Consider the following 144179-nt stretch of genomic DNA (forward strand, 5'->3'; position numbering starts at 1 on the left):
CAAAGTCGCCCCCTTCTTCTTGTTTTTCTTGGAGTGTTGAGACTTTTCTGTGTTGTTTTCCATCTCTATCTGAGTGGGGAGATCTAGCTTTTTTATCTCTGTCTGGTGTTCAGAGGCTTTAGCCCCAGGCATATTGTATGTTCCTTAGAGTTACTGCTCTTAGTTCCCTCCTGATGCTTCTTCATTGCCTTACTCCCACACTCTGAGCCTGGCTTTGCACTGTCCCCGAGGTATCTCAGAGCCTTTGTGGGCCAGAGAGGCCTGCACTCTGAGGGGGGAGGGGCTGAGGCTTCCTGGAGCTCTGAGGGTTCCTTATAGGATTAACTTCAGTTGGGTTGGATTGGGTGTGTCTTAAAGCAGGGACCTTCTCTGAGACTTGGATGGAAGGATCCAGCCTGGGGGCTACAGGCTCCCCTCTGTCTCTCTCTGTTTCCCGGCTGTCTGGGTGCCCCTGCAACTGGCTCAGGTTGTTTTCAGGGGGCGGCCTTCAGAATAGCCAGCCCTGGGATCCTTTTGCTGGCTCTTAGGTTCCCCCTGCTGCCTCAGACTCAGCACTCTGTGTTGGGGGGATGGGTCCTGGGACCTTCCTTCTGCCTATCCCTTAGATCTGAGTGATCTCGGGTTCTGGCTTTTGAGGGGCCGTACCTTTTGATCCAGGTCCAGGAGGAGGATTCCCTGGATCTATCCTGTTGTTTGTTTTGAATTTAGGTGTCTTAGGAGCATACAGTTTGAGATCGATAAGGAAGGGGTTTTAGGAGATCTGAACTTTAGCTCTCTCTAAGCCGCCATCTTGACCGGAAACCTAGTGGTATCCCAAGGTCCCAACTGCTTATTGTTTCAAAGATCCTTCCAGGCTTTCACAGTCACTGTGGTAATCTCAAGGTACAAAAATTCCTCACTAGTATACCACACTTGCTGGTATTTCTTACTTATTCATTGTTCTCTCTCCCACTATTCATCTTTCCTTTTCAGAAATTACAAGAGGGAAATGCATTAGCATTATTATCATTATCATTATTGATATAGGCTTGTAATATTATCAATGTAAGGAATTCCTCTCTAGGTATACATCCCTGTAACTTAGGACCCTAGTAGTTTTTGTTACATTGTCGTATCATGCTAATTTATAAAGGAATTTAATCATGTTTTAGTTGTATCTGACTCTGTGACCACATTTAGGAATTTTTTTGTCAAAGATACTGGAGTGGTTTGCCATTTCTTTCTCCAGTTCATTTTGCAGATAAGGAAACAAACTATCAGAATTAAGTGATTTGCCCAGGGTCACAGCTCATTAAGTGTCTGAATTAGATGAGTCTTCCTGATTCCAGGTCTATTGCACTATCCACAGAGCCATCTGGCTGCCCAAAGCTGAATTTTCAAGTAAAAGCATATTAAATTATATTTACACAATCTCCTAAAAGAATTGTCTGTGCCCTGAGAAGTAAAGTTGACTTGTCCAGGAGTTATATAATCATTATGTGTCAAAGTAGGAGTTGAACTCTGGTCTTTCTGACTTTAAAGCTGGTCCTCTAAAGGTGGTTAGGTACCTTTAGGGTATAGTGGATAGATTGTAGGCTTAGAGCTAGAAATCTCTGAATTCATATCCATCCTGAGATATGTTCTAGGTATATGATTTTTGAGAAATCATTTAAACACTTTCAGCCTCACTTTCTTTACTTGGTAAATAAAGGGGTTGGAACTAAAGTCATCTAAAGTCCCTTCCAGCTCAGTATCTATGATTCTATGATGCATCTGATCAAGTATGTGGCATTGATATGATTATTATTTCTCTAAATAAAATCATTACAAATAATGTGCTCTTGATTCTTTCTCACCTTTTATTTTCAGCTGAGCTCTCATGATAAGAATATACAGAAAGATAACACTTTGCCTACCTCTTTTATTTACCAAAAAGTAAATATTGTCTACTGAGTTTATTTCTGGTTGACCTCTTTTAGTTTTGTGAAGGTCAAAGAGGACAGAGATCCTTGTTTATCTTAAAATTCAGGAATCTTTAAAGCTTTCCTTTAGCATTCAACTCTGTTGTAGGAGTTGGGTACATACAGTGGTATTATACCTAAATAGAAATGCATCCCTGATTGCTTATCAACTTGGAAACTACAAGTTAGTGTTATCTCTATTGTATTTTTATTTATTTTGTTAAACACTTCCCAATTATATCATAATTTGGTTCCAGCCACAGGGTAATTTTGCAGACAAGTCTGACACCTCTGGTTAACACTTTGCCATAAAAAAAAACAGTTTAAATGAAAAATCCAGGGAAGTACAGCATTTGGTGTTAGTAGAACAAATTAATACTCCAAACTTCAGTGATTATTTTGCTAAATTCAACCTTTCCCTCCCTTTTGAAACTCAATCAAATCAGCATTATATTGGAATGTAAGCTAAGAAATATGAACTTGGTTCCCAAGGTGACTGATTCTGCAGTCTGAATTAATTTTATTCCAGTCATAAGTGATTGTTTAGAATGGAACTCTCATATCCTCTTGAGCTATACTTCTACTCTCCCCAAATAATAATAGAGTTGCACCCACCTTCTCATGAACCCAACTCCTTACCCCCGTGTAATTCAAAGAATCAAATTCAGAATAAACAACAGTCTATTTCCCCTTTGTGCTTTCTGTAGAATAGGTGAGTGAAACTCATAATTTAAAAATTCAGATAATATTGCCATGTTAGGAGCCTCTTCATGAAAATAATCCTTGGGATTATGCAGGAAGGAATTTTTTTGTACCTCTGGATAAAAGCTTTGTATCCAAAAAGCTTATTTATTGATCAAGAAATTAGCTGTTCACAATCTTTCTCCTAGTGTAACTTTGATGATCCTGAGACAACCCATATAAATGGATTTTCCTATTGCATCAAATGAAACTCCATCATCATTTTAAAACTATTTTAAACTGGAATCTGCACTGAATTTACTTAAAGGGTCATAGTGGGAGCGTCAGTAAAAATGGGGGAAAGGAATGGGCAGACAAGAAATCAGAGGAAGAGTGTAGAAATTGTAATAATTTATGTGGCACTTAAAAGTTTGTGAAATGTTTTACAAATATTATGTTTATCCTCAAAAACGTATTTGAGATGGGCACTTTTATTATCCCCTTTTTACTGGTCCAGACACTGAGACAAATAGAGGTTAAGCAACTTGTGCTGGGTTACACAGTTGTCTTAATGATGTGGGACTCTAGGTTTACCTTGCACCCCAAATTATAGAAGTGCTTCAGGTCAAACTATAAGCAGGAAAATTCCTTTGCTTCCTTACATTCTTATTAACCTAAAGAAAGGGTAACCCGGGAACTTCAAAGGCTAATTATAAGAAATACCCTTGAGAGAATTATCCCTCTTGGTTTCAAGATGGACATAGATATGCACATTCTGGTTTTGCTCCAAATATCACCAGGTTGAAATCTAGGATATCTACCTAACATACCCCATGTGTTCAGGACATAAGACACTGCTCTGACCCCAGTCAAATGACCACCCCCCCAGATTTTGCCTGAATTCATACTCTCCTTAAGTCACCTATCACCTGTTGTAAAGAATGCAAAAAGCCCAGAATTGATCTCTTTGAGAGGCGGCTTTTTCCATCTATGCTGTTCTCCAAGCCAAATTCATCATGAATTCCAAATTAATAAATTTCTCTTTTTATTTATAAACTAAGTTGTGGAATCTTGCATTCTTGCAAAGGGTACCCATCTCAAACCACAGGGGTTCACCTAGAGCACCCCACAACATTTTCATCTCCTTCCTCCATTGATGATTTTTCCCCTAAGGCCTATACTTTAGAGACAGGTCCAGGTTGACCATTCTTCATTTTTCTCCCAGCAGTGCTTTTGACTATCAGGACTTTATAACAGTGTCCCACTTGGGTACCCTGCAACCCTCCTTTCAGCTTTCTTTTGTTTGTTGTCTTCCCTCTTTAGGATGTAAGTTCTTTGAGGGAAGAGACTGTATTTTAGTCTATATTTGTAACGCTGACACTTAGCACAAAGTCTGATACTTAGGAGGAACTTAAAAATTGCTTTTTGACGATTTATTAAGACATTACTAAGTAATTGACTATATAAAAAGATTTCACGAGACTTAGTTTCTCTGGCTGGATTATCTGGATTTCTTTGATTTTAAAACTATGTTCTCTCTGAAAAGACATAACTTGATATTTCTAGTAATATTTTGGTGAAGATCAATTTCCTTTCATTTCTATGTATTACATCTTAGTGTCTTTCCATCATTTCTTAGCCTGAATGAAAAAGACTGAAAAATTTGGATTGATGTTTTTATGATACTGTGTTTCTTCCTAGCCATTTGCAAAATCTTCTCTCTAATATTGAAATTTTAGTTTGTGACAATCTGTCCAGCTGAGTTGGATGTGATTTTCTTCTCAATCAGGATCCCACAAATTCTGTCAGACTCTGCTATCCCTCTTTGTTAATACTTCCAGGACATTTTTCTAGTAGAATTTCCTGAAATTTTACATTCAGAGTCTTTCTTAGTTCACATTTTCTTTGGAAGACCAATAATTCTCAGGTTCTCACTTCACATCAATCCTCTAATACTTTTTCTTTCATTTGAAGAATTCTCAAATCCTTTCCCAGTGTACTGATTTTTTTTTAATATTTTGTTATTTATTCTGCTGCTTCTGTCTTTTTATCTCCCACTAGGATGATTGTATTCCTCAGCAGGTCCACAATTTTATTATGATTCTCTTCTGAATCCTCTGAGCAGTGAAGTTGTGTAGTACTTTTTGTTCTCCTTTACTGATTCAATTCCAACCTTATAGATGCTATAACTTTCTTTATTTCTCTTAGTGAATTTATTATTCACATTGGAGTATTGTATGATCTAATTATATTTCTGGAGCCTTTGCTGGTGCTATTTCATTTTTTCCCTTGTCTGGTGTCTTCTCTTTAGTTTGTTTAATCTCTTAATATTTATCCATCATGTTGGAACCTCTTTCTCTCTCTCTCTCTTTTTTTTTTGGTTGTTCACTTCATTAATAGATATTCCTTTTTAGTGACATAATTTTTCTCATGATCTTATTTTTCTTTTCTTTACATATTTACTAAAAGTTTTAACATAATTAAAGATATTTAAGCTTAAGGATATTATAAGTTATTATTCTATCATACTAAAATTTATCTTTTAAGATAAAAGGGAGATCCTATGAAAGATGATCTCTCCTTTGTTTTAAAATAGTAATTTCCTGAGTTTTGGAGACTAGACAAAAAATGGATTGTGCTGAGCCAACTATAGTATCTTTCAAGAACCTTTAAGGTATCTGTAGCAAACATTTACAAAATGTCTGTAGTTAGTTATGCATACTGTGGATATGTAATAGTATTTCTATGTGAAATGAAAATTAAATGTACTACTTTAATTTCATTAATGACTCACTCTGTCAAATTTAACTGAATCAAATCCTCTAAATAGTTGTAAATATTTCACACTTGTGATTTTAACTGAGATGCAGAGATATTCTAAATGTTTAAGAAAAGGGAACTTGTATAAATAATTTTAAAAGTCACATTTGATTTATGGCTTTCATCTGGAAATTACATTGATTTCTTCTAAGGAAGTGAATTTCATGTCCATTCTTACTAATTGTGGTTATAAAATGAGACCTAAGTTTTGGAGAAACAGGAACTATTTCATTCACAAATTAGACATGAATCTCTTTGTTGATTTCTTATTTGTGTATTAATGTTTAATAAATAAAGCAATACCATAATGCTTGGAATAACTTCTAAAAAACACTTTCTTTGCAACTGTTTTTGAAATTATAACTAAAAATTTAAAAAGCATATTGAAAATGTCTCAAGTATGGATTCCTCAGGGTCATTTTGAGGGGAAATGCTATTTTGAATTATTGGTGAACCCCTTCTCCATTTTCTAGGAACATCAATATTTTAAACAAGAAAAAATATTTTCATAGGATAAGCACCATAGCACAAGCACTTTCTTGCTTTAGACATTGATATCTTTCTAAATAGTGTCAATAGATGCAGATTTTTTTGAGTTTTTAAAGAAAAGAATCCTGTAGTTTAAGGTATTGAATCTTTAAGTAATGAAAATGTAGAACAAAACTGAAAATACTCTATACTGATTGCTTTTTAACTTTCCCTTGGATTCAGGGACCTTTGTAAACAGAACATCTGCATCCTGCTTTGGCAGATTCTGTCTTTCAGGATTCTTAAATAATGAATTATCAATCCAATCACATAATGGAAATTTGAGCTTTTAATGAAATCTCTCTAAAATATTTCCCAATGGTGCCCATGCATTTTCTATATGTCTGTCTGTAATTCAGAAAGTACACTTCCAGGCAATATACTTTAGATGCAGATATTCATGTAGATTAGCAAGTATTATAGGGCTTCCTGGTAGCCCTGAGGGATTATGTGATGTGCCCTTATCACATAGATAGTATATATCAGAGTCAAGATGGAACTCAGAATTTCCTGACTCATTCCATATCACATTGCCTCTCAGAATTCAATTTGCCTATAAATAAACTTTTCTGTTTTAATGATTCCATGTCTCTTGTATAAAAATTTCCCACCAGGGCTTACTATTCTAGACAGATGTCTGCATCATGCCCCTACTACTTTTTCTCTCCATCCTTTTTAATGTCTTTTTCTATGTAGTCTTCCTCATTCAAATATAACCAATGGGGGCAGGAGCAGTAATTTATCTTTCTTTTTTTTTCTTGTATTTTCATTCTTAGAGTTTAGCACAATGCCTGGCACAAATTATGCTTAGTATGTATACTTAGTAAATGCTCATTGATTTAATGAGAGATGATAAAGGATATTAATAAGGATGTGTTAGTGGAGAGAAGGAGGTGTATTTAAGAGGCACAGAGGCACAAGCAACAAAATTTGGTAACCAACTGGTATGAGTGAGAGTGAGAAGTCAAAGATAATAAGAAGTTGTGAAGCTGAGTAAAGGGAAGGATGACAGAATTCTTAGTAGTAATAGAAAAGTTTAGAAGAGAGTTGGGTTTTTAGATATGGTGAATTTCAGATGCCTATGAATCCATGAATCCAATGCCATGAATCCAAAGAAATACATCAAATTCAAAATGTATGCTAAGCAGTTCATGATATACAACCAATGCTTAGGAGAAAGAGACTGGGATTGATTAGACATAGATTTGGGCATCAAAACTGGCTAAAGAAGAGGAGAATGTTATAATAAATTAAACGTCTCAAATTTCCAGTCTGATGCAATAAACATGTATTCAGTGCCTACTATGTGCCAAGAACCATGCTTAGTGCTATGGATACAATTAGTAAAAAGAAAGAACCTCTGCCCTCAAGGAGCTTCCAATCTAATGGGATAAGACAACCCACAAAAAAGAAGCAGGAATGGAAAAAGGGAATACCAAAGGGTATATTATAAGGGTAGATACCCTTTGGTATTCCCTTTTTCCATTCCTACTTCTTTTTTATGGGTTGTCTTATCCCATTAGATTGGAAAAAAATTAGCAAATATTCTGCCCAGTGAATGAAACCTCATAGAAGTAATGGTATCATCAGCAGAAAAATGGCATTCTTAGAAGGTAGAAATCAAATACCATAAAATATTATGCCTATTAAATGGAAAATATTAGTTATTATAGAGTATGTATTAGTTATCCATAAACAAACATTTATTAAACTTGACTATGTCAAGTATTGTTCTGTGTTGGGGATGCAACATCCTGGATCTCATGGAGTTTATATTCTAATGAAGGAGAGAATATATATCAGAATATGCAACATAAATGTAGAATATATGGAAGATCAGAGAGATATTAACAGTTAGGAGAGGAGACAAATCTAGAAAAACTTGGAAAGACTTATATGAAGTGATGCAAAATAAAGAGATAGAACTGGGAGAATATTATACACAGTAACAAAAATAATGGATAATGATTCACTATCTAACTACTTTCAACAAGACAAGCATCCAGGGCAACCTCAAGGGACTAAAAAAAAAAAAAGGCTATCCACCACCATAGAAGGAATAGATAGAATTTAGGAGACTGAAATATACCATTCTTGGAGGCAGCTGGGTGGCTCAGTGGATTGAGAACTAGGCCTAGAGATAGGAGGTCCTGGGTTCAAATCTGCCCTCAGACACTCCCAGCTGTGTGACCATGGGCAAATCACTTAACTCCATTCCCTAGTCTTTACCATTCTTCTGCTTTGGAACCAATTCATACTATTGATTCTCCAGAAGAAGGTATGGGTTAAAAAAAAAGAAACATACCATTCTTCACTTTATTTCCTCCATGAATTTTTTTCTCTAGTATAAGCAAAATGTCTCTCATTTCAAAATATGATGAATGCGGAAATACATATTATATATATATATATATATATATATACATATATATATATATATATACATATTCATACAACCTATATAATATCCCCTTCTTGAGGAAGGGAGAAACACGGGAAGAAGGGTAAAAAAGAAAGAATGAGACCTAGATTTTTGGACTTAACTAATATCTAGACAAAGGTCTAATTACTCAAATTTATAAAGAGCTAAATCAATTGTACAAAATATCAAGCCATTCTCCAATTGATAAATGGGCAAGGGACATGAATAGGCAATTTTAAGTTAAAGAAATCAAAACTATTAATAAGCACCTGAAAAAAGTTCTCTAAATCTCTTATAATCAGAGAAATGCAAATCAAAACAACTCTGAGGTATCACCTCACACCTAGCAGATTGGCTAACATGACAGCAAAGGAAAGTAATGAATGCTGGAGGGGATGTGGCAAAGTTGGGACATTAATGCATAGTTGGTGGAGTTGTGAATTGATCAAATCATTCTGGAGGGCAATTTGGAACTATGACCAAAGGGCACTAAAAGACTGTTTGCCCTTTGATCCAGCCCTAGCACTTCTGGGTTTGTACCCCAAAGAGATAATAAGGAAAAAGACATGTACAAAAATATTCATAGCTGCGCTCTTTGTGGTGGTAAAAAATTGGAAAATTAGGGGATGCCCTTCAATTGGGGAATGGCTGAACAAATTGTGGTATTTGTTGGTGATGGAATACTATTGTGCTCAAAAGAATAATAAAATGGAGGAATTCCATAGGGAATGGAACAACCTCCAGGAAGTGATGAAGAGTGGGAGGAGCAGAACCAGGAAAACATTGTACACAGAGACTGATACACTGTGGTACAATCGAATGTAATGGACTTCTCCATTAGTGGCAATGCAATGATCCTGAACAACTAGGAGGAATCTAAGAGAAAAACCGCTATCCACATTCAGAGGAAACACTATGGGAGTAAAAACACTGAAGGAAAACAATTGCTTCAATACATGGATCAAAGAGATATGGTTGGGGATGTAGACTAAATGAACATCCTAGTGCAAACAACATCATTGAAATAGGTTCTGATCAAGGACACAAGTAATACCCAATGAAATTGTGCGTTGGCTGAGGGAAGAGTGGGTGGAGGGTAGGGAGGGAAATAATGTGATTATTGTAGCCAAGGGATAATGTTCTAAATTGACTAAATAAACTAATTCAAATGGGAATAAATAAATAAATGCTCATCGACTGTTTTAAAAAAATAAAACTGTGGAATAGGTGGTTCTTAAGTTGAATCTTAAAGGAAGCTATTTAGTTAGAAATTCTAGTTTGGGAGGAAGTGTATTCTAGGTGTAGAAAACAACTAATGCAATGGAGTAAAGAAGGGAGATTGACTATCGTGTAGTCAAGAAGCTATAGGAAAGCCAGTATAACTAGATTACAGAGAACTTGGAGGAGAGTAAAGTTTAAGAATATTGAAAAGAGAGGAAGTACTCAAACAATAAAGAACTTCAGATATTCAAAAGAAAGAAAGAAAGAAAAAAATAATTGAAATTGATCCTGGGATTAAAAGGAAACCACAGGAGAAATTATTGAATTATGGAGTGCCATACTCAGGTCCACATTTAGAGAAATGAGTTGAGTTGGGGTTGGTCTGGGGAAAAAAAAAGTCTTGGTAAAGTGAAGCCAACTAGAAGACTATTGTCCAGAAATGAGATGGTGGTGATTATGGTTTCCTTAATAAGTGACCTAGAATAACTAAAAGCAAAAGTCAATTGTCTAGAAAAAGCAAGATTCCCAGTGTCTTCCCCTTTCCTGCCTTGTAGCCACTTGGTTCTATTTTATATGAAGTAGCTCAATTTATACAAATAAAAATGTTCCATTGTGCATGGTTCACCTCTGACATCCATGTCATCTTGCTTGCTTGTTGTAATATTTCCCCTGTTCTTAGAAGCCTGCCTGCCTCATCCATTTGTAAAATCAAGTTGTTTTTTTCTTGGCTGATATCAGGGATCAGATACAACCAAGATTATTGCTCATCCAATTGTGTTTGAAACTTGCAGATAAAAAAGAAGATACCTTCTCAGGGTTTCAGAAGAGTTTTATTAAATCAGCACCTTTATTTATAGCTTTATATTAATTGCTGAATAGGTACTTAAGTGTTATAATGAAGGCCAGATGGGCATGTGCAAGCATTTACATGATCAGATGTAGTGAAACAATGTTCATCTTATTGCAGGGAAGGTGTTAAGAGTATTCAATGATTAATTTATTGTAGCTTTTTCTGATAGCAAGATAACTAATAAGAAAAAAAATAGGTCACTAAATTTCCCCATTTTTTCCTTCTTTGTCAGACTAGTGCAAATTGTTGTTACCCCATGGGAAAGTAGGCAGGTATGAGCATGTGGAAGTCTTATAATGTATGAGCATCTAATAGAAAGATATCATCAGTGCAGTCAGCTTGGTCTTTAAGGACTTACCTCATCCCCAACCATTTCTTCCTCTTATGGATTTTTTCTCTGACTGGAACTTGTTAGAGTCTGTGAATCTGAGCCATAGTAAAAAGTTAGACTTGATTTATGCAAGACAAATGCGTAGTGTTATATAAGAATGGAATTGGCCATCTTGGGAAACAATCAATTCTCCCCTCCCTGTAGGTCTTCAAACAAATCCTGGTTGCCAGGGCATATAGCAGAGGTAATTCTTCAAGGATGAGTTTGACTATATGACCTCTGAAATTGTATCCACTTTAAATTCTATGTGCAATTCTGTGATTAGGAGAATTCTTTTTTTCCCCTATCCTTTCAAGATTGGTAACACACTTGGACCTCTTGTGTTTCAGATATTTTCAGTTTGTGCTATATGTTTTACCTCTAATTACTGTTTTCAATTTTCAACTTGGTAAACTGAGTCCCTTTTCTAATTGTTCCCTTTGCTGGATTATTTGTCTTGACTGACAGGAAGCTGTGGGTACAAAGCAGTTGGAATGGAGAAAATGAGACTGGATAGAAAAGACAAGTCACAGAGGTTAGATTTAGCCTAGGGGTCAGGACAATTAAGACCCAGAGTGATGTAAGTGGAAGAATATCCAGCTCTGCAGTCTCAAGCTGTGGGGTCCAATCAGATTAATAGAGAATTACAGAGAGAGAAAATTAACATGATCCAGGAAGGTGGAAATTACAAAATTCATAGGAACAGAATGGTGCTGGAATTGAGACATCGATATTTGATTCATCTTTTCATATTAGTAAAATAAGCTTTTGAATCCTTCCTGTTCAAGCAGGAGCTAAAAAACTTGGAAAGAGGACTATTCACTGATGTGACAGCAACCAATGAGAGCAACTGGTTAAACCAAATATTGAAGGACCAAGAATCATACCATTTCTGGGAAAAAAGACCTCCCTCCCTAGAAATGGGATCATTTTGTTTCATAGGATGTTTATTGAGATATTTATGATAGAGGTGAAAGATCCTGGCTTAGATATGAATCTGGTGATTAGACTCCCACAAATGACTTTCATATCTAAACACAGAGACAGCATGAAAAAGTGTATCGAGGGCCAGTCTTGGAGTCAGGAAGACTAAGACTTCAATTCCATTTTTGATATGTGATAGCTGTCAGACCATGGACAAGTTATTTAATTTCCCAGTGGCCTAGACATGTCTCTTAAACTCTGGCAGAGAAATTGTTGTTGATCCTTGTTGAGTTTTTGAGTAATTTCTGTTCCATGAGTTTCTCAAATAAATAAAATCTAGATCTAGATTTGAGCCTTCTATGAGAGGCAGCATATTATGGTAGACTAAGCACTTTATATCAGAAGGCTTGGATTGAAATCCTAACCCATCTCTTCCTAGCTGTGTAATCACAGACAAATGATTTAGCTTCCACCTGATATAGTTTCCTCAAATATAATATGGGGATAACAAACTTTCTTAATAGGGTTCTGTGATGAATATGATTTGAAGACTATAATTAATAAAATAAATACAAATAATTATTTTTGTTGTTATTGTCAATAAAGTAATGCCACAAGAAGCAATGTAGTGTAGAATATAGAGGACTAGCCTTGAAACTATGAAGACCTGGTTTCAAGTCTTTCTCCTTAAATATACTAGCTCTATGTCCAAGGTGAACTTTTTGGTGCCCAAGGCAATTCTCTAAGACTTTGTTACTTCACTTATGTTATTGATGTGCTCTGGTGAAGGGAGTTTTCACAGCAGAGGTTTCTCCACACTGATTAAATCATAGGTTTAGCCCATGTTCCCTTCCCATCAAAGAGAAAAGTAATATATCTGTTCAAATATCTTTTTTTTCAAATCTAAGATATTGAAAACATGTTGTTTTTATTATTCTTTGAACCAGGAAGATTATAGTGGGGAGAGGGTGATGATGGTGATAGACTGTGTTCATACTTCATCTTGTGAATATGAAAGCCTTATGTAGCCCTTGTGTTGTGAGACCTGAAATTAAAAGGGACCACCAAAGTAGAGTAGCCTTAAAAATCAGCATCACAGTTTCATAGAAGGCCATCCTCTGGACATACTAAAGTTCTTCAAAGTTCTTCCTAAATTGTGCTAACTGGAGCTAGAACTGAACTCCAGATGTGTTTTGACTAGAGAAGAATTCAACAAGAATTTGGGGTTCTTTTATTTTGAGCATTCTACCTCTCAATGTCATATGCTTTTAAGTTTTTTGACTGCCAAGTTAAAAAAATCTTGCCATTCCTGCCTTCACAACAAATCTCATGTATGTTTTCTTCTTTCTATTTGGGCAATTATCTTAGTTCAGGTGCTTATCACCTGTCATATGGATTATTCTAATATATAATTGGTTTCTCTGCCTCAAGTTTCTCTGTATTTCAATCCATCCTCTATAAAGTTTCCAAGGAGATTTTTCTATATGCTTCTGGTCTTAACTCTATCATTCAATTATATGTGCTAACCTCAATAAACACAGGATATCCTTCCCCTGGTAAAACACTACATTTGGGAAATCTCCCAAAGTATTTTTTAAAGCTTTCAATCCTACTCTTTGTTACCTTGACATACACATGGGATACACCTCATTGAAAGCCTTTTAATGTGACATTTTTGTAGCCGACAAACTCTAAGTACATTGAGATCATGCATTCTCTGTACCTTTTACTCAATTCTGTGGTCTCCTATAAAATAAAATTTCCAAAAGCCTGTCTGTTTCCTGCTCATAACTTCACAAGGATGCCCTTGATGTGTGTATAAATTATTCTCATAAAGATTTTATAGAGATGGAAAAGTAGGCATATGGATTGGTAGTTATTGATATTTTCTCAGTTGCTTGAAAAAAGTTTTGTGATTTTTTCCCTAGGTATTTGGTATTTTCCCCTCATTTCATTATCTTGAGAATCAGTTTCTCTCAATGACTTCAAAACTGTCACTTCCATTGTTGCCTTTATTTAGCCCATATTTGGAATATACTCTTCCATATTTAGTTCATATTTAGACTATGCTCTTCCTATCTTTGTTTTTAGTGTCATTTCTACATTATCATGAAATATGTGGGGGCTATATCAGGACTTAAAAATTACAAAAATGTTACTTTGTGTTTGTTTATTTTGTATTATTGTATTTATTTTGTGTACATATAATTTTAAGTATTTTTCATGTATTTGCCCCTTCTTGCTTTTAAAGATTTATGAATTTCAAGAAACTACATCTTTCATTTCTTTGCTATATGCCTCCCCTTTCCTCGTCCGAACTTTAGAATTATGTTCTATATGGCGTACACATTAAACATCAACATAACAATATTTTTAATTACCAATACTCAAATAATTTTCTGCTCAAACTGGGTAGAGAACAAATTTCTCTACTCAAGCTTATTTCAAAAACAACATGAGAAAAAAGGATTAAGGGAGAGTTTTATTTCCACTGAAGATATATCCAAGTAACCATGACTAACATTTGTCTGAATCCCGAACAATATGAAGAAGGAAGCAGAAAGAGGTTCTGAGAGCATGAAGGCCTTGTACAAAGTCTGAACAATCTCTTAATTTGCACTCAAAAGCAACTAAGCATGCTAGTTTCATTGTGTAGAGGTAAAAGGGAGAAGCCCAATATAACTGAAGCTTTGTTGGTATTCCTAGGGGACAGAAAACATTTTGACAGAAGCAGCAGCAAGACCAAATCAGTATATGAAGCATTATCACTAGGAAGAGGAGAAAAGTAGAAGTAAAGAACCCACCTTTAAGAAATAACTGCTGCTGGTTGAGACTCTTAAGACAATAGCTAAGATCAGCTTACATTTACATCAGAGCTTCTGCAATCATGTTCTAATTACTGATTAAAAATCATCTATTATTGCAAGGAAAAGGTGGGAAGTTCATCTTGAATAAACAACCTCTCCTCTCTCCACAATGGGATAGCTAGGTGATTCAGTGAATAGAGAGCCAAGTCTGGAGACAGAAAGTTCTGGCTTCAAATTTGAACTCACACACACTTCTTAGTTATGTGACCCTAGGCAAATTGCTTAATCCACTTTGCCTAGCCCTTGGACTTTTTTGCCTTGGACCAATACTTAGTATCAATTCTAAGATAAGAGGTAAGAGTTTAAAAAAAAAAACCCACAGTCAACAATGACTCCAATAATCTAGTCCAATAATCAAGAATAGGAAATGGGAAGTTTTCTATAAGGGCCATCAGCAACAATCAGAAAACTGATGATCTTCCTCTCAGCAAGACAGAGAACAAGGGGAATACTACCAGGACTGATGGAGAGTATTCCATGTTTGTGGCTTGTCAGCTATACATGACAAAGCATAGATCATCTTTCTTGATAGAGGTAAAATGGGTGAAGGAATTTGTCTCTTGTCTGTAGATTATCAGAGCATGTGAAATGTCACTTGAGATAATCAAAGCACTTCAAAGAGAAAAACAAAGAAGAAAAAATTATTTAAAGTGGGCAAAATATCATTCTAAAGAAATTAGTATGAAAGAATATCCTGCAGAGAAAGAAGTGAAGAACTGCTGAACATTTGGAGCTATTTAATAGATATGAAACTCTCCCCAGGGAGGTATAATTAGACTTGTAGGAAGTAGCAGTTTCTTTTGTTCCAAGTGCTGTTCTCCTTGACTCCAAATAGTAGAGCTAGAAGTAATGGCTGAAATTGAAGATTAGATTTCAACTTAATGGACCAAAATTTTTTTGAGACTTACCTCAAAGAGGAGAGGGTTGTCTTAAGAGCAAATGAGCTTCCTTTCAGTGTAGGTCTCCAAGCAAAGGCTAGATAACCAATTGTTGAGGGTACTATGTTGTATGAGGGAACCCTGTTCATATGAAGGTAACATTAGGTAACTTATGGGGAAGCTACACCATTCTGTACAACCCACTGACCACCTACGGCTGATCCCACAAATGATCCTATTTGCAAAAGACACAAACATGACAATCCATTCCATCATCAGGTGATGAAGTCCTTGACCCAAGGCAAAACATATAAAACTTACTAAATGAAGGAAAGAAGGCTAGGTCACCCACAAAGGCCAGGGTAGAACATTTTTCATTATATAGTCCTGGCAGACAATTTCATTTTAAAGCATAGTTCAGAGTCAAGGTCAGTACACTGGATAACTCCAATATGCGGAGCCTGTGACTATGAGAAAATGAAATGGATGAAATCTACTTGATAGTTTTTATGGTATCTGGTAAGCAGGTAACTGGTTAGATTTCATTCTACTTGTCTCTACTGATAGTCAGAATCATCCCACCAAACAGACCTACTTCTCTGACTTTTAAGGCTCCAAACTCTGGTCAGCTAAATTCATATCCTAGAAAAAAAAATCCTATTCTTGAAGGTTAAAGTTCTAGGTTCATGTCCTAACTTTAGAGTTTATCAGCTGTATGTTTTTTAGAACTCACTCTCATCTGAGAAATGGGGATAATACCAGTTATTTTTGTCCCAAAGGGTACAAAAATGAGAAAACCATTTAATAAACTCCCAAGTACAATGTGAGTGTGACATGTTATAAAGAATAGTGTCCAAAGCTTTCATTGGGGCTTCAGACATTTGAAGGCTTCCAAGAACACACTTTTTAGTAAGCATTACCATTTTCTAAATGTAGTTTGAATACTAGCAATTTTCTTTAGGATATCCCATATTTTTGCTTAATTTCGATTAGTTAGAGAGAATGTATCTTATATCAGTGGAACAGGTTATTTAGTTCCTCTTCTTGTGTAAAATGGACGAAAGACCAAGTCTGGAGATGTAGTAATTTCAGTTTTTATGGACTTGGAAGAAAAAAAAAACATTTCTGTTGAGGTGAGTTAGGATGATTTCTGTGAGTTCATTTTAATAAGAATTTTAGGACCACAAAAATGTTAAGGGGCAGCTAAATGGTATAGTAGATTGAGTGCTGGGCCTGGAGTGAGGAAGATTCATTTTCCTGAGCTCAAATCTGGCTTCATACATTAACTGTAGGACTGTGGGCAAGTCACTTAAACCTGTTTGTCTCAATTTCCTCATCTGTAAAATGAGATGGAGAAGGAAATGATAAACCACTCTAGTATTTCTTTCAAGAAAATCTCAAAAGAGATCATGAAGTGATGGACATGACTGAAAAAAAAAAACGACTGAAGAAAAGATGCTAGGTCCTAGGGATACAAAGACAAAAATAAAATAATTCCTGCTTTCAACAAACTTATCCTCTACCAGTTATATGTAAATTATATCTATGAAATTTCAGATTGTACTAGAATTAGTCATAGAATTTGAAAAACTTTCTCCTCCTGATGGTCTAGTGGTATAGATAAAGTAATAACTTCTATTCTCTTTGATTATTCCTTGTTGGCCCAATGCAGGACATCCATAGAAGTTACAGTTTTCTGAAGAGCAGTATCATATATATATAAATAAAATATAAAAGTATTTAGAATAAGAGGAAGCATCAGTAGCTGGGGAATCTGGACAGGTCTTATGCTAGAAGTTATAATAGGGTTGAATCCTGAAGGAGACTAGGAATTCCAAAAGGTGGAAGATGGGAAGGCATGGAGAACAACTTGTTCAAAGATATTTAGAAGGGATTTTGGAAGTTAGGGATGAGAGTCAATAAATAGATTAGTATGGATAGAACACAGAATGAGTGAAGGGAGTAAAGAGGCAGGCTGGGTAGAGGAGGAATTATTAAATGAGGTAACATGTGAGACTTTGTAAACAAAGCATTATAAAATAACAGTTATTATTATTGTCAATGTTGTCATAGAAATATATTATATAACTAAAATAACGACCTTACTCTCCCCTCTAGGATATGTAAGAATCACAAGTCAGAATAAGAACACTAAAAGCCTGATTGAGATAGCAGGTGATGCAACAAATGCCTCTCATTATAGGAAGTCCAATAATCAGCTTTTCTTGTATGGTAGAACAAAACCTCGTTGATGCATTTAAATGCCACAAAATACTGCTGATTGGATGCATGCTCTAAAAAGACTGAAGAATTATATAGATTAAATGTTTTTATACCTTTTAGTGTGGCTACTCACTTTATTTGTCTTTCATGGATGCAACAATGGGCAAGATTCGATCTGGACTTTCTAGGAGCTGATATATTTCCAAACTTCTGGAATTGGATTGTGAAAACCTTTAAGGGCCAAACAAAGAAATTTCTATTTTATCAAGAGCCAGTTGGAAACTTCTGGAGTTTTATGAACAGCAGAGAGACATGGGTAGAAGAAACTGTGTGGAAGATGAATTGAAGAGGAGAAATGAGGTAGGGAGACTTTATAAATGAGGTAGGAGGCTTTATACTTGTAAACTGTTCTGAGAAATAGCAAGTATCATTTCTCTCAATGTACAAAGTGAATTACTAATAATATCTTTATTTTTGTATTAAAAATCACAGACTCCTGTATTTTTCATTGTCCCAGAGTATCCTTCTCTAAGATTCCCTCTGTAGCTTCTTTGAGTATAGAACCTATAGAATAAGAAAAGGAAAGAAAACCCCCCCAGCAGATTTAAAAGTAGAAAGTGTTAATTACTATTAGTTACTATCATATTATGGTAGTTTTATTTAATTATTTCTGGGAAATGTATCTTTGGGATTTGTTGGAAAGTATCTGGTTCAACACAAAATGTATCAATAAAAAAAGAAAAAAAATGAACATAGATGCTAATTAACACATAAAAGACTCAAGCATTATAGCTCAGAGAAAACTACAGAATAGTTATTTCTATATCAGAATCTTCATATTTCATTCACACAGTGAGTAGAAAACCACTTTAGAATACTTTTTTCTTCAATGTTATTCTGTTAAGCACCATCTTTCATGGCTGTTCAACATGACTGCTCTTCTCTAGCTATGATTATCTCTTTACTATTTTTAATATAGCTCAGTTAATCTTACTTTTGCTTATGCTCCTTCTCCTACCATTCATATATGTACACTTAACTGGTATTTGAAAGTAATTTGTGATGAAACTTTATAGAAGAAGAGTCAAGATGGGTAGGAAGGTACAAGAACAGATAATGGCATCAGTTTACAATATTTTTATACTTTAATCCTTTTCTTCCATCATTCTATAGAATATTTGTTCATTCTCACTAGTTCCTTCAAGCCTAAAAGTCTTAGTATTGACTTTAATATTAACCAATTTTTATCTCCATGACCATGGGATGAACAGGCCAGAATTGTTGTCTTTTCAATTTCCATTTAATTTTTGAATTGGCAAAAATTTATCTTTTCTTCCTCCTACCTCCTCCTTCCACCATTGACAATTTCTTACTTTTATTTTAATTTTAGATACATTGATTTTGTTTTTTCAAAGCCTTTTTAATTGGATGTAATCATGTTTCTACATTCCCTCTCATGAAACTCTCCAACTCTTTTTTGTTTAGGAATTCTGCTTATCAATAGATTTTATAGGTAATTTTTTTTCGGCCCTACCCTAATTTATCCATGAATCCTTCATGTGACCAAAAAAAATCTATCAATTGATGACAGAGCTTCAAATGAGCCTTTCTTACCCTAGCATTTTAGGGTAAGTTTGTAGATCTAGTGTAAATGTCTATTGCAACACCTTAGATAAATGACAACAGCTTAGGAAAATGAGCCCTAGGGAGATGGGGTGACTTGTATGGTCATGAGATCACCTTGTAGTAAAACTGGGATTTGAAACCAGATACATTGGTTCCAAATCTAGCTCTTATAATAAATAAACCCTCATAGATACATGGAAGTAAGACAGCTGTTCAGTAATTCATTCCCTTTATTTTATATTTTCCATAATTTTTGCCTTCAATTTTCTAGGCAAAATTGATAAAGAGGAAAACATAGGATATTGTAATGTGCCAATGGTTTTTTTAAACTATGCTCTCTGGTGTTAGGTAAATCTTTTGTAGGCATATCATTTGGTTGAGATTTTACTGTACCCATCCACCTGAACCCTAGATGGTTAAGCTTAAAAAAATTCACTCTTTTCTCCTCATTTTTTTAAAGCTCCTATTTCTTTCAATCTCTCCCCTGATCTCCATCAAATTATATTCTTACTGAATTAATGCAGCCAGGTCATATGTCTATGAGAAGGTACTGCAAATCAAACATTTGAAGGCAAATTCTCTTGCTGCAAAAGTTTTCCACCCTAATTTTGTGGATAATTTCTAGGTATTCAGTAATACCCCACCAAATGACCAATTTTTTCTTCTACTATCTTAAAAATCATTTTTCCCCTTTACAACTTTTCCACCATAACATTAAGTTCTCCCCCTTTATTCATTCTCATTTGGTTCTCTTCCCTCATTTCTTTATCTTGAGAATTAATCATTAATCTCTCAATGCCCTCAAAACTATTTTACTTCCAACATTGCCTCAGAGGAGGAAAATGTTTCATCCTCTGTTCACCGGGACAGTGATTTTTTTTTTTTACTAATTTTTCTTTAAAGGTAATTTCTTTATTTTATTTTGGGTACCACTTATGTATATTTAAGTCATGAATCCATTTATATAGAACAGTGAGGAAGTTAATGGTTTGAATGGCATAAGGTGCATAATTAGCCATTAGGAAAATGTTGAAGGAGGAAAATCAAGGATGTGAGAACAAAATAAGTGTGTGTGTGTAAACTATTTAAGTGCATAAGAGAGCTAGGTAAATAGCATTGAGAGTTGTGAAAAATTACCATTTAAAGTTATTTAAAAATGAAGATCTCTGGAGTTGGTAGAGAATGCACTAGATAAAAAGGCAAATGAAATAAGAGCTGATAAAGAGTGATTTAAGATGAATGCAAATCAGCAACTAAAGATATAAAACCTTTTGAAAGAGGCCACTTCACAAACAGAAAACTACTTCAAATCTTTGCACAAATGAACCCCAAATAATAGATCTTCCTGACCAATTCTCATTGTATTACTTCTTTGGGCATTTCAATTAATATTATTCTGGAATTTCTTTTAGCCATTCAAAATTTGAGAAGGATTTTATGTATTTAAGAAAGTAGGAGGACAGCATAATAGAAGGAAGAAAAAGGGAGAAAAGGAAGAGAAAGATAGGAGAGAGAACAACTGGTATCTATATGAGAGCTAAATCTTGGTTTGATTTATTTAATAAAAATGTTAAATCAGTTGTTTAGCATGATATAAACAAATAATTAGGATTTTAGTTTTTCAACCAGTTATTCTTATCATCATGGGTGATTGTAGCCTAGTATTTATGTGTACTAGAGCTGTGATTTCATCATTGCATGATGCTCAAGGTAAGAGGCATCCTGGTATATAGGAATAAAAAGTTAAATCAAAGAGACCTGGGTTTAAGAGTTGGCTTTAGCATTTACAGGTTGCAAGACTGAGGAAATAGCTTAACTTCTTATTGTTTCATACAACTCTTTACAACTCTTAGTTCTAGGCAATATGCTTAATCCACATTAGTAGAAGTGGTACCCACCTAAAATTCCTTATGCTTATGAAGTCACTGATGGATAAATATATTTCTAGGGAAATAATGTGCTTACAAAGGTGTTGACTACTATCAGAAGATTATTGAGTAAAGCCCAAAAATATGAGAAAAAAGGAAAGAAAGAACTCTTTTCAAGTTATGGTTCTCTAAATTCTCCCCATTCATATTAATTATGCTAAGCTCTAGTATATAACAAAATGTCCTCAATGAATTCTATGGAAATTAAAGATATTGCTCTAATCATACATCTTGAAAGCCTGTAGATAGAAAAATGTATATTGCCCAGGTTATGAAATGTGCCTGGACAGGCAGTCCATTAATTTAGTACATCAATATGTATTTTAGACTGTTGCTTCAGAAGGGTAATTACTTAGTGCATTCGATACTTATCTGTAAAATGAGAACAGTAATATTTATATAATCCACCTTATGGAATTGTGAAGAAAAGTGCTTCTGTCTCTGGCTCTACTTTTCCCTCTGGCTTACTCTTAAAAGCTTCTTCTTTGAGCTCATTTCAACTTCCATTCATTCCACTTATTCCTGCTTTTCCACTCCATCACCATTACTTTGGCCTCCCATTCCCTTTTGCAGTATTTTCCTTAGAGATGATCAATTAAAATATACATTTTCCTCTGCATGTGCCTGACTGCCCAAACCACTTGGCTGACTGGATCCATTACAAATTCATGTTACTTAATCCCAGTTGAGCTTTGAAATCTTTTGTTCTTCCTTGATTGACACACTATCATATTTCTTATGAAAGTGGCTGTTTGAAACTTCTTCTCTTGTCAAGTCTCATAAGCTACTCCTCTAACTCCTTCCTTATATGAAGACCAGGATTCTTCTTTAGTAGGAAAATTAGGCTATCTGTTATGACTTCTCCATAGTTTCATACTTCAAAAAGTTCTCTGTAATGAAACCCCATTCTCTCCCCCTTTGTTCTGCTTTCTGAGAAAAGAGGTGCCTTTTCTCTTTGCCTTTCTTAACAAGATTTCATACCATTCCTTCCAAGGACTTGACTCTTTGATCTATCTTCTATTTCTCTATCCTTCTTTGTCTCTTTTCTTCTGTCTCTGTCTCTCTCTTTTCCTTGACCCCTCATTTTCCCCATGGATATTAATGGGAAGGGCCAAATGTTATTGCTTTTCATATGGACCCATATTTCATTCTCCTCCTTTGTGATCTTACCTACTCTTGTATGTTCAATTATGATCTCAATATCTCAATTTTTAATTCAACAAGCATAATATATGCAGCATGCTCTTTTATATGATGGAGATAAAATACAAACCCCCAAATAATCTCTTTTCTTAAGGAGATCACATCATGCTGAAACATAAAATGCACTCAGACAATAAGTTGACTGAGGAGGGAAAAGATAAATAATATTTTAAGTGCATCAGAGACTTCAGTAAAAGATGATTTGAGTCTTAGGGGAAGCTAGGAATTCATAGGATCATAAGTTTAAATCTAGAAGCGACTTTAGAGTCCAATTCGGTGAACTTCTTCATTTTATAGGTAAGGTGACTGGTGTTAAGTGACTTACCCAAGGTCCCAAACATAGTAAACTGGAATTGGAATCCTCTATCCTCTGACTTCAAATCTAACACTTTTTTGCTGAACCATGTTGCTTCCCATTCTAAGAATGGGAAGGAAGGAATGAATCTATTCCAGACATGGGGGTCTATGTTGTGAGAACATGGAAATAGAAGATAGAATGCTGAGGGTGCAGAATAGCTAATAGGTCAGTATTGCCTGAACATAGAATTCCTGAAAGGAAATAGTGTGAATGAAACAAGCATTGAAAAATATATTAGAGTCCAATTGGCTGACTTTAAATCATAGTCTGAGGAACTGATATTTCATATTAGAGGCAATATGGAACCACTGAAAATTAGCAGGAAACCAGCAGAACAGACTTCTTCATAGAACTCTCAGCTTTTTATACCTAATCTCTAAATTGACTTCTAAATAGGAGCCATGTACCAGTAAGTCCTTGGTGAACATCATCATTTGGATATCTATTACTCCACAAAAATCAAGATATCTTAAATTAATCTAATCTTTTCTCCTAAACTCACTTCTCCACATTTCCTATTTCTTCTGAAGCCACCATCAGCTTCCCTTTCATAAAACCAAATTCATTCTTGACTCTTCACTCTTCTTTATCTTCCCCCACCTCTGATAATCTATGAGATGCCATGATAAATTACCATTATTCTGAGTCGGTATATATTTTAGAGAGCTATAATAGAAAGAGCATTATCTTTGAAGTCCAAGACAATGGGATTCTTTCAAGGCTCTGTGACTGGCTTATTGCTTAGCTTTGGACTACTCAGTTAACCTCTCTGTTTCTTAAACTGTGAGATGTAGGTGATCACATTTATATACTCTTTATCAGAGTATTATAAATCTCCAGTACATGTAAGTTATTTTTTAAAAATTCTCATCTTCTGTCTTAGAATATTTGATAGTAAGTATTGGTTCCAAGGCAGAAGAGTGGTAAGGGCTAGGCAATTGGGGTAAAGTGACTTGCCCAGGGTCATACAGCTAATAAGAATCTGAGGTCACATTTGAATTCTAGACCTTCCATCATCAGATCAGATCCGGTCCTTTATCCACTGAGCCACCTAGTTGTCCATATATATATATATATATATATAAGTTATTAAGGAGCTTTGAACCATTATTTAAGGTAACAAGCCAGTTAATTTTGAGGAAAAGTGGCAACAGGCAACCAAATTGTAGAGTTCAGTAAAATCAATTCATATGAGCACAATTTCTTGCTATGTACCACATCTTTGTCTTTGTCATTCAAAGTCTTTTACTCACATCGTGTTATATCATATTCAGAAATGAAACTGAAGAATGAAGGTCAGGGACTAGGACAGAGCAAAAAGACTTTGGTAACGATGGCTGGGTCAGGTAGGATTTTTATTTTGGGGTTTTGGTAGCTATTATATATGTTTACCACTTCACATTGCTCCTCAAGGCTACCATAAAACAATGTCTGTTAGACAGTCATTGCTGCAGCCTCTTTAATCGTTCCCCTTTCAGCCCTAGAGTTTGCAGTGAAGGAAAAAAACAACACACTGAGGTAGCAGAGAGGGCTCCTTACTGTGTGTGGAAATGATGTGAGAATGAGGCAGAAATCAAAACTGTTACCTGGTACTGAAAGGGACATTACACATCCCTGTTTGCTAAGGGGAGAGATACTATATTCCATATAGCTAGTCCGGAACAAGCATGTATAACTGTCCAGTTGCTCTGTGGATATAGGTGGGTAGTAGCATGCTCCAAAGGGGCAAATATTAAGGAGAAGTAGCATGAAAGACATAATCAGAGAGATATATGACTGGAAAAGAAGGTGGGCTAGTATATACCAAGATCAAAGTATAACCAACAGACACCCTGAATGTGCCACTGGTATCTCTGTATTGTTAGAGAACATGAAAAAGTCCCAATAGATTAAGAGCAATAGGCTGTAGAGATTTGTAGGAAGAAGTACTTAAGAGTTATGTGGATTCTGATTCACATCACTGGAAGGAGCACCTGTTATGACATGATTAAAAATTCATTGGATCTTTGAAATGCTGGAATATCATCCAAGAATCTGTTGGAATGTTAGATGAGAAATTGGGTTTTAGCCAGTTTCTCAATTTTCTAATAATTTCTCAAACAGGTCTCTTTAAACTTTCTTAGGTTGTGATCAAATGGCAATGCTATCAGTTGAAAAGTGAAGGAGGGAACACAACACCTTCATAGCTGTGTGACCCTAGACAAGTTACTCAACCCCAAATGCCTAGCCCTTACCACTATTCTGCCTTGGATCTGATACTTAGTATTAATTCTAAGATGGAAGGTAAGTTTTTTTTTTTTCAAGTGAAGAAAAAAATTCAAATAATTAGTTTCCCTTTCCCTATATATTGGGTCAATTATTTGATTTTTACATCTACCCTTCCCCCTCCCATAAATGTACTATAAGATCATGGATTTTAAATTAGGAAGGAACATGAGCCAGAAAGCATTTAAGTTCTTGTTATATGGCAGGTACTATACTAAGCTTGATGCAGCTAAGTAGCACAGTGGATAGAGTATTGGGCCAGGAGTCAGGAAGTTCCACGTTCAAATCCAGCCTCAGATACTAGCTGCATAACCATGAGTAAGTCACTTGACCTTATTTCCTCATCTGTAAAATAGAGAATGGCTTGATTTTTTGTATAATTGATTTAGCTCTTTATAAATTTGAGTAATTAGACCTTTGTCAGAGTTTTTTGTTATGCAGATTTTTCCCCAATTTGTTGCTTCCCTTTTAGGATGGATGCTAAACAATGCCTAGATTCCAGTTCTTACTTTATCACATACTTGAAGATGGAGACACTACTTCCTCTCAGGGTTTCCATTATTTTAATTCACAGAACTAACTGCTACTAGTTAGAATCTTTTTTTTTTTAAACATTATTTTATTTGGTCATTTTCAAACATTATTCCTTGGAAACAAAGATCATTTTCTTTTCCTCCCCCCCACCCCTCCCATAGCCGATGTGCAATTCCACTGGGTATCACAGGTGTCCTTGATTTGAACCCATTTCCATGTTGTTGGTATTTGCATTAGGGTGTTCATTTAGAGTCTCTCCTCAATCATGTCTTCTCAACCCCTGTAGTCAAGCAGTTGCTTTTCCTCAGTGTTTTTACTCCCACCATTTGTCCTTGGCTTGTGGGTAGTGTTTTTTTCTCCTTGATCCTTGCAGGTTGTTCAGGGACATTGCATTGCCACTAATGGAGAAGTCCATTATGTTCGATTATACCACAGTGTATTAGTCTCTGTGTACAATGTTCTCCTGGTTCTGCTCCTTTCGCTCTGCATCACTTCCTGGAGGTCGTTCCAATACTAGTTAGAATCTTATTCAAATTAGAATTTCCAGTTGTTAGTTCTTCTGCCTCCTAAACATGATATCACCAAGATAAGCCAAAACTTTATTAGCTGCCCTAACTTTACTTTTTTAATTTTTTTAAACACTTACCTTCCATCTTGGAATCAATACTGTGTATTCGTTCCAAGGTGATGAGTGGTAATGGCTAGGCAATGGGGGTCAAGTGACTTGCCCAGGGTCACACAGCTGTGAAGTGTCTGAGGCCAGATTTGAACCTAGGACTTCCTGTCTCTAGGCCTGGCTTTCAATCCACTGAGCTACCCATCTGCCCCTGCCCTATCTTTAGCAGAGAGAGGGCAAATTGGATGATTGAAATCTCTCATTACTACAATGTCATGTCTCCATCATCTGATTCCCAAAGTCCTTATCTATTTCTTCTTTCTGTGTAGGAGGTCTATCGTACCCTGTGGTGATAGAATCACATGCTTATCTATCATTTGGTCTCCACCTAAATATTCTCCAAAATACTTAATTCTTCGGGATCTTAAATTTCCTCAAATGAATACAGCTTTTCAATATAGAATGCATCTTCCCTCTCTTACATACTATTTATAAATTATATTTCTTTTGAACAAAGCATATATGTCCAGTCATGGATTTCATTCCAGCAAGTTTCAGTGCTAACTCTGAGATAAGATGAGCCTCATTTTAGGATCTCTGGTTCCTCTTCTTTTTGTCTAGACTTTGGAAATCTGTGTATAGATGTTTGAGGCCCTGAGCTTTTCTACTGAATTGAATTTTCTTGAATTTTTCATCTGAATTTTCTAGTTATCTCAACTGTTATTCTTCATATATTTGTAACTAATTGCTATTATGCCTTAGAGGATATATCTAGGCAATCTTCTTCTTTCATTATTTTTAGTAAAAATTCCTTTTGATTTTGTAGATATCTAACACAAATACTTTCTTACTAGCTCTTGTAAAGTGTACTTCATCTCTGGCCAGGAATCTGTTAATGCAAATATTTTAATCCAAGGAATTCAAGTACCATTATCAGAAACTATTAGCTAAACTAGCTGTTCATTTCTTAAATGATTACTTCTTTCTTCTCTATCTTTCCTCAGTAAGAAACAGCGAACAAATAGCAAACTGAAAAGCATATTGTGTCTTCTTCAATTATGCCCATTTAAAAATAGCCAACTTGTCTGATTGACATACTCAATTAAAAAAAAAACTGGTACATTTTGCCAACATATTGTATATAGAGAGACATTCTTTTAAACCTCTGTCCAATGAAAATGGAAACAACATAAATTTTGTGGTTAATGTAATTTTATTGGCTCCTAAATATTTTTCAAAGAGGCTTAATTGGTGGATATTTATGCCTAAGATAATGAAACCAAGCAATGTATCCACATTTACTTGAGTCTTGTGGTTGAGGATTCTCAGAGAAGATGATGGTTCAGTTAAGCATCATTTAAAAGTATTTGAACAAAGGGTAAGTGAATGGCTTCATGATTTATGTTTTGGGTGTAAGGGTGTGACATTCTTGTATCAGATACATAGCTGAAGTGTATGTTAAGCTCTTTACTCATTTCACACGTGTGCAGGTATCTTAAGAATCCTCTCCTTTCCTTTGAAATTTAAAGCAATAAACAAACAAATGAAACCCTACAACTATATCATCCAATGGTTACTCTTTTTTTCCTGATAAACTTAATAGCTTTCTTTTATTTAGAATATTTTCCATGGTTACATGATTCATGATCCTCCTCCCACCTCTATCCTCTCCTCCCCCATCCCAAAGCCAATGAGCAGTTCCACTGAATTATACATGCGTCATTATTCAAAACCTATTTCTATGTCATTCGTATTTGCAGTAAAGTGATCTTTTAACATCAAAACCCTAATCACATTCCTATCACACTATGTGATCTTTCATATATTTTTCTAATGCATTTCTGGTTCCAAAGTTCTTTCTTTGGATGTAGATAGTGTTCTTTCTCCCAAGTGCCGCTGGATTATCCTGGGCCATTGCACTGTTGCTAGAAGAGAAGTCCATTACATTCTATTGTGATACAATGTATCAGTCTCTGTGTATAATCTCCTGGTTCTGCTCCTTTCACTGAAGATCATTCCAATTCACATGGGATTCCTCCATTTCTTTATTTCTTTCAGCACAATAATATTCCTTCACCAACAGAGACCACAATTTATTCAGCCATTCCTCAATCAATGGACACCCCCTCATTTTCCATTTTTTTTGCCACCACAAGGAGTGTGGCTATAAATATTTTCTATTTCACTGGCAGTATATTAATGTCCCAGTTTTGCCATATCCCCTCCAACATTTAACACTTTCCTTTGCTGTCATATTTGCTAATCTGCTAGGTGTGAGGTGGTACCTCAGGATTGTTTTAATTTGTATTACTCTAGTCTGGAAGGACTTAGAATACTATTTCATGTGCTTATTGATAATTTTGGTTTCATCATGTGAAAAACTGCCTATTCATGTCCCTTGACCATTTGTCAATTGGGGAATAGCTTGATTTTTAAAAAAATTTGACTTAGTTCCTTATATGTTTGGGAAATTAAACATTTGTCAGAGAGTTTTGTTATAAAAATGTTCTCAAAGTTTGTTGCTTTCCTTCTAATTTTGGTTGCATTGGTTTTGTTTGTAAAAACTTTTAAATTCTATATAATCAAAGTCATTCATTTTACATTTTTCAATGTTCTCTATCTCTTGCTTCATTTTAAATTTCTTCCTTTCCCACAGATCTGACAGGTATACTAATCTATGTTCAACTACTTTATTTATGATTTCACTCTATATTTAAGTCATGTACCCATTTTGAATTTATCTTGGTAAAGGGTATATAAGATGTTGATCTAAACCTAATTTTCCTATGCAGTTTTCTAATTTTCCCAGCAATTTTTGTCAACTATTGAGTTCTTTCCCAAAAGCTGGGGTCTTTGAGTTAATCAAATACTAGCTTACTAAGGTCATTTACCCCTAGTTTATTCCATTGATCCACCCTACTTTCTCTTAGCTAGTACTATATTATTTTGATGACCACTGCTTCATAGTATAGTTTAAGATCTGGCACTGCTAGGCCCCCATTCTTCACATTTTTTTCATTATTTCTCTTGATATTCTTAATCTTTTTTTTCTTCCAGATGAACATTGTTATAATTTTCTAATTTTATAAAATTTTTTTTTGTAGTTTGATAGGTATGGCACTGAATAAGTATATTAATTTGCATAGGATTATCATTTTTCTTACATTAGCTCATCCTACCCAGGAGCTATTAATGTTTTTCCAATTATTTAGTTCTAGTTTTAATTGTTTAATAGTTTGTAGTTGTGTCAATGGTTATTCTTAAAACATGTCTGATTCTTCTAACTGCTAGTATCCTATCCTGTGAAGTTAGTCTGTATTTATTTGTACATAATTATAAAAGTACATACAATTTCCTCTGATAGAATGTTAATTGAGAGTATAAACTATTTAATTTTTGTCTTTGTAGCTTCAGTGTATGCCATCATGCCTGGCAAATAGTTGGCTTAATAAATGTATGTTTATTAATTTTTAATCAGTAAGGTGAAATGAAGAATGTAGAAGGCTATTAACAAATAGGATATTTTTTTTCTCTTTCATGGTAAAGATGGAAATTCTGTACAAACACAGTTCAAAGGAATATAACTGTGATACTCTGGGAATAAAAGGGGTTTCGAATTCATTTTCCCTATTTTCTATTGCTATATTGTGCATATCCTATCAAAATAGGACACAAACCATGCATGATTATGGGTGGAATTCTTTATGACACATTGTTTGGTACTACCAGTTCAAAAGTGAAAGCTTCTATATAAGTTCACTGTGATTTTTGAATACTATAACTTATTTGACTGCATGGGAATTCTCTTTAGTGAATCCTCTGATAATTAACTGTCCTATTAGTGATATGCTACATGTATTAAATAGTATTCTAGTGTGACCATATGTCAAGATTTTTTATGTCAATGTCTATAAGAATGTATTAGTTCTTTCTTTGTGATAAAGTCAATGTCAACTAGATGCCATTCTATCTTCTTTATCAGTGACCATTAGTGTCCTCTAAATAGACCAAAGGAAATTAAGTTACCCTGAGGAAGAGTGAATTTTATGATGTGGAATCCTTCTTCCAGCCCTGCCTCCACCTTACCTCAATGCAGGAGGTATGCCTTAGTGCATTTTGTGACAACCTATATAGCGTGATGGGTTAGTATGCTCACTGGATAATGGAGTTACAATAATTCACCCTCTGTATTGTCCTACAAATGCCCTAATCCTGGGCCCCACTCTGCCTTGCAGTTCTTTCCGTGAGCCTCCAGGGTCAAATTCTATCTGCAAATATTCATAAGCGACCCACACCAAGAGTAGTTATTTGAACATCCAGGAGTCACAGGAGGGGGTTATAAGGGGCTGCAAGTCTCTGTGGGCAGAACTAGGCTTACTATAGATTGTTGTATGGGGCACTTACAAGTTGTTGCACAGTGTTTGCTGTCATATTGAAATATTTTATGTTGGTCTTGGATTGTTTCCATTAGAATAAATAAAACACCAAACACATTTTGGTGCTTCAGTGTTCTTAAGTGCAAATGCCATATTGGCATAAGGGTTGCTTAGCAACCACATATACACAGAGTGAGGTAGCTGAATTGGGAAGCACTGATGAAATGAGAGGAAATATTTACATCCATATAGTGAGAGAAAACTTGCTAGTTTGGTTAGCACATAAGTCTATCATGCTGACAGCGTTTACTGCTAAAATTGTTTGCTAAGTATATAATAGAAACCTAAGCTGTCTAGAGTCCAGTCATATTACATTTCTAAAGTACATGGAATTGGCTCATTCCTACATAGTTGTTCATTATATTGCCTTTGAAGCTTTGTCAGTATTTTAAAGACCAGTCTGCTGTTAAAAGGGAAAAAAAAGACAAGTAAGTGAAAGATTGCTGCAGAAATCCCCAGCACCCTTCTTTTTGGACACCACATTCACTGTGTTTGGAATGAGATTTTGATGAAAACTCAACTGATTTTCTATGTGATCTGGAGGAAATCACTGAATCTCTCTAAACCAAGTTTCATAATCTGTAAAATATGGAAAATAGTATTTTTACTGTCTACCCCACAGGACTATGTTGAATGGAATGCTTCAAATACAAATACAACAACTTGCTAACTGTAAAGCATTATTTCTTTCTTGAATGTTAGGCTTATTAGAACTGGTAGGGTTTGGATAGCATTTTTCTCATGGTTTTGTTTTTATAGCATTTGCAAAGAATGTATTAACTAAAGTACACTTACTAAGGTTTCTACTCACAAATGGAATGTGTCTTTATACAGAGTCTTTTTTAACAAAATCTTTTAGTATAATGTCTCTTATACAAGGAAACCTTGTTCAGTGGGAAGAATACTACTTGTGAAGTTCAGAATAATTGAGTTCAAGTTCCCACTATGGCACTTAATTGTTTGTTTCCATTGAATGCCACACAATCTCAATTACCTTATTTATAAAAACAATCATCAGTCCATTACCTCTCTGGTTGTTTTGAATTATGTTATCCATATAAGTGCTTAAGAAATATTCAGTAGCTGTTGATGGACAAAAACCAAATGTTAGTACATATTGACTTGGGAAAAAATTATTTTGTGGGCAAGTGGATTGCTTTATGTCTTTGCTTGTCTTTAGGATGGAAATGAGTGCTTCTTTGTTTTGCTTTTCAAGAAGTCTAATAAGCTTCTTACCTAAATTTATTTTTGCTTGGTGCAAACAGTGACCTTCAGTAAGTCTAATCCTTATTCCTCATTATGACACAAAAGGGACCTTCTTGAAGACTATGGAAACTGAGTAAGCTCTGAGAAAAAGGTTTGACTATAGCTTGGACTAGCGATAGATTATATTTCTGTTATCTGAGGAACAAGCCTAAATATATTTAGAGGCTTGTCTCACAAAAATGACCACCAGATTTTTTTTCAGTTGAAGTAGTTTTTGTTTTTTTTTACAAATTCATTTTTATTGATGATGCCTTTTGTTTGTACACAACCCAAATCTCCCTCTTATCTCTCCCAGAGAGTATCAGAGCAACTCTTAAAGACCAAGGGCCTCAATTTGTGACTAAGAAGGGAAGGATAATTGATGACAAAATCACAGGAGATGCACTGAAGTACTAATGAAATAAAATACTTCACCTGTCACCTATACTTTCTAGCAAATATATGGTGTAAAACATACCACTAACATTAAAATTTGAAAATATAATTTCAGGGATAAATAAAAATAACTTCCAAGGCCCATTCCCAATGATCAGTACATTTCAATCATACATTAAGATGACAGATTATAGTCAGTTGAATTATTGTCATAATCCTAGAAATATGAATTAAAGAATAATTTAATAATAGTACTCTGAGTTCAACTTTCCCTTTCATTGTGCAGGGTTCCCATATGGGAAGAAATTTAACAACTATGTGGCAGAACTGTATTGTATTTTAATTTTTTGATGATATATTTTCATCATGTGATCATGTAGTACTGAATTTAGATGATTTTCAGATGAATTTAGTCTTTTTATAAGAAATCTCCTCAATTTAATAAGTAATAACATAAAGGGGAAGCTGAGGTCTAGATATCCCACCTAATGTGCTATGATACTTTTTATACTATGTATTTCTAGTCTATTTTAGGTTTTATGTTTCTATCTGCCTGCCTAATTCGCAGCTAACACAGTAATTTGTAGGATAACATTTAATGACAGAATTTTAATCCAAAATGATCTCAAAAGTATTTGAAAATGGTCTAAAAGAGTTAAAATGAAATTTAATACAGCTAAATAAATAGCGCTTCATGGGTTCAATAATTAATTTTATAAATAAGAGACAGAGAGGTTAGCCTGACCACTATGAGCAAGATCCATTTTTTAAAACAGCCTTGAAGCTTGATGGTAGGAAACAAGCAAACAAACAAACCAAAAAAAACTTTTTTTTTTTTTTTAAATTCCAGGCTGTACTGAGAAGGTCACCTCTAGCACTGGGCTCAGTTCTGGGTGTCATATTTCTGGAAACCCAAACATAAACTACACTGTCCAGGTGATGACAAAGATGGCGAAATGATTAAAGAAAATATCAAGTAGTCATTGGTTAAAGGAATGTGGGTTTCTTGATCTCAAGAGAAGGTCACTTGGGGATAAAGGTGATAGCTATCTTTAAGTATCTGGAGGGCTGGCATATGAAATAGGGATTAGACTTTCACTTTTTGGCCTCAGAAGGCAAAAATAGGAGCAATGTGTTTATATTGCAGAGTAACAAAATTTCCTAACAATTAGAGTTTGCCAAAAATGGAATGTGTTGCCTTGGATTATAATGAGTTCTACCTCAATGGAGAACTAGAACAGGCCAAACATTTGATGGGATTGTGACATTTGATCAAGTATGGGCTGCACTACATGTCCTATGAGATCCCTTATAGCTCTTAAATTCTGTAATTTCTACCATTGGAAAGTGTTAATCATAAATGAAGCATGCTTACTTCCATTCAATAAGTCCAATTAACATTCTCCCATGAAATGGAAATAGAAAACTGCTAATTACTTTCCTACTGTTTTGATTATTGCTATGACATCTCTAAAGATTTCATCAGATTTTAGATGTATTTAAATGACAATTTTACTCAGACTATTCTTTAATCTCTTTTTGGTTGTTTTTAAAATAGAAAAAGTTTCTCATACACTTAGAATAAATCAATAAACTAATTAAATTTCCCCTGCTCTAAAGCTTGTAATGATTTAAAATGCTATAAAAGCATATAGAACTTCCCCTCTTTAGACTTGTTAGCATTCTTTGATCTCATTTTTCCATTCCTTCACTGTTTTGGCAGAAGTAGAAGGGTGTAAAAGCAAATTGTGGGTGTTTTAGTTTTTTTATATGTTTCCTCTGTTTCAATGAATACTAGATATTCATTGCCTAATGGCCAAATCTCTAACAATGCCTTTCTGTAGATGTAGTCTTATCCTTGACCAGTAGTCACAATCTGTTACCAGGACTATCCTCAACATTTTTCCAGTTTGAAAATACCTGCCAGAATTTTTATTACATTAGTTTAAATTTCAAGAAGCAAGGGTCATCTCTAAACTAAGATTATTAGAGTGGTTGGAGTCAGAAAAGCATCAGTACCAAGGCAAGTTTTTGTGGCAAAACTGGCAGCCAATGGTTAGTTTAGAACTGATGGTAATGGATATAGGGAGCTCCCACAGTTGGGACACATTATGATTGCAATGAAGGTGGGGAGCAATTTTGCCAGAGTTAGTTAAAGGAAGAGTCTATTACACAGACAATAGGTCTAATTGGGCTGGGCTCCACTTTTGTCCCTCTTGGGGATCTGAATTGTTCACAAAGTGAGAATAATACCCCTTGTGAATGTCTAGATTAATGGGAATCTGATTTGCTTAGATTTCCAAAGTGGAAATTTCCCTAACATGAATGTGGCTTTGTGTTTTTTTCCCTCTGGAAGTAGCTATGAGAGACTGTGCATCTAGGTGATACAATAGGTAGAGTACTGAACTTGGACTAAAGAAAACTTGAGACAAGGTCCTGAACAAGGTTGGTTGTTGAGGGTTGATTTTCTGGGAGTTTGAAAGAGACACACTTGGAATGGAGCCTGCTGGAGTGAAGGCTGATAAAAGAATCTGCTGATTGAACTGACAACGTGATGAGTGTAAAGGCTGACTTCCTTCTTTGACCTTTCTGGAGGTGTGAGCCTCCAGGAAAGGCCCATTGTCTTGAGACTCCTTTCCCCTGGCTGGGGCCTTAGAATTTCTACCTGACTTAGAGGAAGCTCCCTCTGTCTCTGTCTCTGTCTCTCTCTCTCTCTCTCTCTGTTTCTCTCTCTCTCTCTTTCTCATTAATATCTTCCCTCTATTGTAAAATAAACTACCATAAATTTCATTTTACTTTAGTAATTCATTTTGGGATTTAGAAGTTAAATCCCTGGTGACCAATTAAATGTTCAATCCAACAGATTGAATCAACAAATTAGAACTCATGTGCAGGAGACCAATATGAACAAAAACATATCAGACCAGAAAATGAGGCTGGGTGCTCACATATCAAGAATGAAGGATAATAAATAGATGTAAAGACAAAATGCTATCATACTTGTGAGGAATACTCAATGTAGAAATTGCTTCTCTCGATGCAGATGGGTGATTATATGCAACTTATACTTCTAAAGTGTTGTCTAGGGGCATTGTGATGTTAAGTAACTTGCCTTAGTCATTCAGACATTTTTCTGACACCAAGCCTTGCCCTAGTTCTACTATGCCATGCTTATCACAATTTTAGTATCCTTAGAATATGAAAATATCCAAAGGAAACCCTTCATTTTATTAGCTTCATTAGGAAAGTGAGCAGCTATTGTCATGCAGTTAATATGTGTCATCTATCAGTAAATGTCCCCTCCTATTTATGCTAGAAAAACTGTTAAAGCCAGTGATAGACAACTCTTGATACTTTTTTTTTTAATTGCTTTGGTAAGGTACTTGACAGCAGGGATTTTTTTTTACTCTTACTTTCTGCCTTCATAATCACTCTAAGACAGAAAGGGCTAGGCAAAACAGGTTTAAGTGACTTGCCCAGGATCACACAGTTAGGAAGTCTGTGAATCTGTATGTGAACCTAGGGCCTCCCAATTCCAGGCCTGATGCTCTATCCACTGAGTCACTTAACTGCCCCAACAATGAGTGTTTACATTTTAGTCTTTCTAACTCCAGCACCCAGCATAGTGCCTGGCATATAGTAGGCTCTAAAATGCTTATGAATTGCATTAAGAGAACCCATGGGATACACAAGAGAATTGTTTATAAGACCATGTGAAGCTAAAATTTCTGTGTTCACTCTTTGGGGATTCCTCTACTTCCTACATCTCTCATGGGAGTCTAAGGTTTTCATGCAGACTCTTCCAACTTCTCTATGGCTTAAAGGGGAAATGTGCTATATCCAAGTACTTTTGGGGAAAATAATCATTGTGGGACACAATGCTACCTATCTATCTCAGAGAGAACTATGAAATCAATCTGAATAGAAGAATAGAACATTATCAGTTACTATTAGTTTGGAACTTTAGAGAATGTACTGAACAATCTAAATATTTTTCTCTCTCTCCATATGCTAAATATACATAATTATTTATATTTTGTTCCCTTTTCCACCTTAGCTGATGAGCTTCTTTTGGGTAGGAAGCATTTTTTTTTACTGGTTTATTTGTGTACCAAACACTTTGTACCATGCCTGGCACCTAATAAATGCTTAATAAATTCTTTGCTGAATGCAGAATTATTGCTGCTAAGTAGCCCTAAGCCAATTCCAAGTTGGGTCTGACTCTAAAGTGTTCCTAGGAGTATCTTGATGGTTCAATGGATTGAGAGCAAGGCTCAAAGATGGGAGGTTCGGGGTTCAAATTTGACCTCAGACATTTCCTAACTGTGTGACCCTGGGCAAGTCACCTAACCCACTCTTACCTAGGCCTTCATTCTTCTGCCTTTCAGAGTATTGATTCTAAGACAGAAGGTAAGTGTTTAAAAAAAATAAAGTGCCCCTTCTTATATTTTATCATGGGAGCATCAAGTTAAGAATCAGTATCCTACCATTTTCTGTGACTCTTGTCATTAACTAGATTCTCCCTGTTGTGTATCTCTCCACTTCTCCATTTTATACTTTTGACTTATGGTATCTGGACCCATCTACTATGTGTTATTGATTAGATAATTTTAGAAATGAAAACTGACCTAACAGATCAGTTATTAACAATTCTACTTAGAGAAGACATTATTATCATTAATGTTACTATTATTATTGTCTTTTGGAGATAGCTGATTTGTGGAAAATTGAATTGATTAGACTGACTGGTGATGAGAACAAGAGATAAGACTTTACTTTATAGATGATGTAGGTGAAACCAAGTTTAGACACATTTTTTCATAGCTATGGAACATCTAGTGTATTATCATTTATTTGTGTGTTTTATTTACCTCTGCTAGTCTGTAAGCATCCTGTAGTCAGAAGTCACATCCAATATAAATTTTGATCTTGCTAGAACTTTCTAGTCTTTTACACAAAGTTAACATTTAATGGATATTTGTTAAATAAAGGGATGAAATGCCATGATAAATTCAATAATTCAATTCAGACAGAAGAGACAAAAGCACATAAAAACCATTAATATGTGTTCTAGTATCCCAGAGTTACTTTTCTCAGTATGACCTAAGTCTCATACTTTGGAAAATATAATTTTTAATGTACTTCTGATTGATATGTCCCTGTCCAATGTAACCAGAGTAGCAACTGATGGCTGGCAATGTTTTCTGGAGTAGGTTTATGCTTGAAATGACAATATATGAACTCTAGTTCTATCCAGTCTTTGTTTATGACTCTGCTTCCTTGCCTCTAAAACTGCATGATACCATTGCTTAACTGGACCTTCAGGTGCTTTGGCTATTTCAGTCGATTCTTAGCAATCAATGACAGTGTTGCTTAGAGTCAAGTTGTAAAGTATTTCACAATGCCCTTGTTGTATTTTTTTTATTCTGCCCACTTGCCTTGTAGTTACCCTCTGTTCCTAAACCATGACAATCCTGCTCTTCTCTTAAAACACAATTTATTGACACTTCTTTTTTATATTGCTGTCACTTCCTTTTAAAATTAAAGTTTATTTCTTTCAATTATCAAGTGTTTATGTTCTCTGCTTTCCACTCCTTACCACAGTTGAAAAAAAGGAAAAACTCAACCTTTGTAATAAATATCCATAGTCAAGTAAAACAAATTCTTTCATTCATCATGTCCAGAAATAGGTATCTCAAGATGCATATTGGTTTCACCATCTGTATGAGGAAATGTGTAACAGCCTACATTACTGGAATCATGAGTATTAATTGCATTGATCAACGTTCCAAATCACTAATAAATAAAAAGTGAAAATTGTAGCAAGTCTAAGGTTCTTTTCTCCTCATATTAATCATATTGGTGAAGTTAAGAAAAAAAAGGAAAATACCAAACACAGAAGGAGCTATGGAAAGGCAAGGCATATTCATGTACCATTGCTGCTACTTTCCAGTGACTCTTTAACACAATGCCTGGCACATAATAGATAATATAGAAATTCTTATTCCATTACCTTCCTCTTCTCCTTTCTAAATGTTACAATGAAAATAAGTAAAATAAAATAATACATTAGTCATATTTTACAGTGTGTGCTTCATTCAGTGCCTAGAGTCCATTATTCTTTACCAAGAGATGGGATGTAATATTTCCTCAAAAATCAAAATATTGGTCATGGCCTTGATCAACATTCTGAAATCTTATGATGTCATTTTCCATTATGTTACTCCAGGAATGATATAAATTACTCTGGTTATGCTTGCTTTTTGTCTAAATCTGTTAATATACATTTCCCCATGTTTCTATGATTTTTAGCCATTATTTCATATTATGTTACATTTAATTACTTTCATATAACATAACTTCAACCTTTCTTTCTTTTAGACTTACTATACATACAGCCTAGCAGAATTTACCTGAAAAAAATTACTACTGAGGGACTATTCATCCAGGAATATTAAAAGTATAATTTCTGTCTTTGAATACTAGCAAAATAAAATGTTTCTTGACCAAATTCAAATAACCTTTCCTCCTGAACAAATTATTACATGCAGGTAAAGTAAATACTTTGACATGGCAAATTTTCATAGATATTAATGCATATATATATATATTTACATATTATGTGTTATGAATGTGCCATATAGCTCATTTATAGATACTACTTCATAAATAGTGAAAGACTGTAAAAAATTGATTATCATTATATTCTGAGGTACTATGGTGCAATGGAAAGAGTACTGAGTAGAGTCAGAATCAAAATCTTTTGGCCCCTAGCACTTACTAGCTGTTTGACCTTGAACAAGATATGTAACAACTCTGAAACTTAGTTTCCTCATTTATAATGTATGGATGTGCATTAACTGTATCACAAGATTATTGTTATAAGAACACTCTGTAAACCAAAACATACCACATGGATATGGAGTTGTAACTATTTAATATGGTATATTTTTCAATTGATAGCTAGGTTGGCAAAATGAATTGAGTATAGAGTCAGGAAGGCTAGTTTTCCTGAATTCAAATCTGACCTCAGATATTTAACTAGCTGCAGGACCCTGGGCAACTTACTTGACCCTATTAGCCTTATTTTTCTCATTTGTAAAATGAACTGGAAAAGAAATGATAAACCACTCAAAATCTCAAATGGGATTATGAAGAGTTGGACATGGTTGAAAATGATTGAATGATAACAATTTTCATGATATAAATGTAATTTTATAAATTTCCTCCTTGATATAATGTTATAATATTGTGGAATTTTGACAATAATGCAAGTAATTGACCCTTGTAACATTTTATTTTGCATAATATTTTTGATAATCAATGATCGATGGTAAGAAGTGTACTGATTTTATATATATTTATATATTTGTATATACATATATATTTGTTAAATCTTGTCAGTTTTACCTTTGTCACATTCCTCATCCTTCCCCTTCTCTTCACATCTCTTACCTGAACTATTATATTTGACTCCTAACTGGTTTCCCTGTTTTTTGTTTCTTCCCTCTCCAACCTATTGTTCATATAGCTACCAAGCTGAAATTTCCAAAGCATAATATTATCCATGTCACACTCTTTCTAAAGAAGCTTTAAAGACTACACATTGCTTCTAGGACAAAATGCAAATTTTAATTTGTGGCATTTAAAGCTCATCATAAATCCTCTCCAATGAATGTCTCATTTATTTTTCATTGCTACCCCTCTTGTACTCCTTTTTCCTTCCAGTCAAACTGACAACCCATGTAATATTCAATTTAGACAATGTGACATATTCCACTTCTCTCCATGCCTTCATGAAGTGGTTTCTTTTACTTCAATGCCACACTTCCTCTACATACTGGAATTCCCAAATCATGTCCTGTCTAAGTTTAAGTGTTTTCTCAGATCTCATTACTTCCTTGATAAAATTACTTCATACTTTTCCCATAAATTTTGATTTAAAAAAAGGTTTTCATTTGAGGTTGCATTAAGAAAAGTCTATCTTTTAGAAATAAGATAATGATAATCCCATTGACTACAGCCCTGGTGAGACTATATCTGGAGTATTATGTTCAGGTATAGGGGCTATATTTTTGGAAGACTATTGATAAAAGAGAGACCATCAAAGGATGATCTTTGGATTGGGGGAAATCCTTGAATCCTTTTTATATGAGGCTTGGTTGAAAGAAATGGGCATGCTTAACCTTGAGTAGAGAAGGGGAGAAGGGCATGATAGTTGGTTCAGAAAAGGTATATATAGAAGAAAGACTATATTTAGTCTATTTTGCCATAAAAATTAAGTAGGGGCAAAGTATTAAAGTTTCCAAAAATAACTTTAAGTTTGGTATGAGAAAATAATCTCAATAGAGCTAACAAAAATACATTGCATTTAAAAAATGTATATTAGACTACCTTGGACCATGGAAATTCTTTTTATTGGAGGTCTTTAAAAAAAGGTTAGATGACTCTCTTAGGTATTTATCAGAAAGCTGTTAAACATTTGCCAGCATATTCCTGGGTACTGTTCTGTGTTAGGCATATCAATGTTCTGTCCAATGTTTCATATTTAAAATTGGAAAAAACAAAATACTAGTAGTCCATCAAATGTTTGTTTATCAATAATATGAAAAAGATAGGAAAGATACAGTTTTGGTTTAGTTGGGGACAGCTCTGTCTATGTGCAGATAGAGATGTGCCTGGTCAGGACGCTGAAGTAGGAGATCTATAAAATGTGAGGAATACAAACTATTCATGAACTTCTATTTTTATGCCTTTGGCAATGGAAAAATATGTTAATAATTTGAGTCTTAGTCCTTTGAACAAATTAAGTTGACTAAGATTTCATTACCTTTTTAGGATATAAAAACAAAGCAAAACAAACAAACAAACAAACAAAAAAAACTCAAACCCAATAAATATTAGCCTAACCCACATGGCAGGAACTTCCTAGTCTTAGTAGATGTTGCTCCTACAACAGATACATTTTAGGATTTTTGTTTCCAGGAACAGATTGAACTAAATGTTCACAGAAGTGCACTCTGTGATTCTATCTTTCATTGACTTGTAAGACCGTTCCACTTCCAACATTCAACATGCTTATGATTCTATCATAGTTAGGCCTTACATAATAGATTAAAGCTTTAATTTGGCCTTGAGATTAGTGATTCAGTAGTTCTTTACTGAGGATTCTTCAGTCTTCAGTTATTTAAATCACAGTGCTTAGGGAACAAAAACTAATTTGGGCAATATTGCAATGGCACTGTGTGTTCTTTTTTTTTTAACAATATTTTATTTGATCATTTCCAAACATTATTCATTAGAGACAAAGATAATTTTCTTTTCCTTCCCTCCCCCCCACCCACCTCTCCCATAGCAGATGTGTGATTCCACTGGGTATCATATGTGTTCTTGATTTGAACCCATTTCCATGTTGTTGGTATTTGCATTAGAGAGTTCATTTAGGGTCTCTCCTCAGTCATATCCCCTCAACCCCTGTAGTCAAGCAGTTGCTTTTCATCGGTGTTTTTACTCCCACAGTTTATCCTCTGCTTGTGGATAGTATTTTTTAGATCCCTGCAGATTGTTCAGGGACATTGCATTGACACTAATGGAGAAGTCCATTATGTTCGATTGTACCACAGTGTATCAGTCTCTGTGTACAATGTTTTCCTGGTTCTGCTCCTCTCACTCTGCATCACTTCCTGGAGGTTGTTCCAGTCTCCATGGAATTCCTCCACTTTATTATTCCTTTTAGTACAATAGTATTCCATCATCAACATATACCACAATTTGTTCAGCCATTCCCCAATTGAAGGGCATCCCCTCATTTCCCAATTTTTGGCTATCACAAAGAGTGGAGCTATGAATATTCTTGTACAAGTCTTTTTCCTTATTATCTCTTTGGGGTACAAACCCATCAGTGCTATGGCTGGATCAAAGGGCAGACAGTCTTTTATCACCCTTTGGGCATAGTTCCAGATTGCCCTCCAGAATGGTTAGATCAATTCACAACTCCACCAGCAATGAATTATTGTCCCTAGTTTGCCACATCCCCTCCAGCATTCACTGCTTTCCTCTGCTGTCATGTTAGCCAATCTGCTAGGTGTGAGGTGATACCTCAGAGTTGTTTTGATTTGCATCTCTCTGATTATAAGAGATTTAGAACACTTTTTCATGTGCTTATTAATAGTCTTGATTTCTTTGGCTGAGAACTGCCTGTTCATGTCCCTTGCCCATTTATCAATTGGAGAATGGCTCGATTTTTTGTACAATTGATTTAGCTCTTTGTAAATTTGAGTAATTAAACCTTTGTCAGAGGTTTTTATGAAGATTGTTTTCCAATTTGTTGCTTCTCTTCTGATTTTAGTTACATTGGTTTTGTTTGTACAAAAACTTTTTAATTTGATGTAGTCAAAATTATTTATTTTACATTTTGGGACTCTTTCTATGTCTTGCTTGGTTTTAAAGTCTTTCCCTTCCCAAAGGTTTGACATGTATACTATTCTGTGTTTGCCTAATTTACTTATAGTTTCCTTCTTTATGTTCAAGTCATTCACCCATTTTGAATTTATCTTGGTGTAGGGTGTGAGGTGTTTATCCAAACCTAATCTCTCCCACACTGTCTTCCAATTTTCCCAGCAGTTTTTATCAAATAGTGAATTTTTGTCCCAAAAGCTGGGATCTTTGGGTTTATCACATACTGTCTTGCTGAGGTCACTTGCCCCGAGTCTATTCCACTGATCCTCCTTTCTGTCTCTTAGCCAGTACCAAATTGTTTTGATGACTGCTGCTTTGTAATATAGTTTGAGATCTGGGACTGCAAGGCCCCCTTCCTTTGTATTTTTTTTTCACTATTTCCCTGGATATCCTTGATCCTTTGTTCTTCCAAATGAACATTGTTATGTTTTTTTCTAAAACAGTAAAGAAATTTTATTGGCTCATCCTACCCATGAGCAGTTAATGTTTTTCCAATTGCTCAAGTCTAGTTTTAGTTGTGTGGAGAGTGTTTTGTAGTTGTGTTCATATAGTTCCTGTGTTTGTCTCGGGAGATAGATTCCTAGGTATTTTATTTTGTCTAAGGTGATTTTGAATGGGATTTCTCTTTCTAGTTCTTCCTGCTGAACTGTGTTGGAAATATATAGAAATGGTGATGACTTATGCGGGTTTATTTTATGTCCTTCAACTTTGCTAAAGTTGTTCATTATTTCGATTAGCTTTTTGGTTGAATCTCTAGGATTCTTTAAGTAGACCATCATGTCATCCACAAATAGGGATAACTTGGTCTCCTCCTTGCCTATTTTAATGTCTTCAATTTCTTTTTCTTCTCTAATTGCTACTGCTAGTGTTTCTAGTACAATGTCAAATAATAGAGATGATAGTGGGCATCCTGGAACTGTGTGTTCTTACTGGTATGTTTTACTCCCTCAACTAATGCAGATTGAAATCCATTCATTACTTTCAAATTTGTGTAATTCTTATATATATAAGAATTCACCACTGGTCAACAACCAAATGTGCTACCTACTACTTTCTACTTAGAGAGAAGCTCAGGCATCATTACAATCACTAAATTGTTAACTCCTTGATGATAGGGACTGTTTTTTTTTTACTCTTTTTGTACCCCTAGCTTAGCACAGTATCTGGCTTAATCTTAGGTACTTAATATTGATTGATTAAAAGGACATTATCATGTCTAAAAGGCAATCTAGCCAACTATTTTGCAAATTTTTTTTCAGCTAATAAGAATTTTGACTAATCTTTGGATGAATTTTTTTATATGATGAAATAACAACCAATTAAAAAATCTTCACATATTTCTTGTAAAGAATGTAAGGAATTACTTGATAATATGCATTTCTTAATACATTATCGATACTGATCTTGCCTAGTGTTCACCAAATTGTAATGAATTTAGTGAGAGGAAATCTCAAGCAGCTTGAGAAATATTTTGTATGGTTCTTATCATAGTCATCCTTTCGTATGTCTCTGAATTTTCTTTCCTCTCCACTTTATACTTATGTTGAGGTCCCAGACAAGTATCAATTGGGAAGAGGGAGTATAAGAAAACTCTATTAAACTGAATATCTTAAAGACAATCATTGTGCAAACTTCATTTTCAAAATTGTCTAAGAATAGACATTTTGGACTAAATAGAAATGCAAATGTTATGCTCATGAAATCACTGGGCTATGGGGAATAATAGGGAAATTTTACTTGAAACCTGTCTTTTCATGTATGAGGTAGTAAGGTTGAAAAGTGAGTAGAGTATTTTCATTCTCTTATATATAGTACCCCTACTATGTGAGGCTTCCTACTGAAGGGCCCCGCAGAAAGTTATTCCATATTCTAAGGATTTTGTGCATTACAATTCCTTGCAAATCACATTTCATAAGGCCTTAGTAATGTTAAAACTTTTTAATGGTCAGCTAGAAGATGAATTTAGTTCAAAACAAAAGCTTTTAATAAAATAGCACAGAAATAAAAATAATTACAAAATATTCTTGTAACTATGAGTTTACTCTTCCATAAATACAGCTGCCCTCAGTGAGAAGAATGAATATGCATAGGGATAACTTGTGAGGCATATGAATTTGGAACACTTGAGAACCAGGCCACATGTGGAGAATATTACTTTTTGAAGCTGCTAATGCTTTCTTGTAATATCATTGTGTCTTTTGCTTATGAAGCTATTTCCCACTAAGCATTCCATCTTGTTTTTATTCCTGGGTGTTGCATATCCTCCTCAGATGGTCTTCTGATACAGGGTTATTTTCAGAGTCACCTAATAACCTTTCAGTATTCATTAATGATGCTATGGTTGGTTAAGCCATTCCTCTCAAGGGAAAGGCTTCAGTTCTGTCAATCCTTTTAGTCATCTCTACTACATGCTGAGATCCAGTGTAGGTAGGATGTTTTTCCTATTAAAAAAGAATATAGCTCTTTCAATTATTTTTGATAGCTTCCTCATGCAATTTTTAATTGGATCGCAAATATAGTCTTCAACTGAATGCTACCTTCAGTGTTTACATACTAATATTCTCTTTTTCATCCAGTAGGGGCTAGAGCAAAAGGTGCTATTATTAGTAAGTCTCTCTTCTGAAAAGGAATGAATGGACAGTTTTCATCTTTCATTTACTTCATCTAATGCTGGTGAAGCTTCTTAGTCAGCTCCCTTTCTCAGACAATGAGGATAAAGCTTTTCCCTTCTACTAGACTACTTAGAAGAAGTCATAGATATCCATTCTAAATTCAAACTGCATTTTTAACCCTTTAGCTCTTAGAGCTCTTATTCCTCCTCAGGACTTCTCCAAGTATTCCAGTTGAGCTCTTATAAAACAAAGAAAAGACAAAACAAAGGGGCATGTTTATTCTGAAGGTGTACCTGGAATTCTAAAGTTTTTGAAAAATCAAGCGAAAATGGAGATAAATTTAATGAATTTATAAATAATGTGTTTGAAACAAAAGGATAATGTAATTTGTGTTAATAATTGTGAGGAAAAATAAAACTAATGTAAAATTAGTGGAAAATTCTAGCGATTGTGAAATAATGGAAAATAGTGAAGAATATAAATTAGATAAATTAGATAAGGATAATGTGATTGTATATGAGAACAATGATAATAATGTAGAGATTATAAAGACCAATGAGAGTAGTGAAAAAGCTGATGATAGTGTTAAAGGTGTGAAATCCTGGGAATATCATGCAATTCATAAATTTGGATGGACAAGAAATGACTAAGCTTTGTACTGATGTTACTGTGCTTTCACCAATGTTGGAAACATTTCAGTCACCTAATAATAGAGAACCATATGTATCTGTAACTATTGGAGATAAGATTTATGATATTCTGGTTGATACTGGAGCCAGTAAATCAAATTTTCAAAGTTTTCCTAAGAATTGTAGAGCTGTTGGTACAATGGAAGTAATAGGATCTACTGGTAAACCACAAAGAGTAGAAAAATTACAACCAAAAATGATTACTTTAGGACCATTATCTGTGGAACATGCATTTCTGTGTATACTAGACTGTCCAATGAATCTTTTAGGTAGTGATTTATTATGTAAATTAAGGGCAACAATCCAATGTACTGATATTGGTGATATCTCATTACATCTACCAGAAGAATCTCTGAAAGCTTTTCCATTGCTGTTCTTAGAATCAGTCAGTACAGAGGATTACTTAGATTCAATCTATCCTACACCTGAGGATATCCCTGAAGATCTTTTGTCAAAGTCTTCCACAGATGTAGGTCTACTGAAATCAGCTATTCCTGTAAGGGTGAGAACTAAGGAAGGACCAGTTCCTTGTGTACCTCAATGTCCCTTGACTAAAGAAGCAATTGAGGATATAAAACCAATTATTGAATCCCTAATCCAGCAAGGGATCATAATATCTTGCTTCTCAATATTTAATCTCCCTATTCTTCCAATCAAAAAACTAAAGTTAGATCAAAATGGCAAAGTTGTATATCATTTTACACAGGATTTAAGAGCAGTAAATGATTATGTAATCAAGACTCATCCTGTTGTACCAAGTCCAGCTACTATAATTTCTTCCATCCCATGTCAGGCAAGATATTTCACTGTGGTAGATTTATGCTCAGCTTTTTTCTCAATTCCAGTTCATGAGTTTTCTCAAAAGATCTTTGCTTTTACCTGGGAAAAAAACTCAGTGGACCTGGACTCATTTGCTCCAGGGTTTTATCAATTTGCTAAGTCAATTTTCACAAATTTTAAATAGAGATATAAAAACAATAACATTCAAAGAAAGTAAATTGATGCATTTTGTGGATGATATTCTTCTTGTATCCCCAAATGTTAAGATGTCTCTGAGAGATAGCAAGATTCTTTTGTTGTAATTACATAATCGTAGGCATAAAATTTTCAAGGCAAACTTACAATGGGTTTGCCTCAAGTGCAATATCTTGGTTTTGTGTTATCAGAGTGTTCTAGAAGTACCACACGGAAAAGAATAGCAGATATCCAGAAACTGAGTGCTTCTAAGACAAAAAAGGAACTCAGGGCTGTTCTTGGAACAATTGGTTTCTGTAGACAATGTACAACTGGATATAGTGACCTAACAAAATATCTAACATATTTAACCAGGAATACAGAATCAGAACCTCTGAAATTAAATCCTGAATATCTACAAGCCTTAAGTAAGCTTAAAGAAGCCATTCTATTTGCTCTAGCTTTGGGTATCCCATACCATACAAAACCATTCCAATAATTTGTTAATAAAACTAAATGTATTGTTTCTGGTGTACCAACACAGACTTTAGGACAAAATTATAGTCCAATTGGATATTATAGTTGTCAGCTTGATCCAATAGTTCCTGGTATAGTTCCTTTTCTAAGGGGTGCAGCAGATGCTGCAATGTTAGTCCAGAAGTCAGCAGATTTAGTTTTGGGATGTCCATTGACTGTATATGTTTCACATCAAATAGAAGTACTAGTGAGGAAATTTCATACTCAAGCTTATTCAGATCAATAAATTTCTAAGTATGAAATTATTCTCCTGGGCAGTGAGAACATCCAGTTGAGTGGGTGTAGTGTATTAAATGCAGCTACACATCTTCCTGATTGGCCAAAGAATGTTGAACCACATACATGAGTATGTGGAAGTAGTAGATCTAGTGGAAATGCCTAGGATGGATTTAAAAGACACACCTATTGAAAATCCAGACTTTGGGTTATTCACAGATGGTTCTTTATTTTTGTTTTATGGAATTCAATGTACTGGTGCTGCAGTGGTCACAGAATTTGAGACACTGTGGTATGGCTCATTACCTAGTAACCTTAGTGCTCAAGAAGCATAGTTAGTGGCATTGAAGCAAGAATGTCTTCTAGCTGATTGTAAAAGTGCTAATATTTTTACAGACTTGCATTATGCATTTTCTGTATGTCATGCAATAGGGAAGATATGGAAACAATGAGGTTTTATTACTGCATCAGGAAAACCAATTTCTCATGAAGAAATAATAACTGAGTTGTTGGATGCTATCCAAAAACCTAAACAGCAAGTGGTGATCCATTGTAGAAATCATATTTGTGGCAGAGATTCAGTCTCTAAAGGAAATCATAGAGCCAATATAACTGTTAAGTTTGTAGCCTGGAATGCTCCAGTGTATGTAATGAATTTGCCAACTATTGAGTTTGGTGATTTGGAAAGAGCTTATGTAGACTCAGAAATTCAGAAGTGGAAGGAGAAATTTGGAGCAAGGAAAGAACATGGAATATGGTTTGCAGACACTGGAAAACCACTATTACCAAAAGATTTATATACCTATTGTGTCAAGACATTCACACACTGCATGATATGTGAGTATTGAATCAATCTGGTCCTTTGGATTATTCTCTCCATAATTTTCAACCAGGTAATATGGTGCATGTGAAAAAATGTTGTAAAAACAGCAGCAACTCAAAGGAGTTGGGTAGGTCTTTATACAATTGTGTTAGTTTCACCACCTTCTGTTAAAGTATTAGAAAGAGATTCATGGTATCATTGCTCACATATTAAATTAGCTCATGGAATTGGTAATGAAAGTGTACAGATTGTTGAAGAAGAAAATGAAAAAGAGTTCATGGAAAGGTGAGATTCATCAGTCAAATGGAGTCTGCAGTCAAAAATATCAGTAAGGAGAGGACCATTACAGTGGAAGAGGACATTCAGATGGAAGAGGACATTGCATATGAAGAGGAGGATTCAGAAAATTGATGGACATTGTAAAAAGACAAATTTTAAGCAGATAAAGACTTTGGAGGGAATTTTCAATGAAGAAGATCAAGTGATTAATGGACTAATGGTTTTATGCATTTTGGATAACATAATATAACATAACATATATTCACAAGCATTCATAACTATATTTTACTACCATGGATTTTGGAGATGAAGGATTCTTCAAACAAGTTGAGAAGAGAAAGACTAATCTGAAGGTTTGGTAAGTATATTGCATGCAACAATAACACAACAGTAACACTGACATAACACTAACAAAACAACATAACACAGCATGAATAAGAACATAACAAAAACATATACACAAAAACATGAACATGATTAGGGTACATGGAATCACTAGTTGAATTAGTGAAGCAGTGTATAGCTAGGTACAAACAATGCTATAGTTATTTATAAGGTAGTTAGTTATTAACAAAAATAGTTACTTAGTCTAGTATTGGAATATAGGGAGATAGGAGATTTTATTAAGATAGGGCTTTAATTAGATAGATTAGAGTTTAAGATTGATAAGATAAGGCAAGATACTGATTCATAGTACAAAATACATTGCAATATACATAGCAACATATTACATGGCAAATATGACATATAATATACATCACATGTAAATTGTAAAAACAGGTAAATATATGTGAATAGTGTGTAGTACAGTTAGGATTATAAAATTAATTGTATTATAGTATATGAATATGTACACATGTAACATCTATTTAAATATGAAATGTATATGTGTATACACATACCATGCATGTATATATTATATGTGTGTTGTATGTATATATGTGTAAAACATGCAAATACATCACTTATGTTTAATTTTATCTATTGTTAAATGTATTTTGTATAACTAAGTTTGATGGTTTGGTTTAATTTTTTGTAAAACATGCAATGTTGTGTTTAGTGTAGTTTTCTGTTTATGCATTGCAATAGTAGTAGAATATTATTAGTTGATAAGAGTAATATTTTATGATTTTAATGTTTGTCATGAATTTGCCTTTGGATTTTGATTTTTATGTTATTTACTTGTTTTTCTTTGGCATATGTTTGATCTGTATTTTGAACTTTGTAATTGTTCATTGTATAATTCCCTTTTTCCTTTCCTTGATTAAATCCCTAGAATAGGAAAGTATTAGATTGGATAAGATAGTTGAGTGTAGGTTGTTTATTATTCTGGGTAGAAATTTTAGTTTAAAGAAAATGTAAGTATGTTACTGCACAAATGCCAAAATAGTATTTTCAACATAATTTTGGCTTTGTGCAAAGTGGTGGAGGGACTGTAGTAAGGGATTTCTAGCAGGGCATAACAGGGTAAACCAACAGCGTGAGACCCTGCAGACCAATATTCCACTAAGAACTCCTGGGAACTGGGACTGGAAACAGAGCAGTTGCAGAAAGCAGTTGGTGAACTTCAGAAGAGTGAGGCTTCTTTTCTCCAGCAGTCAAGAGAGCCCAGGGGTGCTCTCTGGTTATTTCTGGGGTAAACCCAGAGAGCCAGTGGTCCCTTTTCCTTTGGGCTTCATTGTTTGCTGCCTGTCCCTGTTACTGTAGCTGGTGCTACTGCTGTGAAGAAGATTTCATTTAAGCGGTTACTGAGAATGCTGCTTGACCCAAAGGAAGACTCTGGTGTTGTGAGAAATCTTTGGCCAATTTGTCCCTGGCCCTGTTCCTAACAAAACACCCTTAATGTTATTACTTTAGAAATTTAGTTTAGAATTAGTTATATAAATAAATATTAGGGTTTAATCTCTAAGTGGGTTATAAATTAGCTAATCCCTGATCTCTTTTCCCGTTCTCCCTTTAGATAAATAAACTTAATTTATATATAGTTTGAACCTTTCATTTAACCCTCCCATACCACCCTGCAACAGTGCATAGTCTGTTTTCTCTTTGGTTTCATCTACATAGAGAATGTATGCCTATTAATACACTTGCAAATTATATCTTTGGGTCCTATCAGGAGGCATTAATTTTTAAAAGCCATTTAAAATAATGATTTTTACTTCATGAATTCATAAAATATTGTTTTGTGTTGGTAGATATTTCAACAAACCACAGCCTATACTTTCATTGCTTATAGCATACCTTTATCCTTCTTGATATTTTGTTCTTGTGTGCCCTTGAGCATAGTAGGTTGGCTGACTTCTGAAATTTCAGATTCATAATCCAATCCTTCTTACCATATATATATATATATATATATATATATATATATATATATATATAATACCATTGACAATGATCTATAATGGAAACCTCCTTTGAAATAATCTAGTTCTCCCCCTGAGAATAATTCCAGCATTTTGTGCAAAAGCACTTAATATCCTTCCCAACAAAGGTAGTGCTTTTATGTATCCATCTGTGTTCCCTCTAATTGGAGCATCTCTTGTTAAGCTCATCCTTCAATGTGATTTTCTTTGTTAGTTCATATTTTCCCCCAGGAACTAGTCCTTTTACTGTAAATAGCCAAAAATATAATACTACTTTTATTTTCATTTTTAAAAAGCTATCTTTATTTTTCTGCTATTTCTTTTCCCATCTTCCCATTTTTTTGGTGACATACGAAGAGAAGATCTAAAAAGCCCAGCACACAATGAGAGAAAGGAAAGGAAGCATTTTATGGAATGAGTGACTTTATTGAGGTAGCCCATAATTTTTTTTTCAGATGAATGTACACATTCTGCTTTTCTGGACAGAGAAAGACCAATGCTGTGCTTCATACATATTTCTCTAATCTCCTTCTCTAACAAATGGCTTTGTTTATTTGTTTGATGACCTTTATGGGCAGACTTTGATAATCAGGTTGAGAATTAAGACATCACTAAGCATTGGAGCACAGATGGATTTCAGCTGATACTGTAGGAAAACAACATTCTCATCTCTTTTTATTTTCCTCAGAAACTCAGGAATCTTTATAATTCTACAAATAAATAACTTTTATGCTACTGCTGTCACTATGATTAATGGATTGTTCTGGACTATTTCTGTCCTCTGTGGAATGGTATAATTAAGAAGCATGATTTGAAAATGACAAATCTTTTAAGAAGGGCAGCATTCGCTCCAGATCAAATATGATGAAGTTTTCTGAAGTTCATATATTTGGATGGCTCTTACCTGCAGAGGCTTATGACACTAAGTGCTGAATTAGAATTACTACAGAAAATGAAGCTTCTCTGTGTGTGATATCTCAGGGTAAGTGGTTTTCCATTAGTTAGAGGAGAAACTTAAAGACAGAAATAAAAGATTCCTTACCACCCACCTCAGTTATTTCAAGTGATCAAAAATAACTAAAAATGTAGCCAAGAATGTAATAGCCACCTACTTGCTCAAGGCATAAAAGAAATTAGGGAAGGCTTATAAAAATCTATCATTGGGTTTGAATAAAATTGTGTGCCCATGTCTCTTCTTTCTCTTTCATTCTTTTGGGAGGAATGCCAAATGGTATCTTCTCTACACACAAGACTATTTTTACACATTGGCAAAATAGGTTCAACTTTTTTGGAATGATTTCTGGAGTTCTGGAAGTGATCATCTCTCTGTACTACCCCTTCCGGATGTCTTTCATATGCTTAAGTTACCTAAATTAATTCCACAATAAGAGATAAGATTTAATTTGTAAGTATTCCACAAAATTCAAAGAGTTTGGAATATCATACAAATATGTAAGATTACTAGTAAAATCTGCTCCTAGATTGGGAAGGGGGAAAAAGTGGTGGAAGGGATGAAAAGAAGTGAAAACCATTCAAAAATTTTTTTTCTAGTGGGTGTGAGGAAATTCACACTGCTAAAATCATGCATCTTTGAATGTGATGGATATTATTTCAAAAGAATATGTCTGTTTATTAGCCATTAATATAAAATACTTTGACCAAATTTGAAAAAATGTCAACAAAAATAAAGTATACTTTTAATTATACAGTGGAATTATAAAGTCAACTAATCAATCTAGGTCTTCTCTGAGAATTTCAGTTTAGTTTTCTTTAAAGACTACAGATGCTTATAAACAACTTTTATTATCATATTGGTGGAAGAGATACTTCAGACCCAGATACACTTTTGCATAGATCTTTACCAGCTTTCTTTGACAGACAAGAAGTATATATATATATATTTTTTCATTTTGGTATATTGGGTTAGAGATAGAGCAGGAATTATGGAGGAAAACAGAGAGGAGTACGGAGTTATTGCACTCAAGGACAAGCCAAATATTTGAAAGAGGGAAATACTAATTTTAGATTTGGATAATAAAATAATTGAATTTTCATAAATCCCTGATTGCTATGCATTAGTATTGAGGAGACATATTTTATTCCAAGTTTAGACTCTCAGCTATCATGACTGATTCTTCATTTTATTATGAATAACCACATGGAAGCAAAAGAGTCTATAATGGAAATGAGATTAGTCTGATTTCTACTTACCTGTGCAGACATATGTAAAATTCTGGGATTCTGTAAAAAAAATGAAGACATTTGGCTTGATTATAACTTTGGAGTTGAAAAGATTCTTAAAGACCATCTCATTTAATGTCTTCCTCACAGAGGTTAAGTGTTAAGTGACTTATCTAGGGACACAGAAGTAATTAATGATAGAGCTGGGATGTAAACCCAAACACTGTCTTTTAAAAAATTAATTAAGAATATATTTTTTCATGGTTATATGATTCATGTTCTTTCCCTACCCTTTTTCTCCCCCCCCCCTTTTTGAGGTGACAAACAATCTACTCCCACAGTTTTTCTCTGGATGCGCATAGCATTCTTTCTCATAAGTTCTTCTGGATTGTTCTGGATCATTGCATTGCTGCTAGTTGAAAAGTTTATTACAATACATTGTGTGTATTAAAATACAATATATTAGTCTCTATGTAAAATGTTCTCCTGGTTCTGCTCCTTTAACTCTGCATCAATTCTGGGAGGTCATTGTAGTTCATATGGGATTCCTCGAGTTCATAATTCCTTTCAGTGCAATAGTATTCCATCACCCTCAGATACCACAATTTGTTCAGCCATTCCCCAGTTGATTGACACCCCTTCTTTTTCCAGTTTTTTGCAACTACAAAGAGTACAGTGATAAATATTTTTGTAAATATATATTTTCCTTATTATGTCTGGGGCATACAAACTCAGCAGTGGTATTGCAGGATCAAATGGCAGGTAGTCTTTTAGCATCTTTTGGGCATAGTTCCAAATTGCCCTTCAGAATGGTTTGTAATGGGGAAAAAAGGGGTTAAAATTTTATAGGATTGGACTTGATTATTTAAAAGTTTGGTTGCCAGGGATTTAATTACTAAATCCCAAATGAATTATAAAGTCAGAATGGATCTTATGGTAGTTTATTTTACAACAAAAGAGAGAAGATATTAAAGAAGAGAGAGAGAGAGGAAAAAAGAGAGAGATCCTCTTGAACCAGGCAGGATTTCAGAGGCCCCTGCTAAGGGAAAGGAGCCTCAAGATGTTGGTGCCTCCAGAAAGGCCCAGGGAAAGGGAATCAGCCTTTTCACTCACCATGTGTCAGTCCAGTCTTTCAGGCCAGCAGATCTTTTTGCCCCTCTTCATCAGCCTCAACTCAAAAGCATGCAGAATTCCTCCCATCTCTAATTCCAAAAATGAAGAACTGCCAGAAGAACTGAGTTCAGGCCCTTGTCTCTTTCTTTTAAAGATCTTTTCTCTTGCATCACTTCTCCTAATTCCACGTCTACAAATCACAGCTAACGTTCTGCTCTAGGACTGCCCAGAAGGCAGTTAGTCAATTTTGATTTGTTACCCACTGTCGCACTCGTGGGTCACAGACTTCCCACTTCATGATTAAGTTGGATATTTGCACTTTGGGTGATAATATCTAAATGGGCAGATCTTCATACTTAATTAAGTACTGTGTTTGCAATTTTTGTGATTGAATCTAAAAATAGACAGGTCTCCATATTTAACTTTTAAATATATATAAATATATATATATATATATGTATATATATATAAATATATAAATAAATATAAATACTTATGGGAATTAAAGTCTAAAAAACAGACATGAGTTAATTTAATTTAAATCTTCACAATCAGGGAAGAGCTAAGTTCCTTCATTTTTATAATCAGAGGAGAGCCAAATCCAATCTTTACAGATTGCATCAATTCACAACTCCACCAGCAGTGTATTAGTGCCCAATTTTGCCACATCCCCTCCAACATTTATTATATTCCTTTACTGTATCATTTCTCAGTCTGCTATGTGTGAGGTGGTACCTCAGAATTTGTTTCCATTTGCATTTCTCTAATTATGAGAGATTTAGAACATTTTTTCATGTGTTTATTGATAGTTTTGATTTCTTTATCTGAAAACTACCTATTTATGTCCCTTGACCATTTGTTTACTGGGGATTGACTTGATTTTTTCGTATAATTGACTTATCTCCTTATGAATTTGAGAAATTAGACCTTTGTCAGAGGTTTTTGTTATAAAGATTCCCCCTCCCCCACTTTGTTGCTTCCCTTTTAATTTTGTTTGCATTGGTTTTGTTTGCACAAAACTTGATAATTTAATGTAATCAAAATTATTCATTTTATATTTTGTAATACTCTATATCTTGCTTGATCTTAAATTCTTTCCTTCCCCATAGATCTGACAGGTATACTATTCTATGTTCACCTAATTTACTTATAATTTCTCTCTTTATATTTAAGTCATTTACCCATTTTGAATTCATCTTGGTATAGTGTGTGAGATGTTCATTTAAACCTAATCTCTCCCATATTGTTTTCCAATTTTTCCAACAGTTTTTGTCAGATAGTGAGTTCTTGTCCCCAAAGCTGTGATTTTTGGATTTATCATATACTATCTTGCTGAGGTCATTTACCCCAAGTCTTTTTTTTACCATATATATATATATATATATATAAATTTATATATATATAAATTTACCCATTGATCCACCTTTCCTCTTAGCCAGTACCATATTGTTTTGATATACACTGCTTTATAGTATAGTTTGAGATCTGGTAATCCTTGACCTCTATCCTTCTTCACATTTTTTTTTCATTAGTTCCCTTGACTTTTTTGATCTTTTGTTCTTCCAAATGAATTTTGTTATAATTTTTTTCTGATTAAACAAAAATGTTTCTTGATAATTTGATAGGTATGACACTAAATACATAGATTAATTTAGGTAGGATTGATATTTTTATTATATTAGTCTTCCTACCCATGAGCAATTAATGTTTTTCCAATTATTTAGGTCTAGTTTTAATTGTGTGGAAAGTGTTTTGTAGTTGTTTTCATATAATTCCTGCATTTGTCTTGGCAAATATATTCCTAGATATTTTATGTTGTCTTGGGTGATTTTAAATGGAATTTCTCTTTCTAACTTTTTTTTTGTGATGATGTGATTTCTATTTAGAACTTTAAGCTTTACAAAAACCCTTTGCATTTGTTACATCATTTCTACCTCTTAGGTGCTAGAAACATTATACTTTAGAGAGGAGATTAATATGCTGTACTTGTACTCACGTAAGAAAAATTTTGACTAAGCAATGTAAAGGATACCATAATAGTGAAGAGAGGAATAGATTCCAGTAATAGGTTGCTGTTATAGTTTGAGGACTAAAAAGTGTCAAGAGGAGAGACACTTGGATTATCTCCCTTCCTTGTTCCCTTCCCCCCTCCCACTACTGGCAACCAATTCAATCTGAGTTATAAATGTATTATGATGTGAAACATTCCCATATCATTTATTTTTTAAGTGAATAATCTTTTTTTTATTGTTTACACCTGGTTTATTCTTTGATTTAATTAACAATGCAGAGTCCAGGTAAGCTTCACTTATACATAAATAAGGAAACTGAGTCCAGGAAAAAGAAAGCATTCTTTTTACCCCCAAAGGACACATAGTGGCACTCAAGCCTAGAGTTTGGATATTTTAACTCTCATTCATTACTCTGCATAGTATACTATTAGGTTAGGCCACCCAGAAAAAATTGTTCCTGGGCCAGGAAATGATAGATAGTTAGATGATGTTGATGTTGTTGTTGATGATGATGATGATGATGTTGATGATGTTAAAGATGTTGTTGATGTTTATGTTGTTGTTGATGATGGTGTTGGTGATATTGGATGATATTGTTGATGTTGATGCTGTTGATGTTGTTGATGATGTTGTTGATGATATTGTTGGGGTTGAAGATGTGGATGTTGATGATGATGTGATTGTTGACAATGTTGTTGACGATGATGTTGATGTTGTTGATGATAATGGTGTTGTTGTTGATGATGATGATGATGATGATGATGATTGAATTTGGAGTTGGAGGTTTCCCTTCCATTTGAACCTTTCCGACCCTTCCTACTGTAATAATTAAAATGTATTTGGAGATTGTCTCCAACCTCTTTCACCTTTTCATTATATTGGTCTTCTACCCCTTTCCCCCATTACCACATTTTATATCTAGTCCCATTTCTCTTAGTATAATCTTATATTACTCCTAGTTATATATATATATATATATATATATATATATATATATATATATATATATATTGACAATTCATCCTATACATTTTGTCACTGTTACCTCTAAATATACTTCTTCTAGCTACCCTGATGGTAATAACAATTTTTAAGAGTTACCAATATCATCTTTTCTTAAAGGAATACAAAAATTTCAATTTATTGGGTCCCTTAAAAATTTTTTTTGCTTCTTTGTTTCCCTCTCTTAATTACCTTTAGTGATTCTCTTGAGTTCTGTTTGGGCATCAGATTTTCTGTTTAAGTCAGGTATTTTCCTTATGAATGCTTGCACATCTTCTATTTTGTTAAATGACCATACTCTCCTCTGAAAGAATATAATACATTTCCTGGGTAGTTGATTCTTGGTTGTAGATCCAGTTCCCTTGCTTTCTAGAATATCATATTCCATGCCTTCTGGTCCTTCAGTGTCAATGCAGCCAGGTCTTGTGTTATCCTAACTGTGGTTCCATCATATCTGAATGGTTTATTATTAGTAGTTTGTAGTATCTTTTCCTCGATCTGGTAGTTCTTGAATTTGGCTATAATATTCCTGTCATTGTCAATTGGGCATTGTCAATTGGGGATTAAATGCAGGAGATTATCTGTGTATATTTTCTTCCTCCTCTTGTTCAAGAATGTCAGGGCAGTTTTCTTGGATAATTTCCTGTAGAATGATGTCCAGGCTTTTTCTTTGGTCATGATTTTCCAATAGTCCAATAATTGTTAAATTGTCTCTTATGCATCTATTTTCCAGGTATGTATTTTTAACAATGAAGTATTTCATATTTTCCTCAATGTTTACATTCTTTTGATTTTGTTCCGTAGACTCTTGCTGCCTTGTGAAGTCATTTGTTTCTAGTTGTTGGATTCTAATTTTTAAAGACTGAATTTCACCCCTGGCTTCTTGATCATCCTTCTCCTTCCAGTCTGTTTTTCTTTGTACATAATCTTTCACTTTCTTTGCCTTGTTTTCAAGCTGGTCAGTTCTGGCTTTCTAGACACTATTTTCTTGTTTTCGTTCATGTGCCACTGTTTCCAGATGACTTATTTTGCTTTTTTAAGTGCTTTCCCCAAGTGTCTTTAGCCTTTCTTAATTGTTATTTTGAATTGTATTTTGAGTTTTTCCAAAGTCTGAATTCCATTCACTGGAGTTTCTGTTTTTGCTTGGTGTTCCTTAGTCTTCCTCTGTTCTATTTACTCTTTATTCATTGCCTGGTTAGAAGCTGTCAATCATAATTTCTTTTTTTTTCCTTCTGTTTACTCATATTTTTTTTCTTCTTTCCCCCCGGCATTGGCTATAATTTTGCTCCTCTGTTTATTTGCTGGTCTATGAGTTTGGGCTATTTTGTCCTGAAGGCTATTCCTCTCTGCTCTCCTGATTGACTATATTGGGCTGATGGAGTATTAATGAGCCAAGAAGTCATATCTTCCCCAGCTGGCAGCAGATGTTGAAGGTATAGGTGAGGGTGTGGAGGCTGAAGGGAACTGTGTGTCCTGTCCTTTTATCAATGTATTTTGTCAAAGTTACAGCCTTTGCCCTGGGATCTGAGTCATCAGGATTCTTATAGCAGCTCTCAGTGTAGTCAGTGGGTGAGGGAGGGTTGGAGATTCCTTTTTCTAACTCTTGCAGCTGAGTTGTGTTGGAAATATATAGAAATGCTGATGATTTATGTGGGTTCATTTTGTATACTGCAACTTTGCTAAAGTTATTGATTATTTCCATTAGCTTTTTAGTTGATTTTCTAGAATTCCTTAAGTAGATGATCATATCATTTGCAAAGAGTGATAATTTAGTCTCCACATTGCCTACTTTTAATTCCTTCAATTTCTTTTTCTTCTCATTGCCACCTCTAGTGTTTCTAATACAATGTAAAATTGTATAGGTGATAATGGGCATCCTTGCTTCAATTCTGTTCTTATTGAGAAGGCTTCTACCTTATCTGTATTCCAGATGATGCTTGTTGATGATTTTAAATATATACTGTTTACATAATTTTCAAGAAAGGCCCTTCTATTCCTATACTTCCAATGGCTTTTTCCTGCATCTATTGAGATAATGATTTGGTTTCTATTGCTTTGTTATTGATATGGTCAATTATATGAATGATTTTCCCAATATTAACCCATCCATACATTACTGGTATAGATCCCACCTGGTCATAGTGAATAATCCTTTTGATAACTTGCTGGAGTCTTTTTGCTAGTATTCTATTTCAGATTTTTGCATCTATGTTCATTAAGGAGATAGGTCTATTGTTTTCTTTCTCTGTTTTTGGTCTGCCTGGCTTTGTAATCACTACCATTTTTGTGTCATAAAAGGAATTTGGTAGACCTCCTTCTTTGCTTATTTTGTCAAATAGTTTGTATAATTTTGGGATTAATTGTTCTTTAAATGTTCAATAGAATTCACTTGTCAATCCATATGGTCCTTGGGATTTTTTCTTAGGGTGTTCCTTAATGGGTTATTTAATTTCTTTATCTGAGATGGGATTTTTTAAGTATTCTATTTCCTCTTTCATTAATGTAGGTAGTTTATATTTTTGTAAATATTCACCCATTTCACTCAAATTGTCATTTATTGCCATATAATTGGGCAAAGTAGTTCTTAATAATTACCTTAATTTCCCCTTCATTAGAGGTGAGGTCACCCTTTTCATCTTTGATACTGTTGATTTGATTTTATTCTTTCTTTTTTCTTTTTATTAAATTAACCAGTAATTTATTTTATTTGTTTTTTCAACGTACCAGCTCCTACTCTTATTTATTAGTTCAATAGTTCTTTTACTTTCAATTTCATTAATTTCTCTCTTCATTTTTAAGATTTCCAATTTGGTTTTTATCTGGGAATTTTTAACTTTTTCTTTATAGTTTTTAAAGATGTATTCCCAATTCACTGACCTCTTCTCTCTCTGATTTGTTGATATATGCATTCAGGGATATAAATTTTCCTGAACACTGCTTTGGCTACATCCCATAGATTTTGATAAGTTGTTTCCTCATTGCCATTATCTTCAATGAAGCTAGTAATTGTTTTTTATTTTATTTGTTCTTTGACCAACCAGTTGTGAAGAATTAGAGTATTTAGTTTCTTATTAATTTTAAATCTGGCTTTCCACAACCCGTATTGATTAATATTTTTATTGTATTATGGTATGAAATATTTCATTTATCATTTCTGTTTTCCTACATTTGTTTGCAATGTTTTTATGCCCTATTACATGGTCAATATTTGTATATGTCCCATGTGTTGCTAAAAAGAAGGTATATTCTTTTTTATCACTATTCATTTTTTCTCCAGATATCTATTAGGTCTAATTTTTCTAATATTTCATTCATTTCCCTTACTTCTTTCTTTTTTTATTTTTTGGTCCTATTTATCTAGTTCTGTTAGGGGAGGGTTGAGGTCCCCCACTAGTATGGTTTTACTATTTATTTCCTCCTTAAGCTCCTCTAGTTTATTTTTTATTACTCTGAATTTAATACCATTTAGTTCATATATGTTGAGTCCTGATATTTCTTCATCATTTATACTGCCTTTCATCAAGATGTAATTACCTTCCTTATCTCTTTTAATGAGATCTATTTTTGCTTTAGCTTTATCTGAGACCATAATTACTACTCCTGTCTTCTTTGTCTCAGTTGTAATTTCTGCTCCACCCTCTTACCTTTACTCTGTGTATGTCTACCTGCCTCAGGCATGTTTCTTGTACATAACATTTGGTAGGATTCTGGTTTTAATTCATTCTGCTATCTATTCCCTTCTTATGGGTGAGTTCACCCTATTCATATTCACAGTTATGATTACTGTCTATGTATTCCCCTCCATTTTGAATTCTTTCTTTGATTCTGTCTTTTATTCCTCTTACCCTCTCCTCCAACTTTTTGCTTTAAGTCAGTCTCCCCCTTTTCCCTCCCTAATATTATTCCCCTTCCCGTCTCCTTTCTTCTTCTTATTCCCCTTTTACTAGTGCCTTTTATGAACTTCTCCCTCCCTTGTATTGCTCCCCTCACCAACAGCACATTTATAATCCTTCTATTTCTCTATAGATTATGATGCAATTCTCTGCCTCAAGGGATCTGACTGTTCTTCCATCTCTGAGCCATTTCCATTGAGGGTAAGATTTCAGTACTACCTATTGCCAACATCTTTCTCCCTTCCATTCTATTGGTCTTTCCCCTCTCCTCCCATGCACTTCTTTATGAAAGAGATATTTACTCCCATTTTATCTCTTTTCTTGTTTTGCTTAGTGTTATCTTGTTTTTACCCCTAATTTTTTTTTTTACTTTTCATATAGGAATACAAATCATTTGAACTCATTGGGTCCTTAAGTATTTTTTCTTAATTTTTTGTGATTTTCTTGAATTCTGTATTTATTCATGAAATTTTTTGTTTAAGTCTGGTCATTTCTTTAGGAATGCTTGGAAAAATTTTATTTTATTAAATGACCATACTTTTCCTGCAAGAATAGAGTCAATTTTGCTGAGTAGTTTATTCTTGGCTGTATAGCTAGTTCCCTTGCTTTCTGGAATATCATATTCCATGCCTTCTGGTCCTTTAGTGTGGATGCAGTCAGGTCCTGTGCAATTCTAACCGTGTTTCCATGATATCTGAATTGTTTCTTTTTCAGCAGTTTGCAATATCTTTTCCTTGTTTCCGAAGTTCTTGAACTTGGCTATAACATTCCTGGACATTGACAATTAGGAATTTAATTCAGGAGGTAATCTGTGTATTCTTTCAATCTCTATTTCTCCCTCTTATTCAAGAACATCAGGGTAGTTTTCTTGGCTAATTTCCTGTAGAATAATGTCCAGGCTTTTTCTTTGGTCATGATTTTCTATTAGACCAATAATTCTTAAATTGTCTCTCCTGGATCTGTTAATCCACATCTGTTCATTTATCAATGGGATGTTTCATATTTTTCTCAGTGTTTTATTCTTTTGATTTTGTTTTCTCAATTCTTGCCCTTGTGAAGTCATTTGCTTCTAATTATTCAATTCTAATTTTTTAAAGATGGAATTTCATCCCTGACATTTTGAACCTCCTTTTCTTTTTGATCTATTTTTCTTTTCTTTTTTAAAAATTTTATTTAGTTGAATAATTTGGAGTATTTTTCCAGGATTAAAAAAATTATATTCTTTCTCTCCCTTCCCCCAACACCTTCTCATAGCTAACATAAAATTCCACTGGATTTTATATATCCTTGATTAAAAGCTATTTCCATGTTATTGATGTTTGTAGTAGGGTGATCATTTAGAGTCTACATCCCCAATCATATCCCCATTGACCCATGTGATCAAGCAGTTGTTTTAATTCTGTTTTTTCTACTCTCACAGATCTTCCTTTGAATGTGGATAGTGTTCTTTCTCATAAGTCCTTCAGCATTGTCCTGGATCTTTCAATTGCTGCTTGTAGAGAAGTCAATTATGTTTGATTGTACTACAGTGTATCAGTCTCTGTGTACAATGTTCTCCTGGTTCTGCTCCTTTCACTCTGCATCAGTTCCTGGAGGTCATTCCAGTTAACACAGAATTCCTCCAGTTCATTATTCCTTTGAGCAAAATAGTATTCCATCACCAACATATACCACAATTTGTTCATCCATTGTGCAATCAAAGGGTATGCCCTCATTTTCCATTTTTTTTTTGTCACCAGAAATAGCACCACTATGAATATTCATTTACAAGTCTTTTTCCTCATTAACACTTTAGGGTACAAACCCAGCAGTGCTCTGGCTGGATCAAAGGGCAGACAGTCTTTTATCATCCTTTGAGCATAGTTCCAAATTGCCTTCCAGAATGGTTGGATCAATTCACAACACCACCAGCAATGCATTAATGCCCCAATTTTGCCACATCCCCTCCAACATTCACTACTTTCCTTTGCTGTCATGTTAGCCAATCTGTTAAGTGTGAGGTGGTACCTCAGAGTTGTTTTGATTTTCATTTTTCTGATTACAAGAGATTTAGTACATTTTTTATGTTTTTATTCATAGTTTTGATTTCTTTATCTGAAAATTACCTATTCATGTCCCTTTCCAATTTATCAATTGGGGAATAGCTTGATTTTTTGTACAACTGATTTAGCTCTTTATAAATTTGAGTAGTTAGACCTTTGTCAGAGTTTTTTGTTATGAAGATTTTTTCTCAATTTGTTGCTTCCCTTCTCATTTTAGTTGCATTGGTTTTGTTTGTACAAAACCTTTTTAATTTAATGTTATCAAATTTATTTATTTTACATTTTGTAATTTTTTCTAACTCTTGCTTGGTCTTAAAATCTTTCCTTTCCCAAATATCTGGCAAGTATTCTATCCTGTGTTCACCTAATTTACTTATAGTGCCCTTCTTTATATTTAAGTCATTCACCCATTGTGACTTTATCTTGGTGTAGGGTATTAGATATTGATCTAAACTTAATCTCTCCCATACTGTTTTCCAATTTCTCCAGCTGTTTTTGTCAAATAGTGGATTTTTGACCCCAAAGTTGAGATCTTTATGTTTATCATAGACTGTCTTGCTGAGATCACTTACCTCAAGCCTATTCCACTGATCCTCCCATCTGTCTCTGACACTACCAAAATTTTTTGATGACCACTACTTTATTGTATAGTTTGAGGTCTGGTCCTGCTAGACCAACTTCCATAACATATATTTTTTTTCAATATTTCTCTTGATATTCTTGATTTTTTGTTCTTCCAAATGAGGTTTGTTATAGTTTTTTCTAATTCAGTAAAAAAGTTTCTTAGTAGATTAATGTATATGGCACTAAATAAGTAAATTAGCTTGGGTAGGATTGTCATTTTATAATGTTAGAACATACTACCCATGAGCACCTCCTGATTGAACTGCTGCCTTCAAATGACTCTGACTTTCTCGGTGGTCCTCTTGTTCAGGATGTATTTTAACCAATTGTTCTAATCCCTTCACTGTATTTGTTATTAAATAATATTTAGGCATTTATGCCCCACAATTGATTTTCCAAAGTTTAAGCCTCTTTAAGTTTACATCCCTAGCAACTTCCACTGTAGCCATTGCTCAAGGAATCCACAATGCACAACAGTCATCATCCATAAGTAGGTTCTACCCTACATCAAGCCCAAGATGAATTAAAGTCACTTCATTTAACAAAAACAAAAAAAGAGATGTTGGGAGCCATCAAAACCCTACTTGCTGACATTGAACACAGAGACTGATACATTGTCAAATAGTTTATATTGTATTGGGATTAGTTGTTCTTTGAATGTTTGATAGAATTCACTTGTGAATCCAACAGGCCTTGGGGATTTTTTTCTTAGGGAGTTCTTTGATGACTTGTTCAATTTCTTTTTCTGATATGGGATTATTTAAATATGTATTTCTTCTGTTAATCTAAGCAATTTATATTTTTGTAAATATTTATCCATATCATCTAGATTTACATATTTTTTGCCATATAATTGGGCAAAGTAGTTTTTAATGATTGCCTTAAATTCCTCTTCTTTAGATGTGAGGTCTCCCTTTTCATCTTTGATATTGTTAATTTGGTTTTCTTCTTTCCTTTTTTAAATTAGATTGACCAGTACTTTGTTTATTTTATTTGTTTTTTTTCCCTCCAAAATATGAGCTTCTAGTCTTTTTTTTTATTAATTCAATAGTTCTTTTACTTTTGATTTTATTAATTTCTCCTTTAATTTTTAGGATCTCTAATTTAGTTTTCAGCTGTGGATTTTTAATTTGTTCCCTTTCAAGTTTTTTTTCAGTTGCATGCCCAATTCTTTGACCTCTGCCCTTGCTAATTTGATAATATATGAACTCATGGATATAAATTTCCCTCTGAGTACTGCTTTTGCTGTATCCCATAGATTGTGAAAGGATGTCTCATCATTGTCATTTTCTTCAATGAAATTAATAATTGTTTCTATGCTTTGTTTCTATGCTTTGTTCTTTAACTTGTTTTGGAGAATCATATTATTTAATTTCCAATTAATTTTTGATTTGGCTCTCTATGTACCCTTACTAATTATGATCCGAAAAGGTTGCATTTATTATTTCTGCTTTTTTGCACTTTTTTGACATGTTTTTATGCCCTAGTACAGGGTCAATCTTTGTGAATGTACCATTTAGTTGTGATAGAGAAATGATCCAGAAACTTTGAGGGACAGAGTCTGTAGGACAGGATGAGGTTTGCATTCACAACAGGGGATGGTGAAGGAGGTTTGGAATCTTGAAGGAAGAGGAGATTCCAGGGGGAGACAGTTGATCTCCTTTGCCTGATAAAGCCAAGGGTGACAGGCTGATCAGAGATTTCTCTCCTTATCCATACAAAATTCCTCATTGATCCTAATCACCATTTCTCCCCAAAGACACCAAGAGTTGTGGCAAAACCTGAGAAGAAGAAGAACACAGTTCCTGTGATACCCTAAATCTGGAAATTGGCTTTGCTGTTCTAAGACCAGGGATCACCAAACCCTGAGCCTCTTAGAGACCAAGCTGATAAGAAAGATATTTTTAGACAGATATGGACTTTCTCTACCCTCTTTCCTATAAACTCCAACTGGCATCCATTTTGTTTATATTACCCCATACCACCATTTGTTAGAATAAAGTGTCAGTTATCTTAAATTGACTTACTTGTCATTTTGAAAGGGAAGAGAGCAGATTTCTCTCTCTTTCCCTAAGGGAAAAGGTTCACCCATCAATCAGTTATTAGAGGGAAGTAAAGGCAGGGTTAGTGGAGAGATATATTTGAAGAATATTGATGGGGGCATCCATCTCACCCTCCTTCTACTTTCTGGGAGCATCTACTCTTTCTCCATTATACCCAAACCCAGCCTCTAATACATACTGCTGAAAAGAAGGTATATTCCTTTTTGTCCCTTTTTATTTTTCTCCACATATCTGTTAACTCTAATTTTTATAAGATTTCATTCACCTCTCTTACCTCTTTCTTATTTATTTTTTGGGTTGATTTATCTAGATTTGATATTGAAAGGTTCAGGTCTCCCACTAGTATGGTTTTACTATCTATTTCCTCCTTTAACTCCACTAATTTTTTTTAGAAATTTGGACACTATATCATTTGTTGCATACATGTTGATTATTGATATTTCCTCATTTTTTCTACTGCCTTTTGTCAGAATGCAATTACCTTCCCTATCTCTTTTAATCAGATCTATTTTGACTTTAACTTTGTCAGATATCATGACTGAGACTCCTGCCTTAATTTTCTCAGTTAGGCCCAATAGATTTTGCTCCAGCCTTTGATCCTTATTCTGTGAATGAATACCTGCCTCATGTGTGTTTCTTGTAGACAACATATGGTAGGATTTTGGTTTCTAATCCACTCTGCTATTTGCTTTTGTTTTATGGGAGAGTTAATTCCATTAATATTTAGAGTTATGATAAACCCATTGGTATTGCCCAACATTTTAATATCCTCTCCTAGTTCTGCCCTTTTTTCTTTCTCTATATCCTTTTAAACCAGTGTTTTGCTTTTAATCAGTCGTCCTAACCTCCACCCTTATTATAATTCCCTTTCCTCCCCTTCCCTTTTTATTCCCTGGTTTTCTCTTAGTGCCATCTTCTATTCCCCCCTCCCCTTTTCTTTCTTTTTTTTTGCATATCATCTTTGACCACTTATTACCCCAGTTTTTACCTATGAATGGTTCTTCTAATTACTATAATAGTGAATATAATTTTTGAGAGTTACAAATAACATTGTCTGTATATTAATATAAATAATTTGATCTTATTGAAGCCCTTAAAGAAGAAAATTTTTATAAAAAAAACATTTTTTTCCTTCTTTCCTCTTTCTCTTTCTTGTTTACCTTTTCATGTTTCTCTTGATCTTTGTTTTTGGATTCCACTTAGTTCTGGTCTTTTCTTTACACATACTTGGAAATCTTCTATTTTGTTAGATGCCTATACTTTCCCCAGGTAGTATATTGTCAATTTTGATAGGTATGTGATCCTTGGCTGAAGACCCAATTCTCTTTACTTTCTGAATATCATATTCCAAGCTTTGTGAGTCCTTTAGTGTGGAAGTTGCCAGATCTTGTGTGATCCTGATTGGTGCTCCTTGATATCTGAATTGTCTCTTTTTGGCTTCTTATAGTTTCCCCCCCCTTAGTTGGGAAGCTATTAAATTTGTAAATTAAATTCCTGGGGATTGTCTTTTGAGGATTCAGTGTAGAGTGTGTTCTTTGAAGTCTTTCAATGTTTATTTTGTCCTCTTGTTCAAGAACTTGGATAATTTCTTGTATTATGATATCAAGGTTTCTGTTTATTTCTGGGTTTTCAGGTAGACCAACGATTCTCAAATTGTCTCTTATAGACCTGTTTTCTTGGTCAGTCATCTTTTCAGTGAGATATTTCATATTTTCTTCTATTTTTCAATCTTTTGATTTTGCTTTATTAATTCTTGCTGTTTTGCAAGATCATTGGGTTCTAATTGCCCAATTCTGGTCTTTAAAGATTGCATTGCCACTATTATCTTTTGATTTTCTGCTATCATATTTTGATTTTCCTTTTTGGTTTGGTCTATTCTTATTTTCATGGTTTCCAGATATTTAATTTTGGTCTCTGATTTATTTACCATTTCATTTAATTTCTTGGCTTCTTTCTCTAGTTGGGAGTTCCTGTCTTTTAAACTGTGATTTTCTTTTTGAACTATTTCCCACTTGTCTTGCTAATATTCTTCTATCTTTTTCATGAGATCCAATTTAAATTCTTCAAGAGCTTGTGGCCAATTTCCATTTTTTTGGAAGAGTTGGATGCATTTATTTGTTTGTCCATTTCTGCTATTTCCTCTTTAGTCTGGCTTTTTCCTCCATAAAAATTATCCAACTTATCAAAGCCTTCTTCTTGTTCTTCTTGGAGTTGGGAAGTTGTTTTTCCTGGGTATTTTTTGCCATCACTAGGCTGGTTTTTCCTTCCCTTTCCAGTCAGAAGTCTGAGTGAAGAGGGCAGGCTCTCTGTGTATGGAGCTAAGGAGTGAGGTTTTTGCCTGAGGCATCCTCTCAAGTTTCTGCAGTTTCTACTTGTTTACAGTTCTTCTCTGTGCCATCTCCTCACCCAAGTTCTGAATTCTTCTGCCTGTTGGGGTTTCAAGTATAGATGCTCTCAGGGATAGATTTTTGGTCAGCTGCCAAGGACCTAGAAGTTCCCCTTACTTACTCATTGATTCTAGCATGTGCTTGCTCTGAGTCTAGCACACTGGCTCTGTAGGTAGTAGGGGGAGGGTAGATCAGCTCACATTTTGGTGGAAGCTATTTCACCCCCTTATAGTATGGAAATGCCCAAACCCCAGGTACCTTCAATGCTTTGCCCTACTGTGGAGTCCCTCTGTTCATATGAATTCAATTTCTTTTGGCCTTTTGAGGTAGTCTATATCAGTAGCTGATGAGGAGAGGTAGATTCCTATGTCTAAACTGCAGACATTTTTACCCAGAAGTCATGATCTATTTTTCTTTGTAGGTCATTGTTTTTATCTTTTACCTTCTTTGTCTTATTTTCAAGTTGGTCAATTTTGGCTTTTCAAATACTCTTTTGTTGTTTTAGTTCATGTGTCTCTATTTCCAGATAATCTATTTTACTTTTTAAGTTCTTTTCACCATTTTATTCAATCTCTTAATTGTTTTTTCAATCGTGTTTTGAGTTCTTCCAGAACCTGGGTCGAATTCACTGGAGTTCCTGAGTTTTTTTGGTTGGTGTTCCTTGGACCTCCTCTATTCCATTTGTTCTTTATTCATTACCTAAATAGAAGCTATCAATTGTAATTTCTTTTTTCTTTTTCTGTTGTTTAGTTATATTTTTCCTTCCCCCTCCTCCTTATTTACTGTATTCTTGCTCCTTTATTTATTTTTTTGATCTGTGAGTTGAGTTTGGGTTTTTATGCCCTGAAGGGGCTTCTTCTCTGCTCTGATGATTATCTGGTTTAGATTGATGGAGCTAACCAGTTTTATTAATGTTCCCTGAGTCCAGATCTTCCCCAGCTGCCAGCAGAGGCTTTCAGTTTGTATGGATCCTGACTCTGTAACCTCTGTACTCTTGGTCTTCCTATTTTTGCTATGTCTGTGAGACTGAGCCCCTCTTCCCCCTTTAGGCTTTTCTGCCCAATTGATAAACTGAATTAACCCAGTTGAACTGATCTGCAGAGCTGAAATGTGTCCTGAGGCTAAAACTTACAGAGGGAGAGGCCCAAGATGGAGGTGTGGTGGTTCAAGACTGTAACCAGTCTACCTTCTTCTCTGCTTCTTTTTTCCAGCTGCCTCCTTGCCAGATGTGGTCAGAGTCCTGAAATTTGCATAGTTGTGATAGCAAGGCACTCTGTCCTGATTGAAGTCCTAGCCTTGAGATCCCACAGACAGCCTGAGTCTCAGCACAGTAGGTGGGGGAAGGGCCCTGGGACCTTACTTCCTTCTCTTCCTTAAACCCAATAAATCAACCTTCTCTGCGTACTTTTTAAGTTGAATCAAGCAGTAGCATCCCTCAGGTCTTTGTTCTTGTTGTATTTGGTTTTGTCCCTCTTTGTTTTGAAATGGTGTGAAATGGTTTTCATAGAGGAATCGATTTTTGCTGCTTCTAAGTCACCATTTTGACTCCATTCCCTCCAAGTACTTTCCATTCTACTACCAAATGCTCTCTGATCACTAAAGTTTATAATCTTTTATACACTCCACATTTTTATCTCATTCTAAATCCTTTCCCGTTTCTCTATTGTCCCTCATTCCTAGAATAAATTTCTCCTCACCTTTGTACATCTACCTTGCCTTGCTGAAATTTCTTCCTTCTTTTCAGTCCCAACTCAGTTGCTACTTCATTTCAATTCTGTTAAAAATATTTGTGTCTACTATGTGGAAAGAACTATGATATAAAGCTTAAACAACTTATTATTTGCCCTCAAGAAGCTTATATTTTTATATCCCAAGGAAAATATAGATTTTCCTACTTCCCCACAGATGGAAGTAGTTATCCTCTACTCAAATTCTTTTTCAAATTTTGGGATTCTTAAAAATTCAATCAATATTTTTTATTCCTAATTGTAATGGAGATTATAAATGTTCCTCTCTTTAAGAAATATGTAACATAAAGAAGAATACTGGGTTTTCCTCCCTAACACATCTTTTTAGAATCATTTCAGGAAATATCTATTAATTTAAATAACCACATTCAATTGCCTCAGAGGAAACATAAGGGATAATGGGATAATAAGTACTCTAATGGGGACTCTTCCCTATATTAATTTCTTATCTACATTCTGTGTCAAAGATTCAAGGAGCCCAGGGAAAGTCTTCAGGGACTTCTTACTTCTCTGGCATGCTTCTTCTACTCATATGACCTGAGAGTATCAGTTTGTGGAACCCCCAGGGGGTAATCACTATCCCACCTTAAAAAGACTCACAAGACTCAAAACAGGAACAATTTTATCTATAAGTTAATAAAAAGAGGACATGCAATAAAACCCAAAGAAAATAATAATAACAATGCACAACTTTCCTGCCCCAGAATTGTATCATTTCATTCACTTATAGCATTATCCTGATTGGGGCTCCAATGATGATGGAGAGGATTTTTCCAAATTGATACTCTCTTCCTCCTACATGACTCTTTTTTCTGATTTCAGTATTGTTGTATTCTGGTAGTTCTGGCTCCCAGCTGCTCTAGTCATATCAGTAACCACTACTTGGGCTTGTTTTCCCTCTGTTACTCCATATCCTGAAATTTTCTTCAGCTCCCAGGAGGTAATGATGCTTTCAACACAAGACACATCCTATCTTCTTCCATTTCTTTCTAAATGATGATCCATGACCTTACATATATTTGGACTATTTCTTGCTTTTTTGTCTACTTAACCAGAGAACCCATCATTTGCTAACAACTTTCTTCCTCATAAGAAGAAATGTTTGTATTTTGTTTATTGTAGCCATTTTTGCTTCCATGTTAGTTTAACAGTTTTATAACTATATATTATCTCAGGTTACTCTGCTAAAAGCTCAAAATATTTTCCTACTGTGGAACCCTTGCAAGAAGTTATTTCAATCTGGCTTTATTCCTCCTAACTTCTACTGTACTCTGTGCTAATGGGTAATTATTGCTTTCTCAAGGTCATTCTTAAGAAAATAAATTGTACTTTCAGTGGGCAGCCCTAAAATAATACCTGCTTGAGATAACAGCCATTTTCTGAATTTACTTAACATTTGTCTCTCTTAGATTAGTTATTATAAACTTCCTGGTATAAGACTTTTAAAAAACAGCTAATATTCATCTGTCTAAGATCATAGATGGAGTAGAATCTGTGCTAGAGTTAATCTAATCATGTTTTCAGAATACCAATAATAAGCCCATAAATATTGTCCATGAGCTCAGTCTTTTTTATCCTGGACAATCAACACTCTTCAAATATCCTGTGCCAGTATTTTTAGTAAGATATCAGAAGGAAGACTTTTCTCTATTTCTACATATCATTCTCAAGTCACACTGCTACCAATAATTCCACACAATGATAGTGGCTATTATATCATTGTGTTGTTGTTGTTTTTACTGTTGTCACAGGACCAGGAATCCTGTATATCTGGAGGACTTTATCTTTTATATGGAAGAACCAGAGGGAACCCTGAAGTAAATTGTAATCCCAGGACTCACTATTCATTTGGGTTCTAACTGGCCATATGCTTCAATAAACACCTTTGGAATGAATGTGAATTGTGTGTTGTATTTTGCTTTCAAAAAAGCATAAATGACATACTAATGCTTACTGTATAATTTTCTTTTTAAAGATCATTCATTGCTAAATATTAGAGCATAAATAGGAGAGAGTGATCATCTCTAAAATCCTTAAAACTAACCCCTTGGATCCAATATGAAAGCCCTTTGTGAAAATGCACACATTTACCAGAAAGAAGTAAGATTACCTTAAGCTATCTTCCATTAGATTGGAATCAGCTTTCAAGACTTTGAACACCTTGGTTTTGAGGGAGTAAAACAAATATGCTTCAATGGTTGTATAGATATAGGAAAATGAGCATGGCATCATTAATATTTTTGTCTGAGGGAACCTTGGGAGGGGAAGCAATTGCAGGGTACATTTGATTATAATACCTAATAGAACCTAGCAAAACACAGGAACATGGTGTCAGATATGACAGAAGAGAGATTTCTCCAAGAGGATGTTTAGTTTAACAAGAACATACTTAGAGTAGGTTGCCAAAGTGAGGAAAATAATGGGAGTATTTGTTTTAGGAGTGAAGGAGAAAGGAGTGAATGTAGCAAATGGTTAACCAAAAAAGAGAAGCTATAATAAAAAGAAGGGTTAATGATTATTGAAAGTAAACTTCTCATGGCATTTTTGCTTAAAGTTGACCATATCTATTTTTTTTAACACAAAAGTACCATTTGAAAACTGTTTTTCAGAGCCAGGACCAACAGGACCAAGTACTACTAAGTTTACAATAATAGAAAAAGTAAAAAAAGAATTGTTCTTGGGGTAGTCCTTAAATAAAAACAACACAAAATTTTAAACCCATATGGTTATAAGTTTTTTGAGATCAAGATATATGTCTTGATTCATCTGTGTATCATCAGTTCCTTACAATGTCTTTCTTAGTACTTGTTGAATAAATCACAAGCATCCAGGTACTTCTGATCTTATATGTGGTTGACATTTAGGCATAGAGGATGTGATTGCTATTTGGATGAAAGGAACTCATGTCTATGCTGCACATCACTGGGAGATGTGTCTTATCTGGGAGAATACTTTGTCACAGATTAATGCTTGACTTGCTTGAGCTCAGAGGACAAGTGTCTCTTTTATCAGAAAGTTTGCACCTCTGTGACAAATGCAAGAATTCACAAAAGAAAGGGGGAAGAACATGTATTCAAAAATAACGGTATACCAAGTAATGGATCAAGGAAAACAGTCTACAATCAAAGTGGTGGGCCTAATGAGCTCCTGTCATTAAAACTTAAGCACTGAACATGCAATCCTCCTTTCCCTTGATTAAACGATTTATTCAATTTTCACTCCTATGCCAGCCAAAAATGTCAGCTGCAAAAAGCCTTTTAATTCTCTAGCCTCATAAAATGGTATTTTGAGGAAGAGAAAAAGGAAAAATGGATTATCTAACTTAGTGATTCATCATGATGTAATCAAAAACCTGTAGAAATTATAGATTTGTTTGTAAAGAAATGGAAGTAAAATGGATTTCATTTAGATTGCCACAGGGGCTAAATCACAGGAACTGGATTTATGGATGGCCTTATTTGCTCTGAATAGCAGGGTGAGGGCAAGAACATATGCATGTCAACATCATGGTATAATGGAAAATTCTCAACTCTGGGGAGTTAGGAGAGCTATGTGCTCCACTAAATAATTTGCCCAAGTCCATGATCCTAAATTTTTTGTACCTTAGTTATGTGAAAATTAAATTTAACCCTCCCCTGATTATGAAAATGAAAATAATTAACTCTCCCTTAACTGTGAAGATTAAATTGTTACACCTGCCTATTTTTAGACTTAATCACCAAAGGTGTAAACACCCCATTCACACTTGAGTGGGGGAGGTCTGTGACCCATGTGTGTGATAGTGGGTGATGAATCAGAATCGACTGACTGTTTCCTGGGCAGTCCTAAAGCAGGACTTCAACTGTTATTGGTAGATGTAGAATTAGGGGAAGGCATGGGAAGTGATGCAAGAGAAAGTGTCTTTAAAAGTGAGGGACAACTTCCTGAGTGGAGTATACTGACACTTCTTCCTTCTTTGGAGTGGAGGCTGAAGGAGAAATCTGCTGACTGGACCTGAGACCTTGTTGGACTGACATGTGGTGAGTGAAAGAGCTGACTCCTTTCCTGGATATTTTCTGAAGAAACTAGCCTCAGGAGAGACTAACCTCTTGAAAGAGTTTTTCCTCAGGTCCTTGGCTTTGTCAGGGACAGCTAAGAACCAACTCTCCCTGCCCAAGTTGGGCTAGGGGCCAGAAGTAAATTACTTAGTGCTTGGGCTAGTATCCTCTCTCTGATTTTTCTTACTTCACTCTTTCTACATATTGTAAATAAATTGTAAATAAATCTCTTTGGAATTAATAAAAATTCCTCATGACCACACTCTTAAATAATGCAGTCCAACTCTTTTAAAAATAACCAATTTCCCTCCTTACAGTTGCTATATCTACAACATGAAACTAAAGTGTTTTAAAGTCATCTTCCTATTTCTGGCTTCCTTAGAAGAAGGTTGTAATGGATAAGAAAAAGATGAAGGAGAAAGACTTGAACAGACAAAAGATAAGGCATTTTGAAGGTATATTTAGATGGTTTTAGAATTAAAAAGAAGGCCAGGAATTGAATTTGTGGAACAGAAATTTGGAAAATTTGAGAAGTTAACAGAGTATGTCTAGAGATAGAGAATGTCTAGAGACAGAGAATGATGTAGAAGGATTTAAGCAAAAGTCCCTGAGGAGGAGGAAAAACAAGAAGAGAGGGAGAATGAGATCAGAAGTCAGAGGAAGCCTTGGAGGCAGAGAAAATATTTGGTAATATAAGATGAAATAATTTATTGAAAGAGAAGGATCATATGATTAGGTGGAAAAGACTTTAGACACTATTTATTTCAATCTCTTTCTATTATAGATGAGAACATTGAGGCCTAGAGATGTTAAATGATTGACCCAAGATCATATAGATATTAAATAAAAAAGGCAATACTTGAACTCAGATTGTGTATTCAATTTTGCAATATTAGGTCTCTTTACTAAGAAAGCTGGATATCACTGTCAAGATTTTAAAAAAGCTAATGAGAAGAGTGGCAGTTTTTAAGATTGAAAAAAGCCAGAACCATTGGATAAATTCTCAAGGGGATCTATTAGCAAAAAAGATGAAGATTGAGGCTCTCACTAACATCAAAGGAATATAGCTGAGTGGCACATTGGATAGAATACTGGATAGGTGTGATAGAGTTTTCAAACCCTAGAACTGGAGTTCCAGTTTGGGAAATTGCTGGAGCTTCAGCCACAGTGGGGCAGGGGCCCCAGGAGATGTTCTAGGAATCTTGGGAGAGCAAAAGTCTGTCAGAGAGAAGCAGTTAGCTCTCTCAATGCTGAGATGGCCTAAGGAAAGGTCTGGTCAAGACTTTGCTCCTGAGGAAAGACTTAAATATTTCTCTTGTGATTGGACACCTTTCCCCCCACTAAATTCTCAACTGAAGAGGCCAATTTGGAGAAGACAGCCAAGCAGCTGACAAGATCACCTGACAGCTCCTGGTACCCTGGGTCTGGATGGTGCCCAGGGGGACCAAGACCAGGACCATTCAAGCCTGAATCTCTCAGGGCCCAAGGCTGCCAAGGCCTGGTTTCTGAGGAGGGAGGTAAGGATAGGTAGGATAGGGACACCTCTCCCTCTTTCCTCATAAAAACCCTTCCCACAGCCATTTCCCTGGGTTATTCCTAAATTGGTCAGTTAGAATAAAGTTTGTTCTTTTCCCCAACTGACTCTAGTGTGAGTGGAAACCAGATTCAGCTTGAGGGGGGGAGGGTAACTCTCTCTCTCTCTCTCTCTCTCTCTCTCTCTCTCTCTCTCTCTCTGGAAAGACATTAGTAGTAGAGGGAAATCAAGAGGCAGTTTGGGGTTAAGCAGTCATAGCTGAGGGGAAGCTGAAGGTGGAACTACTCACTCCCCCTCTCCTCTCCCTTGGCCAAGTTAAACAGCAGTTTTCTCCCCTGAACCCTGCTTTGAGAAGCGAAGTCTCCACTCTTTCTCCCTCTCTCTTTTTACCACCAGACTAACCCTCTATTACATCTTGGCATCCCAGATGGGACTTGAACACCAAATCCCTGGCTTAGGAATTTGGAGTGAATTGGGAAAATCCAAGTTAAAATCCTGTCTCAGATACTACTAGCTCTGTGACGTTAAGAAAGTTGCTTAACCTCTGACTGCTTCAGTTTCCCTATATGTAATATGGGAAAGTATTAGTACCTACCTCCCAGGGATGTTATGAGGACAAAATGAGATTACACACATATGCATATACATATACATTTACACATATATACACATAAGTATACTTGTATGTTTGCATACATTTAAATTTACATATATCTTTGTAAATGTTAAAATATTACATGAGTGCTGGCTTTTGGCCTGAAGTTAGTGTGCAATATTTATATTTTGCCATGAGCAAATGACCAAAGTCTATAATCAAAATATAGGTTGCTTTTCTTCCTCAAGGGGAAGGCAAAAGGGTTTAAGAAATATATACCTACTCTATAGGGTTTTAGGGTAAATGAAGTTTTACTTTAAAGTCAGTAGAAAGGTTTCTGTGTAAAGAAGGAGAAATATAAGGAGGAAGGAGAAGGAGATGAAGATGATCCCACCAATGTGGGGAAGATTGAAGAATGTCACATAGTAGAGTAAGGGAAGAAAAATAAGTGAACATTTAGAGATATGAAACAACAGAAATAAACAGTCTTTCCACAAAGTAGGGGTATTTCCATGACGTTAGAGGGGATGGAAGATCATTTGGAAAAATACGGATCCATTTGTAGGAATCAACATTGTGCCATTTCCTTCTTTTTCAGTTATATGAAGTCCATCTTTAACAAAGCATCTTCAATAAGCTTATGGAGAAGAAATTGATCCCTGATTTGTTGATCCAGCTAGTTACTTTGGCAATAAATGTGTTTAGAAACCAAATCTTTATCATGATTTCCAATTTGATTGAAAGCATAGACACCACCATAGACACATAGTATAACTCTCTCAAATTCTTAACAAAATAAAAACATATGCTAAAGAGATACACTTAGTTTTTTAATACAGAGAAAACCAAAGCAATGAGTGGGGAGAAATAACTGTAAGAGATCACATTAACTTTAAGGAACATAATTACATTTATTTTTCCTACCACCCAGGGTACAATCTGAGATGTATTCAACACACAGGCTAAACTCTTTTGAATAGTAACTGTTATCTGTGATCCCTGGACTCGATTGTTAAGAAAACTATATAGAAAAGAAGTATATGAAATACCTACCTACACAAGCATAAATCTGCACACACACATATCATATTTATTTATGTGTGTATATATACACATGTATAACTACCTATACATATAGTTAGTGGTAGTCCCTCGTGACTGAGAATGACAATTGTCTTTGTGCATTATCATCTATTGATGTACCCTCATGTGGCTTTGGAGTCCAAAGGCTGAGGCGCAGAGTTTGTGGCACATGGGGCCTGGGATGCCAGTTGTTATGGGAGGTGCGGTTGTGGCCTGGTGTCGGTGTTCACACGCAGTGGCAAGATGTCGACGTCGCTCATCTTCAAAGGAGGTGGCGGCATGGTTAATGTGGGTTCGCCAGCTGCTTCTGTCAGAGGCAGCGAGTTCTAGTTGCTTTGGTGTAATGCCGGCCCACTTCAAGTTTGACTTTAGCTGATCCTTGAATCTTCTCTTTGGTTGGCCTTGTTTCCTGAGTCCAGCTGACAGTTCACCATAGAATACCTGTCTTGGTATTCGCTGTGGGTCCATGCAGATGACGTGTCCAGACCATCGTAGCTGGGTTTTGAGGACCAGGACTTCGATGCTGGTGGAGTTGGCTCTGTCGAGGACTTCCTGATTGGTGATTCAGTCCTGCCATCGGATCCTCATGATTGACCGGAGGGAGCGTTGGTGGAATTGCTCCAGCTGTTTCATGTGCTTCCGGTACAGTGTCCATGTCTCACAGCCGTACAGGAGCGAGCTGAGGACCACTGCGTTGTACACTTTGAGCTTAGTCACAGTGCTTACACCTCTGTGTTGGAGGACTTTGCAGCGCAGCCGCCCGAGTGCCTGGCTGGCCTTTTGGATCCTGGCATTGATCTCGTGGTCTAGGGACCCGTTGTTGGCGATGGTGCTGCCCAGGTACTTGAAAGTGTTGACGTTAGAATGCTGCGTGCCATCGATTGTAATGCATGGCTGGTTAGTTGGCCTCCCTGATGCAGGTTGGAACAGCACCTCTGTTTTGCTGAGGCTCATAGTCAGGCCAAACAGTTTTGTTGCAGTGGAGAACCTGTCCACAATGGTTTGGAGATGATTTTCTTGGTGGGCCATGAGAGCACAGTCATCTGTGAAGAGAGCTTCCAGGATGAGTTTCTCTGTTGTCTTTATTTTTGCAGTCAGGCGGCGAAGGTCGAATAGTGAGCTATCCAGTAGGTATTTGATGTAGCGCCCAGGTCTAGATCCATCACAGCATGTCGTAATACTTGGGTGAAAAATAGATTGAATAGTACTGGAGTGAGGACACAGCCTTGTTTCACACCATTGGAAATGTTGAAGCCATCGGAAGTCTCTCCACCAGATAGGACTTCCCCTGTCATGTCGACATGAAAGAGCTGGATCAGTTTGACGAATTTTGCTGGGCAACCGAGCATGCTGAGGATCACACACAATGTGTCTCTGTTCACTGTGTCAAATGCCTTTGTCAGGTCTATGAAGACAATGTAGAGACTTAGGTTCTGCTCAAGGCATTTTTCCTGCATTTGCCTCACTGTGAATACCATGTAGATGGTGCTGCGATCTGGTCAGAAGCCACATTATGATTCAGGCAGGTTCTGCTCTGAAACAGATGGCAGGAGTCTGTTGAGTATAAATATATGAACATGTATATACCTTTATATAATTGCTATATTAAGTAGATTTCTGATATGAAATAAAATAGATTCTATATTTATGATATTAAGGCCATCTGACACCATATCAATGGTCTTATGAACTAACTTAGTTGGGAAATACACTTTACAAGTTCTGAATGTAATGAAAAAAACACTAAAATTGTTTTAATGAAACTATATGCATAGTAGAAGATTATGTAAGTCACTGAGAGTCAATAGACTTGGGCTTCATTTTTGAGTTTTTCCCTGCTTTATTCTGGGACCTTGAGAAAAATTAATATTAACTCACTAAGGTGTCATGTTCTATAATTTTAAATTATATTAGTTATACTTTTGCTCCCTTATTCATAATGGTGCTATGAATTACCATTGATACTACAAATTTCTTTCACTTAAAAATAAGCTTCATTAACAGCATCATATACCACAATTTATTCAACCATTCCCCAATCAATGGACACCTCCTAATTTTCCAGTTTTTTTGCCACTATAAAGAGTGCATCTATAAATATTTTGTACAAATATTTTCCCTTATTATCTCTTTGATGTACAAACCCAACAGTGGTATGACTGGGTAAAAAAATAGGCATTCTTTTAAATCCCTTTGCTCATTGTTCCAAATTGCCCTCCAGAATGGTTGGACCAATTCACAACTCAACCAGCAATGCATTAGTGTCCCAATTTCATGTCATATTTTTAATTTAATCTGCATTGCTAGTGTTTTCCCCATTTTCTGAAGTTCAAACAATCAATATAAATCTAATTTCTGAGGCATAAATGCTCATGCTAAAATTTTAACTCTTGGCTTTCAAGAGCATACCCCTTTATGGAGTACACTCTCTCTCCCCAGCACATTTCTGATTATACATCAATTTTCTCAGTGTTATAGTGGTAACTACATTGTAAAGGAATACTTTTTCCCCATCTGTCATGTTATATCTGTAGTCCTTACCAATGTGTTTTTTTTAACACACTCAGAAATTCATCAAAATTACACTTTTAGCTCTTTAACATAATAAATGAGTAAATAATAAAGCAATATATATTACAGGAACTCACATATTAAAACAAATGTATAAATAACAAAATATATTACATGACACTGAGGCATCCACAGGGAGAGATAACAGGCACATACTTTAAAAAAAAAACTTGAAAAAGAATAAAGAAAATCCAGGAAGAAATCAGGATAACTCATAACTCAGAAACTGCTTATTTTGCTAACCTCTTTCAGTCTCAAGAACTGTTCATAAAAGTTCCTTGATAAATGTTTCTGTGTTCATTAGTTGCTTCAACTGCTAAGATGAATTGATAACAAATTATGACTGAATAATATCTTACTGAGAAAAATCTGAGACTTCATAAACAAAATGAGATATCCAGGTGGTTGGAGTTGTGATGAGTTCAATGTATGTTCTCACCAGACATTTAGATGATGGCCTCTGTTTATCAGATAAGAGAGAGAGAGAGAGAGAGAAAGAGAGAGAGAGAGAGAGAGAGAGAGAGAGAGAGAGAGAGAGAGAGAGAGAGAGAGAGAGAGAGAGAGAGAGAGAGAGAGAGAGAGACAGAAATGGTGGTGGTAAATTTGTGTCCATTCAAGAATGGAAATTAAAATATGTTTTCCTATCACTTTGCTAAATGTGTTAATCCCAATTAAATATTTTACATTCAAAACACAGATTCCTTGTCTAGTCTGTTTTTATGATGAAATCTGTTATGTGATTTTAAAGGTTTGTAGAGGGTTCAAGACAATTGAGATACACTTAGTTCCAGATTTACTTCACATTTAACCTAATAATTCAGATCAATCCAGAATTAATTGGAAGATGAAGTATAGATAGATGATTGATAGACAAATGAGGAATGTGGGGGTTTAAAACAATTGAGTGACATTCCTGAGGTCAAATGCAATTAGCCCTGGGTTTAGATTTGAATTCAGCTTCTCTGTTTCCACATTGAGGACTATTTCCCCCACACCAATATCATAAAAACATCCATGGTATTTTCATAGAAAATGGAAGTTTTCAGTAAGCTTAAGAGTCATAGAATTTGACCATTCTTTCCTTCCCTCACCTGTTATAGGCTCTCATGCTTGCTAACTGATAGTCTACAGCTTAGAACAGATTGATAGGTGTGATGAATCCCATCTAGCAGCTCACTTAAAGGGAGTTGATGGCTGTATAGCAACTGACCTTTATCATCCTATTCTGTTTCCCCCATACTCCACAAATTATTCAGAACCAGAAAGGCAAAACCACTGATTTTGCAGTATTTCAGTATGTGAGCAAGTCTTCCAAGAATAGTTTCCTCTTGAAAATTTCCATGTTTTTATTTTTAACCCTTATCTTCTGTCTTAGAATTGATACTAAGTATTTGTTCCAAGGCAAAAGAGTGATAAGGGTTAGCCAACTGGGTTTAAGTGACTTTACCAGGGGTCACACAGATAGGGAGTATCTGAGGTCAGATGTTAACCCTGACCTCCCATTGCTAGGCCTGAAACTCTATCCACTGCCCCACAAAGCTGCCCCCCCCCATCCCTACTATATTGTTTGACTAATTTTGAATTAGTGGTATTTTGTCCAAAACTTTAAGAAACTCTACATATGACTTTTATTATGAGAATTAGATTATTTTTATTGTAGGAATTATGAAAATTATATTATACTTGGTTTTAGGTAATATTCAGATCAATCCTATCCAATAAACATTCATGTAAATGCATGTTTTATGGAGGAACCCTTGTAAGCTATGGGGATACAAAGAGAAAAAATACCCATTCAGGTCTCAAAAAGCTTATAATCTACTTGAGAGAATATTATATACAAACAAGAATATGCACAATAATTTGAAAAGAGAGAGAGAGAAAGAGAAGAGAGAGAGAGAGAGAGAGAGAGAGAGAGAGAGAGAGAGAGAGAGAGAGAGAGAGAGAGAGAGAGAGAGAGAGAGAGAGAGAGAGAGAGAGAGAGAGAGGATATCTAGGGTGATCAAAGAAAAGGTTTTCCATCGAATGTGGTTGATAAAGCAAGAACTGAGGGAAACTAAGGAAGAAAAGATGCATTATAAGAATGAAATATAGTCCATGCAAAGACCTGGAAGTGGAAGATGAAGTATTGACTTGGATTAATGGTAAGTAGGATATAAAGTATTCCAAAGAAAGTAATGGGAAATAAGGCCAGAACAGTGGATTATATGGCCAGATGAAGTCCTTTGAATTTAGGGTAAGATGTCATCATCTTAGAAGACTCAAATACCATTTGTGCATAACATCCTTTCTATATACCTAGTTCCCCCAAATTTCATTAACCCTTCCACTCTTCCTTTATGGATGCAATAAATAATAATTTGCTGTAGTTTTCACCTAAATAATTTTAACTGGTTAGAGGGTTACACTTAAAACTTGACTTCTAGGCATATTTTGCTGATCTAATATCTGTGTGGTGATTCTCTCATTAATTAGTATGCCCTTGGCATCTGGCACCATATGCTGCTATATTTTAAAAAGAAATAACCATAGCATAACTTTATTACCACAAATCATAACATCAGTGATGCATGAATTAGTGAGCATAGTGACATTTGACAGAACCTCCAAACAATTACAAATAGCCTGTTTAGTATGCAGTTCATCTAAGCCTTGTGTGTAGCCTCAGAAAATGATAGCCAATATGGATCTTAAAAGAAAACCATTCGCTGTCATAAGTATTGGCCAGTCTTTATGTATAGACATGTTCCACTTCTAATTCCAAAAAGTTGTTTCTGTGTTCTTTATGTACTCTTGCTTAAGATGCTCCTCTCTAAAATATATGAGAAATTACTTTCAAGTGGCTGAAGAAAAAGAGATGAAAGAAAAATACTCTTTTGCTTTTTCCTTTAGTTTCTGCACAGGCATTTCTATCAGGACGTCAGATCAAGGCAGAATTTGTTTTTTTTTTTAAGTGACCTGTTTCAAACCCTCTTTTCTTTCCCTTAAACATGGTTTAGTTTTAAAATATATATGTACATGCATTTTTCATATACATACTTGTTGTTCTATGTGTTCTAGAGAAGGACATCTTTTAATCTTTTTTTTAACTGTCCACTTTCAGTTGAGATTGATTGAATATAGTCCCAGTTAGTGATTCAAAATAACTTGAGCTGAATTTATGCAAAATAATAAAATGAATTGGTTGCATTCAAAACCTTTTGGTTGCAGGTTAGTTTTGATCGAGTCCCAAGGGTTGAATTTTGGATTGAGACATATTCTGTTGGAAGTGATCTGTTATACAGTTTTCCAAATAAGCTAAAAAAAAATCCATGCTTATGCCTTATTGATTTCTTTTAGTTTGTGGTAACTTTTAGTTAGAGATATCTATCAGGTCCCAGCACTACCATATATTTTCAGTACACAAGTGGCTCAAGCTCTCAGATTATCACAGAATTTATCCTATCCTGTGTTATAAATGTAATGTTTTTGGGGAAAGTCTTACTTGTTCCAAGTGGGAAGCGCAGATAGGAGGACTGAGTTTAGACAACTAAACTGGTACCTTTCAAAAATTTCCTGGGTTTAGAGCATACATATGGGCTAGTTAAAGACAGGACAAATCTCAGAGAAGATGTGACACATACTCTGCCTGGTACTTGTTCAAATATGTTTACATTCCATTGTTTTTTGTTGAAATTAATTATATAGAGTGATCATTCAATTTTTCTTATATCAAAGAATCAGATGATCACTATGTATGTATGTATGTATGTATGTATGTATGTCTCAGTTTTCTGGGATGGTAGATGCCATTATGTCATGGTAATTAGACTGGATATCAATAAATTATAGCAGACTCTAGAGAAGGTGAAGTTTCCAATGAGATGAGATCTCAGAGTTAGTCTGATTGTGTAAATTCATTCTAACCACACTCATTAGATATATGAGCACAACCAGCTAAATAGATTTAGAATATATAAGATCACCACTTCAGTATTTAGTTCTACCAAAGAGTTCCCTCTCACACCGATGGAGTGAATCATTGCCATAATAGGTAAATTCCCAGTAGCTAAGCTTTTCTGTGGGTAGTATCAGGTTAATGGTTAGCATTGCCCTCAGATGATTTAATGCATAACATGGAGGATTACATTAAAAGATGTGATAGGTCTTCTAGGAATAGTGAGGTTTGATTGCGTACATAAAGCATGGGAAGACATCCCTTTTTAAAATTATTTTATCTCTTCATATAAATCTCTGAAAAACTTAGGTGAAACAGTGGGGTTTATTTGAAAGGAGCATTAGAATATCACTTGCTATACAAACTACAGTCAACAAGTTTCCAATGACAGATTTAGGATTTAACAAGTTACTTCTGATGAGATCACTATGATTCACAATTACAAGAGAAAGAGGAAGCATAATTTGGGTTATGAGAATGTCATGTGTTTTACCTACATATAGACTGTGATTGTATTTTAAGAACAATGGAAAGGAATATAAGGGATAGTTATATGAAAATAGTTTATTTTATTTAGAAACATCTGGATCTTTAAATATTTTTTCCTCTGAATGCTTAGTGGTAATCTGTGTTTCATTGGTTATCTACCACAAATAGTCATGAATTAAAAAAAAAAACATTTTCACTAATTAAATATTTCTCAATTACATTTAAAATTTTAAACAAGCATTTAATTTTTTGAGTTACAAATTCATTTCTCTCCACTCTCATTGAAAAGGCAAGCCATTTTATATCAATTATATATATACATGAATTCATGCTAAACTTGTTTCCATATTAACCATGTTACTGAGGTAAACAAATATACCAAAACAAGAAAAATAAAGAAAGCTTTAAAAAAACTATGCTTTAATACACTTTCAGAGTTTATCATTTCTATTTCTGAAGGTACATAGCATTTTTCATCATGAGTCCTTTGGAAATTTTGAATCATTGTCTTGATCAGAGTAGCCAAGGCTTTTATAGTTGATCATGCTTTCATTATTGCTGTTACAATGTTCTCCTGGTTCTGCTCACTTCACTGTATAAGTGCATATAAGCCTTTTCAGGTTTTTCTTAAACTATCTTGCTCATCATTTTTTATAGCACCATAGAATTCCATCACAATCATATATCATTTGTTTAGCCATTCTCCAATTGATGGGCATCCTTTCCATTTCCATTTTTGCTACCATAAAAAAAAACAGAAAGAACATCATAATTAGGATATAAGCATAGTTTCCCATCAACAAGCCACTAGAAGTCTTTAGCTCATAAGATAGTCTAAAATATGTACACTTTTCAACATGGTACAGTAATCTCTTCTAATGGTCTCCAAAATACAATTGCTTAAGAACATCCATTTAGAAAGCCAGCTCTTATACTCTCCTCTGGCATCCCTCTGAAATAATAGAATTTTGCTTCTTTCAGATTATAGACTTTAAGCTCCTCCAATGACAAAAAAATTCACATAAAATATATACCACAATCCAGAAGACATAAGTTAAATCATTCCTTTTTATTCAAGTTCAGTATAGAAATGTGATCTCATTCTGACATTAAATGCTTAGAAATGTCTGACAGTTTCACTTTTGAATAAGAATTTTCTCAGCAAATTCCCTCACTTTTCTATAACTTGCTTTCAGTCACTTCTTAAAAAAGGTTCTTATTTACTTTTTTATGAAATAGGAATACATATTAAATTTGGTATGACCCTTTTTTCCTACTGTAACCTAAAAATGACTATAGGCACATGCATTATTATTAAAGAACAGGATGCTAAAGTCTATTGTGAAACTTTTTAGTGCAACTAAAACTCAGAGATGCAAGACCCATTTGTCTCAGAAATTTTTTAAGAACAATGTATTGTATTACATATCATATCTCCTAGCAAATAGGAATGGCTTCAATAACACAGTAGAAAGCCAGACTTGAAAGCCTAAATGTTTTCTCTTCTGTTATTCCACCTTAAGTAAACAATTCCATGATATTTAGATATATATAGAAAGAGCCTGGAGTCAAAATTTAATTCATCAATTAGGGTATAAATGTTTTAGCTGTTCCTACTTATTCGTGTATAGGAACAGCTAAAACATTTTTTCCCCAAGCAAATTGAGTTAACCAGATCATTCTACTAAATTAGTGTGATCACAGGTGTAGTTTTGTTTATATGTATATTATTATTTTAAATGTATATTATTAAGGCAAATGATGCTGCTGACTTCCCTTTATTTGACCATATTTCCATATAGGATAAAGTTTCATTCTACTTTACTATTTGTTTGATTACTCATAATTATCAGAAGAAATAACTTACTAAGATAGAGTCTCTCTTTACCTACTGTCATATCCTCTTTAGAATGTAAGCTTCTCAAAAGCAGAGACCTAATTTACATTTGTATTCAGTTAGTCATCCAGCAAGAATTCAGGAAGCATTTACTATATACTAGGGACTGCCTGACTTAGCCACAATGAATAAAAAGAATGGCAAAAAAAAATCCAACCCTTTCCTTCATGGAATTTATATACTAATGTATTTGAATATGAATGAAGTCATTCATGCAAAATCAGGGTTAGATTGAGTCAGAGAATCATGTGAAGTTGACCTTCCTGGGAAGTGATGAAAAGTAAAAGGAGCAGAACCAGTAGGACATTGTACACAGCAACAGCAATAATGTATCATGATCAAAATCAATTGTGAATGAATGAACTATTATCAGCAATGCAAGGATCCAGGACAATCCCAAGGGATTCATAGTGAAAAAGGTTGTTCACCACTATAGGAAGAAGGGAGGGTGCTGAATTCAGATTGAAGCATACTCTTTACTTTTTCAATGAACTTTTCTCTACTATAAGCAATACATGTCTTTGTTCACAATAAAACAAACATGGTAATCTATCTATCTATCTATCTATCTATCTATCTATCTATCTATCTATCTATCTATCTATCTATCTATTGTATGATAACACATGCATAGCCTACAACATCTCAGAGAGGAGATAGAGGTAGCAGGGAAAGAGCAAAGATGGATTACAAAATATCAGAAAATGATTATTAAAATTGTATCTATGTGTAAAATGGAAAAAATATTTTTAAAAACATGAAAATAGTTGACCTGTTTTACTAGGGGTTCAATATATAAAAGAAAGGTTAGTATATCCAGTACCAAGCATGTTAAAAAAATGAAGGATGGAGAAATTGGAAGTCAAAATGAGGACAAAGAACAAAATTAGGAATCTCAAAGTATGTTATTGAACTTGTGATGACCAAATAGGAACCAAGAAGCACATATATTTTTAGTTGAAACTTTTATTTTTTATTTATTTTTATTTTTTTTTCTGCTTTAAACATTATTTTATTTGGCCATTTCCAAACATTATTCACTGAAAACAAAGATCATTTTCTTTTCCTCCCCCCCCCCCACCTCTCCCTCTCCCATAACTGACGCACGATTCCACTGGGTATCACATGTGTTCTTGTTTCGAACCCATTTCAATGTTGTTGGTATTTGCATTAGAGTGTTCATTTAGAGTCTCTTCTCAGTCATTTCCTCTCAGCCCCTGTAGTCAAACAGTTGCTTTTCCTCATTGTTTTTACTCCCACAGTTTATCCTCTGCTTGTGAATAGTATTTTTTAGATCCCTGCATATTGTTCAGGGACATTGCATTGACACTAATGGAGAAGTCCATTACCTTCAATTGTACCACAATGTATCAGTCTCTGTGTATAATGATTTCCTGGTTCTGCTCTTCTCACTCTGCATCACTTCTTGGAGGTTGTTCCAGTCTCCATGGAATTCCTCTACTTTATTATTCCTTTTAGCACAATAGTATTTCATCACCAACATATACCACAATTTGTTCAGCCATTCCCCAATTGAAGGGCATCCCCTCTTTTTCCAATTTTTGGCCACCACAAAGAGTGCAGCTATGAATATTCTTGTACAAGTCTTTTTCTTTATTATCTCTTTGGGGTACAAACCCAGCAGTGCTATAGCTGGATCAAAGGACAGACAGTCTACTATCACCCTTTGGGCATAGTTCCAAATTGCCCTCCAGAAAGGTTGGATCAATTCACAAGTCCACCAGCAATGAATTAATGTCCCTACTTTGCCACATCCCCTTCAGCATTCATTACTTTCCTTTGCTGACATGTTAGCCAATCTGCTAGGTGTGAGGTGATACCTCAGAGTTGTTTTGATTTGCATCTCTCTGATTATAAGAGATGCAGAACACTTTTTCATGTGCTTATTAATAGTTTTGATTTCTTTGGCTGAGAACTGCCTGTTCATGTCCCTTGCCCATTTATCAATTGGAGAATGGTTTGATTTTTTGTACAAATGATGTAGCTCTTTGTAAATTTGAGTAATGAAACCTTTGTCAGAGGTTTTTATGAAGATTGCTTCCCAATTGGTTGCTTCCCTTCTGATTTTAGTTACATTGGTTTTGCTTGTACAAAAACTTTTTAATTTGATGTATTCCAGATTATTTATTTTGCATTTTGTGACTCTTTCTAAGTCTTGCTTGGTTTTAAAGTCTTTCCCTTCCCAAAGGTCTGACATGTATACTATTCTGTGTTCGCCTAATTTTCTTATAGTTTCCTTCTTTATGTTCAAATCATTCACCCATTTTGAATTTATCTTGGTGTAGGGTGTGAGGTATTGATCTAAACCTAATCTTTCCCACACTGTCCTCCAATTTTCCCAGCAGTTTTTATGAAATAGTGGATTTTTGTCCCAAAAGCTGGGATCTTTGGGTTTGTCATATGCTGTCTTGCTGAGGTCACTTACCCCGAGTCTATTCCACTGATCCTCCTTTCTGTCTCTTAGCCACTACCAAATTGTTTTGATGACTGCTGCTTTATAATATAGTCTGATGTCTGGGACTGCAAGGCCCCCTTCATTTGTATTTTTTTTTCATTATTTCCCTGGATATCCTTGATCCTTTGTTCTTCCAAATGAACTTTGTTATGGTTTTTTCTAAATCAGTAAAAAAATTTTTTTGGAAGTTCCATGGGTATGGCACTAAATAGATAGATGAGTTTGGGTAGGATGGTCATTTTTATTATATTGGCTCATCCTACCCATGAAGAGTTAATGTTCTTCCAATTGTTCAAGTCTAGTTTTAGTTGTGTGGAGAGTGTTTTGTAGTTGTGTTCATATATTTCCTGTGTTTTTCTCGGGAGATAGATTCCTAAGTATTTTATTTTGTCTAAGGTAATTTTGAATGGGATTTCTCTTTCTAGTTCTTGCTGCTGAGCTGTGTTGGAATTATATAGAAATGCTGATGACTTATGTGGGTTTATTTTGTATCCTGCAACTTTGCTAAAGTTGTTGACTATTTTGATTAGCTTTTTGGTTGAATCTCTAGGATTCTTTAAGTAGACCATCATGTCATCTGCAAAGAGCGATAATTTGGTCTCCTCATTACCTATTTTAATGCATTCAATTTCTTTTTCTTATCTAATTGCTACTACTAGTGTTTCTAGTACAATGTCAAATAATAGAGGTGATAATGGACATCCTTGTTTCACTCCTGATCTTAATGGGAATGGATCTAGTTTATCCCCATTGCAGATGATATTAGTTGATGGTTTTAGATATATACTGTTTATTATTTTTAGGAACGGCCCTTCTATTCCTATGCTTTCTAGTGTTTTAAATAGGAATGGGAGTTGTATTTTATCAAAGGCTTATTCTGCATTTATTGAAATAATCATGTGATTTTTGTTGGTTTGCTTGTTGATGTGGTCAATTATATGGATGGTTTTCCTAATATTGAACCAGCCCTGCATCCCTGGTATAAATCCTACTTGATCATGCTGAATGACTGTTCTGATCACTTGCTGGAGTCTTTTTGCTAGTATCCTATTTAAGATTTTTGCATCTATATTCACTAGGGAGATTGGTCTATAATTTTCTTTCTCTGTTTTTGGCCTGTCTGGCTTTAGAATTGGTACCATGTTTGTGTCATAAAAGGAATTTGGTAGAACTCCCTCTTTGCTTATTATGTCAAATAGTTTGTATAGTATTGGAGTTATCTGTTCTTTGAATGTTTGATAGAATTCACTGGTGAATCCATCAGGCCCTGGGGATTTATTCTTAGGCAGTTCTTTGATGGCCTGTTGGATTTCTGGTTCTGATATGGGATTATTTAAGAAATCTATTTCTCTTTCTGTTAGTCTAGGCAATTTATATTTTTGTAAATATTCATCCACATCACCTAGGTTGGTATATTTATTGCTATATAGTTGGGTAAAGTAGTTTTTAATGATTGCCTTAATTTCCTCTTCATTGGAGGTGAGGTCCCCCTTTTCATCCTTGATGCTATTAATTTGCCTTTCTTCTTTCCTTTTTTAAATTAGATTGACCTGTACTTTGTCTATTTTGTCTGTTTTGTCAAAATACCAGCTTCTAGTCTTGTTTATTAGCTCAATAGTTCTATCACTTTCGATTTTATTAATTTCTCCCTTAATTTTTAGGATCTCTAGTTTGGTTTTCTTCTGGGGTTTTTTAATTTGTTTGTTCTCAAGTTTTTTGATTTGTATTTCCAATTCCTTGATCTCTGTCCTCCCTAACTTGTTAATATATGCACTCAGGGATATGAATTTTCCTCTAAGTACTGCCTTGGCTGCATCCCATAAGGTTTGAAAGGATGTCTCGCCGTTTTCATTTTCCTCAACAAAATTATTAATAGTTTTTATGATTTCTTCTCTAACTAACAGATTTTAGAGTATCATATTATTTAATTTCCAATTAATTTTTGATTTGGCTCTCCATGTACCCTTACTGATCAATATTTTTATTGCTTTATGATCTGAAAAGGCTGTATTTATTATTTCTGGTTTTCTGCATTTGAGTGTCATGTTTCTGTGACCTAGTGTACGATCTATTTTTGTGAATGTGCCATGTGGTGCTGAAAAGAAAGTGTATTCCTTTTTGTCCCCATTTATTTTTCTCCATATGTCTATTAACTCTAATTTTTCTAAGATTTCATTCACCTCTTTTACCTCTTTCTTGTTTATTTTTTGGTTTGATTTATCTAATTTTGATAGTGGTTGGTTCAAGTCTCCCACTAATATGGTTTTACTGTCTATTTCCTCCTTCAATTCTCCTAGTTTCTCCATTAAAAATTTGGATGCTCTACCATTTGGTGCATACATGTTGATTAGTGATATTTCCTCATTGTCTATACTCCCTTTTAACAGAATATATTTACCTTCCATATCCCTTTTGATCAGGTCTATTTTTACTTTGGCTTTTTCAGATATCATGATTGCAACTCCTGCCTTATTTCTATCAGTTGAGGCCCAAAAGGTCTTACTCCATCCTTTAATTCCGACCTTGTGGGTGTCTACCCGCCTCATGTGTGTTTCTTGAAGACAACAAATGGTAGGGTTTTAGGTTCTGATCCAATATGCTATTTGTCTATGTTTTATGGGGGAGTTCATCCCATTCACATTCAAAGTTATGATTGTTACTTGTTGATTCCCTGGCATTTTGATATCTTTCCCTAGTTCTGACCTTTCTTCTTTAGCTATATCCTTTTGAACCAATGATTTACTTTAGGTCAGTCCCCCTAGTCCCCTCCCTTGATATGCTTCCCTTTCTAGCCCTTCCCTTTTTATGCTCCCTTCCCCTCCCCCCTCTCCTTCCCTCCCTTTTTATAGTGCCTCCCCCTCCCCCTCCTTGATTTTCCTGTCTTTCTTACCCTTTTGGAGAAGATAGAATTCAGGATCCCACTGGATCTAGTGTTCTTCCCTCTCAGATTTGATTTCACTGAGAGTAAGGTAATTCTAATTCACACTCTCTTCCTCTCTTTCTCATATGAGAGTTCTTCCCTTCCCCTTCCCATGTGTATCTTTATATGGGAAAGATTATTCTATTTAGTCCTCTCCCCATTTCTTGAATTAAATCTTAGTATTATCGACGATTCCCCCCCTCCCTTTTCCTTTCTTTGCCTCCACTTTCACCCAATCTTCTTGATGCTATCCAAAGAGCACCTTAACTTTTACTTCTGTGATGGTCTTTGCCAACATCCTGAATAAAACTTTCTGAAAAGTGTAATATAACAAGACATAGTAATTCACTTTTCAATAATTGTTAATGGCTAAAGCTAGTCAATCAACTGGTATGTTAATACATATGTAAAGAATATCAAATCTTATTAGGTTCTAAGGGATTTATTGTGCTTTAGAAATTCAGACTAATTTATCTTGATTGACATTGGTATCATTAATAGCCATTAAGTTAGATTTTGTTTTGTTTTCATATATTGTTAGTGAAAAGGTAGACTTCTAAGTGCATTTTCTGTGGTTGCTTATGTAAATGTAGTATAGTTTATATTTCTAAATTATCAAATGATATATTTGAAGATTTTATGAAATCCTAAGCAATTTAGCATCAACATTTGAAATGTGAGAGATATAGCATAGAAGTAGCATAGAAAGCTTTCCTTAGTAAGGAGAACCTGATTTCAAGTCCTGCCCCTGACACTCACTATGCGACCCTGGGCAAGTCATTTAATTTCTTGGTGACTCAAAACTCTCTGAGACTATAGGTTATAGAGCAAGCATTGACCTGGATTGATAGGGGAAATTTCCAATTTGGGAGTTTTCTCTATCAATAACAGCACAGATCTAGTCTTTTCTACAATTTGAAATTCACAAAAAGAAACATATAATTTGAAAGATTAGAAGAAGAGAAGTACATCGAGTCATGCTTTAGAAAACCCAAACACCTGATAATAGATTCTAAAAAAGTAAAAATGTCCACTCAACATATTATATGCTATACAAATATTTTGACTCTCTTTGGTGGGATTATAGAACTCTCTTTCCCATCTACTTTATTCTACTTAATAATCAATTTGAAAGGGCAAGGTAAGGACCCAATCCCAGAGTCTTATCTATGGGATCAAGGCCCTTTGAGACAAGCTGACAAATACCACCTCTGTGTAGGGGGCAATTGTAGCAATAGCTGAAGTCTGTCTTCTGGTTTTAACATAGTATTTCTATTTCCTTGGGAGCTTTAAGCCACTCTATGACACAATTTTGAAATATATTCTGCCATAAAAAATGAACTGTCAAATTGAAAAATAAAGCCCTCTCAATATAAGAACCCCTCCCCCCAACAGTATAAAGAGCCTCAAGTATTTGAGTCATCTTACAAATTTAATAAATACCTAAGAGGAAGGGTTGTGGCTTCAGGAGTTTCAAGGAGCTGTGGGTGTTTATAACTTCAAGTAATGGGAAGAAATCGACTGTGACTAATAGACTGTGAAATAGTCTCCCAAGGAAAGTAATGAAGTCTTAAACGAAAGTAGCTTAAAACAGGAGTGGACGAAGCTATTAAAATATAAGCAAGGAAAAGTACTGCCCAGGATAGGGATGCATAAGAGGATGCAAAGCATTTCTGTCTTTCATTTTTGCTCTTTTCCTTTATGACTGGCCATGTGTCAGTTTTATGTTGGTCTGCTTTTAGCTGTACAACACGAACCAAAATGGAATCAGATAATTCTGTGCTTATTAATATAAATACCAAGAAGGGACAGCAACATTTGCTACCAAAATAGAGAGTGCTGTCTAGAGACACCTATTGTATGGAAAGTTGCTATTTGGGTTTTCCCTAACAAATCTCAGTACTGATTTGCTGCATCATTGATATTCTAGTCCCGTTCTGCCATTAAGCATGCTGGAGAACATAATAGCTTTGTGATCTGGACAATTGCTCCTGAGGGTCTACACTAAGAACACAAAACTACTTTCAGTAACCAACTGAGTTAGGTCTAAATTGTGGTTTTTGTAATATGGAAATACATTAAGCTAATAGAAATTGATAAATGAAATTATTTTAATAAATATAACAAATACCAAAATATGATGGACATTGTTAGGGGTCTGAAGGAAGCTCCCCAATCTTCAACTCATTTTCTCTGCTTTATGAAGATTTGTCTTTTAGAGGAAATAGTTCCTAAATATGAAGCACTTGTTGTTTTTTAAATAAGAAAAGCAGCTCTAAATATATTGATTTCCTTGTAAAATTTATAGCGCATCTTTCTTGGCAGTTGCATCATATCTAACCAAGGATTTGATGAGTACCATCTTTAATACTCCTTTCTCCAAATCATTTAGAAAATAGAAGGGAAAAATGGCAAATCAATGCATTTATTGACTCATGATAGAAGTATTTCATGGAATCTAAAAGATTCCTGCCTTTAACACATACTAGATGTATGACCATGGGAAAATAACTTTATATCCTAGTGGTCTCCTGTACATTTTGAAGCCTATAGCTTTCTGACTTTCATTGGTAGAGGATATTTCAATACCCAAAGCTCCTTACACCATTGAAAACCCCAGGCCTGACCACCCTTCCCAAAGGAAGCTTCCAGAAGTAGTGTTTTGATTGCTCTAATAACTTTACCATCTTCCAGTCATGCTCAAATCAAATCCATCTCTGTCTCCATATCTTTCTCTTATTCCCAAGATTCCAAACTTGCTCTGCGATTAGCAAATGGCTGCAACTAATTGCTTCATATAACAGAACAAATCTAAGGAATATAAAAACACCATCGATGATTCTTATAAAGAGAACTGATGCTTAGCTTCGTGACCTTTGGGCCAGTCATGTAACCCAACACTTCTCCCTTAATTCTCTTCTGTCTTCGAATCAATACCAAGTATTGATTCGAAGACAGAAGGTAAAAAGAAAAAAGAATAAAAAAGGATCAATGATGAACACAAGACTTGTACTCAGTATTCCTTTCCTGGTCTAAAAGATGTGTGTGTAAGAGCTCAGAGAGGCAGAACCATTGAATCAAACAATTTCTTGTTTTTAAACATATATTTTATTGCTACTTCTTTGACAAGTAAAAAAAAGAAGTGGATGAAGGTTCCCAAACTCTAATTAAAGATAGACTTCTGTTCACTTTTCTGCTGTACTATGATTTGCCTTAAAGGAATGAATATTTAGTTTTTGAGTGATGCTTTGGCATCAGTATTTCCAAAACAATAAGTTTATTCTGTACATAGGTTGACAGAGTTTTCTAGACTCATCATTAAAATAAAGGATCCTTCAGAGAAAAAAAAAACAAGAAGAAATAATGTATAAATTTTAGGTTAAAGGCTGAGAACTTTAGAGGATTGGGGATTAAACATTTGGTGATAGAGTATGCTTAAATCTAATTGTTGTAGATGTATAATCATCAGCTTCCTGCAGAAAAGGTTTCTTTCCCTTTCCTTCATCTCTTTGGACATTTGGCAATCAATTTTAAGCACTAACTGATTATCTAGCAGGTATGGTGGCCTGGCATGAGATTAGGAGAGGGATAAGATGGTCCAATTATTATTTATCTGTTTTGTTGGTGTCAAAATAGTGTTTTCTCTGAAATCCCTTCAGGCCAGCGTAGTGTTGGAGGCTTGGTGCTAAAACTCATTGAAAAGTAGTGTGAACTGAATCATATTCAGTAAGAAAGTTATTAAACAATAAAACAGATACTCAGTAAAGTTTTTTAGCATGAATCCAGAAGAGTACAACTTCCTTTTATTTCTATATAGCTCTGCGTCGGGCATACCTTGGACAACAGCAGAGATTTGAAAAGCCTCAAAAGCACCAACCTCTCATAGATGGGACCTTTTTTGCCTCAGCTAACCAGGTTCAGTTCCAATCCTTCAAATCAATCAAGTTTCTTTTATTTAATAATTTTAATTTTTTTTCAGATTACACATCTATAAAGTTTTTAATGATTGTTTTCAGACATTTTGCAATCCATTTCTCTCCTTCCCTTCCATACTTCCTGTTCCACAAGAAGGAGTTAATATGATAGAGGTTGTACACAGGTCATCACAAAATCCATTTTTCCATGTTCATCATATTATAAAAGAACACACATGCTGCTTACACTAGAGAAAGTTTCAGAGGGAACAAAGTGAGAATTGGTATGCTTCAATCTGCATTCAGACTATCAGTTATTTCTATGGTGGTGAAGAGTGTCTTTATGAGTTCTTGGAATTGTCCTGGTTCCTTGCCTTTCTGATAATAGTTAAGTCACTTACAGCTGATCATCACATACTATTGCTATTATCATGTACAATGTTCTCCTGGTTCTGCTCACTTTAATTTGCATCACTTCATATAAGTCCAGGTTTTTTTGTGATTATGTTTTGCATTTCTTATGGTACAATAGTGTTCCATAACAATCATATACCACAAATTGTTCAGCCATTCTCCAATTGATGGACACCCCCTCAGTCTTCTAGTTCTTTGCCACCACAAAAAGAGCCTCTAGAAATATTTTTGTAAAAGTGGGTCCTTTCTCCCTACCTTTAATCTCTTTGGGATACAAATGAGCAGTGGTATTGCTAGATCAGGGGGCAGCTGGGTAGCTCAGTAGATTGAGAACCAGGCCTAGAGATGGGAGGTCCTAGGTTCAAATCTGGCCTCAGACACTTCCTAGCTGTGTGACCCTGGGCAAGTCACTTGACCCCCATTGCATAGCCCTTACCACTCTTTTGCCTTGGAGCCAATACACAGTATTGACTCCAAGGCGGAAGGTAAGGGTTTTAAAAAAAGGCCTTGCTCACCCAGCATGTGAAGACTGCTTCGGCTGAACAGATGGAAGAAACCAATAAGAAGGTTCAATGGCTGAGAGGACGACGCAGCAAAGCACTGTGGAGTGCTTAGGGCGTGTTGGAGCACAAAAGACAACACGGCCATCCAATGCAGCTGAGGAAGTCTCCAGGTGTAACAACTTTTCCTGCCACTGGACCCAGGCTTCCAACGCCGAGAGAGTGGGACTGTCTCTGTGCATCGGCTTTTCCACTTAAATCTCCTTCATGCACAAGTGTCTTTGTGCACACTCATTTATCATAGATGAAAACGCACAAAGACAATTGTCATCCTCGGTTACCGAGAGACTACTACTATTGCTAGATCAAAGGGTATGCACAGCTTTATGGCCCTTTTGGCATGGTTCCAGATTGCTCTCCAGAATCATTGTATCAGTTAATATTTGTACCGACAGTGTAGAAGTGTCTCAATTTTTCTACATCCCTTCCAACATGTGTCATTTTTTATGTTATGTTAGTTAGTATGATAAATAGGTTGTAGTACATCACAGTTGTTTTAATTTGAATTCCTCTAATTAATAGTGATTTGAAATGTTTTTTTTAACATGAATGAAGATAGTGTAATTTCTTCTTCTGAAAATTTCCTATTCATATACTTTGACCATTTGTCATTTGAGGGATACTTTGTATTCTTGTACATTTAAAAAAAATTCTTAATCACCCCTTCCCCAGCTTATAAATTGGTAACATTTTCAAAAATCATTTTTTGAAATTTTGTGATCTGTGTTCTCCCCATCCCTCTTATCCCTCCTGCCTCCCTAAAACAGCAGGTAATATGATATAGGTTGTTCATGTGTTATAATACAATACATATTTCCATGTTCATCATGCTATGAAAGAAGACATATATTGCTTATTGTAGAGAAAAGTTTATGGAGGAAATAAAGAGCAGAATGACATGTTTCAGACTATAATCATACCTAGTCAGTTCCTTCTATAGCAGTGGTTAGCTTTTTTCATCATGACTCCCTTAGAGTTGTCCTGCATAGTTGTCATTCACACTTTCCTCTTAAATTTGACTCAGTTAGTTATATATTTGAGAAATGAGGCTTTTTTCAGAGAGACTTGCTATAAGGATTTTCCCTAGTTTGGTTTCTGCCTTTTAGTCTTGGTTGCATTGAGTTTATTTGGGCAAAACCATGTTAATTTGATGTAGTCAAAGTTATCTATTATCATAATGTACTTTATGTCTTGTTTGTCTGTATATTCTTTTCTTATCTTTATATCTAACAGGTAAACTATTCTGTGCTCTCCAAATTTGTTTATTGTATCACTCTTTATTTCTTAATCTGTATCCATTTTGACTTTAGCTTAATATACGGTGTGAGGTATTGGCCTTTGTTAAATTTCTGCCATATTGTCTTCTTTTCCCAGTAGTTTTTGTGCAATAGTGAGTTCTTTGTCAAATAGTTAGATCTTTGAGTTTGTCAAATACGAGGTTAATATAATCATTTACTACTGCATGTTAAGTGCCCAATTTAGTCCTTTGTTCTAGCACTCTATTTCTTAGTTATTACCAGGTTGTTTTGATGGTTGTTTCTGTATAATATAGTTTGAAATATGGTATAAAATTAATCAATTTTTGATGATGGTTTTCCTGTACTTGTAAAGAGAAACTAGCCAGTCTAGATGAAGCAAATGTGGTTCCTGCTATATAAGGGTGGATAATGATGAAGAGGATCATGTTTACAAAGCCCCAGGTTGCATATAAACAAACAGGAAGTTCCAGTTTCCACAGGATCAAAAAAAATGTTTATAATAAGTCTCTTTAGTGTCTTTGCTCCTGGTCCTGAAGGGAAGTTCACATTTGAGCTTCACTTCATCACTGAGGATACTTTTGATTACCTCTATCAAAAGTATCCAAACAGTTTGAACCTGATTGGTGAGTTAAACAGTTTTGAACCTATATTGGAACAGTTTTTCCATCTAAATATTTTATTTTTACTATGCACCAAAATTTATTTTTATAAGGGGCAGCTTATTAATTTATTCATCAGAGAAATATTTATTAAAGGTGACTCTATATATTACATTGTGCAGCACATTGGAGGTTCAGAAGATAAGTTTTTAAAATAGACAGTATTTCTGTATTAGTTTTAATGTTTAAAAAGCTCTTTTTATATGCATCAGATTATTTACAAGACATGTTTATGCTCTCAAGGAATTTATAATCAAGGGGCAAAAGAAGACAAACAAAAATTAATGTAAACCAATTTAGAATTTAAATATATAAGTGGATTATAAATTGTTGTGAGATCAGATTAGGGAACAATTTTTACAGGTTGAGAGAAGAATGAAGGAGGCTTTGTGAAGGAATGTATTAAAAATGTGCTTTAAAGATAGATAGAACTTCAACAAGTAGAAATAAATTTGGAAGAGAGATGCCTTGTTTGGCTATCCTTCATTCCTTTACCCTCTTCTCTACTCCTTACTCTCTATTTTTTGCCATCATGCATCAGCTGATTTCTCACCTTTGAATATTCCTCTTCCCTTTCTGCCCTTTCCTCCCAATGAGTGCATCCTAAGACCTCTATTTTGAGAAAATGTCCATCCTTCACCAAGCCTTTTTGGATACCTTATCCTTGGACTCCTACCAGCTTTCATTTACTATAATGAAGGATCTTTGAGATCAGGGAATGCCTTTGCTTGAATTTACATTCAAAGCATTTAGTATAATGTCTGTCACATGATTAAGCCAAAAGTAAGTGATTCATAAATGCTTGTTGACTGGGGAAGGGGTGGGGTTGTTTCCAGGATAAATGCTGTGAGCAAAGATACAAAATAATTTTGGACATGTTAAAGGTCACGGTTTAGTACCTTGCTAAGCTTAACTTGACAATAGGTGTAACTTGGCATATTTTACCAGACATAAATGAATTATAATATAAACGTCTACATATGGGTACATATATACATTTGAATAGAGTATTGTAGGATTTAGAGATAGAAATACTCATTTTAATCCAGTTTTTATTATTTTTTGGATTGGTAAATTTTGGCCTAGATAGATTTAGTAGCTTGCTTATGATTACAATAATAGTGAGCAGAATAATTGGAATTTGAAACCAGATTTTAAATGTTTATGTGCATGGTCATATGTATATATATGTCTCTCTCTATATATACATATTATATATTTATACATATATATGTCTATAGTCTAAAAAGAAGACATTACCTTGCCAAAGAAGTGAAAGGTATGGTTTTCCCACTATGAATGTATGGCTGTGAGTGTTGGATTGTAAGGAAAGTTCTGGGAGTGCCTCAGAACTGACATTTTTGAATTGTGGTGCTGGAAAAGACTTTTGAGAGTCCATTGGACAACAAGGGGCTTAAATTGATCCATCCTCAAAACAATCTATTCCGACAATTCACTGGGAGGAAAAATGCTGAATCTGAAGCTTAAATACTTTGACCAATAATAAAAAGAAAGGACTAGATAAAAAAAAAACCCTAATATAGGGAAAGATTGAAAGCAAAAAGAAAAAGAAGATGGCAGTGGTTGAGATGGGTAGATAGTATCAGGGAAATAGTGAACATGAATTTGCATTGCCTTCAAGAGATAGTGGAAGATAGAAAGACTTAATGTGCAACATTCTATGGAGTCATAAGCAGTAGGACATGACTCAACAGCTACCATATCTACATAATCTATATGTGTATATATAACTTTAATAATATAATCTCTCTACATAATCTATATACCTGTAGATATCTTTAATGTATGGTTGCATGCATATGTAGTGGTCGTCTCTCGGTGATCAAGAATGACTATTGTCTTTGTGCAGTTTCATCTACGGTGTACCCTCATGTGGCTTTGGAGTCCAAAGGCTGAGGCGCAGAGTTGGTGGCACATGGGGCATGGGACGCCAGTTGTTACAGGAGGTGCGGTTGTGGCCTGGTGTCGGCATTCACGCACAGAGGCAAGACGTCGACGTTGCTCATCTTCAAAGGTGATGGCGGCATGGTTAATGTGGGTTCGTCAGCTGCTTCTGTCAGAGGCAGTGAGTTCTAGTTGCTTTGGTGTAATGCCAGCCCACTTCAAGTTGGACTTTAGCTGATCCTTGAATCTTTTCTGTGGTCGGCCTTGTTTCCTGAGTCCAGCTGACAGTTCACCGTAGAATACCTGTCTTGGTATTCGCGGTGGGTCCATGCGGATGACGTGTCCAGACCATCGTAGCTGGGCTTTGAGGACCAGGACTTCGATGCTGGTGGAGTTGGCTCTGTCGAGGACTTCCTGATAAGTGATTTGGTCCTGCCATCGGATCCTCATGATTGACCGGAGGGAGCGTCGGTGGAATTGCTCCAGCTGTTTCATGTGCTTCCGGTACAGTGTCCATGTCTCACAGCCGTACAGGAGCGAGCTGAGGACCACTGCATTGTATACTTTGAGCTTCGTCGCAGTGCTTACACCTCTGTGTTGGAGGACTTTGGAGCACCGCCGCCCAAGTGCCTGGCTGGTCTTTTGGATCCTGGCATTAATCTTGTGGTTTAGGGACCCGTCGTTGGCGATGGTGCTGCCCAGGTACTTGAAAGTGTTGACGTTAGAAAGCTGCGTGCCGTCGATCGTAATGCACGGCTGGTTCCTTGGCCTCCCTGGTGCAGGTTGGAACAGCACCTCTGTTTTGCTGAGGCTGATAGTCAGGCCAAACAGTTTTGGTGCGGTGGAGAACCTGTTCACAATGGTTTGGAGATGATTTTCTTGGTGGGCCATGAGAGCACAGTCATCTGTGAAGAGAGCTTCCAGGATGAGTCTCTCTGTTGTCTTTGTTTTTGCAGTCAGGCGGTGAAGGTCGAATAGTGAGCCATCCAGTCGGTATTTGATGTAGCGCCCAGGTCTAGATCCATCACAGCATGTCATAATACTTGGGTGAAGTATAGGTTGAATAGTACCAGAGCGAGGACACAGCCTTGTTTCACGCCATTGGAGATGTTGAAGCGATCTGAAGTCTCTCCACCAGAGAGGACTTCCCCAGTCATGTTGACATGAAAGAGCTGGATCAGTTTGACAAATTTTACTGGGCAACCAAGCTTGCTAAGGATCACCCACAATGCATCCCTTTTCACTGTGTCGAACGCCTTTGTCAGGTCTATGAAGACAATGTCGAGACTCAGGTTCTGCTCAAGGCATTTTTCCTGCATTTGCTTCACCATGAAGACCATGTAGATGGTGCTGCGATCTGGTTGGAAGCCACACTGTGATTCAGGCAGGTTCTGCTCTGAAACAGATGACAGGAGTCTGTTGAGTGTAACACAGGCGAGGATCTTTCCAGCAGTGGAGAGTAGTGAGATGCCTCCGTAGTTGTCACAGGCTGCTCGTGCGCCTTTGTTCTTGTATAGGGCTATGATGGAGGCATCTCTGAGTTCTGGGGGCATGTCTTCCTCTTCCCATATGCTGGTCAGCACTATGTGGAATGCCTGGAGCGCCTTTCCATTTAAGGCCTTGTACACCTCGCTTGGGATCCCGTCTTTACCGGGTGCCTTGCCTGCACTCATTTGTTTAATGGCTTTTTGGACTTCCTCTATTGAAGGAGGGACGTCAAGTTGTTCAATGGTGTGGTTTTGGGGGATCTGGTCAAGGGCACTTTGGTCATCTGAAGAGGGTCGGTTGAGAACCTGAGTAAAGTGTTCTTTCCACCTGTTGCTAATGCCTTTTTTATCTTTTATGAGAGTGTCACCGTCAGAGGATAGCAAGGGAGTGGTGGTAGGTTTTAATGGCTCATAGACAGTCTTGAGGGCACTGAAAAATTGTTTGTAGTTTTTTGTATCAGCAAAGCGCTGGATTTCTTCTGCCTTTTTTTCCCATCATTGGTCTTTCATCTTCCTGATCTCACGCTGTGCCGTGGCTTGGGGAGACTTGAATCTGTCCTTTTTAGGAGCAGAGTTTGGGTTATTTTGCCACTCCATAAAGGCTTTGTTCTTTTTGCTCAATAGGTCTTCAATAGCAGTGTTGTTCTCGTGGAACCAGTCCTGGTGATTGCGTTGTTTGGGTCCTAGGACTGCCTTTGATGTTTCCTTCACTGCGTCTCTGAACTGGTTCCATTTCTCGGTTGAGCTTCCAGTGAGTGGTCCCTTGGTAGACAGCTTGTCATCCAGGCAGGACTGGAATGTTTGCAAATAAGATGGATCTCTAAGATGACTCATGTTGTAAAATGCGCCAACTGTCTGGGTGCATTTTGGATGGCGAGGCACAATGCTCATTTGAAGAGTCGCTCTAACCAATTGGTGGTCTGTCCAGCATTCTGTAAAAAATAGAATCGAATACAGGACTACAATCCCCATGAGCCTTTTCTCCACTTCCCCAGAATGCCTTGTAATCTCACCTGGGCTGAGATCAATAAAGTATTTAAGCTGATTCAAAGGCTTTTGGCTCTCTCTCCCTCTCTTGGCTCATTTTGGACTTCCATTTTGGAGCAGGCGGTCTCTTGCGTGATGTGAGGTTATTTTGTCTAGGCCTCTGGCCTAGGCACATGTTTCTTACTTGTATATTCTTTAATCTTTAACCTTTAATAAACCTCTAAAAAATATAATACTCTTTGCAGAGAGAAACTAATTTCTACCTGCCTCAGTCTCCCCTTATTCCTAAATTTTAATCTTTACAATTCAGCTCCCCTCATGGCTCTGGTGATCTTTACATCCTGGATGTCTCACTGGCGTACAATGATGTAGTCAATGAGATGCCACTGTTTTGATCATGGGTGCATCCATGTTGTTTTATATTTGTTTGCCATTCTGAACACAGTGCATATGCATATGTATATACTTTGTATATATAGTTTGTCCTCAATATTTACTTGTTTAATTTTGGAACTTTAAGCATTTCTGTGATTTTATTAGTAACCTCATTTTCACTTTAAAAGCCATGTACATTCCCGGCCAGCCATGTATAATTGAGAAAATAATGAGAGGCACATGGGATACACACACATTTGTGGAGGTTGGTATCCTATTAGGAACTTCACTGGTCTTATTCACCCTCCTGCTCTAAAGAGCATCCTCTACTTTTTTCATTGTTTACCTTTTTGCCATCATACCTCAGCTGATTTCTCACCTTTGACTATTCCTCTTCCCTTTCTGCCCTTTCCTCCCAATGAGTGCATCCTAAGACCTCTATTTTGAGAAAATGTCCATCCTTCACCAAGCCTTTTTGGATACCTTATCCTTGAACTCCTACCAGCTTTCAGTTACTATAATGGAGGATCTTTGAGATCATGGAATGCCTTTGCTTGAATTTTCATTCAAAACATTTACTATAGTGTCTGTCACATGATTAAGCCAAAAGCTCAAGTTTCGTGTTGGAGATTTTGAGCCAAAGTAGAGGCAAATCCTTTTGGCTCTAAGCCCAAACAGGCAAACTCAGTGATGCAGCCGTGTGAGAAAAGTAGGAAAAAAAAAAGGTGTTAGAGGAATTTCATGAGGGAACCTCTCTAGCTGTTGTCCTATGAGTTTGGTGTAAAAGAGTTGATAATTTATTATATCCTCAGAACAGAGAAAAGTATTCATAAAAGTATTCATGAATCCATTCCAGAAAGTGCTGAAGTACATCATTTCTAGTAAAAGATTACAATTTTTGGTGGTTGCAAAAACATGACGTCTTATTACTCTTGGATTCAATGTATCAACCTTTATATTTTTGACTTCAGTCCATTTTCTTGAAACTCTTGAAAGTTAAGAATTGGTTATATAGATATATATATGAATATATCACAAATGTATGATCCCCGTTAAAGTAGAGCATAAGGTCCTTGAAGTTCTAGGCTTTTTCACTTTTGTCTTTATGCCCCTAGTGCTCAGAAACATTCTGAGGACATAATAGGGGCTTAGTATTTGTGGATTGATTTTAGGCAAAGGCTGACTTGTCCTTAGTATTTGAATAGGATCAACATAATATCACTCTGACGGGGTTAACATACAAAGTATTCCACTGTAGTTGATCAGATTAATATAAGATTTGAAGACTCTACTACAAGTTGGGCACAAACATTTGGGTTGGAGATGTGTCTAAATTTGCACACCTCCTGTTTCTTTTAAGCTATTGAATTTCCACTTTGAGCAAAGAACCCAGTATTTTCTTTGATGTGGGTATACCACACAGAAAGTCCTTGCGCCAATGTCTCCAATGTTTCACAGTTGACACCAGAGTTATTCAGAGAGACCTTGAGAGGGTACTTATACGGTGGTGCTCTCTGTATAAAGTCGGAAATGCTTAGCAGTTTAGCTTGAGTTGCCCCCTCAGTGAGAGGGCAGCTGGGTGGCTCAGTGGATTGAGAGCCAGGCCTAGAGACAGGAGGTTCTAGGTTCAAATCTGGTCTCAGACACTTCCCAGCTGTGTGTCCCTGGGCAAGTCACTTCACCCCCATTGCCTAGCCCTTACCATTCTTCTGCCTTAGAACCAATACACAGTATTGGCTCCTAAGACAGAACTTAAGAGTTTAAAAAAAATAAATAAAGGAAGGACCTCAGTGTCTAGTACCTTATCTTGCTAGGAGATCCTCAGAATCTTTCTGAAGGAAGGAAGGAAAGAAAAAAAAGAAGGAAGAATTTGATAAGCATCTATTACATGGCAGGCACTGTGAGCATTATCTCATTTTATCCTTACAACAATCTTATTATATGATTGTTTTCATTTTAAAATTAAAGAAAGGGAGACACGCACAAGTTAAGTGACTTGCCCAGGGTCATATATATTGAAAGTAATTAAAGTTGGATTTACATACTAGTCTTTCTGATTTTTGGCTCAGTGATTTATTAACTGTATTACCCAGCTACTTCTAAAGAGGAGTCATGAAAGAAAAAAAAAACTCGAGGTGGCTTAATTGTTATTGCTGGACTTTCAATCAGGGAGGTAGGACTTTGAATCTTTTCTCAGATGCTACTAGCTATGTGTCCCTGGGCAAGTCAATTTACCTTTAGTAGCAGATTTCCTTACCTGTTAAATAAAATAGAATCTTTCTAAAGGATAAATGGGTGAATCAAATGAGAAATATATATATATATATATATATATATATATATATATATATATATATATATATATATATATATATATATATATAAAGTGCTTTGCAAACTTTAAAGTGGTATATAAATGTTAGCTGTTATTAGGGAAAGATCTCTAGCATTTTGGGTAAACTTGGTTCTAGAGGATTTATGGAAGGACATAGTTTAGCACAAAGGACAGACATAGTTCACTGTGATAGGCATTGTTCTAGGAGTCTACAACCTTGTAAGCAGAGCAATCTCAAAGTATTGTAGTCTGAAATTCTTACACACACACACACACACACACACACAGTTTGGTTGTAGAATCAGAGGTCATAGTCCCAAGCTTTTACTATGTTTCTTGTTGTTGGTGTGACCATTAGCAATTGCCACAAGCAGGGCTCTGTTTCATTTTCTAATTTCTACAAGCCAGTGAAACAAACTGGGTATCGTTCTCCATCTCTGTTCTAGCTTCATATCTGCAACATAAAAGGTGAGTCCTAGAATTCACATATGTATATGTGTGAATACATGAGTGCATCCTTGTGTGTCCAAGTAGCTTTTTTATACATTACTGTGTCAATGGTTTTAAATTCATTATTGACAAGAGGTTAATACTAAGAATTAACTTATTTTAGTAGTATGTACATTAACTATATATTATAAGAAATACATTGTTATCATTGAGTTTTTAGCATTTCTTTTTTTTTCTTTTCTTGAAGGGCTTTTTAGCTAAATGATGACAAACTGTTAATGACCGAAAAAGAAGCATGTATGTGAAGCATACATCTGCCTATATAACAAACATGTTTGAAAAAGAAATGACGTGGGTATATAGATCTATGTACATGGCATGTATTTATGTATATATGTATGTATGTTACATATGCACATCCTTGCCACATATAAAATTCAATTCTTTTTGATTCAGTTGATTTTGATCCTCCCTCCTCTGAACTCATTCTTTTTTTGAATTATCTCTTATATGACTATCATATATTATTTTGCATTGCAATTATTTGTATGTCACATCCCTCTACTGGACTATAAATAGTATGAAGAAGAAATTTACTTCACATCTGAAGTTCATATCTTCTCCTATGTGCTCACTATGTGTGTTTAAAAATGTAAGTTTTAAATTGAATTGTTTTCATTTGGAGATGGGAGAGAGAAAGTCTAAAATAGAAAGTTCAAGGACCTATTAATATATAAGTTCTTAATTCATGTTTGTTGAGATTTTCTGTTTATAATGGATTTATAAAAAGTTACTATACTTAGTTAATGATATTCAAACAATTTCTAAAATTCATATTTATCACAAGGTAACATGTAACTAACATGATTTGTTGAAGGAATGACAAAAATGAACTTGTCATGATGTTATATCATTTAAAATGCTATGAAAATTACTTCACATGCATTTTATCCAATTTTCAAACATTAATAACAACCATTTTAATCTCCTTTAAATCCCTAAAGCACCTCATCCACATTATAGACTAATTGTCTGTGAAATCTTATCAGAAAAAGTAAATGAAATGAATGTGATTTTTGAGTGCTAATGGTATAAACTAGACATTGGTTGTAACCAATTTGTTTTTCTACATCACCGTAAATAAAAAGAAAAAATAATTACACTTTCTCCTCCAGAGAATAGTTCTCAAAAAATCATGAGTGAGTAGTGGGCATCTTTCAGTCAGCAACCTAACAAGCAAAAATGTGTCAAATGTCTGCTGTGTGTTAAGTATTGTGATAAGCATTGGGGATAAAAAACAAAACTGAAATGCTTCTTATCCATAAGAAGGTTACATTGTATGGGAGAAAGAGAAGGAATAAACAACACATATGCAGAAAATTAAATTTAAAAAATGTGCAAATTATATGAAAAGCAATTTACAAGGGAAGAACTTTAACAATTTGTAGATTAAAGATAGACTTTCCAGAAAGATGTGGAACTTGAATTAAATGTTGAGGGAGACTTAGATTTTTACAAGTGAGAGCAAGTGCTTTTTAACCAATATGGATTGTCTATGGAAATGTGTAGGGAGGAGATATGGAATGCCATATAAGTAAGCTATCAAGGGAGAAGTAAAGATGATGAATTAGAGACAACCCAGCTGAACTATCTCAAAATTCTCCTCCAAAGTTTTAAAATAATGGTTCAAATAAAATTTTGGAGCGGCAGAGCCAGCAAAGGTCAAGGTCAGAGATTTTTCTGGTCTAAGAAAACTTAAAAGGTCAATAGGAGAAGTTTGTAACATGAGAGTAGAGAGTTGTACAGAGGCCCACACTAGGCAACAGCAAAAGCTCAACGGTCAGTTTAGAAGTGGTAAGAGGATAGGGCAAATGGTCAGAAAGAGATCATAAGGGACCCTTTTCTGACACTGTGTAGAGCTAGTACTGATAGGCAACTCTATTGTCCATATGCAGTTCTGGGTTACAGTTTCAAGGCAAAGAAGAACACTAGTACTTGTGGTTGCAGGGGAGTAAGGCTCTTCTTGAATAAAGACCAGAATACACACCAGGATAGCAGTGACTATACCTCTTTTAGTATCATAACAATTTGGAAGCACCAAAAACTTGTATACCCCTCAGAACTATCTTTGAAAACAATAGTATGCAAACGCCTAAAGCTTCACATAGTGCCTCCCCATCCATAGTTTAGCACAGCTCTACTTAAATATAAGTTATTAACATAAAAAAATAACAAAATATAACCTAAAGTTCAAATTTAAGAAATAGGCTAGGGAAATGAACAAACTATGAAATAAGAGAATTTGACCATAAAAACTATTACAATGGTAGGGAAGATCAAAACTAATGATCTCTGAGTATACAATGAAGTATAATTTTATTTTATTTTTCTTGTTTTTTTTTTTTGAAATATGGAAATATGTTTTGCATGATTTCCCATGTATAATTGATAACATGTTGTTTGCCTTCTCAGTTAATATGGGAGGGCGAGACATTGACATTTAAAATTCAAAAAGAAAAATATTTAAAAATAATACAAACAAAACCTATTTTTAAATCAATAGGAAATAACTTATAATATGGAATGACACTAACAGATTTCTATAAATCTTCACTACTATATTCAGAAGGAAGAAAGCTATTAATAATCACAACATCAGAAATTTATCATTTTTAACTTCAAGATGGAAATTTGCTTGTTATTAAAAATCTATACAAAAGTGGATGTTTCACTGTATCCAAGAGTGAGTGAAACAGGATTTGAAAGTAAAAGCTCTGAGCCAAAGTAACATTTTAAAAATCTCTTTGGGATGAAACTGTAAGAAATGAATAGTCTTTTGCCAATTGTCGTCTATGGCAAGCTATATTTTTACAAATACAAAATTGATTAAAAAGTATAAGTAATCAGCATGCTTAATGCGTGTTGTCTAACTTTTTAAAAGGCAGATTTGACTTGGTAGAATGAAATAAAACCTTAAAATACTCCAACTATGTATGATCCATTTATTGTTAGATTTTTTAGGTTGCTTGACAGGTGAAAATAGGGATAACTTTGGTGATTAGTAATAACAAGTCATAAAACATGATGATAAATGCTCACTAGAAGTAGAATGTAATGGAGATTTCTATAGCTCATATGGTAGTTGATATGAATAATATTTCTGTTTACTGATGAAATTTCATCAAGCCCTTGTACATTGCTGAGATTTCTAAACGAGACCTACAGTTCTTAACCAATCAATAAGCATTTGCAAGCAACTATTATGTACCAGGTGCAACTATTATGTATAGGTGCTGAAATACAAAAACAATCACAAAAAGTTCACAATTTAATTCACCTAATCATATAGGAAAAAGCAATTGGATGAAGAATGTCTACTGGCTAAACTGCCAAATGTTTTGGGATGGTCACACCATGGAACTGATTGGTCAGACTACATAAACATTATATAAGAAATGCAAATGAACCCTGAACTGTTCCCAGTATTCCTTTCTTCCTCCCTCCCTCCCTTCCTTCCTTCCTCCCTCCCTCCCTTCCTTCCTTCCTTCCTTCCTTCCTTCCTTCCTTCCTTTCTTCCTTCCTTCCTTCCTTCCTTCCTTCCTTCCTTCCTTCCTTCCTTCCTTCCTCCCTTCCTTCCTCCCTTCCTTCCTCCCTTCCTTCCTCCCTCCCTCCCTCCCTCCCTCCCTCCCTCCCTTCCTCCCTTCCTTCCTTCCTTCCTTCCTTCCTTCCTTCCTTCCTTCCTTCCTTCCTTCCTTCCTTCCTTCCTTCCTTCCTTCCTTCCTTCCTTCCTTCCTTCCTTCCTTCCTTCCTCCCTCCCTCCCTCCCTCCCTCCCTCCCTTCCTTCCTTCCTTCCTTCCTTCCTTCCTTCCTTCCTTCCTTCCTTCCTTCCTTCCTTCCTTCCTTCCTTCCTTCCTTCCTTCCTTCCTCCCTCCCTTCCTTCCTCCCTTCCTCCCTTCCTCCCTTCCTCCCTTCCTCCCTTCCTCCCTTCCTCCCTCCCTCCCTTCCTTCCTTCCTTCCTTCCTTCCTTCCTTCCTTCCTTCCTTCCTTCCTTCCTTCCTTCCTTCCTTCCTCATTTTACATCTTATAATACTCTATATATCTTGTTTTGTCATAAATCCTTTTCTTCTCCAAAGATTTGCCAGATAAACTATTTTCTGTTCCTCTTATTTAATCATTTTCTTATTTACACTTATGTTCTCATTTACTCTTTATATCAAAATCACATACTCATTTTGACCTCATCTTGGTATATGGTAGAGATATGGGTTTATACTTAATTTCTGACACTGTTTTCCAGTTTTCTCAGCAGTCTTTGTCAAATAGGGTGGACCAAAGGAAACTTCATAAGAGATTTCCCCTCTTTGGATTCAGCTTAGGTGATGAAGATAAATTCAATTCCAAATTAGAATACAAGCCAGGTTCACTATGAAACTCATTCAGCAAGTTGTGATCATTGACTATGTCACCTGTGTGATGTTGCAGTTGTTAAAAACTAGTAAGGTTATATCCAAAAGAGATACAAGAATGATGAAAAGAATCTTTATGAACAAAAATGTATACATCTCTTTTTGTGGTGACAAAAAAGTGGAAACTAAACAACTGAGTAATATTTGAATAAATTAAGGCATATGAGTATGAAGAAGGGAAGACTTAAAATTATTGATACCTCAAAGAATGAGATATGAATTTAACTCTATATTAGAAGATAAGTCAAGTTCATGCTAAAATTCATTCAGTAAATTAAAAAAAATTAAAGCTATATGAACTAAGAACAATATGATAAACATTCATGTTTTTAGAGGAACAATGAGGAAACATGCTATCCATTATAGACAAGTCTCAGATTGAGGGTGAGGAATCATACTTCCACAGTTTTATATTAATGTATAGAGAAAGTTTGTTTTACTCGACTAAGCCTAATTTTATAAAACATTTCTTTTTGTGGAATCATGCGTCGGCTATGGGAGGTGGGGGGAGGAAAAGAAAATGATCTTTGTCTTTAATGAATAATGCTTGGAAATGATCAAATAAAATATTATTAAAAATTAAAAAAAATCTTTTCCTTTTCTCCCCAATGTAATGGGGGAGAAAATGCATTTATATTAATTAAAAATAGCAGAATCCTATAGATGTGAAATGGTGCATGTGCCTTTAGATGAAGCCACTGAATTATTGGTTTTATATAAGTGTTTTATTTTGTTACAAGGGACTGTATTGAGGAAATAATCTGTGTTCATATTGTAAAAAATACATTAGTAAAATAGAAAAAAGAAGTCAGGGTACTTTGTAATTAAGTATAAAATGTTTGTAAAGAGTAAAAAAGGATCCACTCAAGAAGAAAATGGCAAACCAGTTCAGTATCTGTTGGTGAAAAAATATTTTAAAAATACATAATCATTAAAAATTATTATGGAGATAAGGAAGAGCAAGGCACATACTCAGAAGGAAACAATGATATGCAAACATCGCATTGTTGATGAGCATCAAGGCATTGATGCTAGGGCATTGCTTGTTGCTACTTTTAGGTTTAGTGTGATGTCTGGCAGAAATGACTATTTAAACCTATGGAGAAGTCCTAGTATAATGTGTTATTCTTTTCCTAGTATAAGCAGAGGCACATCAATCCAATAGGGGAAAAATAATTCAAATGATGCAGTAAAAATTGTATTAAGTAGCAAAGACTTTTCAGTGCTCTTACACAAAAAGATGCAAATGTTGTGTACCTCAGAAAATAGATTCTAATATCTCCTTATTGTTTCTAGATTTCCTGGGTACAAGTAGAGCTCCAATAATTTTCCCTCACTGGGGAAGAGTAGACATTTGGTTATACTTTGTTCTTTACGAAGCCAAAGAACAACGCACACATTGGTCCTTTACTCACCATCTAGTTTCAGACAGCTCTATAGGGGTTAGGATTCCATGTCACTTGGGTATCTTCTTGCCTTCCTCTGTATTCTATGTCTCTCTCTTTGATACCTGAACAGCATTTTCATATGATAATGCCAGCCTGCTACAGTTGAACAAACAACTTGTTGGGAAGTGTAGCCTAGAAGATCATCCTACTCTACCTCATATAGACATTTATAATGATATAATAAATTTCTTCAGGCTCTATATTCATACATTTATTGGTTAATCTCTATTAACTTCCATTCATCCTTGCACTTGCTTATGCCTTATCCCTTAGACAGAGTTGTGATCAGGATTTAGATTGTTCAGATTCTTTATTCTCTTCACTTTATATCAGTTTTTCCAAATATTTTTTTCTGTTTCATGTATTTTGGAATTTTATATTGATGAGTGAAGTCCACATTGCCTATAGCACCATATATGTAAGTGCGATATGAGAAGCAGAGGAAGAGCATTGATTAATGTTATTTTCTTCCCCTCTAGGAAAATTCTCAGCCTTAGCAATACAAGTAGTCCCTTGGCCATCACACTCGCAATTCCCTGCTTTTATCCTGTATAGGTTAATCTCCAAGGTTTATGACCTATGCCTGACTTTACAGACAGACTGTTACCTCAGAGGTTTACTAATTGGTTTATGACCTGAGACTGTACTATGCAGACAGCTACTCTGTTTTAATCCCACCAATCCTGATTTTTATTTTGTTCAATGTCTGTACATGAAGTCCTTTGGACATTGCTGATTAATCCAGTTAGTGCACTTATATCCCAAATTTTGATATCTGCCACCTGACATCAAAAGCTAACTATCATGAGAGAGGCCATCCAGCTTCCCTTCCTCCTGAACCTAACATTTTTCTTATTCACATCTTTGTAGTGTAATACAGGTATTTCCTTATTAATTATAACTAAATGGCTTTCTAATTAAAAAGGAAATGTTACTTGGTCTGCTCTTTAATTTTTTGCTGAGTTTTTTCTCTCCTTCCTTTAGCTTATAAACCAGGTGTGTGGGAGCTATTGTTTTAAGACAAGGTTAGAAATATTTTTAGGTCATTATAGTCTTAATTAACTCTTGAGTGAAAACCTCCTTACAGATGGAAAAGGCATAGATATATTTGGAGATCTTTGCACTGCCTTAGTTTATTTCTCTCTCACCTGCCTTCCAATTATGGGACCTTTGCTATTGAACATGTTCCTATCGTCATTAAATCCTTTTAGAAGTACATGACTTCATCTACCCAATAAGATTAGGGGTGAAGAAACAATGCTAATTATCACTACTGCTATTCAATATTATGTTTAGAAATGTTATCTACACTAGAGAAGAAACAAAGATGGCAGAGTAAAGGCATAGAAAGTCCAAATATCTCTGAAAATTCTCTTCAACAAACTTTAAAATAATGCTTCAAAATAAGTATTAGAGTGACACTACCAACAAAGGGACGAGATGAGGCAATGTTCATGTAGAAGAAAACTTAGAAGTAGGGAGAGAAAAATCTATTTCACTTGATGGAGAGGGGAGCACAATCCACAGTAAGGTCATATCAACTAGCTAGGCACAGGACAACAGCAAGCCCTCCCTCCTCACCTCTCCCATTGTTCAAAGTTCTGAACTGGGACCAGACCAGCAGCAAGACTCCAAGCCAACAGCAGAGTGCTCCCATGCCCATCCCTCAAAGTTTTAAGACCTAGAACAAATTCCTAGTGAGTCCTCAGCCCCAGCATCAGCCTGCCACAGTATAAGACAGCCCACACTGAAATTAGACTTCAACTGGCCTGGAGGATCATTGCATACCATTCATTGATTAGGATCCTGTGCCTTGTCCTGCAAGTCAATAGCAGTCCCTGAGGGAAACTGAATTAGCAATAGGAGGTTTTTTAGAACTCTCCGGCAATACACCATCATACCATGGAAGAACTAAAATTTGCAGACACCTAGTACTAGATCTGAGGGTAGTTGCAAGAAAATATAGTCATTTAAAGGAGTGCCTCCTCTCATCTGGAAAGAGAACCCACCTTTAAGATAAAAATAAAAATAAAAAATGTTGGTGAAAAAATATTTTAAAAATACATAATCATTAAAAATTATTATGGAGATAAGGAAGAGCAAGGCACATACTCAGAAGGGAACAATGAGATGCAAACAGCTACAAACAAAATTTCAAAGAAGAACTGGCATGGTTCTCAGACTATGGAAATGCTCAAAAAATTTTAAAAATCAAGTAAGAGTGGAAGAGGAAAAATGGAGAAAAATGAAAGTGATGCAAGAAGAAAATTAACATCTTAAAACAAAGAACTGATCACATAGTAAAAATGGCACAAAAAAATCCATTGAGAAAAATTTCTTAAAATTCAGAATTGGCCAAATGGAAAAGGAAGCATAAAAATCCAATGAAGAAAATAATTTTTTAAAAAGTGGAATTATGAAAATGTAAAATGAGATTGAAAAGCTAACTGAAGAAAATAAAATCTTAAAATTATAATTGGATAATTGGAAGCTAATGACCTCATGAGGCATCAAGAAAAAAAAACAAAAAAAAAATCAAAAGGATGAAAAAAAGAGAAATATCTCATTGGAAAAAAATTGACCTAGAAAATAGATCTAGAAGAGATAATTTAAGAATTGTTGTACTAATGGAAAGCCATGATTTATAAAAAAAAGAGCTAGACATCAAATTATGAGAAATTATGGGGAAAAGCCTTGATATTCTTGAATTTTAAAGTTTTTGAATTAAAAAAATCTACCTATCACCTCCTATAAGAAATCCTCAAAAGAAAATTCTCAGAAACATTATAGCCAAATTCAAGAGCCCCCAGGCCTAGGAGAAATACTTTTCAAACAACTCAAAAGAAATGATTTAAATATCATGAAGTCACAGTCAGGATTACATAGAATTTAGCAGCTTGTACATTTAAGGATCAGAGGTCCTCAAATATGATATTCTGGGATGGAAAACCAGATAGGTTTACAATCAAGAAAAATCTACCCAGAAAAACTAAATATAATCTTTCAGGAGAGAAAATATAATTTAGTGAAATAGAGATTTCCAAGAATTCTTGATGGAAAGAACAACCCTGAACACAAAATTTGATTCAAATATAAGACTCAGGAGAAGTATAAAAGTATAAACAGAAAAGATAAAACTTAAGGGATTCAATAAGTTGAAATTATTTGCATTGCCATATGGGAAGATGATGCTTATAACTTAAGAATTTCATCATTATTAGGGCAGTTAGAAGAATATACATAGACACAGGGTACAGGAATAAATTGACTATGATGACATGGCATCCAAAAAAAAGGAAAAGAAAAAGAAAAGAAATGCTAGCTATGGCAAATAAGACAAGAAAAATAAAATGAAGGAACAAAAATAGATAATGACAAATAAAACTATCATAGACTATTGGATGAACATTTTCTCAGAAACAAAGTAATTTTGCAGAAATTAGGTATAGATCAATATCTAACAATTTATAACACTATATTTTTATTTAAATGTAAAGGATTATATCAGAAGTAAATTAAATGAACATGGGAAAAATACCTGTCCTGTTTTTGGATAAAGGAAGAGTTTATGACCAAAGAAAAGATGGAGAGAATCATGGGAAATAAATAGGAAAGTTTTGATAACATGTAATTTTAAAAGTTTTTCACAAATAAAACTAATGCAGCCAAAATGAGAAGGAATGTGGGAAAATGGGGGGGGGGTGCTATAGTTAGTTTCTCTGATACAGGTCTCATTTCTCAAATACATAAAGAACTGAGCCAAATTTATAAAAATAAGAACCATTTACTAATTAATAAATGGCCAGAAGATATGAACAGTTTTCAGAAGAACAAATCAAAGTTGTCAGTAGCTAATATGAAACACTGTTCTAAATTACTATTAATTAGAGAAATTCAAACCTTACATTTTTCAGTTTGGTTAACCTGACAGAAAAAGAAAGTTACAAAGTACTAGGTGGGGACACTAATGCCTGATTGGTGGAGTTGTGCACTTTTCCAATAATTGTGGAGAAAAATTTGGAATAATGCTTAAAGGACTATAAAATTGTGCACATATTTTTTTGTAATAGCAATATCACTGTTAGGTATGAATCACAAAGGAATTTAAAAAAGGGAGGTTGGTGGGAAAGGATCTATTGCTATTAAAAGGATCCTTTTAATCCTGCTATTTCTCCTTTTGTTCTGTCTGTCCTCACAAGTGTATTGCATTTAATTACTGCCCCCACTTTCCACCTCCTTTTATTATGTTGCCCTCATCTTATTCCTTTCCTTCTTCTCCATAGTGTAAGATAAATTTTTATCCCCAAATGAGTATGGTTGTTGTTCTCTCTCTGATCCATTTCTGAGAAGAATAAGGTTTAAGTATTATCCATTATCCCCCTCATCCTCCTCTTCATTTTAGTAGTTTTTTCATGACTTTTTAAGTGAAATAATTTACTCCATTCTCCCTGTCTCTTCCCTTCTTTCTCAATGCAATCTTCTTTTTCACCCCTTGATTTGTTTTGGATATCATTTCATCCTCTAATCAGCTTCCTCCCACATTCCAAGTCTATAGATACTCCTAATTGCTCTGATAACGATAAAAAAATTAAGAGTTACAAATTTCATCTCTCCATCCTTAAATTTTCTTTTTCTTGTTTGCCTTTTTGTTTCTCTTGTGTCTTGTATCTAAACATTATATAATCTGTTTAGCTTTGTTCTTTTCCTTGGGAATGCTTGGGGATCCTCCAGCCTTGCTTCCAGCCTGGGTATGGACTTTGGGCCTCACTCTTGACTTACACAGACCAGGTACACTCCAGATTGACTTGCACTTGGCCTTTGGGTCTCACTGCAGGGCTGTACAAGTCTTTGTGGCTCTTCTTAGACCAGCACCAGCCTGATGCACTGTGGACTGCCTTGTCATGGAGCTTTGTGTCTCACTACAGTTTTGGGCAGGGCCTCTGGGCCTCCCTTAGGCTTGCGTATGTCAGGTATCCCAGACTATGCTGTGTTAGGGCGTGGGGCCTCAAGGTTTAAACTAGGGCTTGCCACTTTAAGGGCTATGTGTGTGGGGTGCTCTGTTATTAGCTTAAGCAGGGTCTCTGGGTCTTGAAGTTGGCTTGGGCCTACTGCAGCTGTAGGTGTGGGGTGGATGACTGGCTGTTGGCTTGTGCTGATAGTCCTTGGTGCTGCTTTGCTTCCAGATGCACTCTCCTCTCACCACAAAGGGAAAGTCACTTCACTCCATCCATTTGTTGGTTCTGTCATTCCAATATTCATTTTGAAGCCTTATTTTAAGGCTGGTTGGAGTATGCTCAGAGCAATTCCAGTTTTCAGTGCTTCTATTCTGCCATCTTGGCTACACCAAAATGACTTTTCATCTATTTTTCACAAGTTTGTATGTCACTGATTGTGGTCCTTTTAATTTGGTCTCTTTATCAAGATGTGAGCTCAAGGGCCAAGTCCTTTCCTGCCTTTCTTTGTATTTTCTTTACTAAGTACTATAAGAATTGGAATAATATTTCTACCCAGATATATCTTTTATGAAGTTTATTAGGAAGGGTAGACAATCATTCCTAAGTAACCTGAGCGCATGATCCCTACCTAGCCTGCCAGTCTCTTTCCTCTTTCCCCCCTCCCCTGCCTGCTCTGTTCCAAACTTCTTCCTTCTTCCTTCTCTTCTCAACTCTCTCCCTGATTCTCTCTCTCTTCTCCTCTGATTCTCTTTTGATTCTCCCCTGATTCCCTCTTGATTCTCCTCCTCAAGCCCAAAGCTTTGACCTTTATTGACGATGCAAAACCTGGCACAACTGTGGTAAGTCAGGAATGTTTGATGGACAGATCAAGCTTGTAAAATGGAGATTTGAATCCTAGACTTCAATTCCCAGAAATCCTTGGTAATTCCCAGAAATCCCTATAATCTCACCTGAGTCTCCACCTAGGCAAGATCAGAATTATTAGTATTTAACTGGCTCTTTGCCTCCCACGTCCCTGGCTCTGCTCAGCCATTTTGCACTGATGTAGTAAGTAAGCTAAGCATGGGCATTCTGAATTGGCTAATCAGCCATGGGCACGTGGTTTATTATTTTGTACCTTGATTTCTAATGAACCTTTTAAAATATAATATTTTTATTACTATAGACTAATTTAATTTTTATAAGCTACAGAGGAGGGGGAGGGGATAAAACTTCATTGACACAGTACAATACCTGACATTTAGAAGAATTTTACAAATTCTTATAACTGACTCTCATTATTTTTACCCATTACATTTCATTTTAGAATTGACTGGTTCCAAGATAGGAAATCACTAAGGGCTAGACAATAGGGGAGTTAAATGACTGGCCAAGGTTCACCCTGCTAGGAAATTTCTAAGGCCAGATTTGAACCCAGCATCTCCCATCTCTAGGCCTGGCTCTCTGTCCAATGAGCTAGCTAGCTGCCCTTCCTTACTACTTCTTCACAGTGTTAACAGCACCCATGATTCTAGAGCAGGGATGGATAGAATGCTGGACCAGGAGTCAGGAAGACATGCATTATAACCCTTCCTTAGACACTTCACAGCTGTGTGATCCTATGCAGATCACTCACCTTCTGTCTTCCTCAGTTTCCTCATCTGTAAAATGCATATAATAAACAGAAACAATCTCCCACAGTTTATGTGGAACAAAATAACAGTTATAAAGTGCTTTACACACTTTGGAGCATCTCATTAGTAGTATTATTGTTGTTAGTATTATTAATAACAAAAAATAAAAATAATGACTCTTTTATGACATGAACTGCTTTGACAATCTGGTGAAGTCTATGAACTCCTCAGAATAGTTATTTTGAAAATAATCAAAGAAAATGCTAACTTTCATTTAAAGGTTACTAAAAATAAAGATGTAATTTTTTTCTCCCCTCCAATTTCAAGAGCCCTGGGTTAAGAATCTCTGGTTCAGAGGCTCAGAAGAAAGTGCCAGTCTATCTCCTATTGTTTTTCAGAGCAACATGATTTTCCCTGGGACAATTGGTCAGAGTTATCTGAATTATATATGCATGCTTCCTAAAACTACTGGAGGAGGAAAGAAGGAAATATCTTATCTATTTCCCTCACTTTGGCCCTCTCAGAAAAATATTTATTGCCCTTTCTACATTACTGTTTTCTAGAAGAAGATTCAGTCAGATTTAAAGCCCATAGAGGCTGAAAGACATGAATATGTATGGGCCCAGTGAAGGAGATAATTCCTTCCTTGTTATTAGGACAATTTTGTCCTTTTCCTTTGGTCCCTTGCAAGTTTAGGGCCTTCTGGGTAAAGTTGTGCTAGTTTTCTTGTTAGGATTTCATTTTTCTTGGAGGGGTTTATGTCGACTCCTTGAGTACAGGGGCTATTTATTTTACTTCTGCCTGATGAATAATAAATACTTATCAATTACATTTTTCCCTGTTAAAATTTAAATCAATAAACATTATTTTTTGCTTTACATCTCTTCCCCCTGCTCCTAATTGGGAAAAAATAGAAATCACTTGCAGCACACATGCATAGTCTAATAAAACATATTTCTGTATTGACTGTCCAAAAATGCATGCTTCATTCTGCATGTCGAGTCCATCACCTCTCTATCAGCAGGTGGGTAGCATGCTTTATCATTGGTCCTCTTGAATCCTGGTTAGTCATTGCATCGATCTGACTTCTTAAATCATTAATTGTTTACAGCACCAGAGGTTGTAGACAGTAAGCTTGTTAAGTCAAAGAAGAAAAACTACCCAATCTCCTTAGGAGAGAGATGTTTCCCTCCGGCCATCACAGACTGGCTTCCACAGGCATTAAGCAATAAAAAGCTGATAAGGGCTGGAGCTAAATCACCAAAGTCACAGGTCAGGATACAGAACAGGAGCCACAGTGAAGGGGCTCCCAAGTTTAGTGGACTTCTCTGAGGTTAGCCTCAGGTCAAGTTTCTGGCTCTCTTGGTTTCTCTTTATCATTGGTGAGCTCATGCTAGCCACATTCCCTCCTCCCATCCTATGCTTCCCTCATTGTGAGCCGATGGGCAGCAGCAGCCACTAATAATATAATAATAACATATTATTATATTATAATAAAATAATATGTATTTATGTATTTTATATAATATGTATTTTATATAATATGTATTTTATTATTTTATTATTATTTTATTATAAAATATTTTATTATAAAATAATATGTATTTTATTATAATATAATAATATATAATAATAAAATAATAACAGGTAGCAGTAGACAAGGTAAGGTGGACCTTCTTTTGAATCCTAGCTGGGTCTTTTTCCTGCCACACCCATTATGCAGGAAAGAAAATTCATCTTTTGCAACGTTAAGATGTATTTGGAAGAAAATGTTCATCAGAATTCCAAGGAGGCAATGCCATTTTGCATTTCGGATCATTTGTACATCATATTTCTCTCCCAGATTGGCGTGTACAGGACCATGGCTTGGCCTGACATGGTGCTTGATAGGCCTTGACCGATGTTTGTGGGATGATTAAAATGTGCGATCTATTTTCTTTGCTAATGCCTTATAGCTAACTTCAGTGCCTCTTTGTGCTCCTGTGTAATTTTGTGGTACATAGCATGAGTAAGAAATCATGAACCTGCTGTCAAACCAAAATGGGCTTCCTTCCTCCATTAGATTAAACATTAAACTGCTTGGCAGTATTCTCCCAGCCCACTCTCAGGAAAGCATTAAGCATGTGGAGTAGCTGGAAAATAAAAGACCAGAGGGACATTGTGAATGCAGGTTCTCTAGGGTGAAGGGGTCTGCTGCTCTATTAACAAGTTAGCTCATAATGGGCACATCTTTCACAGCAAAGCCAGTGGTGGGAAGAATAGTAGAAACAATGTAATTTCATGTCTGGCATGTTTTTAAGTGTTTTGAGTTTTAAAGTCATGCTTTAATTGCAAGATACAGTAGACTCTTGGACATTTATGCATAAATGTAATAAAACTTACACATTTCTAAGTGTAATATATGAAGTTATTAAAGCTGTCATCTTTAAATAGTAGAACTTTATGGCTTTTTTAATGGAATTTTCTCCTAGCATATTAACCTATGGGCGAAACACTTTGGATTGCTGATGTGAATAGGGACTTTCAGTCAATAAGATAGTCTCTTAGCCATCCCCATTTGGATCTGCTTGGATGAAGACACTTTCTCCCTTAAAATTTGAATTGTAATTACAACCTAGTGATCTCTAACACTAGTATCCTTGGAAGGAAGGGAATAAGTGAGGAGGAAAAGTATGTTTAAGAAAAAAGACTTTTAGTACAGCCTTCTTTGAATAAGCATCCACTGGCTGGGAGTTTGAGCATAGGTTTTCCCTAAAAAAATAAATTTATTTTGAGAAGAGGATATGAGAAATAAAGGGTAGAGTGTGAGTCTCAAAGGGATATTAAAAAGGGGAGGGAAAGTGACTCATAATTAGAAGAGAGGAAATTATTTTCTACACATAAAAGCTAGTAAAGAGGGGGAAGTCAGTGTATTCAAGGTATGGGTTCCCTTGTGTTTTGTCTATGAGAGAGTATGCATGTCTGGGTATAGGTGTTTATACAGCATCCAGCATAGGACTCCCCACATAGCAGTCACTCAAGAATTGTGTCTTGGTAGCAATTTGGATGATGAAATTTGTGTATGTGCAAGTTTTCTTCCTGAGGAGTCCCTTACCTAGAGCGGGGTGGCTCTCAGGGTGTGGAATTGAAAGAAGATAATATTTTTATCTGGGATTGTTTAATATTATAGCCTATGGAGTTGGAAGGGATATAAGAAGGTATTTAGTCTAACCACTTCATCTTCCAAGTGGGGAAACTGATCCTTAGAATACATATGTAATTTGCACAACTTTCACAAAGGTAATAAGATGTAGAGGTAAGATTCAAAACCAGGTCCTCTGCCTCTAAATCCATGGTCTTTCTTCTACACATTTCCTTTAAAAATAGTGCTTTGCTCTTTATGCAACACTTTCCACCCACACCTTGTTAGGTAGAGACTATGAATATTAATATCCCCATTTTGTAGATAAAAACGAATGCTCAGAAAGGTTACATACATGACTTTTCTTTTTTAAAATTTATTTTTTTCAGTTACATGTAGAAACAAATTTTGACAATTTTTTTGTTAATATTTTAAGATTAAGATTTTCTCCTTACCTTCCTCCCCAAGGTGACAGATACTTTGATATAGGTTATATCAGTACTTTCATGCAATACATATTTCCATATTGCTCATGTCATGATAGAAGGCACATATCACAATACAATAAAAAATCTCCTAGAGGAAATAAGATGGAAGATGGCATGCTTTGATCTGCAATCAAACTCCTATATGTCCTTCCTTGGCTGCTTGTAGTATTTTCATTATGAGTCCTTTGTGATTATCTTGGAAACCTATTTTGCTCATAATGGTTTAGTCTTTCACCGTTGATCATTGTGCAATATTTCTGTTACTCTATACATTGGTCTACTGGATTTTACTTCACTTTGAATCAGGTCAGATAAGTTTTTCCAGATTTTTCTGAACACATTCTGTTTTTCATTTCTAATGAGACAATAGTATTCCATTTCCACCATATACTATACCGTATTCAGCCATTCTTCATGGGAGGGATGGTGAACTCCTCAGTTTCCAATTGTTTGCCACTATAAAGAGAGCGACTATAAAAAAATTGCTACAAATAGTTACTTTTTGCTTATCTAGGATCTCTGTGTGATACAAACCCAGTAATGGTATAGCTGAGTCAAAGCACATATGTGACTTTTCCAAGATCAGCCAGTTAGAAAAGAGAATTGCAAAGATGCCTAAACTAAGAATTTTAGTCTCCGGGACTTGTCCTTGTTCCATGACACCATGCTGGTCCTAAGTACTTCCATGAATGGGAAATTTTTCTAGTGTGAATGATCAGGGAGAAAACAAAGTCTTGAGATCTGGGGTTGGTGAAATCTTAATTGAAACATTTATTCTGATAAAACAGTGCAAACACTATCCCTGGGCTAGAAATCTGTGTTCCAGGTTATACATAAAAAACCAAACAGCCAGGCAATTTTATATTTCTCTTTTCCCTTTGAGATCACAGAATCTCAGAGTTGGAAGAAGCCTCAGAGGCTCTCTAACTCAATCCACAATAAAAAAAAAAACCCTTCTACTTCATCTCTAACAAACAATCATTCAGCCTTCACCTGAAGATCTCCAGTGAGATCACTCATCCTACTTTGGGAACTCTATTGTTTAGGAAGCTTTTTAAAAATCTTTGTATCAGTCATTAATCTGAGTCTCTGGAGCTGTCATTGCCCTTAGTTTTGCCCTATGGAGCAAGCAGAAAAGGCAAAATCATGCTTTTTAAATGTGATTGTAAAGTATTTCCAAATACTTTGAAGACAGTTTTCTTTTTTTTTCCTTGAAACCTTCTCTATTTCAACCTATCTCTCCATATCTTCATTTGTCATGATCTTGAAATTCCTTAAAATCCCAGGCAATCTTCTTTAGATTAGCTCTAATACTTTTAATGTCCTTCTAAATGTTCTCCCCATAAACTTTCTGTGCATTACATCCTCTAGGCTAGTGATACCTAAATGTTTTTTACTTAAGGACCCTTGTCAGCAAAATAGCATTGAGGATACATCTTCAAAATATGTATATTTATTTATAAATAGTATTCAGATAAGCTGTACTAGTGCATTGAATATGTTATACAGCATGAGTAAGAAAATGGAAGGGGATACAAGAGGATGGGAGGAAGAAGGGAAAGTGAAGGAAAAGGGAAAGAAGGGCTGTGGGGACAGAAAGGAAAAAATAAGTATATAGTGCCAAGTAGGTCTACAACATATCAGGCATTTTGCTAACTTGATCCTTGCAACAACCCTGTGAAACAGGTGCTGTTATTACCCTCATTTTATAGTTAAGGAAATCAAGGCAAACATCTCTAACATTAAGTGATTTAACCAGGATCACAAACTAGAAAGTATCCCAGGTCAGATTTGAATTGTTTTTCTGGACACTAAACCCAAAGCTCTATCCACTGTAACACTACCTGCTTACATTCACAAAAAATATTTAAAGTTGAGAAAGTAAAAATTAAAAATGATATTTTACAATGATTTTTAAATTAATTCAAAATCTATTTTGATCTTGTTAAAATATTTCAGTGAGCATAGTCTGATTGGGTAGATTTTATTATTTTTAAACAACTTCATTTGAAATTTTGTGACATAATGATGCAAAAGTATGGTATTAAATTCTGTTTATTTTGATACTTGTTTTGAATGGTATTACAGGAGAAAAACATATCTCACAGAGATATATAGCTCCAAAGAGGAGAGATGTGTTTGGCTTGGTTTAACTAAATTATGATACCCATTTAAAAAACCAAATCCACCAATCATACAAAATTTTCTTTGTTGAAATTGGCCTAGTAAATTTCCATCTTCTGTGATATCAAGGATCCCAGTCAGTGGTTCTTTAGTGGTTCTTTGGTGGAATGGTTCCAAGTCAAGGGGGTAATGGGACATTAGTAAGGCAAATGTTAAGAAACTTGGATAATATCTGGTTTCCTGGAGGTAGATGGCCTTCTCCTTTGTTTCAAGAATTAGTAATAGTTTGGGAGTTTTCAGGGAGCAGGGACGCAGACCTACTGAGACTAGAGCCTCAAGCCCACTGGAGAAGCAATATCTCTTGCCTTTCACATCTTGCTAGCTATAGCAGTTTGTTCTTGTTCCTGTTTCTACTACTGTTACTGTTGTGGCTATGCCTGCTTTTTTTTTTTTTACGATAGCTTCTTCTGGACTCATTGGAGGCCTTTCTTGATCATCTTAGGGTCAGAATTAGAAAAGAATGTGAGGAGGCAATAGGGACCTGCCACACCTTGGCCAACACAGTCTAGACCATCGGTTCCAAACCTCTTAGAGTATGATAACCCCTGTCAAATGTAAAAAACTCAGTGTGATAGTTATATAATTAACATATATAAATTTAGAAAATAAATGACAAAAATGATTATAAATTCAGTAAGACTCTTAATTGAATATGTACCATACTTTATCATTACTGTCTCTTCTCTAGACATTTGGAAAACATTTTCAAATACAAATATTTGCAAGATATATTATTTATTCCATCTACAGAAGTTATGTTTGAGCATGTTATACTGAGTCATTCTGCCTATTTTTAGAGCTAAATAAAGATCAAAAGGTAATGTTTGTTGTACTTATGGATTCAAAAAATCCTCATGTATTTATTTTAGAAGCACCCCGGGAGACATGATTTTATAAAAAGATTAGTGTGATTCCAGGTGAATTCTACTCCTTATATTTTTCTATTCAGATTAGCTTCTGTACATCCCTGACCTTTGTTTTCTATTTTGTCACATTGTCTTTGACAAAACCTTGTCTTCCCTCTCTCTCCATAAAATTCCTTGGAGACCTCAGTTTTTATGAAGGTATTTTGATAATGCCTGTTTTTGGTATTGGTATTGTTTTGTAATTTCACAGATACAGTAAACTCATTAATGAGGAAAGTCCTTTTACCAATTTGGATCATTAAGCCCCAGGTCCCTTTGTAAGAGATATTTTTGTAGACTTTCCAGGGGCACTAAAAAGCTAAGTGGTTTAGCCCTAATCACAAAGAAAGTAGGTATTGAAGATAGAACTTTAACCCAAGACACTATATCACAGGTCAGTTTCCTGTCCGCTACTCTATCCTGACTTTTCTATGTCATCTATGACCTACTATTAAAAGTATGATTTCCTGCTCTTAAGCTTGGGCTGACATTCATCATACTTGATGTTGGGAGAATATGTGTCACTTCTAAGTTATTGAATAGTTAGCAAAATGAGGTTTGGTTAGGGCTAAAATAGAAAGAATATTCAACAAGGATACAATGACACAGTTTCTAGGGGACCCCTGCCTCCATATGAAAATGATTTATTTTCAGCAGGGTAAGATGTGGCGACTCAAATAGTCTTCAGATATTCATCAATTTGGAGTGGCCTGGATTCCACATGAGTGAAACTTCTTATGGCCTTAGGTTAGTAGGAAATACTATTAATAAATTAAAAAGCTAGAAGTTGCCAAGAGAGGTAGAGTCCATTCAGTTCCCAAGACAGCTTTGTTGTCCTTTAGGGAAAATTAATCCATGTGGGAGGGATAAATCTAGGGCCTTATACATCAGCTAGGAAGGAGGGGGGAAATGTAGAAAAGACTAGTGGATTTTGGACTATAACACCTGTTGAACTTTGTTAAAAAGCTTTTGTAAATCCTTATTAGATTATAAATGAAGTTCACTTAAAACGTTGCAATTTTCTGAGCAATCAGCTCAATGTCATTCACAATTAGGCACATCTGAAAGATCTCCTCATCTATAAGGAACTCCTGATGGATACAGATATGCACTAAATTCATCTAACAATGATGAATACTTTCATTGACCAAATTCTTTATGATTTGGCTAATGTCTATTATCAGAGCATTATTGAACCATACCTTTCAAGGAATCTTGTAGAATTTTGATATATGTGTGGGATACATTTTGGAGGAGTATCTTTAAAATGCTTTACTAGTCAAATGCTTTTTCATAATAAGAAAAATGGGAGCTCAATATTTTACTTCATTGTGTGATGGTAAAGCTGAAGTCTCCCATAGAATATTATCTATGAAAGCCTGACTTTCTTTCCATTTCCATCTTTAAGCCTATCTTTGATACATATATATATTATTTTTAAGATAAAATTGTATAGAGATGGCAAAGTAAATATATCTGTTGAAAATTGTTACTTTAAGTTGTCTTTTCTATGGCAGAAATTGTTGGCTATAGTGTGACTTCCAGAATGAACCTCCCTTGGGTATGCTTTATTTAATTGAATCACTTCCCTATTTTTTCCCCTCTTCACTACCATTTCTATTTCCCCCTATAGAAACATCCAGGACTATAAAGTTAGAATCCAATCCTCTTGTCTTTGAGGGTCAATATTTTTTGTTAAAATAATTTTGGTGTGCCTTTTCCATTTTTTATCACATTGTTGCCTTCCTTTCTATTGATATATTCACTGGTCTCTCACTAAACTTTCTTCAAAGTTAGTTAACTTTCTTCTTATCTCTGCTTTATGAAGTGAGAATGCTCATAACTTTCTCTGAAAGATTCAGCAAATAAATTTGTATTCTAAATTATTGTTGCCCTTAGCTGCCATATCTCTTTTTGACAAGTAAGTTAAGCATTTGCTTATGGAACAATATTTACATTCTTTTGGTCTCCTCATGGAAATTACTTACATTGGTTAAATTTATGTATAAAATCATTATAATCAGTGTTAATAGCTTTTCCCTATCCAAAAGTAGATAAACAATTTTGGACCATATTACTGCTGAAAAAAGTGACCACTAGGACATCAATAACTAATAACAAAAGGTCACATATTTATATCACTTCTAAATTCACAAATTGCCTTGTATGTAATATCTCTTCTTCATAACAACTTTCTGGGATAGGTGCTATGATTATTTGAATTTTAGAGATTAGGAAGCTAAATGTCAGAGAAAATGTGACTTGCCCAAGGTCAATAGATAGTAGTGTTTGAAATGCTGAGTGACAAAGCACTTGATTTGATATTCAATTCTTTATTCATTAAACAATCTAGTCTATTTCTACTTTCTAGATTACATACATTTTTTGACATAATATACACACATTGAGGGCATTTCCTTGATATGAAGGCATATCCTTGATAAAAATATTAGAAGGGAACAGATGAACTTTCAATAAGTATTTTATAATGTAGAACACAATTTTACCTTAAGATATTTTAATCAATCAGTAAACATTTATTTAATATTTACTATTTATTTGGCACTGTACTGAGAACAAAGGATGGCAAAATATTTTCTTGCCCTTGAGGAGCTCACAATATAGTAGAAGACATTAAAGCAAAAAAAAAAAAGCTGAAAAGACGATTAGAAAGCATCTAATTCAGAAACATGATGAAGTCCAGAATAATTCAGTCATGTTGGAAATGAAGAGAAGTCCAAGGCCTCCTCTTTAAATAGAGAATCTTAGATAAGCTCTCTACTCTCCACATTCTTCTCTCTTTAGCTAGAAGCAGGGCAGGGTACTAGGAGCTAAGGGTAATTATGAGCTGTGAATTCCAATGTCGATATTAGCTTCTAAGATGTTGAGATTCCTTGGGGCATATTGAAGTCCAGAGAAGAACATCCAGGTGAGAATTGAAGAAAAATGATTGGAAATATGTAGGAAATACAACAAACCAGTATACTGATTATTTATTGACATAAGAGATCATCTAATTTTGAAAGCAAAGCATCACTTTATTTTTTATTTGAAAATTTTAATTTAATTAATTAATTTAGAATATTTTTCCATGGTTACATAGTTAATGTTCTTTCCCTCCCCTTTTCCCACCTCCTCTTAGCCAATGAGCAATTCCACTGGGTTTTTTACATGTGTCATTGATAAAGAACTATTTTTATATTATTAATATTTGCATTTGGGTGATCGCAAAGCATCACTTTTTAACAGTTCTCTTTCAATAAGAAATTTCTCACACATGTATTAAAGTTCAATAATATTCCTTGAAAAAATATGACATAGATAACCTTGTTCAATGATAACTTGATTATTATATTAGGCAAGGTATAAAACAAAGATATGTATATACATCAAAATTCTTTGTCACTCTGAGAGGAGATGCAGTGTAGAATACAAAATTAAGAAGGATCCCCTATAGAATATTAGATTCTCCTATTTTTATGAAACATAGTTGATAACCATTAAAGACTAAGGAGTCTCCTAAATGAGATCCATAATGACTCTAAAGTATTTGACCTAATTGACTCTCACTCTAACTGATGCTGCAGATTTTAGGAATCCAACATCTGTAGAATATCCAGTCCATAGATCTTTTGAGAAGGGCTCAGAGATTTGATAAATATTCTCTTCTCCTTCTGCCTCTGTTGAATCTAAAAAACAAAACTGGAAATAGGTTTAGGGATTCCTCTGGTAATTGCAATGAGATATCTCCAGTAGTTGTACCCTCAGTTTACAGAGTAAATCCCTCCCCACCAAGTACATGGGTGAATTGGTTATCAGGAGAAATCTATAGAAAAAGGTCCAAGGGAAACCATAGGGGGTTCAAATTTTGGAACCCTCTGTGGTTTTCACATCACTCCCACAACCTCCTTTGAACTCATTGTTTTGCACTCCATAGGTGACTCCTACAAGACATATTTTGTGGCCCCAGCATCAAGAATACAGACATACGACTGACCCCCCCACCTTTAGGGTCAAATGGGGTTCTGTGCTATTTCTTGGAGAATGTGCTGGTGTAATTGGTGCTAGCACAATGGGATCAGGGAAACTTAGCTCTTTTTCCTGTCCCTCATTTTCCAATTCCCTATTAGACTGCTTTGCACCATTAGTTTCACTTAAAGGTTCAAGATCCCCTATATAAGTTCCATTATTATTTTCTTTCTCAACATCTTCACTTTCACTTATTTCCATTTCCATTTCTACTATTTCCTTTTCTATTTTCCCATAAACAGATTCATTAGCTTAACTCTCCTGGTCACACCTTCATAAGGAACTTGTACCCTTAGCCATATCTAGTTTTCTTGCACTTTGATCAGCAACCTAGGAATACTTAGAATGAGCCCCAAATTTCACATAATCCTGTATAGTTTTTAGGTCAGAAGCTTGCAACATGTCATTACACAAGGGCAACTATGGGTAAAACTGTTGTCATTACTGTTGTTATTGTTATTATTATTACTATTATTATTATTATTATTAGGGGATCCTTAAATATTTTCTCTATATCTATTGTTCCTGTTATACGCATTGCCTTGGTTCCTATTTGCAAGCTGTCCCTTGAACCTACAGTATTTCACCACATGACCTGGCTTATCACAAAGATAACAACATGGGATAGGCCTATTCTGTCTATAATTCTAGTAGTTACTTCTAGGTGGTTTGTAGGTTTTAAGCACAGCAACTGTCTTATCTTTTCTTCTTTAAGAGCTCCCTTCATTTTCAGTTCCCTTACTTCTTTAGTTAAATTATCAATGATGATATCTTTCTCCTCTGATTTTTTATCTTTTTTCATTCTCATACACATAATTAGCTACCTGTTTTAACTCATCCAGAGACATATCAAACCATGTAGGACAACTCTTTCTGTAGAAATTCCTGATTGGTAGATTTGAAATCTTCACAAATTGCCTTCTGACATGGTCCACATTCTCAGGAGTCAAAATGTCAAAGCCAAGCCATGTTTCTGCTGCCTCAATCACTCTATCCAGGAAGGTGGATCTCTCCCACCTCCTGCTTTAGCCTTTCAAATTTTGCCCAAGCCCCAGGATGCTTGGAGTTGACTTTCATTGTCTCCAAGGATGCTTCCCTAACTGCCCTTAATTCTCTGAGTCCTGCAAAAGAATTTAAATCCCAATCAGGATCCTGGACTGGCCAATCAGGAAGTTTGGGATTCTTATTGGTCTCATCAGTGATTTTTGCTTTTCCCATCTTTGTTAATAATTCATCCAAAAGAATTTCCACATTCAAATACAATGGATTGAACAATTTAAACTATTTTTTTAATTGTTGGACCACTCCCAGAAGATCTTCAAATTTGGAAGTATTTTTCTTGAACCCCTCAATATCTGCTTGGGTGAATCTTTGATGGCCTTTTATATGAACAATCCCCATATCTGGTGACAAAATAGGGATTTCTCTTAAAGGGGACATGTGAGCAGGAGCAGATTCCGGTGCCTCGGTTTCCAGATCTAGTTTGGTGGGTGTTCTCGAACTTATTGCACCACCCCAACATGGCTACCTCTCCTGCTTCCACCATTGTTAATGTTTGAATGGCTTCATCCACTCCCCTACATCTAGCCTCAGGCTTCTATAGATTCTTTCTGAGATGTCTTCTCTCTCTCTTTAATTTCCTATTCTCAATATGGAGAGCTGCATTTATCTTCACACCTGTTAAAATAGACATTATCATCTTGGCCACAACATACACAGCAAAGAAAGTGAGGCATATCAGAGAAAGATAGGATAAAGCCCACTGAACAGACATAGCCAGGATAGGCAGTACCAGTTCACAACCCAGTATTAAAGAAGGATGTATTAAAGCTGGCATAGTAAAACCTGAAAAAGCTGGCAATAAAGAAAACTGACACAAGATTTGCCACATGGTGTCCCTTTAAACTATGTCAGAGGCTTGAAAAAAAAGAAAAAAATGTGTCCTCTTTTCTCTGGCTGAGAGCTGTTGCTGAGATGTCTGCTATTGACAGCCTGAGAATTCTAAGGAGCCTGAAGCCCATCAAAATGGCAGGTGGTGAGTATAGACTGATCCTAATAGGTCCTAAGCCTTTCTGGCTCTGCCAACTGAAGAAATAAGATAGGATAAAGGTTTGTACTAAGGTATCTAGATGGTTTACCTCAGGCACTATGCTTAAAGGGAAGCACTGGGCCAGTGCACACCACTGTCTTAGAGAGCAAGGGTTTATAAAAATCAAGATTTATTGTTATATATAATTGTTATATAAATTTGTTATAAAAGGGTATTGAACAAGGAAATCCCTAATCTAGGTTTTATCTAGCTAAGGGTTCCCCAAACTACATAGTTCTCAAGGACTAGCCTTCTGATCTTGTAAGACCTAAAGCCCTCTTTACCAGCTAACTAATCCCCCCTAAACACTATCTACCTACCCTGTCACTAAGGAATCTTATCTCTTAAAATATATATATAATCTTGCCTCTGCACAGAGTAACCTGGTAAACCCAAAGATGTCAGGGCCTACCAACTGGCTTGGCAGTGAGGTGACACCTCAAAATGCAGCACACCAAAATCTGGATCCTCTTACTCCTTCTTCCTTGAAGTATTCCCCTTCATGGTTGATGATATCAGTAGTAAGGAACCAGAAAACCATTGAAGGTAGTCAGGAACCCTTCCAGACCAGAGATGACCCAGGAAAGATTCTCAAAGTCCTCAAAACTAGCTCAAGGACTTTGCTGTCACTAAGAGGTCTTTCCTAGCAATCAGTGATGTTCTCTCCGAAGAATTGACAGTGAGAACAAAACTAGGTTCAAATCTATTCAGCTCAGAGAAACCTCCGAGCAAATCCAAAAGCAGTCTAGACTAGGTCAGTAACCAAATCCAACTTTCTTCCAGCTCCCTGAGTGTTCTCAACTGCCAGCATAAGAATTTCATCTAAATGCCCCATGTTCCAAACTCCTGGTCATGCCATGTCACTCATGCATGAAGCCTTAAAGGTTTGCAAGTTTACTTTTGCAATCTTTTTCATTTAGCAATACCTAATTACCTTATTTCCAATTCTTTTACTACAGTATGTATATCTATGAATGACTTCTCCAAACTATAACACAAAATGAAAATCTTAGGTAGCTCATCCTTTGGGATATATGTCTTGGACAGATATTGAAAAGGGATAAGAAACTCGGTCCAGACTTGAAGAGAGGAAGAAAATCTAGTCAGATTGTCTTTGTGAAATGGGAATAACTTTAACAGGACAAAAACTCCCTGAAGGAGAAGTTCCTTGTTTTCATAATAACACTTCTCTGCTATTGTGTATTGTAAATCATAGAGGACTATTATCTCTGGAGACCTGAAATTGGGTACCTCTCAAAGGGCAATATGGGGGAGCATATGGTATACATGAATAGTATAAGATATTATAATACTATATAACACATTATAAAGATAAAGATAAAGATTTTGCTGTGATATAACAGAATTAGAGACTTTCTTAGAATGTGAGAGGTGATTGTTGTCCAATGACACCCAGTGAGAGGCAGGACTTGAACCTAGATTTCCTAACTCTGAGGTCAACTCTCTTATTATATCATGCTTTCTCTCTGATATACGAATCAGCTTTTTTCAAAGTCTTACAAAAACCCTTGACCAATTCTGTAAAACATTCTATAAAAAAGTATTAGAAAAAAGGAATAGTCATGTGGCAATTGCAAAGGATAACTGATAGATAATCAGTGTGCTCTTCTGATAATCTTTTGATATCTAGTGAAAATGAGAAAAATGATGTTGAGTACCTCACTCCATAGCAAACTTAAAGGAGAACTTGAACAAGAATCATTCAGAATGGAGAGACCTGAATGAGTTGAAATAAATTATAATGAAGGATTATGCCCTTCCAGCCATTGATGTACTTCTTGAGTGAAACATTTGAATATGATTATGATTTTAATTAGGGATTAGAGACTGGGTGTATGATTTTCTTGATATGGGGAATGCCCAGTTGAGAGAATTCCCTCTACAAATGCAGCATGCTTTTGCTGTGATATACAGAAATAGAGACTTTCTTAGAACGTGAGAGGTGATTGTTGTCCAAGATAGTGAGAGGCAGGACGTGAACCTAGATTTCCTAACTCTGAGGTTGACTCTCTTATTATATCATGCTTTCTCTCTGATATACGAATCGGCTTTTTTCAAAGTCTTACAAAAACCCTTGACCATGTGATGGCCAGTATCTTTCTTGATTGAGGCTTTAGTCATCCTCACAATTTAGAGTGCCAATGAAATATGAGCTTCTGCACATATTTAGGAAGACTCATTTGTAAACTGAACCTCTGCTTGGGATTAAGTCCACTTATTAGTAACAACATATTGAGGCTTCAAGTATAACCTATATTTTGGAAGACTGGCTAAATAGAAGGAACACTTTCATGAAAAGTCTAGTCTAGAGTCGATAGTTCAGGATTTGCAACACTCCCTGCACACATAGCCCTGCCTTCATTTTAAGAAAACCATTGCTTCTTTAAGGGCATCCTAATTACTTCAATGGATATGCTGATCACTCTAAAGTAATAAAGCCACGCTGTCCTGAAGACCAATCATAAATTGAGAAAGATTCTTCATGCACTTAGCAACTCCTTTGCTGGCCTCCAAAGCCTTTAGGGCTAAGTGAAAAAGGAGTCTTTTCTGACAGACTATATCAGAAGTGAGCCTTTGTCTTTGTATGAGCAAGAAAAGCTCGTCATTCTCAAATTGTCCCGCCACAAAAGATTCAATTCTCCCTGCCTACCACAACATAGAAATTCACTGACTGGGAATTGACACAAAAACCCATCACAAAGTAGGAGGAACATTGGAGGTGGTTGCATTCTAGGTCCATTTGTTACCACTTTGATACCCAGCTGTTTGGGCAAAGCCCTTTATTTGGGTAGCTAAGTTGTATTCTTGTTTCTTCTTTTACTTTTTTAGTGAAATGATGGTAATATATCCATCTAGTTAGGATGTCTTTGTTTCTATGTGCTAGAGAATAATCAGGAGAGTTTAATTACCTCTTAAATCTTCCTCTTTAACTTAAGTGAACCCAAAGTATTCCACAAAGCAGACAGCAAAGATATTATTCCCACCCTACAGAAAAGGAAATTGAGATTTAGGGATATAAAGTGACTTTGTCATGATCACATAGGTAGTAAATGTCAGAGACTAGATTAACACCACATCTCCTTGTCTACAAGTTCAGCTCTTTATCCACTCTTTAAGATCTGCACTGCTTCCACACACAGAATTTTCCTGATTTCAATCAAGTAGAAAAAAGCAAAGAATTTAGGAAATAACAATGGTTGGCTCTTTTATATATGCCTAATGCCAGATTTTCAGATCTCTTACATCTCATCCAAACAATTCATCACTGCCACTTTAGAAAAAATTCTAAAACTTCAGAGAGGGAAAGAAGAATTGGAAGAGAAGGGACTAAGCATTTATCTAGCATCGATGTACTGCACTAATCACGTTATAAACATGTCATTCGATCCTCACAGAAACCCCACAAAATAGGTGATATTGCCCCCATTTTACAGAAACTGCTAGTAAGTCTCTGAAGCTAGATTTGAACTTAGTTCTTGTTGATTCCAGGCCCAGTACAGCCTCACTAGCAACTTTGTCTTTATTATCATTAGTAATATTAGCCTTAACATATTTTTGACTGATGTTTTTGGGCTACATCAGGACCAAAACCATATTTGACCCTTTTGACTGAGTATACCAGTTATGTTAGATGAAAAAAAGTCTTAAAGAATCACAAACTTGAGGCTGAATTTAAGAAACCTGCAGTAAAATAGCTTCTAGCACAAGCAGAGCCCCCCTTGTAATGGAGTATTTATGTAACTAAAGTCATACTTAAAAAAAAAAAATAGGGCAACAATCCATGGATTCGCTAGCTAGACTAAAAGAAAAAGAGAAAAAGAGAAAGACTTTCCCCATGTTAAAGGGATTCTCTATGTAGTATTTATGGGAAGACATCAACAAGAATTGCATTTATTTGGAGAGAAAGTATGAAGAATTTCCTGCTGAAATCGGTAGAGGGAATATCTACATTAATGAACACACATCAAAGTATGAAAATATATGTTTATATGCTCTTTAAACAAGAATGTGAGACAATACACAAGTGACATGCAGGTGTAATATACACTGGGGTATATGACATACTTTTGGAGTACTGGCTTACATGTGTTGTCACTTGGACAAAAATACAGCTGAAGTTGTTAACTCAGAATATAAAATCCGAATTAGCCACCAAGTGGCGCTCTGAACTCAAGGTACCAGCCCTGGCCTCCCCTACATGCACAAGTACTGGCTAGATTTCTGCTTGCATATCAGAAAGTACCACCAACCTGGCACTACAACCTTGTACCCTTTGGACTCAGCAGTAGCATTTTAACCCCTTACTTTCCTGCCTCCTGATCTAGGGAATTAAATATTGATAGAATATATGAAATCTGCTTCCATTCTGTTTTAGCCCGGACTCCCACCCCTTTGCAGTAGAGTATTTCACACTCTTAGGTTTCTTCTTGATGCTTCTAAATTCATACTTTGGAAATGGTCACTGCAGCTTTTATTTAAGAAATTAGGAGGAAAATATGCATACTTTCCTACACTAGTGGGGTATTGTCACCACTTTCTTCTCTTTCATGCTTCTTTTTGCTTTCTCTTAATTATTTTTTAAATTTGGACTGTGACGTCTCTCTCCGCTCTAAATGCACTCCATTTGTTCATAATAATGTCCAAGCTTCATAAACAGAATAGGGGCAGATTAGGGAGTTTCAGTCTTCATTATAGGTATAAAAGAATTCGAAGAGGGACAAAACTCTTCCCCTCAGGCTCACTAAGGTCTTGAATTCAATTCATTAATAGATAGGAGTCCTCTCAAACTCTGGGCAATGCTGGTGTCTGCACTCTGTTCGACTGCCAAGATCAGTCTGGATTCCTTGTCTCTCAGTCCCCAGTGCTGCTGCTTGCCTAGCAACCAGAAGTCTGAATGGGAAGAAAAGAGTGTAAACTGAGAAAACATCCCTTTGTACATTGGATCCACTCCATTTACACCTTGTCACAGCATGTAGAGTAGACCACTGGGGCAAATTTATAAAGGGATTAGAATCAGAGCCATTCAGAATGGATGGGTAGAGATGAATTGAAATCCATGACATTGGAAGAATATACACATTAATGAGACTGTATCCCAATGAGATTATTCTAAAACCAGGTGAGTTTGGGGCCATCTCATTTCTTATAACAGAATCTCCATTTTCCCCAGCTAGCTTCCTCTGATACTCATTCTCAGACAGACGAATAAGTCACAGAATTAACAAATGGGCAGAATTTTCCCAGGATACAAATATAGTGAGTGCCTGCTGTGGACAAAAAAGTATGATAGATGTCACAGGAAACACAAAAAATATGGTATCTGCCCTCAAAGCACGTGGGATATAGTTAAAGATATATCCATATCAGAAAGAGGTCCAATCCATAATGGACTGGACCATCATCAGTGGTTTCTCTTTCTCTATTCTCAAAGCTATGAATCTTCTCTCATTCATAGTTCAACTTTAGACTCCCTTTCCCCAAGAGTTCATCTTAGATCAGATGCTATAAGAATTTAACCAAAGGATTTCTGCCTCCCAGCTGTCCTTTCTCCCCAACTACTGTCTTTTCAGGACCTGATGATAAACAATTGAAACTAAATTCAATTGTTCCAGTACTTTGGCTCTTCCTTGTTGGAAAATTAAAGATGATGGGAAAACTGCCTTAGTTTTTTCTAGCTTCTAGTGTGCTCTTTAATACGGAATGGAAGCTTAAAGGCTTGGGAGACTGAGGTTCAGTAATGAACCTTTAATGAGCACTGGCGATTCACCAGGCACTGAAAACAAAATAGCCTGTGTCAGTCTGAGTCCAATAAGCCTGCATTTCCACTGGCCCGGGATTATACAACCCAACTCTAGCAAAACAGGGATAAGAACTCAGAGTTCCTTTCTTTCCTCCCCCAGGCACCTGCTCCAGTCCTGGCCTCCTGTCTTCTGAAACTGATCCATCTGCCTTTGAATTTAATGGGAGCTCTGCCCTTAGCTCAGCATCACAGAGCTGGGAGCAAACCTGATAATGAGCCCTGGGTGGTTAGTCCATTTGCCTCTGTTGTGCTGCCTTCCAAAGCTAACTGTAGCCAAAGTACTTTATTTGCTGGTGAGCTCAAAGTCATCAAGTGATAGAAAGGAGCAAGGCCTGCTCTCGTTTTGCCTTACTTGGTTTATTTTGTGATGTGAATTCATTGTGAACCCAAATATGAAATCTCCACCCTTGACTATTTTTCCTAGAGTGTATTTAAATTTGAAATTACTTGCATCACTTTATAAAGAAGAATAACACATTTTCAAATGTACGGTCTAATGACTACAATAATGTCCAACTTCATTATAACCAGCAATTATAGTATGTACAACAAGGGATTATGTTCAATTCACTTTTATGGATTTACTTTAATTTTTGCATTTACTGAAACATAACTTTCCTCTAGCAGAGGCTAGAGACAAACACAATTTTCCCTCACCTTCAAATTGCTAGTAAAATATTAAGTAGCAAACACTTAAGACGATACATTTTAAAGGTTTTTCTCGTTTTCTTTTCTTTTTCTTTTTTTTTGCCCTGGGATGTAACTGTTAAATTGGATATAAAAACAAAATATAAGAGCTTATTATGAGATAAAGAATTTTATATACTGAATTATGCAATGGGAGATATTTTAAGGGGTCATTTAAGTAGAGTTTATTTTCTATTTCTCTATGAAAACATCCAACTTCTTTTCCCATTTAAATTAACCTTGGAGGCCATAATTTATTATAGTGAGAATTTTTTTTTCAAGTACTGTTGTAGACCAGATTGAGTTACCATCACTCCAAAAAGCTCCAGGCACTTTGGCAGTAGGCAGAGTAGATTTACTTGTCACTGCTAAAGATCCAAACCCCAGTTAAAGGCTAATTTCCACAGGAGGGAGGGACAATTAGCAAATTAATTAATTTACATTCTTCACATTCTACTGTCAAGACTAACATAACCATTTATTTGTTTGAACTAAGAAGTTCTTTCTTCCTTAAGGTCATTAAGACCCAACAACAAGTTAAAATAAATTTGAATTTCTGGGAATATTTTTTAATCTCATTTAGAAGTTAGAAGTGTACATAATGATTAGATAACTGGCCAAGGAGGCAGGAATTTTTGGGGTCAAGTCTTCCTATTTCTGACTCATGTTGTCTGTGTTACCTGGGCAAATTAAGTTCCTTAACCTTTCAGCGAAATCCCCTAACATTACTAATTGTCAAAAGATTACAGATCCATATTGGTGGAGGGAGTTTTCTTACAGTGAATTTCCTGTGCCCCACTCTCCCCAGCCTTGTAAAAAATCACATAATCTTCATTTTATTCATTAAATTTATTTTTTTAGTTACTGAACATCTGTATCCCCACCCCTTGGAGAAAAAAAGAAAAACAAAATCTCTATAACAAACAGAATTTAAATTTCAAAACATTATTATAGGATAGAAACTGAACTGTGATTTCTTTGATATATAGGGTGGTCCTAGGACCATGTTGATCACCTGAGGACATTTTTCACATGTCCCAACCCTCTGTCCAGAAGTCCAATGCCAGCACTTCCTCCCTCCACTGTCTGGGGTACTGTTGGGGGGCTCCCAGGCAACTTGAAGGTACAGTTTGGGTATATGATCTCTAAAAGGTTTGCCAATGCTGTTCTAGGGAGAAACTTAAGATAGATTGACCCTTTCTCTGCAATTTTTTTTAAAACATTATTTTATTTGGTCATTACCAAACATTATTCATTGGGAAAAAAATCATTTTGTTTTCCTCCCCCCTTCCTTCCCACCACCTCTCCAACAGCTGACAAAAGATTCCACTGGGTCTCACATGGGTTCTTGATTCGAACCCATTTCCGTGTTGTTGGTATTTGCATTAGAGTGTTCATTTAGAGTCTCTCCTGTCATATCCCCTCCACTCCTGTAGTCAAGCAGTTGCTTTTCATCGGTGTTTTTACTCCCACAGTTTATACTCTGCTTATGGATAGTGTTTTTTAGATCCCTGCAGATTGTTCAGGGACATTGCATTGACCCTAATGGAGAAGTCCATTACCTTCAATTGTACCACAGTGTATCAGTCTCTGTGTAAAATGATTTCCTGGTTCTGCTCCTTTCGCTCTGCATCACTTCTTGGAGGTTGTTCCAGACTCCATGAAAGTCCTCTACTTTATTATTCCTTTTAGCACAATAGTATTCCATCACCAACAGATACCACAATTTGTTCAGCCATTCCCCAATTGAAGGGCATACCCTCATTTTCCAATTTTTGGCCGCCACAAAGAGTGCAGCTATGAATATTCTTGTACAAGTCTTTTTTCCTTATTATCTCTTTGGGGTTCAAATCCATCAGTGCTATGGCTGGATCAAAGGGCAGACAGTCTTTTATCACCCTTTGGGCATAGTTCAAAATTGCCCTCCAGAATGGTTGGATCAATTCACAAGTGTACCAGCAATGGATTATTGTCCCTACTTTGCCGCATCCCCTCCAACATTCATTACTTTCCATAGCTGTCATGTTAGCCAATCTGCTAGGTGTGAGGTGATACCTCAGAGTTGTTTTGATTTGCATCTCTCTGATTATAAGAGATGTAGAGCACTTTTTCATGTGCTTATTAATAGTTTTGATTTCTTTGGCTGAGAACTGCCTGTTTGTGTCCCTTGCCCATTTATCAATTGAAGAATGGCTTGATTTTTTGTACAATTGATTTAGTTCTTTGTAAATTTGAGTAATTATACCTTTGTCAGAGGTTTTTATGAAGATTGCTTCCCAATTTGTTGCTTTTATTCTAATTTTAGTTACATTGGTTTTGTTTGTACAAAAAACTTTTTAATTTGATGTATTCCAAATTATTTATTTTGCATTTTGTAACTCTTTCTAAGTCTTGCTTGCTTTTAAAATCTTTCCCTTCCCAAAGGTCTGACATGTATACTATTCTGTGTTCACCTAATTTTCTTATAGTTTCCTTCTTTATTCATTCACCCATTTTGAATTTATCTTAGTGTAGGATGTGAGGTGTTGATCTAAACCTAATCTTTCCCACTGTCCTCCAATTTTCCCAGCAGTTTTTATGAAATAGTGTATTTTTGTCCCAAAAGCTGGGTTCTCTAGGTTTGTCGTATACTGTCCTTCTGAGGTCACTTACCCTGAGTCTATTCCACTGATCATCCTTTCTGTCTCTTAGCGAGTACCAAATTGTTTTGATGACTGCTGCTTTATAATATAGTCTGAGATCTGGGACTGCAAGGCCCCCTTCCTTTGTTTTTTTTTCATTGTTTCCCTGGATAGCCTTGATCTTTTGTTCTTCCAAATGAACTTTGTTATGGTTTTTTCTAAATCAGTAAAAAAAATTTTTGGAAGTTCAATAGGTATGGCACTAAATAGATAAATGAGTTTGGGTAGGATGGTCATTTTTATTATATTGGCTCGTCCTACCCATGAGCAGTTAATGTTCTTCCAATTGTTCAAGTCTAGTTTTAGTTGTGTGGAGAGCATTTAGTAGTTGTGTTCATATAGATCCTGTGTTTGTCTCGGGGTATATAGATCCCTAAGTATTTTATTTTGTCTAAGGTGATTTTGAATGTGATTTCTCTTTCTAGTTCTTGCTGCTGATCTGTGTTGGAAATGTATAGAAATGCTGATGACTTATGTGGGTTTATTTTGTATCCTGCAACTTTGCTAAAGTTGTTGATTATTTCGATTAGCTTTTTGGTTGATTCTTTAGGATTCTTTAAGTAGACCATCATGTCATCCGCAAAGAGTGATAACTTGGTCTCCTCATTGCCAATTTTAATGCCTTCAATTTCTTTTTCTTCTCTAATTGCTACTGCTAGTGTTTCTGGTACAATGTCAAATAATAGAGGTGATAATGGGCATCCTTGTTTCACTCCTGATCTTATTGGGAATGCATCTAGTTTATCCCCATTGCAGATGATATTAGTTGATGTTTTTAGATATATACTGTTTATTATTTTTAGGAACGACCCTTCTATTTCTATGCTTTCTAGTGTTTTTAATAGGAATGGGTGTTGTATTTTATCAAAGGCTTTTTCAGCAAATATTGAAATAAATCATGTGATTTTTGTTGGTTTGCTTGTTGATGTGGTCAATTATGTGGATGGTTTTCCTAATATTGAACCAGCCCTGCATCCCTGGTATAAATCCTACTTGATCATGGTGAATGATCCTTCTGATCACTTGCTGGAGTCTTTTTGCTAGTATCCTATTTAAGATTTTTGCATCTATATTCATTAGGGAGATTGGTCTATAATTTTCTTTCTTTGTTTTTGGCCTACCTGGCTTTGGGATCAGTGCCATGTCTGTGTCATAAAAGGAATTTGGTAGAACTCCCTCTTTGCTTATTATGTCAAATAGTTTGTATAGTATTGGGGTTAGCTTTTCTTTGAATGATTGATAGAATTCACTGGTGAATCCATCAGGCCCTGGGGATTTTTTCTTAGGAAGTTCTTTGATGGCCTGTTGGATTTCTTTTTCTGATATGGGATTATTTAAGAAATCTATTTCTTCTTCTGTTAGTCTAGGCAATTTATAGTTTTGTAGATATTCATCCATATCACCTAGGTTGGTATATTTATTGCCATATAGTTGGGCAAAGTAGTTTTTAATGATTGTCTTAATTTCCTCTTCATTGGAGGTGATGTCCTCCTTTTCATCCTTGATGCTGTTAATTTGCCTTTCTTCTTTCCTTTTTATAGTTAGATTGACCAGTACTTTTTCTATTTTGTCTGTTTTTTCAAAGTAACAGCTTCTAGTCTTGTTTATTAGTGCAATGGTTCTATGATTTTCGATTTTATTAATTTCTCCCTTAATTTTTAGGATCTTTAGTTTGGTTTTCTTCTGGGGGTTTTTAATTTGTTCATTCTCAAGTTTTTTGATGTGCATTTCCAATTCATTGATCTCTACCCTCCCTAATTTGTTAATATATGCACTCAGGGATAGAAATTTTCCTCTAAGTACTGCCTTAGCTGCATCCCATAAGGTTTGAAAGGATGTCTCACCATTATCATTTTCCTCAACGAAATTATTAATTGTTTCTATGATTTCTTCTCTAACCTATTTTGGAGTATCATATTATTTAATTTCCAATTAATTTTTGATTTGGCTCTCCATGTACGCTTTCTGATCACTATTGTTATTGCTTTATGATCTGAAAAGGTTGCATTTATTATTTCTGCTTTTATGCATTTGCGTGCCATGTTTCTGTGACCTCGTGTATGATCTATTTTTGTGAATGTGCCATGTGGTGCTGAGAAGAAGGTGTATCCTTTTTGCCCCTATTTATTTTTCTCCATATGTCTATTAACTCTAATTTTTCCAAGATTTCATTACCTCTTTTACCCCTTTCTTATTTATTTTTTGGTTTGATTTGTCTGAATTTGATAGTGGTCAGTTCAAGTCTCTCACTAATATGGTTTTACTGTCTCTGCAATTTTTAAATCTTAGAGAGTTACCTCAAATTGTGACAGATTACATAATTTTCTCAGGGCTAAACCACTAGTCTTGGTTAGAAGCATGGCTTGAAACTGGGTCTGTCTTTGTCTTAGCTCATGAAACGAGTAATTCTATAACTGCTACTCCTAAGTGCTTCTCATTATGATAACTCTAGCCAAATCGTAATACTTGCTTAAATGACCAGATGAATGTCCATCATAGCAAGTAAAATAGACAATTGCTTAATGAATTTATTTCTTCTTCCCTCATATGGACATCAGCTCGGTTTACCAATGTGTATCTACAACTTTTCAGTAATTTATAGTCATGAATTCCTTGTTGGCACTGATAAATTAAATAACTTGCCAATGGTCAACAGCTAACTTGTAACATACAGAGATTTGAACCTATAATTTCCTGATTGCAAACTCAACTCTCTCTTTCAAGCAGCTCTTCCAAACCTTTTCCTCCTTTCACAAAATTCTTATGGTTCACTCTTCCCCCACCCTCTTATCCTAGGACTTGCCTCATATTTTGTAGAAAAAAATTTAAGGCTATTTGCTTTGAATTACTTCTCACTTCCCCATCTTACACCTCTCCTCTCTAACATGAAAAAGTTGCCTCACTCCTTGCCATGGCTAAAACCTCTACCATTTGAAAGATCTGTTCTATTGAGTTTCCTCCAACAGATTGCCCCCTGTCATACTGATTTTTTCATTTATTTAAAAAAAATGTTTTATTTAAGTATTTTTCCATGATTCCATGATTCTTGTTCTTTCCCTCCCCCTTTCTTCCTCTCCGCTCCCGAGCTGACAAGCAAAACCACGGGGTTATAAATGTATTATCACTCAAAAACTATTTCATATTATTAATTTTTGTAATAATTAAATACAAAACAAAACTCCACATCCAATAACCACATAAACAAGTGAAAAATCAAATGTTTTCCTTCTGTGTTTCTATTCCCATAGTTCTTTCTCTTGATGTTGGTAGCATTCTTTCTCATAAATCCTTCAGGATTTCCCTGAATCATTGCATTGCTATAAGTAGCCAAGTTGATTACATATGATTGTCCCACAGGGTTTCAGTCTCTGTGTACAATGTTCTACTGGTTCTGCTCATTTCACTTCACATTAGTTCATGGAAGTTTTTCCAGCTTGTATGGAAAATAAGCAATTTATCATTCCTTATTGCACAGTCG

Source organism: Monodelphis domestica, chromosome 5 (assembly GCF_027887165.1).
Source record: "Monodelphis domestica isolate mMonDom1 chromosome 5, mMonDom1.pri, whole genome shotgun sequence".
NCBI classification, from domain to species: domain Eukaryota; kingdom Metazoa; phylum Chordata; class Mammalia; order Didelphimorphia; family Didelphidae; genus Monodelphis; species Monodelphis domestica.